Below are 103,605 nucleotides of genomic sequence, written 5' to 3' on the forward strand. Positions count from 1 at the left end.
TATACAAAAAAGAAAAAATGTTAGTATAATAATAATAAAATTAAAGAAAATAGACAAATAAATATGAATAAATAAACCAAGAAATATGGAGGACTAAATGATAATTAAATTAAATGTAAAACAGTGACTAAAAAGAAAAAAAAGGACAAATCATGAGGTAAAATTCAAAAATCAGCCCAAAATACCAAACACACAAAAATAATGACTAAAACGCAACTATTATAGAATTAAGAGATCTAAATAAGGTAAAAAGAGACTGCATTAGTGACCATTATGGAAATATACAAAGTACAGAGGGCCTTGAGAAGATTTTACTCATAATATTTGAAGGACCAACATGAGAGTTTACCTCAAAGTCACTTTCACGTGGGAACTTGTTTAATCTCACGCAAAATAAAACCAAAAATAACACATTTTCTATTCATTTGCCAGAGGTGTCAAACAAACGTGGGCCCCTCTCTGCAAAGCAATCAATTGATATGCACTGGAACATTTGTTTTCGATATAGTGTGCCATTCGACCTTTTTTTTTACTGTAACTGTGTGCCAGGTCGAGCTGTGCTTTTTCTAATTCCCCATGCTTCAAATCCCTGATGAAATTATCGAAATGCAACCGCAGACCACAAAGAAGCTCGAGAACAAATTCTCCATGTAATTTTAGTCGTTCCTGAGATGTGGGTACCCAACTTAGGCTCTACAACTCTGAGGCTGAACTTCGATTTCTTCCCTTCCTTGAAGCTCCGCCAGACGACCGAAAAGAGCGTCGATGATGGCAGTGCCTGCCGCAAATTCCCCTTGTTCGAATATCCTTCTTTCTCCTCTAATCGTGTTACATGTATTTATAGTCTAGAATACAAGTCTTAGTTCTGATTTTTTAGCATTTTATTTGGACTAAACCACTTCTTGTTTGGTTGTGAATGAATCCCGTTAAAACACATCGTTGATGGCGCCGTGAAATCGGCTGGTCGTTGGAGAGGCGTGCAACTGTGGGAGTCTTGGACGGCTGGAAGCAAGAGATGCGGCGCTAGGGTTGGAATCGATTGAAGCAAAGGGCCCCCTATGGTTTCTGTTGGTTTAGTGTGGTGGGCTTGTTGATTTGGGACTGTTGCACCGGGCCTTAGGGTTTAACATTGTAACATTGGGCTTGATACAAGAAATATAAAAAAATGTGTTATACATACCATATAATATAATTATAATGAGATAAATCACTATATAAATATATTATAGTAGTATGATCGTAATAATATGAGGGCGACATTATGTGTCTACAGCTGCCCCTCTTTCCTCATTATCGTGTAACGAAAATAGAGTAAAGATTACAAGACACAAATTTCATCCATATCGAATATCCACTGTCATAGAGTTGAAATCCGATTTGAAGACTGATTTGTCAATTTGAACTGAAATATGAAATAACTCTCTCGTCGTGAGGTCAAGTCGGAACTAGAAAATTCTGAGCATGAAATCCTTCGTCGTGAAGTTGAAATCGAACTTAGAGAAAGTAACTCTTGGATCGTCTTATAGCCCAAGATACTTCATCGTGAAGGTGGAACTTATCTTGAAGACTTCGGTGTTGCTGTGTTTGCAGATGACTTCTTCGTCGTGAAGTTGGTCTATCTTGAAATGGAATTGAAGCCGCAGTTCATAATCTAAATCAAAATGTGGCTTCTTATTGCCAAACTGTAGTCCACTTCGGTCTTCTTTTTGATTTAAAGACCTTGGTTTAAAGAGTTCTTTGACTCCAACATGTGATTGACAGGCCATCGATCTGATGATGCTTTAAGAGAAATTGTCTCGAAAGAGACAGAATTCGTTTCAAGGGAAACTATCTCAAAGATATCTGTTGTTTCATGAGAAACGGTCTCAAGGGGAGATGAAATTAGTTTCAAGGAAAAAATATTCAAAGATTTTGTTTCAAGGGAAACTATCTCAAGAGAGACGAAATTTGTTTCAAGAGAGACAAGATTTTCTCCAAGGGAAACTATCTCAAGAGAGACAAAATTTCATTTCAAGGGAAATGTTTTCAATGTTTATGTTTCAAGAGAAACTGTCTCAAGGGAGACAAAATTCATTTCAAGGGAAATGCTTTCAATGTTTATGTTCAGAGAAACTGCTCAAGGGAGACAAAATTTATTTCAAGGGAAACTGTCTCAAGAGAGACAATGATGAGCACGATTCCCTTCGTCGTGAAGTTGAAACCGTGGGTGGCCCATTCACCGTGAAGTTGAGCCAGGAATTGGATATCCTTCGTCGTGAAGTTGAAATCCAAGTAAGTTGTATTGTTTCGAGTCCAATATCCTCCGCCGTGAAGTTGAAATTGTCTCTAGAACTGGGAAAATGTTTGTTGACAACCAGTCGTCCCTTCGCTGTGAAGTTGAACTTGTGTTGTCACGAGTCCAATATCCTTTGATCTGAAGTTGAAATTGGCTCTAAAACTGGGAAGCCCTTTCGTCGTGAAGTTGAGCCTCAAATGACACGATATCCTCCGTCGTAGAGTTGAAATCGTGGATATATGGGTGCGATATCTTCCGTCGTGGAGTTGAAATCGTGGATGGCCCCTTCGTCGTGAAGTTGAGCCTTGACTTGAATATCCTTCGTCGTGAAGTTGAGCCTTGACTTGAATATCCTTCGTCGTGAAGTTGAAATTCAAGTATTGTATGTTGCGGGTGGACATGATTCCCTTCGCCGTGAAGTTGAAACCGTGGATGACCCTTTTATTGTGAAGTTTGGCTTCGAGTTAGATATCCTTCGTCGTGAAGTTGAAATCTACTATCGAGAAAATTATGTTGTTTGAGTCCAAAATCCTTCGTTGTGAAGTTGAAATTGACTCTGAATGAAATTGGAAAGTTGTTTTTCGACAAACAATTGTCCCTTCGCTGTGAAGTTGAGCAACCACCATCAATTTCTGAATGTCCTTTTGAATCGAGTATCTTTCCTCTTGAAGTTGAAACTTGACTCTAAAAGCTGCAAAAATTTATGTATGCTAAAAATGATAAATGTGATGCTCTTAAGTATGTCTAAGATGTATGCAACATGAATTAATGTCATTTCATCTCTTGGATGGAGCCTCATTTTTTTCTGTTGGTTCCTGCATGTGGAGGAAAGACCTTCGGAAGATCTGATCGTTCATATCAGGATTTTGAATCCCCGAAGATGCCCCAATATTCGATGTTGAATCTCCAAAAAATGCCCCAACATTTGGTGTTGAATATTCAAAGATGCCCCCATTGTTCCTCATTCCTTGCTTCAGGATTGATTCTGAGCATGAGTGTCTGAGAGCCACATGTCATTTACCAAGATCCACTCTAGAGAGATTGTCTTGTTTGAAAAACATTTTTCTTTCTCTTTTATTTTCAAAGTTATGAAAATATCAATTAAAAATAGTTTCAAAAAATGTTTAATCAAAAAGGTTTGAAAATATTGCCCCTTTCTCGGTTTTACAATTGAAACGGATCATAAAACTAGAGTTCTTTGGATATCAAAGAATTAATTACATTGTTAATCCTTCAATAAATTATATCTATTTGACAAGTGTCAAGATCAAAGCTATCTTTGGGAAATGTTAAGTAAGGAAAGGATAAAAAAAAGTCTCAGGTTATTGTGTTTGGTCAAAGGTTTGACATTTTTGTTCATTTGATGCTCAATGGTTTGATGGGGTAGCTTGCATGCTCCTCTAGAAGTGTTCTACGACTTCCAGCTTTCATGGTCACACTCGGATTGTGCGATACCTTATCAAGGAATTTGAGTGATCGCCTCAACTGCACCATTTTTATATTCGAGCCGTCTTTTCAGGTTTTCGACTCGAATCCTCCTTTGGTTTCAAGATGTCATTCAGAATTTACGTCTTGAACCATCCTCTGTTATTTTTCTCTATCATGCATTAAAGATTTTAAAGAATTTTTTGCAAATAAAGATTAATCATGACGGGCGGGATGAAATCTGAAGATAGTCTCTTCTGTTCAGAACTTCTTGTATGATTAGAAAGGACTTTTAATGCACGTAATGTAGGCCATGGTTCATGGTTATGAAAGAAAAGGATAAATAGGCCCAAACAAGTGTTTCAGGGTATTGAACCAAGGATCATTTCATTTTGATGCCTTCAATCTTGTCTTGCTCAATTTGAGTATGCTCGTATGTGTCTCTCTCTCTTGATGCTCTATGATTTTCCGCAAACTTTGAGTGAAGTGATTCTTGAATAATTTTGCTTGATCAATCTCATAATTTGAATCTCGACGCGTCATTTGAATCGAGTGAATCTTTGCAATGTGTCTTGTCTTTTTTCTTTTTTTTTGTTTTCTCTTTGCTTTTCCTTTGTTTTTCTTTTTCCTTTGTTTTTTTTCTTTTTGTCTTGATTGGATCTTTGCACTTGCCATTTGATATCTCCTTTGGATTGATGTCTTCACTCATGTGAACAGATTTCTTCCACCTCTCCCCCCAATGTGGAGGGTGATCCTTGGTTAGAGTTGAATCAGAAGAAAAAATATTATAGGCTCAAAAGGGGACACAGGGGATACATTTTTTCTCCTGTTGTGAAGGGATAAAGAAAGAAAGCCGTTCATCATTTCATACATGGAAGACATCATAGAAGAGGTATCCCCAGGGGATAGATTTTCAGGATTCATTTCATTCACATGAAAACAGTGTAGTTAATGCGTGATAGAATTATTTCGAATAATTTTTTTTGCTCCCCAGATGTCTCAATGTTCAGGCTATCTGCAAAATTCCCCAAGTTAGAAGAATGCTCCTGTTCAAATGAACAACTCAATGCCTTGGGTTTTAATGGTAAAAAAAAGGTCAATTTTGAGTCTAAAAACATAGTGGTGTGATTTTATTGACTCAAAGAAAGGTATGGGTGTATCGAAAAGATAAAGGCAATGTCCAAAAATTCAAAGGGAGGTAATGTCAAAATTTGGTCTTTTTGGTAATGACCATGAGTTATTTTGGGTAAAGAATCAAGGTATTTTATTTTGGGGTTTGAAACGGGATAAGAAATGTCTAATCTTGTCATATGTCAAAAATCTATAATTCTTGAAGAATTAAAAGAATCCTTAATTCATTTAATATTCGAAGAACTAAAGATTAAAATTTGTTCAATTGATCCACCTTAGAAAGTAGCATAAATTCAATCGTTTAAAAGATTAAGCAAATATGAAAGATCAAAGACGTGTTCAAACAAAACAATCTTCTAAGTGCAAATCGTATATGCCATGCCCCCTTCTTCGGGTGTCCATGCCCCTGAATCTATCGGGTTTTGGATCTTACGCTTCAATGTCTTACAGTTTTCAGATGAATGTTTGGAGCTTCCTATGCGGTAACTGCAAACAACTTCAACATCGTAGCCCTTAGGATATGGAGACTCTTTTCTCAGATCCCCTGGCAGCTTAGTCCTACAATCAGCTGATCAAGCTCCCACTTTACTAATTTCAGTTTTTTTCTTTAATGTTACAATCTTTCTTCCATATGGTGTCATCTAGTTAAGACCACTTCATCGAATCCTCCATGAAGAAATTTCATGTTTATGAAAATGCTTAGAAATGAAATGTAGGTGCAAAATGCAAAAATGCTTGAAATGTTCGAGGCATTGATCCGAAAACATGTATGTTATTATAAATAATCTTTATTGGGACAAAAGTGTTTTATCTTTTAAGAGATAATAAACATATTTAGAGGTACGTCCTAGACTAAATCCTCTAGACCCCAAAACAAGTTGACTAGTCTTCTGCCTTCGTCTGTCACCGGTCGAATACCCTGTTGAACTACTCCGGCTTTTCTGGCTAAACCGTGCAAGTGGCGAGCTGTTTTTTGTACTTGTTCCCAGAAGTATCGAATGATTGCATCTCTGGCTTTCATCCTTTGCTAAATCGGAAACTCCAAAGTTCATTTTCTTGAATTTGTCAACAATGACTTCCAATTCAGCTATCGTTTTGCATCTTGTTCTTGTTATCTTTGAAGAGACTCTCGAGGTTAGTAACCTTTTTCTCGTCTTGCCCCTGCCACATTTGTCAACCTATTTTTGAAAATTTAACTTTTGATGTACTTGATTGTGGGCACCATGTCTTCTTGATTGAATGTGACACATAGTTGCCTTGCAAATTGTCCTCCTTTTCTTTCTGAGTCTTTTCTGACCATAGTCGGACCCCTACGTTTTTCATCACTTGTATTACAACCCTTTTGTCCATTAATGCATATTATTTTGGTTTAACGAACATGTTTTAGTGGATCAACACCTCTTTTTAATGATGCAAATGATTAAAATAAAATAAAAGAAAATAGAAATGAAAAGAGTTAGTAAGGTAAGTCAAAACAATAATGAAAATAAAAAGTCTTACCCCACATGATATCTACCCCACATTCTTTTATTATTCCTACCCGAACATGATCTTTATCCCGCATGCTAATTTCAAACAAATCCTAACCGCATATTTATCTAGTTCGTATGCTTTGAACACCTAGGGTTTGAAATGAGGTTTTGGGGTGGGCTCTAATTCTCCATGATCTCCCGGTTTTGGTTCTAAAAATGGTACCCGGGTTCTCCTTGCTGGTGCCCCCTTGGGTTTGCCAGACCCTTAGTCCTAAACCCATCACAGGCTTGCGTGGACTAAGTTAAACTCGAGAGGGCACATTCCCTTATGTCTATGCGGAGAATAAATTCACACGAAAACATAAGGTATATGAATCCCGAAGGTTACTTGCTAGGCATGTGCGGAGAATAAATTCTCACGAATGCGTCACTTTCACCTCCACTTAAAAAAAGGTTCGGAGCTCGGGTATAGAGCCAGAGATAGAAACTTCTGAAACCATTAAAAAAAAGTCAGTACAACTATTTATTTGAAAAAAATAATCAAAGGTAAATAATTGGAATCGAATAAATAAATTAAAATTAAAATTTACCATTTTCGCTTAAAGACAACCGAAAATTAATTTCGGCTTGACTCACTTACCTGTCCCCAGCGGAGTCGCCAAGCTGTCGGAACCGTCTTTCGGTTGGGCCCGGAATTGGGCTTCGACTTGGACTAAACGAATTGGAGTCGCCACCGATCAATTATTTAAAAATAAATAGGTTGATCGGACACCTTATTTCTTACCTGGTCTTTGTCTTACAATAGATGTGTCGGATTCGGGAGTCGATTACAGTCAAGGAAGAATTAGCACCCTTGAACCGCCCTTTCGGTACCAATTAATTTTTCTATTGTCTTTAATTGCGAAAATTTAAAATTTAAATTTAAAATTTAAAAAACCTGATTCGACTTACTTACCTCTGATTGGTTGAAATTACTACTAAAAAAATATGTTAGATAAAATAAAAGTAAATATACAAAAACAATGTTAGTATAATAATAATAAAATTAAAGAAAATAAACAAATAAATATGAATAAATAAACCAAGAAATATAGAGGACTAAATGATAATTAAATAAAATGTAAAACAGTGACTAAAAAAAAAAAAGGATAAATGATGAGGTAAAATTCGAAAATCAACCCAAAATACCAAACACACAAAAATAATGACTAAAACATAACTATTATAGAATTAAGAGATCGAAATAAGGTAAAAAGAGACTGTATTAGTGACCATTATGGAAATGTACAAAGTACAGAGGGCCTTGAGAAGATTTTACTCATAATATTTGAAGGACCAATATGAGAGTTTACCTCAAAGTCACTTTCACATGGGAACTTGTTTAATCTCACGCAAAATAAAACCAAAAATAACACCTTTTCTATTCATTTGTCAGAGGTGTCAAACCAACGTGAGCCCCTCTCTACAAAGCAATCAATTGATATGCACTGGAACATTTGTTTTTAATATAGCATGACATTCGACCTTTGTTTTACTGTAACTGTGTGCCAGGTCGAGCTGTGCTTTTTCTAATTCCCCATGCTTCAAATCCCTGATGAAATTATCGAAATGCAACCGCACACCACAAAGAAGCTCGAGAACAAATTCTCCTTGTAATTTTAGTCGTTCCTGAGATGTGGGTACCCAACTTAGGCTCTACAACTCCGAGGCTGAACTTCGATTTCTTCCCTTCCTTGAAGCTCCGCCAGGCGACCGAAAAGAGCGTCGATGATGGCATTGCCTGCTGTAAATTCCCCTTGTTCGAATATCTTTCTTTCTCCTCTAATCGTGTTACATGTATTTATAGTCTAGAATACAAGTCTTAGTTCCGATTTTTTAGCATTTTATTTGGACTAAACCACCTCTTGTTTGGTTGTGAATGAATCCCGTTGAAACACGTCGTTGATGGCGCCGTGAAATCGGCTGGTCGTTGGAGAGGCATGCAACTGTGGGAGTCTTGGACGGCTGGAAGCAAGAGATGCGGCGCTAGGGTTGGAATCGGTTGAAGCAAAGGGCCCCCTATGGTTTCTGTTGGTTCAGCATGGTGGGCTTGTTGATTTGGGGCTGCTGCACCGGGCCTTGGGGTTTAACATTGTAACATTGGGCTTGATACAAGAATAAAAAAATGTGTTATACATACCAAATATAATTATAATGAGATAAATCACTATATAAATATATTATAGTAGTATGATCTTAATAATATTAGGGCGAAATTAGGTGTCTATATATATGTTATGACTTGTGATATTTTTATACCTTTTAATATTGTAAACTTAAAAAAATGTTACATATATATTAATATTTCTTTGAATATTATGTAAAATTAAAAAAATTATTTTATATAAAATCCGATTCAATCGCGGTTGAACCAGTGAACCAGTACCTTCACCGGTTCAATGTCCGGTCCGATTTTAAAAACATTGGCATTTTGTGACTCAATAATGAAATTCGCATCAACTAATCGAATAAAGTATTAAAGTAAGCAAATTTTATGAGTTCACTCAATAATAATCGAGTCAAATACAGTTTTTCAGTAAAACGTGTATAATAATCTCATTTACAATTTAATTTCAACATATCCATTTTTTTTGAAGGAATCATGACTGGATTTGTCTAGTTGCTCTATTATAAAATTAATTTTTAGCAAAATAGAAATAGAGGGTCAATTCTATGGCACTAAGTGCAGCAAGCAGCCAATAAAAGTAATAAAGATAAGCCTTATTCAAATTATTAGGAAACCAACCGTCTCCACCGCTCCCTCCTGTTGCTTTGTCAATGGAAGATATGAGAATACCGCTCAATAAGCTTCCTACACCAAAGATGCTAAGGTACAGTGCAAGACCAATGCTTCTCAATTCATTTGGGACCTGATCATAGAAGAATTCCTGAAGACCAACCATGGTGAGCATCTCAGACAACCCGGTCACAACATATTGAGGAACCAGCCACCACACACTCATCGGAACCATGGCTTCTGGCTCGTCCACCAAACCATGTTCTTGAGCAATTTTAATCCGCTTCATTTCGGTTAAAGCTGCAAGTGCCATTGATATGGCAGATAAAAACATCCCGGATCCATTTCTCTGAAGCATTGTTATTCCGGCAGGTTTTCCAGTCCAGGCTCTTCCTAAAGGAACAAAAATACAGTCATATATAGGAATGGATAGAACAATGGTAAGGTTGATGAATGCCTGAAGTGAAGCTGCTGGTATTTTAACACTTTTTGTAATTGATCTGTCCATGGTAGCGCCTTGTTTTGTGAAAAAAAGTCGATGATTGTGCAAGAACAACAGCATAAACTAAGCTTGTAGCCCATATCGGAACTAGCCTTAGAACAGCCTTTGCTTCTTCAACCTCTCCAATGCAGCACACCTTTCCATGTTCCTTTGAACCATCCGGAGCAAGCAAGGCTTTGTTGAGGAATCTGCCATATTAAAAAATGCAGAGACTCTAGTTAAAAGGTAACAAAACTACGAAGACTTTTCATAATCCATCGGAAATGGGAGGAAAAAAATACACATATTAAGAAAATCTGCATTCATTGGTTTACACTGAATGTATGTAACCATTTATGATCCCCGATTTTCTTTCTATATGTGGGAAAAAGTTGGGTAAACATTTAACTTACTTGTATTGCTCGGAACCTGCTGATGGCAGAGTCCCATAAGCTTCTTTATCGCCAGCTATTGACGATGTTCTCCAATTCTGAACTGCTCAAACAAACACCTGACCGATCCTTACAAACGGACTCTTCTCATTTCTTTTGACACTGTACCGGTAAGTAGTTGTTCCACTCAAGAAAACAACCAGTGCGACAACCATGATGATACAGGGGATCCCAAATCCTAGAACCCACTAAGGTTGTCTTGGATATAGTTTAAAATAAAAAATGCTATTAAGGTGCCAGAGCATAAACCAAAATACCACCAATTAAAGAAGGAACTTTTGGCTTTGAACTCCTCTTGGTTTTGTGCATCGAATTGATCCGCATCAAAAGCTTGGACACATGGTTTATGTCGTCCTTGTCCAGATGCTACTGGATAGAGTGAGAAGAAAATTATTACTTGTAACTGAGGAGAACACAGTATGCTGGCATCAGCCTTTTGGCACCAAGAAGTGTTCAGAGAAGGAAGAGTGGCTGACAAAGTTAGCAATCCGAGTCCCTGTAAATTATTTCAAAATCAAGTCAAAAGAGAAAACAAAAGCAACTCGACAAGTACTCCAAACAATTAACGAAAAATATAAATGAAGCTCAAGCGTTACTTTAGATCTGCCTTTGAGTTTTCACTTTTCTAAAACTATCTACCCTGTGGCTAAGGCCACCTACAAGCTCAGTTCCATCTACTATGTATGGTTGCTGGAGTTTGAATTAAAATTCAAAAAAGCTGCGGTCACTAAATCAAACCTTGCTCAAAACAGAAACAGTAATTTTCCAACTAGAACAAGTTGTGTAAACTGTTGAATGTTATCACCTAATTGGTACACAAGATGCTATTATATTGTGATATCTAATAGAATACTGTCAAGGCTATTTTCTGTTTTAGCTGAGCTGTCAAAAAATTGCCTGTTCATTTTCATTCAGAGGCTGTAATGATCAGCATTCCAAGAAAACATTAATAATTCACTTGAACAATCCATGGGTAAACAATTTACATTTATCGCAGGCCACTCATGAAAAAGGATTTTCAATTTCTACGTTGCATTCTCATTAGCAAGCCAACAAAAGAAAACAAGTTTCAATTCAGAAAGCGCATACAAACAAGTTTAGAAACCAAGGGAATTTGGGCAATTCCCCCCTTACAGCAAGCACACTGAATTGGCAAAAAGTTTCAACTTAAAAACCATAAAAAAGAATCCATAGCATCATTAGCGAGCTTGGAGTAAACCAGTGACTTCCATGACCAGCTTTACACAATATATTCTACACCTAATCTCAGAAAAGTGGTTCAAGATCAAGCCAACTTTTACACCAAACAACCTTCCATAATCTCAGTAAACCAGTGACTTCCATAACAAACTCCTCGTAAGAGAATGATGCATAATTATTTTCATATCCGATGCTTAGAGATAGTTTAAGCCTCTTTCACAACTCCAATTCATCTCTTGGAAGCTCTCGCAAGAAATTCCCACTTCCTATAAAGATTTACTTTTAACAGGTTTCTATATATAACTAAAATTACAGGCATTACATACCAAAATAACAGGTAAATGAGTATAAAACAAATAAAATTGAGAACTGAGAACCAGTATTTTTTTTGTTCTATCATATATTCATAATTGGTTGGGAATGTATAATTGTGTAAAGAAAAGAATTCCTTTTTATGTTACCAAAATGTAAATAAGAGAAGCAACAATAATGGTGCGGTATCGGCCAAGAAAAGAATCAGCAATGAATGCTCCCAAGAGTGGCAGAAGCGCCACCGTACCGGACCAGGCGTTGACATTCACGGCGCCAGTCTGACCCAGAGGCCCAGTTAAGTAAGTTACAAGATTGGAGTCGATTCCACAGTAAGCAAACCTCTCAGCAATTTCAACGCCTGCAGTTGGATTCAATTTCATAAGCTTAGTGATTTATCAAATGGGATGATTGACTAATTAAAAAAAGCAAGGCATCACCTATTATGAAAGAAGCAGATTTCCAGCCGCCGTAGCTGGTTCTGTCGACAGGGCGGCCTTTGTAGTCAAGGCAACCATCGACGATGTCTTCCACTAAAAGTGGGGTTTCAATGCCGGAGGAGTCATCGGAGATTGCCATGTCGAGTATTAACCCGATGATCGGAAAGAAGCAGATTTCCAGCCGCCGTAGCTGGTTCTGTCGACAGGGCGGCCTTTGTAGTCAAGGCAACCATCGACGATGTCTTCCACTAAAAGTGGGGTTTCAATGCCGGAGGAGTCATCGGAGATTGCCATGTCGAGTATTAACCCGATGATCGTCGTGTATTAAAATTATGGGTAAACTACGCGTTTAGTATATAAATTAGAGAAAATAATTTCAGGACCGAAATTGTCTTATATTTTAGGATTTTAACCAATTTTTTTATTTTAGGATTTTAACCAATTTTTTTTAAATTGATGAAAATGACTAACAAATTCGCAACGCGAACTCCAATTTCACAACTCAATTTTTAAATTTACAACGCGAATCTGTAAATCGCATCGCGAATTTGTAATTCGCAACACAGAAGTCAAATTCGTAATGCGATTTCCTAATTCACAACACTGAATTTCAAATTCACAACTCGATTTCTAAATTCGCAACTCGATTTTCGAATTCTCAACACGAATTTTAATTTCGCAACAGATTTTATTTTCGCAACACAAATGTTTTGGGTATATAACTACGCAGCAGCAACAACACATAACATAAATCCCTAAATTGTAACTCATTCCATCTCCATCTAAACTCTCTCTAGCGACATTTGTTCCTATATCCAATGGCATCCTTCCCCATCTCAATTTTTTTTACATAATTTTATTTCTATATAATTTTTCAATGATTTCTCTCCAAAATTATCAACTATCAACTTAATAAAGGTATGTTCTTCTCTAAGTTAGTGATGATATGTAGTTTATAGCTCGTTTGTTTAGTAAATTAATTTACAATTTGTAGAATGAAATCATCTAATGTTGATCATGTTTGGATATATTTGTATTTTGGAGGGTCATGAGAGAATGTTCATGGTGTTTTACAATATATGCCTTTACCCATGAATCTTCAATTAAAACTGTCATTAAAAAAGTTAACTTATGAAACTCTAATGTTACGTGTTGCAAAGAAATTGAATTTAGAGCCTCTAAGTGGATTTAGGTTATCTTATCAGAGAAAATGTAAAGTTTATTTGTTAACCGACAATGAAGATGTTAAAGGATTCATTGCTTACATTAGTGTTTCGCAAGAAGATGATGTTACATTGTATGTTGTTGAACCTAGAAGTAGTGAAGTTGGGTCAGTAGCGGGTAGTAATCAACTAAGTTCTTCAACCCCAGTTTATGGTGCTCACAATGTACAATGTTATTATCAACCTCAAAATTTAATGGTTCCACCACAATTTCATCACAAAGAAAATTTTGTTTCACCACATTTCCAATACCAAACACAATATCAAACACAATTTCAAAACCCACAACTTTTTTCTAATCCAAATCCCAATCAACTTTCAGCACCAAATTCTGGTTTTCGTATTGACTAGTTTGACGATTATGAGCCAACAGAAAAAATTGTGAGTACTAGTCAGTATTCAAAATTTGATCTTGGTCAATACCCGGACTTTGATCTTGGTCAATACTCAGATTTTGATGATGTTTTAGAAGAAGAAACAGACACTGCGTGTAATGATTTTGATATTGGTCAATACCCGAATTTTGATGATTAAACAGCCGCTGCCGAGGAAGATTTTATTGATAATAATGAGGAGGAAGTTACGACTAATGAACATGTTGAACATTCATTCTGTAATTCAAATAACCCTGAAGAAAAAAAAGAAGAAGAAAAAAGTTCCCGAAGAAAAGAAAAAGAAGAAAATGCTACGGGAGTATAACTGGAATATGTCAGAATTACTTCAGATACCGGAAGAAGAGTTTGCAAAGATAACAGTTGATTGTTACACAAAAGTTATTCGTATCAAGAAAGATGATTGTTTTAATACAAAGGAAGACTTGAAGATAGCTTTATATACGAAATGTGTGGAAGATGGCTATCAACTAAAAGTTAACAAATCAAGCAAAGATCGTTTCAAAACAAAGTGTATGATTGACAAAAACTATACGTGGCGTATGATTACAAAGAGGATAAAAGATTGCGAAATATTTCAAGTTAGGACTTTTATTGATAAACATATATGTTCAAGAACCCAAGTTTTTCCTCACCATAGACAGGCAAACAAAAAGGTGTTGGGTGGTTTTCTGGCTGAGTTAATGTTTTTTAATGGCAGGGTATATCGGGGACATGAAATTATGACTGACATGAATGCTCGGTTCAAGATTAGTATCTCATATTCTCAAGCTTGGAAAGCCAAATGTATTCCTTGTAATTGTTGAGGGGGTCTCCAGAAGCATCGTTTGCCCAATTGTCGGCTTATTGTCACAATTTAAAGCTGAAAAATCCTGGGTCGGTAACTCATATCAAAACAAATAGAGATAGATGCTTTGAGTTGTTGTTTATCGCCATTGGTGCTGCGGTTAGTAAATTAATATAATTTTGTTGACTCATTTTTGTTAGTTATATGCATTTCACATTTAAATGATTATATTTCTTGTGTATATTATTTCGTAGATTCGTTCATTTATTACTTGCATGCGCCCAGTTATTATAGTTGATGGAGCACATTTGAAAGGTCGATACCTTGAAGTAAACTTTTTAGCAGTAGCCATGGATACTAGCAATGGGATACTGCCAATAGCTTATGGGGTTGGCAAATATGAAACATTTGATTCATAGACATGGTTTATGGGGCATCTTGGGGATTGCATAGGTCCTATTAGCAATCTGAAAATCATATCCGATAGGGCAAAGTCAATTGACAACGCTGTTAGAAGGTGTTTCCCAGATGCTTTTCATGGACTTTGTGGTGTTCATTTGTACAGAAATCTAAAATCAAGGTCTGTTGGTATAAAAAATCAAAAATGGACATACTGGAAGGTTGTAAAAACTTATCGGGAAGTGGATTTTAATAAGCATATAAATTGTTTAAGACGTGTTTTGCCTCAATGTGTAACCAAGATATGGTTTCATGACGTCTAATAGTGTAGAATCAATCAACGCTCTAAGTCGTCATTCCCAGAAATTACCCATTACTATGTTAATGGAGTTTTTTCGAGCCTCTATTCAACAGTGGTACTACAAGAAAAGAAACCATGCAGGTATTATTTCTTTAAATTCGTAACTTATCATATTTATTTATTTTACTAAGTATTATTTATTTAAATTTACAGGAACATTGAAACGTCGTGTTACACCATGGACTGAAAAAAAGATAACGAAACATGTTGTGAAGTCAACGTCATGGAGAGTTAAACCATGTTCAAACACTTTGTTTGAAGTATTGGATAATAACTTAAATGGGCTTGTCGATCTAAATGCAAAGACGTGTAGTTGTATGAAATGGAAAACATCTGGTTATCCGTGTGGCCATGTTATAAAGTTGCTCTTCATCTAAACCAAGATGATTCAATTCATAGCTATGGATTGCTACACTACAGAAGTATATCGACAGACTTATGTCGAGATTGTCTACCCTATTCCACATCCTTCTGAGTGGGACATACCAGATGACTTACAAACAGTTTTGCCACCAGTCATGGACAGCAGACTACCTGACCGACCAAAAAATCACGATCGTATACCGTCTAAGGGTGAAGAGAAGAGGATATCGACATGTAGTCGGTGCAAGGAAAGTGATCATACAAGGTTGACATGTGGATCACCAGTGCCATCACAATCATCTTTTCCTCTACCAAAATATGGATCCTCATCAAAATCCAAAACTCATATGGTGCCAAGCAAAAGGAAATCAAAATCGCAATCAAAATCCCAATCACAACCGGCTTCACCTTTTGGAACTTATTAACTTAGGTGAATTTTTAAATGCAAACGTTGTATTATGTGTATTTTATCTGTGAATGCATACATGTTTAGTTAGACATTCATTAGAACTTGAGTTTGAACATTGCTATGATCTGTTCAGTTGTTATCACTTATCATATTGTTGTCTGTTATTTTTTTGAAGGTGTTTTCCTTGAATTCGTAATGCGAAAGTCAAATTCACATTGCGATTTTGATTTTCGCGTTATGAAAGTGTACCTTCAACAGGTCTTTTTTGCCTTCAACATAATGCAATTTTCTTAAACAATAAATCAACTTTTACAAATCAATTAAACAAGGAAAAAACAATTCTTATTTACACATCTAAAAAAAACAAATCAACAGCTGGTTGTTTATGCACAAATACATCAATTTCACGCAGCTCACTTCAGGATTAACCTGCAGAAACCAAACATTTGCTCAAACAATACTTTCTACACATCTAAAACCAACAAACAACAAATTATCTAGGTACTTAACCAAACATTTTCAAATCAACAAAGAGTATATATGTTAACAACACTTGCTCAAACTTACCAATTTGTGTTGTTTATGCACACTTTCAGCACGCGGATGCAGGTAGGCAATGTCTCGCATATATCATTCTAGCCATAAAATGCCGAAACCACAACCCTACTGCTGCTCTATATCTATATGTGGGAGGTAAAAACTGTTTACTTCCTGTCATCAAACGTTCCAAGTACATGCATACGAGAGGACCACAATCCCCTCTGGCTCCCTCCGTTTGTTGTGGCGTTGTCTCGTCTCTGATCATTGTAACTTTGAACTTTTTTGGCTTCTTGTTTCCAGAATTAGTCCAATAATCAATTGCATCCAAGTATTTAGCCAAATAAGTGCTTCATCCCTTACAAATAATATCTCTCAGATCAGACAATGATATGTAATTCAATATGCTGTTATATACTATTGTCTTCAGGGATGGGAGATGAAGCTCGACGAGAAGCCAATGACGACGTTCCATAACAAGGATAAACACCTACAATCATAAATAATAATTCAATTGCGCACATCAAATATTTATGAACACCTTTAAAATATTCAAAAATTAATACTCTCCTTATCGACCTCCCACTGCGCAGGATAAAGTTTAGTTTTTCCATTACCCAACATATATGAAACGTCTCTTTGATCCTTCAAGTGAGCTACATGAAAAGACGAAGGCATAATAGTTCATCGCGTATTTTTTATTTTCTTCAATTTCCTTATTATCAGAAGACGTGACACCTATGCATTAATATGTTGTTTTATAAAAAATACATATATTAGTGAATTTAATCAATTTAAAAAAAATTAATCAAAATGCAATATAAGAAGAATATAAGACTTACCCCCCATTTGAAATAGCCATTGTCTTCAACCCCTAATTAAACACCCCACCAAGACCGATCAAGAAACAAATGCATACTATCGTCGAGTTTGCATATGTCAGCGTAACACCCCTGGCTCCGCTCATGTAGATAAAAATCAACTGCGGTCTTAGCCCAAAGGGTATTATCCTTAATTGTGTCTGGTAGTGTTCTCCTCTCCACTTCAAATACCGGAATGGTACTGACCGGTAAACTGATACGAAAGCCAACTCGAATCCATCATATTGAACACGTGAGGAGGTTTATCAATATGTCGACATAATATGCCATGTGAATCGGGCTCTTGAACGGCGGGAGGGGCCTCTTGAATGATGAGAGAGACCTCTTGAACGATAAGAGGGGCCTCTTGAAAGATATGGGCCTCTTGAACGATGACAGGTGAATCGGGCTTCTTCTTACGGAGTCTTGGAAGTATTGGGGTGAAAGGAGACGCAATGGCACGTACACGACGTCTGATGCGTGAACCCCGTCGTGCAAGAAAAACCCGACGTAAAACATCTACCTTACCGGGCCACTAAAAATAAATTAATACATAAATCAGTAAATAAACAAATAAATAATGCCGAAAAAAAGTTATTTGCATTTTTAGTATAGTATTAAACAAACTTACCTCATTGCGTAGAGTATGAACCTCATTCTATAACGATGCAACAATCTCACGTAGAGCGGCTACCTCATCACGTAAAGTAGATACCTCACCACATAAAGCACCATTTTCATCGCGTAAAACCTCTACCTCACCACGTAAAGACCGTACCTCATCACGCCATGCACCATTGTCATCACGTAAAGTACCGACCTCCTCACACAAAGCACTGACCTCATCACATAACTCCCATAACTCATCCCGTGGAGGTGGAGAATAGGGAGATAAATGTCGGGGCATCTTTGTCGGTCGCCTATCATGAGGTGATGGTGGAGAAGAGGCTCAATTATGTGATAGAATAGGTGATGGCTCTCGAAGTGGGGGGTGCTCATCATCCGTGCCATCAAAAAAATATTTACTAGCTTGCCACCGCCTCTGTGGGTGTCAGCCTCTGTAATGGATAGTTGGTCTCCTAACAATATAAAAGCTCAAACAAAGTTAAACGTCTACTAGTAATAACTTGTTTATATATGGTAGTATTTGTGTTAACTTACATCATTCATCATCGTATATGGTAGTAACTATTCCCAATCCAACAGCCGGATCCTCCTCCATGAAATAGCCCTAGGAATATCATTTGAATTTTTGATTGCATATGTCCGCATGTTGGGAAAAGCCTCAAATATCCAAATCTACAAACAATATAATACACAAACATTAGTAATTGTTATATAATTAATTATAATTTTGGAAATATTATATAGAAATTCTTACCTTAAAGGCCCAAATAAAGCCTGCCAAAGTGTATTTGGAACCATGGCCACGTAAACTTGTTGGGTCATTAAAGGCATACGACAACTTTTTCCAGGTAGCTTTCCATAGATATGAACCCCACGGAAATACGTTCCATGCATGTAGGTCCTCTAACAATAATATTAGGTCCTCATAAATAGGTTGTCTGACCTCTTTGCCTAAAAAAACGGCATGCAAAAGTAATAAAAGGCATACTCGGGACAACATCGAGGTCATCCATCCGAGTAAAACCATCTTTAACAAGTAATCTTTTCAAGTCATCGACGTGTAAACTGGGCTTCGCCTTTGCTAGCTCATGAAAAACCCGAGATAACCATGATGGGCGGGTGATATGACTAGTGTACCGACCTACTTCATCGTGTCCGAAGCGTAGACCAATGATTAAGCAAAACTCCTCCCGCCCAAAACAAGTATACGCCGGTGGAAAATGAAACCATATCTCTTCATCACCACGTTGTATCCTCTCAGGTAGATCGTTAGTCATGGTCTGAAGAAACAAATGGGTCAACATAGCATCTCCACTTGGATGTTGTACTTTCAGCCATGGCCCGAAGCAAGTATCCTTAAACAATTTTCTTTGTACAGGTGTAAGAGTCGACGCTATTGTAGTGGCTAGGCTTAATTTATTCCTTAGAGTCAATGAAGTCGAAAAAAATTTCTAACAAAAACAATAAACATACCAAGTTAGATATACCAAAAACTACAAATTATACACTATAAACAGACATGATATTAAACAGTGAAAACAAAGCCAAATATGTTTCAAACTAGCACGGTATTCACCCAAGTCATTATTCTATCATAGTTCACAAAATGCATCAGATAACATTCCATAAGTAAGAACTTATATAAACATTTAAAAGGACAACATATAGGTTTAGTGCATGTTCAAGGACAACATAAAGAGTAGTAGTTTATTCTTGAAACTTAAATTCACAACACTGTGAAGTTAGTATTTGTCTTTGTTTTTTGGTTGAAGTAATGCAACTCATTCAAGTTTCAATTTGCAGAAGAAGAGTAGTTTCTGAAAATGAAAATCACAATGCGAAAATGAAAATTGCAATGCGAAACTAAAATCGCGTTGCGATTTTCATTTTCGCGTTGCGATTTTCATTTTTCGTGTTGCGAATTTAAGTTTCAAAAACTATTCTTCTGCAAATTGAAACTTGAATGAATTGCATTACTTCAACCAAAAGACAAAACAAAGACAAATACTAACTTCACATGGTTAAAGACTAAACAGTTTAGCAGTATTGGCAGCAACAGAATGAATTTACTAAGCAATCTAAGTGAAATGGTTAATCTATTATTGAAATTACCAGTAAATTTATCATCAATTTAAATATGAAAAATCTAATAATAATACAAAAATTTCAAAATAAAAAATAATTAAAAAAACTAACCATCGGTGGTTGATTTTCCATTTGTAATCGTGAATGGTTGTGAGTGTGGCTCTGAGAGATGGAGATAGACGGATTTCGCGGAGACGGGGTCGGATTTCGTCGGAGATAGGGACGGATGTCGCCGTAGAGAGTAAGAGATGGAGATGAAACTGAGTTGTGATAAGGCATGCCTAGCTAAGACATGAGCCACCCTATTGATCTCCCGACGAACAAAAACCACCATACAACTAGCAAATTGATTACATTTGTCGCACATAGTATGCAAAAACATGCTTATAGTAGTCTCATCTACTACAACATTAAACTTATTCACAATCATAGAAGAATCTAGCTCAAAAAGAATGTGTTGCCAACCCTTTTCCAGGGCCAAGTTCATCGTTGCTTCGAGACTATGCAGTTCAATCAACCCCGGATCAAAGCACCCAGGCGAAGTGGTAGCGAGACCCCCTTGACCAATCTCTACGCATCACGTGCAACAACTCCTACAGTAGTAGTTCGAGAAATCGGATCATATGCACCATCAACATTCACCTTGATGGCACCTCTGGGCGGTGGAATTCACTACTCAGTGTAACCCCCTAGACCCGGCCTATGCGTTTCGACTAACTCTAGTGGATCACATTATGATTATTAAAGACATTTTTCGAAACCGTTATTCCATCAATATAAAATCACATTATAAATAACATGAAATTATAAACAAATTATACTATCAAAATCCAACTCGTAAATATAGTACCAATAAATAATAATTTAATTTAAAACTTGTTTTCAAATTCAATATCACAATAAACCGAGCAGTATTAGCAAAAGAGTTATCATTATAAAATCTGATATTTTAAAATAAGGTCCATGTCACCAAAATAAAGTCAACTTGCCAGATAAAAACATTACAATTTGATTTACTTCAAGAGATATGTTGATCCTCCAAGTGCTCGAACCAAGGTATCTAACCAACAGTATCTGAAAGGGGAAAACATTTTCAAAAGGTGAGCTAGGCTCAGTGTGTCCCAACATTTCCATAAAATCACAACAGGTACAAATCATAGTCCAGTAATCTCACAAATTCGTAAAAGAGTTTAACTTTTTGAAAATCATAGTTTAAACCCTTTTCTGGTACACCATCAGTAGTTCCCAAAAGTATTTTCCATATAGCTTACTTTATGCACATAGCAAAAAGAAAGCCGACTTAAGGATAGGCTATGAAGCTTGTATCCTTAAGCCCAAGTCAATAAGTCCATATAGCTTACCCTAAGCACACAGCAAAGGAAAGCTGACCTAATGAAACATCTTGGGGCCCTCAAGAGTCACATTAGGCCCAGTTAGCTTGATCAGAGCTATTCCATCGTATTTCAATTCCAAAATTCAATTGCACCGTGACATAAATTCCATAAATCCAAAAACATGGTAATCATATACCATTTCAAAACAAAAATTAGATAGCAGCCATATTCCATAAATTGTCACATTAAATTGGTGCATCCATAAAACAATAGCCAATGAATTCGGTGTACCACATATTAAAACCAATAAAACAGTTCAATAATAAGTAGGGAACATACCTCGACAATAGGTTCAAATAGCAAATTTACTGAATGCTGGTTTCACCACGCTCTGCTACAATTTTCGAACGGGTGAATACTGGCACACATGGTTTAACTGATCTAGAAGAGCTGGGTCGAGCTGTCGAACGATCCGGAGAGTCTCTTGTACCTTCAAACAATAATAATCTATCAGTCCCAAATCCTATTTAATTGTTCAAATCTAGTCTTCTTAAGTATATAAGCATTTTTCGAGTTTGACAATCAATTTGGGGTATTTCGAGTCTGAATTTGGCCAAACGAATTGCGGAAACGGAATCAGCACGTCGAAAAATATAAAGTATGACTTTTCAGAAATTCAGATTCTTGGTCAAAGTCAAAGTCAACCACTTTGACCGTCGATTTGGAGACCTTCAAGTTTGAATTTGGTGAAACGGACTGCGGAAATGGATTTGGCACGTCGAAAACTATCAGGATAGGTATACTCGGAAAAGATTTACGGTCGTTTAAGGGTCGGTCAAAGCCATTTTAAGTTTTAGTCAAATAAAGTCAACGGTCAACGGTCACGGTCAACGGTCAACGGTCGGGTCAACAGTCGGGTCAGGTCAACCCGGTTCAGACCGGTCAAACCGATTCAGACCGGTCAAACCGGTTCAAAACTGGTCAAACCGATTTTCCAACAGCTCACTCTCCCTGCGGCGGCGCGTGCGGCGCGTGAACAGTGCCACGGTGTCGGAAAATTCCCGAAAAAATTTCTAAAAATTATTTTGAGCGATTCCGAGATACTTACAACGATCAGTTCAAATTTTTGAACGGCGGAGAGCTCGTATTTCAACTCGGCCGAATCTTTGACTGCTCCACCTCCTCACGACGGAAAAGGTGTCGAAACGACACAAGGAACACGATGGTGCAGGTGTCGTAAACGGAACAACGATCGGCGTGAATTTAAGTTTTCCCGGCGATAGAGCTATAAAAAACGACGATGCTTTGACTGAAAATTCCCGACGTTTGGCAGCGTTTCACTTCAATTAATTTGAAGGGTTTGTTCCTCGCTTGATGATGAACACAACGGTGGTTTCAATTTTACGATTGGACGTCGAACGGCGTCGGAATCGGGCTTGGAAGTAAGGGTACGAGAGAAGGAAAATTGAGCAAATTCTCAATTGTGTTTTCTGATTTACAATCAGAAACCACGCTTAAATTATAAGCCTGTCGACACTCTTGGAGGAATTCAGGCTTGGTCCCTGAATTTCCTTCAACTTATAAAATGGCCTATAACTTTTCATAAATTTTAGTTCAGTCATTAAATTTCACCAATTTTCACAATTAACGTCCAATTTCAATTAAATATTATTTTGTAAATATTCGGGTTGTTACAATTCTCCCCCTCTTCAAGAAATTTCGTCCTCAAAATTTACCTTATGAGAATAGTTGAGGAAACTGAGCCTTCATTGACTCCAATGTCTCCCAAGTAGCTTCTGAGGGGCCTCGATTACTCCACTGAACTTTGACCATTGGAATTCGCCTATTCCGAAGAACTCTTTCATCTCTTTCTAAAATCTGAATGGGCTCCTCCTCATATGACAAATCCGGTCTCAGCTCTACTTCTTCAACATGAATATGTGACTGGATCTGGACGGTATCGCCTTAACATAGACACATGAAAAACATCATGAATACGACTGAGGTGGGAAGGCAACTCAAGCTGATAAGCAACAGGTCCAACTTTCTTCAGAATACGATACGGCCCAATAAATCGTGGACTCAATTTACCCTTACGCCCGAATCTCAATACTTTCTTCCACGGTGAAACTTTTAAGAAGACCTGATCACCAACCTCAAATTGTATATCTTTCCTTCTTTGATCTGCATAAGACTTCTGCCTATCAAATGCCTCTTACAAACGGTCACGTATCAATCTGACTGTGTCCTCCGTCTCTCGCACTAACTCAGGTCCCAACGTTTTCCTATCACGCAACTCAGTCCAACAGATCGGAGTGCGACATTTACGCCCATAGAGTGCTTCATAGGGTGCCATACGAATGCTGGTCTGATAACTGTTATTGTAAGCAAATTCAGCCAAAGGCAAAAATTTCTCCCAGCTACCATGAAAATCGATTACGCAACCCCGCAACATATCCTCAAGTATCTGAATCACTCTCTCAGATTGACCATCAGTTTGTGGGTGAAAGGATGTGCTATAATCCAATCTTGTTCCCAAAGCCGTATGTAGCGCCTTCCAAAATCTCGAAGTAAATCTCGGATCTCGATCAGAAATAATAGACAATGGAACACCATGCAATCTGACAATCTCTGAAATATACAATCTTGCCAGCTTGTCCAAAGTATAATTTACTCGCACAGGAATAAAGTGAGCTGACTTTGTAAGTCTGTCAACAATCACCCAAACTGAATCTTTTTTCGAAGGAGTCATAGGCAAGCTAGTAACAAAATCCATAGTAATACGCTCCCATTTCCATTCAGGAATCTTAATAGGCTGTAACAAACCTGATGGATGTTGATGTTCTGCCTTAACTTGTTGACAAGTCAAACACCTCGCTACAAAATTTGAGATGTCCTTCTTCATGCCGATCCAATGATACCTCTCTCTCAAATTCCGATACATCTTATCTCCACCGGGGTGCATAGCATATGGACTACTATGAGCCTCAGTAAGGATAGTCTATCTCAACTCAGCATCATCAGGCACACAATACCGACCTTTGAAGCATAGAACTTCATCCCGATCAAGGGCGTAATCTGAGCTTGTCCCCTGCTCTACTTGCTCAAAGATGGGAAGCAAGGAGCTATCAAAGGGCTGCTTAGCCTTGATCTCATCAACCAAGGTCGGCTTAACTTGCAATTCTGCTAACAAAGTGCCATCATCATATAAATTCATCCTGGCCATTAAAGATCTCAACTCCGATACCGTCTTTCGACTCAAAGCATCCGCTACAATGTTAGCTTTACCAGGGTGATAATCAATCACACAATCATAATCCTTCAGAAGCTCTAGCCAGCGCCGTTGTCTCAAATTAAGCTCCTTCTGGGTCAGGAGATACTTTAAGCTCTTATGATCCGTGAAAATATAACACTTCTCTCCATAAAGATAGTGTCTCCAAATCTTCAAGGCAAAAATCACTGCTGCTAACTCCAAATCGTGAGTAGGATAATTACACTCATGAGGTCGCAGCTGACGGGATGCATAAGCCACCACTTTACCTTCCTGCATTAAAACACAGCCAAGTCCTGAGTGTGAAGCATCACTATACACTATAAAATCCTTCCCGGACTCTGGTTGAATCAACACCGGTGCTTGAGTCAAAACCGCCTTTAATTTCTCAAAGCTCTCCTGTTGTGCCTCGCCCCAGTCAAACGGCACATTCTTCCTTAACAACTTTGTCAAAGGAGAAGCAATGATCGAGAAGCCCTCAACAAAACGTCGATAATAACCAGCCAAACCCAAGAAACTACAGATCTCAGATACGTTCTTAGGTCGTTTCCGATTCATAATAGCCTCTATCTTGCTGGGATCGACCTGAACACCTCGTGCAGAAATAATATGCCCCAGAAACGAAACTTCTTGAAGCCAAAATTCACACTTGCTTAGTTTGGCATATAGACGATGCTCTCTTAAAGTCCGCAGAACGATCTTCAAATGCTCGTCATGCTCTGCCTCAGTACGAGAATAGATCAGAATATCGTCAATGAAGACCACCACAAATTGATCCAAATATGGTCGAAACACCCGATTCATCAAATCCATGAAAGCTGCAGGAGCGTTCGTCAAACCAAAAGGCATCACTAAGAATTCATAATGACCATATCTAGTGCGAATAGCCGTTTTTGCAATATCTGATCCTTTAACTTTCAATTGATAATACCCCTAACGAAGATCAATCTTAGAGAATACAGTAGCTCATCGCAATTGATCAAATAAATCATCAATCCTGGGTAGTGGGTATTTATTCTTGACCGTCATCTTGTTCAATTTCCGATAGTCAATACATAATCTTAGTGACCCATCCTTCTTTTTCACGAACAGAACTGGAGCTCCTCATGGTGAAGTACTATGTCGGATAAATCCTCGATCGAATAATTCTTGCAATTGGACTTTCAACTCTTTAAGTTCCCTTGGAGCCATACGATAAGGTGCCATAGAAATAGGTGACGATCCCGGATAAGTCTCAATCTCGAACTCTACCTCTCTATCAGGAGGTAACCCAAGCAACTCCTCCGAAAAAACATCAGGAAACTCGCTAACTGTACGAATCTCCTCGATCGTGGACAATGCACCCTTGGTGTTCAAAATACAAGCAATGAAGGTCTCATATCCCTTCCGGATCATACGATCAATTTCCATCGCTGAAACTATATTGGAGAGATAACCACGCCGTTCACCAATTAACACAACAGTCCGACCATCTGAAGTCTTCAGAGTAGCCCGCTTGTATTCACAATCCAGGTTTACCTTGTGTTTATTCAACCAATCCATTCCAAGAATTAGATCGAACTCCTCTAAAGGAAGCTCCATAAGATCAGCGAGAAAAATTTCTCCCTGAACCTCGAGAGGACAACGCCGGAATACTTTATTCACTAATACCGCTTGTCCTACTGGACTTGTAACTGTAAAAGTATTTTCAGTGTTCTCGATCGAAATCTGAAGGTTTCGAGATACTGAGCTCGATACATAGGAGTGAGTGGAACCATTGTCTAATAATGCAAAGTATGGGGTAGAATAAATAGTAAATGTACCTGCAATAACCTCAGGCTCATCTCTGTCATCACGACGTCTAGTTGCATAAACCAAAGCTGGCTGTCTAGCCTCAGAAGCTATTGGCCCTCTATTTTGCTGAGGTCGGGCTCTACTGTCTGTCCTGGACGCTGATCCTCGAGTCTTTCCTTGACTACGATCTCTAATTGGGGTCTGTACTGTAGTCTGCGAACGCACAGGAGTTTGGGTAGTGGTCTGCTCAAACGAAACTAACTGAGGACAATCCCTCCGATAATGACCACTAGATCCACACTGATAGCAAAGACCCATCTTCTTACGACACTCTCCTGAGTGTTGTTTACCACAATACTCACAAAGGGGCCCATTATAATACGACGAGGAACCGCCTCGACTGACAGCTAAAGGTGAGGATGTTGCAGGCCTGAAACGTGTATTGCTTCTCTGAGGGGCTGAAGTACGAGTCCTCTTTCCGGACTGTGCTGATGACTCCATCGGGCCTGAAAATTTCTTAGATCGATCTTGATCAACACGCTCTCTACCAGAAGCTAAATCCTCCACCTCTTCCGCATCTTTGGCTCTACCCACCAGCACATCAAATATCTCATCCTGATGGGTTACAACTTGCCTACGCAGCTCGTATCTGAGTCCAAGGGCAAATTTACGACATTGATCTCTCTCCGTAGGTACCATACTGAATCCATACTTCAGCAATTTCAGGAACTCGATCTCATATTCAGAAACAGTCATGTCTCCCTGAACCAGGTCTTGAAACTGTTGTCGTCTCTGAGCTAAGTAGCGCTCTCCCAGAAAACGACTCCGAAAGCGATCCTTAAAGAAATTCCAGGTCAAACGATCGGTAGGAACACTACTGGTCACTGACTCCCACCAAGTGTAGGCATTACCATCTAACATTGCTACAGCACCCAGATATCTCTTAGTTGAGTCCAAACCCAACTGATCCATGCGTCTCTCTGTATCCTGGAGCCAATCCTCAGCTTCAGTAGGAGCTCCACCAATCTGTCCCCCAAAAGTTCTAACTCCATTGGCAATCAACGTCTGTGAAATAGGAACCTCAGATACAACACCAGTAGCTCTAACTGCTCCCTGTATTAACTGCAGAAACTGTCTACTAAAATTCTCATCCAATGCAACTCCAGTAGACTCTGACTCAATATCGGTCGCTCCTATGATCGGTGTAGTCATGCCAATACCATCGGTAGGTGGCATATTCGTTGGTGTCGTAGGAGCAGGATCACCTATTGGAGGTGGGGGATCTACTCGTATCTCATCAATCGGATCTGCAAATCTAGCTACTCGACCTCGTCCACGACTAGTTCGACGACCACGTCTAGCACTCATTTTGGTAGATCTAGAGATTACTACAGAAGATAAACTTAAGGTTAGATAAGCACTTGGAGTCTCGAACATAGTTAAAATCTTAATAACTTTGTGACATGGCCTTAGTAACTCGTTTTGTAAAATATTTCAAAAATGTATTTTCAATGTGGACTCATACACAGTCCGAGGGTTAAAAACCAAAAGCTCTGATACCAATAAATGTAACCCCCTAGACCCGGCCTATGCGTTTCGACTAAGTCTAGTGGATCACATTATGATTATTAAAGACATTTTTCGAAACCGTTATTCCATCAATATAAAATCACATTATAAATAACATGAAATTATAAACAAATTATACTATCAAAATCCAACTCGTAAATATAGTACCAATAAATAATAATTTAATTTAAAACTTGTCTTCAAATTCAATATCACAATAAACCGAGCAGTATTAGCAAAAGAGTTATCATTATAAAATCCGATATTTTAAAATAAGGTCCATGTAACCAAAATAAAGTCAACTTGCCAGATAAAAACATTACAATTTGATTTACTTCAAGAGATATGTTGATCCTCCAAGTGCTCGAACCAAGGTATCTAACCAACAGTATCTGAAAGGGGAAAACATTTTCAAAAGGTGAGCTAGGCTCAGTGTGTCCCAACATTTCCATAAAATCACAACAGGTACAAATCATAGTCCAGTAATCTCACAAATTTGTAAAAGAGTTTAACTTTTTGAAAATCATAGTTTAAACCCTTTTCTGGTACACCATCAGTAGTTCCCAAAAGTATTTTCCATATAGCTTACTTTATGCACATAGCAAAAAGAAAGCCGACTTAAGGATAGGCTATGAAGCTTGTATCCTTAAGCCCAAGTCAATAAGTCCATATAGCTTACCCTAAGCACACAGCAAAGGAAAGCCGACCTAATGAAACATCTTGGGGCCCTCAAGAGTCACATTAGGCCCAGTTAGCTTGATCAGAGCTATTCCATCGTATTTCAATTACAAAATTCAATTGCACCGTGACATAAATTCCATAAATCCAAAAACATGGTAATCATATACCATTTCAAAACAAAAATTAGATAGCAGCCATATTCCATAAATTGTCACATTAAATTGGTGCATCCATAAAACAATAGCCAATGAATTCGGTGTACCACATATTAAAACCAATAAAACAGTTCAATAATAAGTAGGGAACACACCTCGACAATAGGTTCAAATAGCAAATTTACTGAATGATGGTTTCACCACGCTCTGCTACAATTTTCGAACGGGTGAATACTGGCACACGTGGTTTAACTGATCTAGAAGAGCTGGGTCGAGCTATCGAACGATCCAGAGAGTCTCTTGTACCTTCAAACAATAATAATCTATCAGTCTCAAATCCTATTTAATTGTTCAAAGCTAGTCTTCTTAAGTATATAAGCATTTTTCGAGTTTGACTATCAATTTGGGGTATTTCAAGTCTGAATTTGGCCAAACGGATTGCGGAAACGGAATCAGGACGTCGAAAAATATAAAGTATGACTTTTCGGAAATTCAGATTCTTGGTCAAAGTCAAAGTCAACCACTTTGACCGTCGATTTGGAGACCTTCGGGTTTGAATTTGGAGAAACGGACTGCGGAAATGGATTTGGAACGTCGAAAACTATCAGGATAGGTATACTCGGAAAAGATTTACGGTCGTTTAAGGGTCGGTCAAAGCCATTTTAAGTTTTAGTCAAAGAAAAATCAACGGTCAACGGTCACGGTCAACGGTCAACGGTCGGGTCGGGTCAACGGTCGGGTCGGGTCAACAGTCGGGTCGGGTCAACCCGGTTCAGACCGGTCAAACTGTTTCAGACCGGTCAAACCGGTTCAAAACTGGTCAAACCGATTTTCCAACAGCTCACTCTCCCTGCGGCGGCGCGTGCGGCGCGTGAACAGTGCCACGGTGTCGGAAAATTCCCGGAAAAATTTCTAAAAATTATTTTGAGCGATTCCGAGATACTTACAACGATCGGTTCAAATTTTTGAACGGCGGAGAGCTCGTATTTCAACTCGGCCGAATCTTTGACTGCTCCACCTCCTCACGCGTCGCCGTCGACGGTGAACAAGGTTGACACCGGCGGACTCAAAATGACACAAGGAACACGATGGTGCAGGAGGTGTCGTAAACGGAACAACGATCGGCGGTGAATTTAAGTTTTTCCCGGCGATAGAGCTAAAAAAAAACGACGATGCTTTGACTGAAAATTCCCGACGTTTGGCAGCGTTTCACTTCAATTAATTTGAAGGGTTTGTTCCTCGCTTGATGATGAACACAACGGTGGTTTCAATTTTACGATTGGACGTCGAACGGCGTCAGAATCGGGCTTGGAAGTAAGGGTACGAGAGAAGGAAAATTGAGCAAATTCTCAATTGTGTTTTTTGATTTACAATCAGAAACCACGCTTAAATTATAAGCCTGCCGACACTTCTTGGAGGAATTCAGGGCTTGGTCCCTGAATTTCCTTCAACTTATAAAATGGCCTATAACTTTTCATAAATTTTAGTTCAGTCATTAAATTTCACCAATTTTCACAATTAACGTCCAATTTCAATTAAATATTATTTTGTAAATATTCGGGTTGTTACACTCAGTGTTGGAGCTTCTCTTCGGATGGGTGGTGGAGGCTTGGGTGGCAAGGAAATCCTGATGAAGAAGTTTAGCATTTGTCACTAATAACCAAGACGGTTGCATTCGCCCATCATGGACAAAAACATTTATCGTGTTCCATATATCCCACAAAAACATCAATACGAAAAGCATACATAGTTGTATCTAGGGTTGTAAACGAGCCTAATCGAGCTCGAGTATTGATGAGCTCGACTCGAAAACTCTAAAATGAGGCTCGACTCGACTCGAAGACTCACAAACTTAAAATTTTCAAGCTCGACTTAAACTCGGAATCATGAACCGAAACTCGAAAAGAAAAAAAATCTTAAACTTAACTAGATTAAAGTCTTAAACTAAAACTCGAACCTGAACCTTAAATACATAAAAACCTTATACTACATTTTAAAAAAACCAACACATAAACGTTAATATTATTACTAATTTATTCTTTAAAAATATAAAATCTTAATGTACTATATTTTCGAGCAGTTCACGAGCTTTTCGAGTCGAGTATCAAGTAGATCATTTCAGTTCGTTAAGAACTTGAGTCGAGTATTTAACGTGCTTTGACAAAGTCGATCTTGAGTACCTCACTATCTGTCTCGTCTCATTTACAACACTATCCGACTCCAACCAAAATAAAGGGTTCAAATAACGAGAATACATATCGTCTCGATAATACATGCGACTTGGAGAACTTAATTCGCATAATAACAATATCGCATTACATGAATGATCGTTGCAACCTCAAAATGACAAAAATGACATAAATCCTCACCGAGACGTGCGTCCCTAACTAGAGAACCAACGGGCATGGCCCCATTAACCAAACGCCACGCAAAAACTCTTGCTTTCGGAAGTATCTTCAGTTTCGTCAGAAATAGCCAGAATTTAGAAATCACCTCAGAAGTATGTGTGGGCCGTTGAAGCCACCAGTAAGCAGACTGTGCCGAATATGTACCCGAGTCATGATTACTCCATATTATCTCTATCCCATTGAGTTGTATCACGTTTCATGAAATTCTCACATGACGCCTCCAGGAAATTACTATCTGTATAAGTCATTGCGAACATGTGTAACGTTATGCCGCTCCATTTGTCCTTGAACAAAGAAAATAATTTATTAATAATAAATTATTTCTTTGAATTTATTTTCTCCAAGCAACTCTATTTTTTCCTCTCAATTTATTCTTTCATTGAACGATTATACTATAAAATTTCAAACTAAACCAAAAGAATCAGGTGACAAGCTCTTACCAACTTACTTTACAACATGCCATATTACATTTGCAACAATCGGTATCGTTGTGAGACAGAATAACGCCTTAGATTTGTACCTTTTATGGATGATTGCACGAGGCTGAGCTATTCAATCTATAAGGTGGCTCCCCGTGGATAAATGAGCATAAAAAGAGAGCCAATCCAATGGCATTAAGTGCAGCAAGCAGCCAATAAAAGTAATCAAGATGTGCCCTATTCAGATTATCCGCAAACCAGCTATCCCGTCCATCCCCACCGGTCATCTTCTTAACGGCTGAGATGAGAAAGCTACTCAAAAAGCATCCAACATCAAAGATGCTAAGGTAGAGTGCAAGGCCCACACTCCTTAGTTCCTTTGGCAAATGATCATAAAATAGCCGTTGAAGACCAACAACCGTGAACACTTCAAACAATCCGAACAGTACGTATTGAGGGACCAACCACCACACACTCATCGGAACAGTGACGTTTGGCTTGTCTACCAACCCGTATTCTTGAGCAGATTTAAGCCTCCTCTTCTCGACCAAAACAGCAGCTAGCATTGATGTGACAGATAAAAGCATTCCAGGTCCAATTCTTTGAAGCATTGTAATTCCATCCGGCTTCTCAGTCAAGGCCCTTGCTAAAGGAACAAAAATGCGGTCATATACAGGAATGAAGAGAATGGCTGCAAGTAGGGCTGTTCATGGACCGTACCGTTTAACTTAAACGGTAGATTAACTGTTATAACGGTTATGAGATTTTTCTAACCGTAACATAACCATTAAGAAACCGTTAACCGTTATTAACGGTTCGGTTACAGATTAACCTATTACAATTATTTGTCATTTTTTTCACAATTCATACTGCAAAAAATGTAACACTTAACACGTACTTACATCGGTGTAAGTAAATAAAATAAACAAGTGTAACACTTAATAAAAACTTACACTAGTGTAAGTGAATAAAACAAAAAAGTGTACCATTTAACACATATTTACAACAGTATAAGTAAATAAAATAAAAAAGTGTAACACTTAACACATACTTATACCGATATACGTATGTACATCTCCCAATATCTTAGTACTTAGCAATAAACATATAATTATATTTGTGTAAGTATGTTTCTATATTTTCAAAGAAATAAAAAAATTAAAAATAATTAAAAATATATATTAAGTAATTTGTATACAAATTGTTGAGAAAACATTTTGATATTTCGATATAACAAAAGTGTTAATGAATTTTAAGATTGAATTTTAAGATTTTATATTTGATTCAAAATTATATATTCGATTCAATTATTCGAATCTAAAAAATATTACTCCAAGTTTTCAAAGATCAATTTTTACTCCTTACTTAATGAAAAATTGTGATTTATTCTTAAAATATTTTTGGAACAATTTTTACAAAGTATTTCAAACCATAATCAAGTCAAAAGTGAGTTTTAAATAGGGAAGTACCGATACCCCCTTAGTGAGTATCGATACCCCTCAAACATCGAATGCAAAAGAGGTACGGATACCCCACAGGATATCGATACCCCACAGGGTATCGATACCCCTCTATATAGTGGCACTGATACCTAGCCTAAAGGTACCGATACCCTTCATTTGATTTTGACTCCGAAAAATAACAGAATGCAAAATGGGTACCGATACTATGACAGGTATCGATACCTCTTTGCATAGTAGTATCGATACCCCTTGATAGGTACTGATACCCCCTTGACAGGTACTGATACCATTGATTTTATAACGGTCAAAATATTTGAATTTTATACAAGTAGTACCGATAGCCCTTCAAGGAGTATCGATACCCATACGCTCCCAGAAACTTTTTCAAGAGGATTTTCACACTACAACGGCTCTATTATCACCAATTTGATTCCCAACAGTCTGAATTCACCCAAGGTGTATTGATCATGAAGTATTACAAAAGTATTGAGATAGAAACAAGAGAAAAAACATCAAACATCAAGTTTGAGAAATCAAGCCAAATTCCTTTCAATATTAATTTTTCTTTCAAGAACACACTATGTGCTTAATTGTATTTATCTTTGAGTGTTCTTTCCTTGTTTTAGAATTTTGCAAACATTCTACCTTGTGAGGTTTTTCTGTAAGTTTGCAAGATTTGTAAGTTTCTCTTTGAGAGAGAGTGTTCTCAAGAATTTGGGGTATAATTCTTGAGGGAGTTGTAAGGTTACTCTTTGTCCTCTAAAGAAAGACAAATTAGTGAATTTGTGGAAAATCCTTAGTGTGGATAGCTAAGGTAGTGGACGTAGACTTTGGTTGAGAAAGTCGAATCACTCTAAATTGATGTGCAAATATTTTCAATTTTCTGTCAAGGCTTCCACCAAATTTTCAATTGTCAATTCCCCCTCTTGGCTGATTCATCCGATCGATTAACTTAATAATTGGTATCAGAGCTTGATTCGTTAGAATGATTAACATCCTTGAGACGATCCTCGAAGAAGCTCTACCGATTCCCGACGCAACCGACAAAGAAATGGCTTCAACCTCCAGTACATATTATATTGAAGAATCACACATTCTAGATTCACAATCGGTAAACAAGTCACCCTTATTCAATGGAGCAAACTATGCCCATTGAAGAATAAGATGATGTTCTTTATTCGAGCCTACGATCTAGGAGCTTGGAACTCAATCATGAAAGTATACTCCATTCCAACCAGTGAGATAGATGATTGGGATGATTGGAGTAATGAAGAGAAGAAAAAGTTCCAGTATAATGCCAAACCTATGCACATTCTCTTTTGTGCTTTAGGCCCAGATGAATATGGAAGAATCTCATCTTGATCCAGTGCCGAAGAGATTTGGGATAAGCTCCAAGTTACTTATGAAGGAACCGATAAAGTGAAGGAAAAAAAGATAAGTCTTCTCAACCATAGCTACGAGAACTTCAAGAGGGAATCCGATGAAGACATCAAAGCTATGACGGATAGATTTTTCGTGATTGTCAACGGTCTCAAGGGATTAGGAGAAGTAATCCCTAATGATAAGATTGTAAGGAATATATCTACTCTCTTCCAAAGTCGTGGCAATCGAAGAAGATGGCTATTATCGAAGCTAGATGATGTTGAAGGAAGAAGAAGAAGGTGAAGAGAAGAAAAACAAGAAGAAGAATGAGGTAAACATAGCCTTCAAATCCTCCAATGAAAGCTATCAAGATTCAAGTGATGAAGTGGATGAAGACAATGATGAACAAGAAGATGAGATGGCCAAGCTCTTGAAGGAACTCAAGGGATTCATGATTTCCAATGAAGTAAAGCATGAATCAACCAAGAAGAAGAGTCCCCCGGTGTGCTTCAATTGTCAAAAAAGGGACATGTCAAATATGAATGTCCTCTTCTAAAGAAAAAGGGGTCAAGCAAGAAGAAGACACTTGTTGCATCTTGGAGTGATGAAAATGAAGTAGTCAACATATGCCTTATGGCCACTAAAGAAGAATTTGAGGTATCCTCTAACTCAAATGAATTTAATTCATTTACTTTTGATGAGTTACAAGATGCTTATATAATAGGTTGTATTTGGGATCTGAGACCATGAATTCCAAATATACAAAATTAATTTCAAAACTCAAAATTAAAGATAAATCGATTTTTTATTTTTAAAATCAAAATAAAATTTTGAAAAATGATTTAGAGCTTTCAAAAATCAAAATAAATGATTTAGAAAAAGAAAATTTTGATTTAAAAGTTAAGCTTTAAAGCTTAACAAAAGAAAAATAATTAATTTGTAAAAACGACCTATTATGTTTAAAAATGGCAAAATGCTCACATTGCCATTTTCATGGTCATTTGGAACATACTTGCCCCATAAAGAAAAGAAAATCTTTTAAAATTAGACAAGTATGGGTTCTCAAAAGAACAAGGGACATTGAAACTAATGTTCAAGGATCTAAAGCAATTTGGATGCCAAAATCTACTTAAATGTCTCTTGTAGGTGTGTGGGAGCAATGATGATGAAAGTGATGATATTTAAGATGCTCTAGCCACACATGAAAAAGGAATGAGTAACCTCTAAGCCACTCCTATGAGTTCTTCAACAAAGCTTGACAAAGATGAAGGAGGTAATGTGTCGATGTTAAATTATATATGTCAATGATTGGTTCTTTACTTTATCTAACCGCAAGTAGACCGAACATTATGTTTAATGTTTTCTTATGTGTTAGATTTCAATCATGCCCTAAGGAATCACATCTACAAGCCATTAAGAGAATCTTTAGATACCTTAAGGACACTCCTAGTATAGGACTTTGGTATCATAGAGACTCTAGCTTTAGCTTGTATGCCTTCTCGGATGCGGATTATGGAGGATGCAAAATAGATAGGAAGAGCACCTCCGGTACTTGTCAATTCCTAGGAAATATGTTGATTTATTGGTTTTCAAAGAAACAAAATAGTGTTGCATTATCTACCACTGAAGCATAATACATTTCAGTTGGTAGTTGTTGTGCACAAGTTTTATGGATGAAACAACAACTTTTAGACTATCGAATTGAAGTAGGTACCATTTCTATCAAGTGTGACAATACTAGTGCTATTAGTCTTACTAAAAATCTGATCCAACACTCTAGAACTAAGCACATTGAAATTAGACATCATTTCATTAGAGATCATGTCACAAAAGGAGATGTAGTTCTAGAATTTATAGATACTTTGCCTCAATTAGCAAATATTTTTACAAAACCTTTAGATAAAGAAAGATTTTGGACACTTAAGAGAGAATTAGGTTTAATTGACCTACCTTGACTTAGTGTTTTAAATGATTTTAGCACTTTTAATTAGAAAATGAAAAATGCATATAAAAATAACATTTTTAATGCCTTCTATGCTAATAGTTAGGGGGAGTTTATGATCTTTAGTGAAAAATAATAATATATTCAAGTAAAATTTAAGATTAGATTTGATTGATTGAACATAGTTAATTTTTGAAATATGAGTTGTTTATACCACTAGAGATGATTAATTTTGCATGCTAAGTGTTTAAATACATATTTTTTACATTTATGTGCACTAGGTATCGATACTGGCCACCCAGTATCGATACCCCTCTTGCTAGGTATCGATACTACTAGCATAGTATCGATATTGATTCAATAGGTATTGATACATGTTCATACAGTACCGATACCCTCCTTGAATGTGTATCGATACCCCTCGATGGGTACAGATACCCCTAGTCGGGTTTAGGCTTTAAAATCCCTAAAAATAACATATTTTACCAAAACCTCTCAAAGCAAAAACACTCGTCGTTCTACCCTCTCTCACTCAAAATCTCTTTTTTCGCTCAAAATCAACGATTTTTAGTCGGAATTCATTCGTTCTTCAACTCCTAATCCTACTTGAATCATCAAAATCGTGCAAGAAATATCACATTCCACTCAATCTCAATTTTTCAAGGTAAACTTTTCTAAAACTATTTTATTGATTTTTGAATCTATACTAGTTTTAGTTAATTTTAGATCAAAATAGTGAATGGGCATTTCGAAGATTATAGTTTAGAACTAGAATCTACAACTAATTTTATCAAAAACTCAAGATTTTTCAAAAAAATTAAATTTTCTAAATAAAAAAATGTTTTAAATTGTTGTTTTTTATTTAATTATGTTATTTTTATGAAATTGCCCTTTTGAAACTAAGTTAGAGAACCTTGAATATTGAGGACTCATATTGAGTTTTGGGATTAATAATTGTTGCATACATTTTTTTAAATAGCAGGTATCCCATTCCGATTTTAAAAACATGTCTAAACGAGCTATGACATCTTCTAATCGATCAAACACACCTCTAAATCCACCTCCTATTCCACCACAAAACCCTAATTAACCCGATATGACCATTCTAAACTCATGTTTTAATGAACCTAACCGTAGAGGTCTCTACTCTAAGTTCGTAAACCATTTCGAGTCTTATAACATAAGGGAAGAGCGTATCCCGTCTCTCCAAGCTATGATAGACATGAAATTTAAATACCTCCAAACCCTCAAATCATGGAAATTTGATAATCTATTTAAGCTTGACCAGTTGTTTATCACCAACTAGTTCATATTTTCTACTCTAATGATGTGTGCGTACAAAACGAGTCCCAAACCGCAACCGAAAGTATTCGGTCCTCTCTCCTAGGCCAATATATTAATATAGACTCAGACTATATAGCTAATGCATTTGGTCTAGACAACCGAGGGTTAGATAATGAGCGAGATTTAGTACCTACCCCTTATAAAGCCAAGTCTAGTGCTAGTGTTTTAGATTATCACAAACGTTTTCTTCATCTTATCATCTCTTGATGGTTCAGACCATCCGGAGGAAAATAGTCCACTCTTAGAGAACTTGACTTATGGTGGATACATTGTATCCAACAAAATAAGAAAATAAATCTCCCTCAAATTATCTTTGGAGAACTCGTAGAAACCGTAAACAATATTCCCTCTAAACGAGTTGAAACATTAGTTTACGGATGTCTACTTAGTAATATGTTTATCAAATCCGAGCTTAAGGTAGAGCTTAATGTAACCATCCCTCTTACCACCCAAATCAATCTCACATCTTTACAAAAATCGGGATGGATTGGAGACAAAGACCAATGGGTTTTCTCAACACAGAAAACTCCGGGTGCTAGCTCTTCCGAGCTACTCCGGCTCCGGCTGATGCTTAAGAGCTAGAAGATCTCCTACGAGATGTCGATGATCCTGTAAACCAGGCCAAGGATGAGCCAGCCCGACAAGACATTTCAATGCCTCCATGCTTTCAGTCTTTTATAGAGACATTGGATTTGAGGTTCGTATCCTTAAAGTCTCATTTGACTGCTCACCGCGAAGCAATGTATAATAGATTCAATGTTGTTGATGAGAGGCTCGATGCACTAACCAGCGATGTTTATTTTGTTAGAGGACATCAATTCGATCCAGATCCTTATAGGGATGCTTGAACTTCTCTTGCTAGTTTTCTTAGGTTGAATTATGAACTTAGAATTGTCAAAACATTTTGAATGATTTGGATTGATTTTGAATATTTGGTTTGGATATATGTTTTGGATGTTTGATTTTGAATGATTATTAGTTATTTGAAATTAAATTGAATCTTCAATAGTTTTTACATCATTTACATATTATAAATCTAATGACAAATTCCCAATTTGCATATTGTTTTTGAATATTGATTATGGACTAATGGCTAATATTTCTCTTAACTTTGATCTTAGCATCTATATCAGTATAAATCAATTGACTATTTTCTTTAAAACTTGTTTAAACGTTTTATAGAGTCTTTTTTATTTAACAAAAAAGGGGAGAAATGTTATAGTAAGGGGGAATAATTTTTCAAAGTAATTTTTCAAAAGAAAAAAATTTTAAAATTTCTAAAATGTTTTGTTATATCAAAAAGGGAGGAAATTGTTGAGAAAACATTTTGATATTTCGATATAACAAAAGTGCTAATGAATTTAAGATTGAATTTTAAGATTTTATATTTGATTCAAAATTATATATTCGATTCAATTATTGAATATAAAAAATATTACTCCAAGTTTTCAAAGATCAATTTTTACTCCTTACTTAATGAAAATTTGTGATTTATTCTTAAAATATTTTTGGAGCAATTTTTATTAAAGTATTTCGAACCATAATCGAGTCAAAAGTGAGTTTTAAATAGGGAAGTACCGATACCCCCTTAGCGAGTATCAATACCCCTCAAACATCAAATGCAAAAGAGGTACAGATACCCCACAGGGTATCAATACCCCTTTTTATAGTGGTACCGATACCTAGCCCAAAGGTATTGATACCCTTCATTTGATTTTGACTTCGAAAAATAACAGAATGCATAATGGGTACCGATACTATGACAGATATCGATACCTCTTTGCATAATAGTATCGATACCCCCTTGATAGGTACCGATATTATTGATTTTATAACGGTCAAAATATTTGAATTTTATACATGTAGCCCTTCAAGGAGTATCGATACCCATACGCTCTCAACAGCTTTTTCAAGAGGATTTTCATACTACAACGGCTCCATTATCACCAATTTGATTCCCAGCGGTATGAATTCACCCAAGGTGTATTTAAACAAGTTCTGAAGCCTTTTTATAGGGAAGTGGTGGTGGGTTAATGAATGTTGCTCTTGTTGAAGAATCAAACCTATAAAAGCTCTAGACTCGATGAAGAACAAAGGGGATGAATAGGGGAAGGTGGCGGCAGCAAGTAGGGTTCTTAGGGTTTCTTTTAGGTACTGGAAACAATGTAAGAAATAAGATTAGAACAAGATAAATAAAAGATAAATAAATTTAAAATAAAGTATGATAACCAAGAAATCAAAAGATCTCCCTTATGAAGGTGAACGGTAAAGATAATGATTGTGAGGATGGATTTGTTGAAAATAGATGGATAAATGTACTATCGAGCCCTCCTAGTCGCAATGAAAAGGAAAACATGATAATATGACTCTAACCAACCCTCCTAGTCACAATGAAAAGGCAAATTGGAGTGTGAAGATTAATCTCCCTCACAAAAACTTGAAAGAACTCTCGGAGAAGAAGCTTCGAAGGCACAAGACAATCAGCACTTGCAAAAACGAACTCTTGTTGTATTATTAATCAAACAAATCTTATTTACAAAGTTAAATGAATCCTCCTTTATATAGGGGCTGAGTTCTAAAGGTCCTAAATAACTAAAGAATAAAATAATAATAAACTAAACATGTCTTAACTCTAATTCATAATAAAATAATAATAACTAAAAATATTGTTTTAACCCAACCTTAATTCCTAATAAAATAATAAATCTGATCCTAAAAGATAATTATTCATCCTATATTAAATTATATTACAAATAATCAATATAAATATTGAAAATTCGTAATATTTACAAAATCACGTATTAATCCCGTATAGGATTTCCTGCATGCATCATCTTCAGTAAAATGGCCATTTCTTGAGTTACCGATATTGGATTGATGCGATTCAAAAACCGTTGAAATAAGAGACATACGGTCGTATATAAAAAAGACATCTTGACCAAATAAGATTAGGATCCCATTCAAAAAGTCATTGCAAGTCTCCTTCTGTTCTGATCTTCTTTCCCAATGCTTGGACGAGTGGATCATTTGGAAGAGTTATTACTTGTTCCTTTGATGTGAGTCTTATGATGTATGTATCACCTTTGATCATGAAGTATTACAAAAGTATTGAGATAGAAACAAGAGAAAAAGCATCAAACATCAAGTTTCATAAATCAAGCCAAATTCATTTCAATATTCATTTTGCTTTCAAGAACACACTTTGTGCTTAATTGTATTTATCTTTGAGTGTTTTTTCCTTGTTCTAGAATTGTGCAAACATTCTACCTTGTGAGGTTTTTTGTAAGTTTGCAAAATTTGTAAGTTTCTCTTTGAGAGATAGTGTTCTCAAGAATTTGGGGTATAATTCTTGAAGGAGTTGTAATCATGTCTGTTTATAGTGTATAATTTGTAGTTTTTGGTATATCTAACTTGGTATGTTTATTGTTTTTGTAGAATTTTTTTTCGGCTCAATTGACCTTAATGAATAAATTAAGCATGGCCACTAAAATTGCGTCGACGCTTACACCTCTACAAAGAAAATTGTTTGAGGATACTTGCTTCGGGTCATGGCTGAAAGTACAACATCCGGGTGGAGATGCTATGTTGACACATTTGTTTCTTCAGACCATGACTAATGATCTACCCGAGAGGATACAACGTGGTAATAAAGAGATATGGTTTCATTTTCCTCCAGCGTATACTTGTTTTAGGTGGGAGGAGTTTTGCTTAATCACTGGTCTACGCTTCGGACATGATGAAGTAACCCGGTACACTAGTCATATCTCATGCCCATCATGTTTATCTCAGGTTTTTCCTGAGCTGGCAAAGTCGAAGTCGAGTTTACACGTCGACGAATTGAAGAGATTATTTGTTAAAGATGGTTTTACTCGGACGGATGACCTTGATGTTGTCCGAGTATGCCATTTATTACTTTTACATACCGGCTTTTTAGGCAACAAGGGCAGACAACCTATTTCTGAGGACCTAATATTATTGGTAGAGGACCTAAATGCATGGAACATGTTTCCGTGGGGTTCATATATATGGAAAGCTACCTGGAAGAAGTTGTCGTCTGCCTTTGAGGACCGAAAAAGTTTGTGGGGCGATGGTTCTAAATACACTTTGGCAGACTTTATTTGGGCCTTTAAGGTAAGAATTTCTATATAATGTTTCCAAATTTATAATTAATTATTTAACAATTACTGATGTTTGTGTATTATATTGTTTGTAGATTTGGATATTTGAGGCTTTTCCCAGCATACAGACATATGCGATAAACAATTCAAATGATATTCCTAGGGCTATTACCTGAGGAGGATCCGCCTGTTGGATTGGTAAGAGTTACTACCATATACGACGATGAATGATGTAAGTTAACACACATATACTACCATATATAAACAAGTTATTACTAGTGCACGTTTAACTTTGTTTGAGCTTTTATATTGTTAGGAGGCTAACTATCCATTACAGAGGCTGACACCCACAGAGAGTGAGCTTTCCACTGATTGGTGGCAAGCTAGTAAGCGGTTTTTTGATGGGACAGATAATGAGCACCCCCCACTTCGAGAGCCATCACCTGATCGGTTCGATTCTACAGCTCGATACCCAGAGCCATCACCTGATCGAGCCTCTTCTCCACCTTCACCATCACCTATTCCATCACATCATCGAGCCTCTTCTCCACCATTACCTCATGATAGGCTACCTGCAAAGAGGCCACGACATTTATCTCCCTGTTCTCCACCTCCATAGGATGAGGTCGGTACTTTGCGTTATGAGGTCGTGCTTTGCGTTATGAGGTCGGTACTTTACGTGAAGACAATGGTGCATGGCGTGATGAGGTACGGTCTTTACGTGGTGAGGTGGATGTTTTACGCGATGACAATAGTACGCTACGTGGTGATGTATCTACTTTACGTGATGAGTAGCCGCTCTACGTGAGATTATTTCATCGTTGTAGAATGAGGTTCATACTCTATGCAATGAGGTAAATTTCTTTAATACTATACTAAAAATGAAAATAACCTTTTTTCGGCATTATTTATTTATTTACTTATGTATTAATTTATTTTCAGCGGCCCGATAAGGTAGATGATTTATGTCGGGTTTTTCTTGCACGACGGGGTTCACGCATCAAACGTCGTGCACATGCCATTATGTCTCCTTTCACCCCACTAGTGCCAAGACTCCGTAAGAAGAAGCCCGATTCACTTGTAATCATTCAAGAGGCGCCCCTTATCATTCAAGATGCCCCTCTCATTGTTCAAGAGGCCCCTCCCACTGTTCAAGAGGCCCCTGTCATCGTTCAAGAGGTCCCTCCCACCGTTCAAGAGCCCGATTCACATGGCGTCATATGTCGACATATTGATAAACCCCTCTTGTGCCCGATATGATGGATGCGAGTTGGCTTTCGTATGAGTTACCGGCCAGTACCATTCCTCAGCAGGAGAGGGAAACACTACCGGACACAATTACGGATAATACCCTTTGCGCTAAGACCGCAGTTGATTTTTATCTACATGAGCAGAGCCAGGGGTGTTATTCTTACATATACAAACACGACGATGTTATGCATTTGTTTCTTGATCGGTCTTGGTGGGGTATTTTATTAGGGGTTAAAGATAATGGCTATTTCGAAGGGGGTAAGTCTTATATTCTTCTTATATTGCATTTTGATTAATTTTTTTAAATTTATTAATAAATTCACTAATATAAGTATTTTTTATAAAATAGCATATTGATGCATGGGTGTCACGTCTTCTAATAATAAGGAAATTGAAGAAAATAAAAAATACTCGATGGACTATTATGCCAACGTCTTTTCACGTAGATCACTTGAAGGATCCGAGAGATTCTTCATATATATTGGGTAATGGAAAAGCTAAACTTTATCCTGCGTGGTGGGAGGTCAATAAGGTTAGTATTTATTTTTTGAATATTTTAAAGGTGTTCATAAATTTTATTTGATGTGCGTAATTATTTATAATTGCAGGTGTTTATCCCTGTTTTAGAACGTCATCATTGGCTTCTCATCGAGATTCAGCTCCTATCCCTGAAGATAATAATATATGACAGCATGTTGAATTACATACCATTGTTTGATTTGAGAGATATTATTTGTAAGGGATGGAGCGCTCATTTGGCGAAATACCTGGACGCGGTTGATTATTGGACTAATTCTGGAAACAAGAAGCCAAAAAAGTTCAAAGTTACAATGATCAGAGACGATACCGCGCCACAACAAATGGAGGGAGCCAGAGGGGATTGTGGTCCTCTTGTATGTATGTGCTTAGAACGTTTGACGACAGGAAGTAAATAGTTTCTACATCCCACAAATAGAGATAGAGGTGCAGTAGGGTTGTGGTTTCGGCATTTTATGGCTCGAGCAATATATGCGAAATGTTGCCTACCTGTATCTGCGTGCTGAAAGTGTGCATAAACAATTGGTAAGTTTGAGCAAGTGTTGTTAACATATATACTCTTTGTTGGTTTGAAAATGTTTGGTTAAGTACCTAGAATTCAATAATTTGTTGTTTGTTGGTTTTAGATGTGTAGAAAGTGTTGTTTGAACAAATGTTTGGTTTCTGCAAGTTAATCCTGAAGTGAGCTGTGTGAAATTGATGTATTTATGCATAAACAACTATTTGGGGTACACTTTTTTTGCTTGTTTAATTGAATTTTACGTTGATTTGTAAAAGTTGATTTGTTTAATTGATGAGGAAATAAGAATTATTTTTTGCTTGTTTAATTGATTTGTAAAAGTTGATTTGTTGTTAAATTTGAATATGCATTATGTTGAAGGCAAAAAAGACCTGTTGAAGGTACAAATTTTCAACGCGAAAGTCAAATTCGCATTGCGATAGTCAAATTCGCAACGCGAAAGTCAAATTCGCAACGTGAAAGTCAAATTCGCAACGCGAAAGTCAAATTGGCGATGCAATTTTCATGTTGCAATTTCGCGTTTCTTATTTGACTTTTGCAACAATCGCAACGCGAATTTGACTTTCGCAACAATCGCAACAAAAAATCTGATAAGTGATAACAATTGAACAGATCATAGCAATGTTCAAACTCAAGTTACTAATGAATGTCTAATGCATTCACACATAAAATACACATAATAAAACGTTTGCATTTAAAAATCACCTAAGTTAATAAGTCCCAAAAGGTGAAGCTGGTTGTGATTGGGATTTATTGCGATTTTGATTTCCTTTTGCTTGGCACCATATGAACATTCTCCTATGACCCTCCAAAACACAAATCTATCCAAACATGATCAACATTAGATGATTTTATTCTACAAATTGTAAATTAATTTACTAAACAAACGAGCTATAAACTATATATCATCACTAACTTAGAGAAGAACATACCTTTATTAAGTTGATAGTTGATAATTTGGGAGAGAAATCATTGAAAAAATATATAGAAATAAAATTATTTTAAAAAAATGCCTTTCGAATATTATCCATTTCATCCAGCTCATTAAGATAGGATAACCGTTAACTGAAATAATCTGAGAGAAACATAGCTGATGTAGAAGCAGCTGCATATTTAAAATCTCGAAGGCGATCCATTTGGTTCTCAAACATTTAAAGCATCGGAAGCATTTCGGACTTATGATATGGGTGGTACTCGGAAGCATTTTGGACTTATTATTTTTGTTATTATTACAAGTTGTAGCCCTCAATTATCAGGATTTTTAGTTGACATTTGTTGTATTTCCCGTATACCACCCAGATCATACGTCCGAAACGTTTCTGACGCTTTAACTGTTTGAGAACCAAATGCATCACCATTGAGATTTTAAATCTGCAGCTACTTCTAAATCAAGTATGTTTAGCTAAGACAGTTTCAATTTAGGGTTAACCTACCTCAGTGAGCTGACTGAAATGGATAATATCCGAAAGACATTCTTCGATATCCAATCTTCATGCTTGTTAACCAAAAATAACGATGGTCGGGATTTCCCTCGCGTTTAAAGTTGGAAAAAAACAATGGAAATTAGGAATAATCAATGATAACATGCATATTGGTTAATTTATTCCATTGAGTAAGTTGTTGTTTGGATGGAACAAAGGCTTGGGCTAATATTTATAGTGGAGCCGAAATTTATATATATTGAAATTCAAACTCAAATTGACATTTAAATTCAAACTCCAATTACATATGAAATGAATTTGAAATGCAGTGTTAAATTGAACATGGAAATTGCATAATTGATTTATACTGTTCAAGTAACATGTTTTATGAATCATCAAGCTAAAAGACAATATTGATTGAGTTCAAAGTTGAGTTATGAGTTGATGGGGTTGTCACACTTGTCACATGGTGGGAATAAAGTACTCATATGGAAGAGTTAGATTGTTTTGTTATGCACAACCCATCCCATCTGAATGAAAATATACATACAATATAATCAAACCAAAACATACATAAACAACAAATTTATACATAACAATGTTCAAATAGTATACCCACAATAACGCAATTAATCCGATGAAAAAAGGTTATCTCTAACGAAGTCCGAAACATTATTTTCCAAATAATGTACCCATAACAATGTTCAAATAATGTACCCACAACAATGTTTATGTTGAAGGTAAAAGCTACCTGTTGAAGGTACACTTTCGCAACGTGAAAGTCAAATTCGCGTTGCGATTTTCTCGTTTCGATTGTTGCGATAATCAAATTCGCAACGCGAAAGTAAAATTCACGACGCGAAAGTAAAATTTGCGTTGCGATTATTGCGAAAGTCAAATTTGCAACGTGAAAGTCAAATTCGCATTACGATTTTTGCGTTGCGAATTTGATTTTCACGTTGCATATTTGACTACATAAAATACAACTGAAAAAGATAAAAGACAACAATCTGATAAGTGATCACAACTGAACAGATCATAGCAATGTTCAAACTCAAGTTACTAATGCATGTCTAACTAAAAATGTATGAATTCACACATAAAATACACATAATACAACGTTTGCATTTAAAAATCACCTAAGTTAATAAGTCCCAAAAGGTGAAGTCGGTTGTGATTGAGATTTTGATTTTCTTTTGCTTGGCACCATATGAGTTTTGGATTTTGATGAGGATCTATATTTTGGTAGAGGAAAAGATGATTGTGATGGCACTGGTGATCCATAGGTCAACCTTGTATGACCACTTTCCTTGCACCGACTACATGTTGATATCCTCTTCTCTTCACCCTTAGACGGTATACGATTGTGATTTTTTGGTCGGCCAGGTAGCCTGCTGTCCATGACTAGTGGCAAAACTGTTTGTAAGTCATCTGGTATGTCCCACTCAGAAGGATGTGGAATAGGGTAGCCAATATCGGTATAAGTCTGTTGATATACTTCTGTAGTGTAGTAATCCATAGCGTATGCACTTGAATCATCTTGGTTTAGATGAAGAGCAACTTTTATAACATGGCCACACGGATAACCAGATGTTTTCCATTTCATACAACTACACGTCTTTTGCATTTAGATCTACAAGCCCATTTAAGTTATTATCCAATACTTCAAACAAAGTGTTTGAACATGGTTCAACTCTCCATGACGTTGACTTCACAACACGTTTCGTTATTTTTTTTTCAGTCCATGGTGTAACACGACGTTCCAATGTTCCTTTAAATTAAAATAAATAATACTTAGTAAAATATATATTAAATATGATTAGTTACGAATTTAAAGAAATAATACATGCATGGTTTCTTTTCTTGTAGTACCACTGTTGAATAGAGGCTCGAAAAAACTCCATTAACATAGTAAGGGGTAATTTTCGGGAATGATGACTTAGAGCGTTGATTGATTCTGCACTATTAGACGTCATGAAACCATATCTTGCTCCAAGTTGATGTACTCTTGACCATCTTTCAAACCCGACATCTTCTAGTGTTTGAGCACATTGAGGCAAAACACGTCTTAAACAATTTATATGCTTATTAAAATCCACTTCCCGATAAGCTTTTACAACCTTCCAATATGTCCATTTGTGATTTTTTATACCAGCAGACCTTGATTTTAGATTTCTGTACAAATGAACACCACAAAGTCCATGAAAAGCATCTGGGAAACACCTTCTAACAGCGTTGTCAATTGAGTTTACCCTATCGGATATGATTGTCAGATTGCTAATAGGACCTATGCAATCCCTAAGATGCCTCATAAACCATGTCTATAAATCAGAGGTTTCAGATTTGCCAACCCCGTAAGCTATTGGCAGTATCCCATTGTTAGCATCCATGGCTACTGCTAATAAGTTTACTCTAAGGTATCGACCTTTCAAATATGCTCCGTCAACTATAATAACTGGTCGCATGCAAGTAATAAACGAACGAATCTACAAAATAATATACACAAGAAATATAATCATTTAAATGTGAAATGCATATAACTAAAAAAATGAGTCAACAAAATTATATTGATTTACTAACCGCAGCACCAATGGCGATAAATAGCAACTCAAAGCGTCCATCTCTATCTGTTTTGATATGAGTTACCGACCCAGGATTTTTCAGCTTTAAATTGTGACAATAAGCCGACAGTTGGGCAAACTATGCTTCTGGTGACACCCTCAACAATTCCAAGGCATAACATTTGGCTCTCCAAGCTTGAGAATATGAGATACTAATCTTGAATCGAGCATTCATGTCAGTCATAATTTCATGTCCTCGATATACCCTGCCATTCAAAAACATTAACTCAGCCAGAAAACCACCCAACACCTTTTTGTTTGCCTGTCTATGGTGAGGAAAAACTTGGGTTCTTGAACATGTATGTTTATCAATAAAAGTCCTAACTTGAAACATTTTGCAATCTTTTATCCTCTTTGCAATCATACGCCACGTACAGTTTTTGTCAATCATACACCTTGTTTCGAAACGATCTTTGCTTGATTTGTTAACTTTTAGTTGATAGCCATCTTCCACACATTTCATATACAAAGCTATCTTCAAGTCTTCCTTTGTATCAAAACAATCATCTTTCTTGATACGAATAACTTTTGTGTAACAATCAACTACTATCTTTACCAACTCTTCTTCCGGTATCTGAAGTAATTCTGACATATTCCAGTTATACTCCCGTGACATTTTCTTCTTTTTCTTTTCTTCGGGGACTTCTTCTTCTTCTTTTTCTTCTTCAGGGTTATATGAATTACAGAATAGATGTTCAACATGTTCATTCACAGTCGTAACTTCATCCTCATTATCATCAACAATATCTTCCTCGGCAGTGGCTGTTTCATCATCAAAATTCGGGTATTGACCAATATCAAAAATCAATACACGCAGGGTCTGTTTCTTCTTCTGAAATATCATCAAAATCCGAGTATTGACCAAGATCAAAGTCTGGGTATTGACCAAGATCAGAGTCTGGGTATTGACCAAGATCAAATTTCGAATACTGACTAGTACTCACAAATTTTCTGTTGGCTCATCATCGTCTAACTGGTCAATACGAAAACCAGAATTTGGTGCTGAAAGTTGATTGGGATTTGGATTAGGGAAAGGTTGTGGGTTTTGAGATTGTGTTTGATATTGGAAATGTGGTGAAACAAAATTTTCTTGGTGATGAAATTGTGGTGGAACCATTAAATTTTGAGGTTGATAACAACGTTGTACATTGTGAGCACCATAAACTAGGGTTGAAGAACTTAGTTGATTACTACCCGCTACTGACCCAACTTCACTACTTCTAGGTTCAACAACATACAATGTAACATCATCTTCTTGCGAAACACTAATGTAAGCAATGAATCGTTCAACATCTTCATTGTCGGTTAACAAATAAACTTTACATTTTTTCTGATAAGATAGCCTAAATCCACTTAGAGGCTCTAAATTCAATTTCTTTGCAACACGTAACATTAGAGTTTCATAAGTTAACTTTTTTAATGACAGTTTTACTTGAAGATTCATGGGTAAAGACACATATTGTAAAACACAATGAACATTCTCCCATGACCCTCCAAAACACAAATCTATCCAAACATGATCAACAATAGATGATTTCATTCTACAAATTGTAAATTAATTTACTAAACAAACGAGCTATAAACTACATATCATCACTAACTTAGAGAAAAACATACCTCTATTAAGTTGATAGTTGATAATTTGGGAGAGAAATCATTGAAAAATTATATAGAAATAAAATTATGTAAAAAAATAGAGATGGGGAAGGATGTTGTTGGATATAGGAACGGATATCGTCGGAGAGAGTAATAGATGGAGATGGAATGAGTTGAAATTTAAGGATTTAGGTTATGAGTTGATGCTGCTGCGTAGTTATATACCCAAAACATTTGTCTTGTGAAACTAAAACCTGTTGCGAAATTAAATTCGTGTTGCGAATTTGAAATTCAGTTGCGAATTTGAAATTCAGTGTTGCAAATTTGAAAATCACATTACGAATTTGACTTATGTGTTGCGATTTACAAATTCGCGTTGCGAATTTGGAAACTGGGTTGTGAATTTGTTGGTCATTTTCGCAAATCCAAAAAAAGTTGGTTAAAATCGTATATTATAAGGCATTTTCGGTCACTGAGGTTATTTTCTCAAGTTTTAATTGCCAATTCACCCCCCTCTTGGCCGATTTATCCGATCGATTAACTCAACAGAAATTTTATTAAAAATATATATAAATTATAAATAATAAAAACTCATATTAAGTTATTTATGTAAAAATATAATTATAAATTTAATTTATTAACAGTTAACCGTTGGTTAACCGTTTATCAAAATTCGTAACAGTAATCTTAACCGTTAACTATAATTTTTAGTGGTTCGGTTAACCAAAACTGTTTAATATTAATAGTTCGATTAATTAACATGTTAAATATAATGATTATACTGATTAACGGTTACGGTTAACGGTTTTGGGTTTTTTTTAACACCCCTATCTGCAAGGGTAAGAAATGAAAGAAGTGAACCAGCAGGTATTTTAAACCCTGTTGTAATTGATCGGTCCATAGTAGTCCCTTGCCTGGTAAAAAAGTCGAATCTTGTGCATACGCAACTGCAGAAAATAAGCTTGCAGACCATATTTGTACAAGCCTTATAACTGTCTTCGCTTCTTCAACCTCACTGATGCTAAACACCTGAACTTGTTCCTTTGGAACATCTGGAGCATGCAAGGCTTTGTCGAGGAACCTGTACATTAGAAAATCCATATTGCCATTCAAGTGATATTTGTCATAGAATTGTAAATAGGCACATTATTTTCACCAAAACAAGGGTAACAACTCAAATGGATCACAAAAGTCGAAGTTCTAAACATTATAATAGTTGAAAGAAATGAGTGAGAGATCCAACTCAATTAAAAAAGAGGCATCAAACAATGCTACAGATTAGCAAAAGAAGCTACAATTTCAGGACCTTTATGAGCATGAGTTCATGCATCTTTTGTAAACAGAGATTATGGTGGCACTATATTTTACAGGATCCTAACATGCACATATGCCGGGATTACAGCCTTGTTTAGATGATACAGGAACTTAACAGATGCCATTAAAGCATAAAAGTGAATTTTCTGTTTTGTGTATAAGGCTTTAGATATTGATCTTCAGTAAAACTCACTTGAATTGCTTGAAACTTTCAGCTGGAAGACTTCGTCGGGCCTCTTCATCTGTGGCAAGTGCTGCTGAAGATGTTGTTTTCCGATTCCTGACAGCTAAAATGAACACTCGACCAATTCTCACAAATGGATTTTCTTTATTCCCTTTGATACAAAATTTGTAAGTCCTCGTTCCAAGCACAAAAACAACCAGTGCAACAACCATTACAATAGCGGTATCCCAAATCCAAGAACCCAAGTAATGTTGTCTTGTTTTTCAACAAAAAAATAATGTTGTCTTGGATGTAGGGTAAAATCCAAGTGGTTAGGAATGCACCAGCACTTATACCAAAGTAATACCAACAAAAGAATGAACCCTGGGCTTTGCACTCCTCTGGATCTTGTTTATAAAACTGATCCGCACCAAAAGCTTGAACACATGGCTTGAACCCACCTTGTCCAAATGCTGCTAGATACAGTGAGAAGAAGAACATTATCGCTTCAACCAGAACAGAAGAACATTATGAACTCTCTTAACAACTAGTTGATTCATACTAGGAAGAAATCAAGTTCAACTCCTTGTGCTTCCTTTTTTCAAGGTTCAATTGGGAGAAAAGAAAAGAAAGGAAATTCAGTTTTACCAAAATGTAAAGGAAGGAACAATGATGGTGCGGTATCGACCAAGAAATGAATCACCAATGAATGCACCCAAGAGTGGCTGAAGCGACAAAGTCTCAGACCAGGCGTTGACTTGTGCGGCAGCGTTGGCAGCGGTCTCCCTCGGTGGCCCCGTTAAGTAAATTATGAGGTTTGAATAGATTCCAGTGCAATTTCGAAGGCAATTATGAAAGGACCGCCAACCGCCGGAGTTTGAGCGGCGGAAGGGGCGGCCTTTGTAGTCACCGCAGCATCGACAGTGTCATCTAATAGTGGAGTTTGGAGGTCTCCATCGCTTCGGCAATACTATTGCAGTCTGAGTGTGTGACTAGTTAAAGTGAAATGAAATAGACTAGCTTTACATGTATAGTATCTTATCCTTTTTAATTATAATTCAGGGAAAATTACAAAATTTATCACTTATATTTTAGTTTTTTTTCATTAATTTTTAAAAAATTATATTTTAGTTACTAATCATTAACGGCATGATATAATATGTTGAAAAAAAATAAACTTTAACTTGAATTGTAAATTTACATATGAAAGAGAAGATTGATGCGAATTCAAATTCGTGGGTGAAGAACGTCGTCTTTAAACGTATCAGGTCCAAATTCATTCATAAAAAATCCTTTTTACTTTACATTGAAGAAATGTTATAAAATCCCAACATCCTAGAGAAAATCTTTAGGTCCTACATGAGTATATATAGTATTATGTCACACAGGAAAAAGTACATCTTCTGTTACTTACATGTTACTTATATCATCATCGACAACGGTTGAAGCTTTAAGCTTAGGCGGTGGGCGAGGTAAACAAGATGCCAAGTGAGAGCAATTAGGTTAAGAACATTAAGAATCCATGATTTTGCTTTTAGCTTCTTCAGCCTCTCATTCAGCCTACCGATGTTGGCTGCCGATGATGGGGATTCCCTGCTTTTCGTTGCTGCCTCTCTCGCCCTGCTTTCTTCGACAACCAAGCTCTCTCTTCCACTTCGATCTTCCTTCTCGATTCTCATCCTCACTAACATAACCTACATCATATAAGCTTCATTTTGGTCACAATAGTAGATCAGGGCTGTAGATGTAACGAATGCTCGTAACATAAATGAATGAATTAGGTGGCTAATGTTGCCTAAAATGTTATCTTTTGGCTTTTGGCTGGAGATACATTGCCTTGACCAAAACAAAGAAAAAGTAACACAAAAGATTAAACGCTTGAAACATGTCGGTCTTGCTAGAGAATAATGTCTCCGACAGGGCCAACCCAACGCTAAAACCCATAGCTTTGGCGTAAACAGGATGTATCTTGCTTTGCACCGCCACAAGTTGCTGTCTCGGCAGAGCTTCAGCCAACACGGTGCTCGAAATGAACGTCACCCACACACACATCCCGTAAGCCTAAGCTAATCCCAACAAGTTAGCAATACCCATCACCGGTTTCAATGCCTCGATTTCAATCATGCACTTCACCGTATCGAGTAACTTGTTTGCGCTACTTCTAGCCTTCCTTTCTGTTTTCTCCATTGCCTCTGTGCCATTGTTCACTACATGACTCCGTAAAGCCTCAGCCGTTGCGCTACTTCTAGCCTTCCTTTCTGTTTTCTCCATTGCCTCTGTGCCATTGTTCACTACATGACTCCGTAAAGCCTCAGCCGTGTCTTTCGCCGTTTCCATGGTGCCCTTGACCTTTTGTGCTAATGCCTCTTTTGCTTTGCATGCTGTTTCTTTCACCTTATCTTTAGCTTCATCTGCGGCCACTGAAACCTTGTCTTTGGCAAGGTCGAAAACAGAGGCGAATGTTTGAGTACATTTTCCAAAAGCATCACAGATAAGTTCCCCGGGGATGTGACCACCAGGCAGGCTTTTCCTACCGGTGAAATGCCTTGGCCAAGGTTGGGAAGCACAGAGGCAGCTTCTTTAGGAGCCTCCTTGTTAAAATATTCCAACGGTTTCGGTTGCTTCCGTGACGGCGGTGGTGACGAGATAGAGACTTTGGTGCCACGTTGGCCATATTCATCATATTCAACGACTACAACTGTATGCACTTCTTTGGGTCTAACATATTGCCTTTGCGGGTTTGGCGACCATATTCCAGCAGCTGCCAATGAAGTTGCTACAAGACTCAAGGCCAAAATATTGATCATCTTTCTTTTCTCTTCCGATATTTGCGTTGGTTATGGGATGTTTTCTTGTCTGGAGATTTTATGAATTGAAAGATATAATCCACGTTGCATGTAGCAAGCCGCCGAGAAACCGAAGCGTTCGCGCTGACTCCACCACGTTGTTTTCAACTTGGAGGCATTTCAGGGCCTTGTTGGACTTTTTAAACTACTCATCTTGTAAGTTCGAGAGCAGTCCCTTAGGCCTAAAGTATAGTTGGAAACCAAGTGATGGACCCAGTTAGAGGCAGTAACGGTCGCAATTAAAATTTCATTTTTTTTCTATTTTGTATTAATAATTTATTTTATTTTTTAAATGTAATAAATTTATTTATTCTTAAAATATTATAAAATCATATTTATTATTAAAAATTCATTTTTAATACAAACTTTTGGATTGTCGTGATTAATTTTCTATAAAATAATTTATTTAAAAATTATTTTATATAAAATAAGTAAAATAAATTATATAAAAACTTTTTTATGTAAAATAAATTATCTAAAAATTAATTTACATAAAATGGATTATGCCTTCCATTTCCTTGGATCGATTCTTTCGACCTCAGTGGCCGCGCTGCAAATGCAACAGAGAAAAGGCGAAACAAACCTCTCTGCGTGTCCGCGAAAAGTGAGCTTTGGGTTCATTAATTGGGCTTTGCTTCACTTTACTGATTCCCAAACTGAAAATGGAGGAACTTTCTGGGCTTCTACTTCTCTTATGTTTCGCGCGGGGAACTGATAGGTCAAATCAGCCCAAGTATTATGGTCCTTTACCCACACATTTGAATTCCAGGAAAAAATAATCCTTTATCCAGATCTCCCTCAGCCTCACACTTGTGGTGTTCATTTATTTGTTTGTACACAAGGCATATAGGGTGAGGTTAGGGTTCACCATAATTTCATTTCATTCCAGTCTGGCAATGGCAAATATCTCAGCTTTACCACTTGTTCCTCAATACAGTCCCGGGATGCTAGCTACTGCAAATAAGCATCAAATTAGACCCAGAGTTTTCACTGTCTTTGCTGCAAAATCAGGTCCCTTAAACTCGGTAATTAAACTCTCTTCTTCTCCCTGCATCATTCTTTATAAGCTTATTTACAGAACATAAGATCACATTACATTTGTATGCAGATATTGAACAGATGTCAGAAATGTGGAGGCAAAGGGGCCATAGAGTGCCCTGGATGTAAGGTGGCGTTGTACTCTCTTGACCTCCACGTACCTTGTGCACTTCCAAACACTACCATGCTTAATCTTGCTGCATTTTTTGAGTTCTCTTTTTGCAAAGACTGAATAAATGATGCTTAGTTAATTTATACCATGCATGATTGAGTTTACAGGGAACAGGGAAAAACAAAAAGAATGGCAACATATTTGAGAGATGGAAGTAAGCTGTTTTCGTATATTATTTATGTTTTAGAATACTTTTTTATGGGAGATATATAATTATATCTCAATTATTTAAATAAAAAATTGGATTTGTTTCAGATGCTTTGATTGCCAAGGATTTGGGTTGAAAAGTTGTCCTATTTGTGGGAAAGGAGGGCTCACACCTGAGCAAAGAGGAGAAAGATAGAGGCTTTTAGTTTTTAATGAAACATATTGTATCTCATCACAATCTACAAAATCTCGAAAACTTTCCCTCACTGTATTATTATTGTGCATCTTCTCAAAAACTTTGATACTATAATGCTAAATAAATATTTAAAATGTTATTGAAGATATTTGTTACAACACTTGTAACATTTTGTGTATATATTGTGCATATACATAAATAGGTAAAAACATGGTAACAAAGTTGTAACAATTTAAATACTTACACAAAAGTTAATAATATATTAAATGTATACTTAACTACTCAAAGGTTGCTCAATAAAACAGTACAACAAAAATTGAATATATTACTCATTGCTAAAAAAAACGATACATACACCTACTTAAGTATAGGAAGAGAACGAAGATCCTGAAAAAAAATTGAATACGGCTACGGTTTCCATAGCATGTTGTTGAACTCCTTCCTCAAGGTTAGTCAATAAATCCGTTACGAACAACCAGGAGTTTGCCCGAGATCCATCATATCCATTTGCGGTGGAGTTATTCTTTTCCGAATAAGCATTTCCACGGTGGGGCACGTTCTCTTCCGCCCACCTCTCGGTCTTAATCGAAATTGCTGGTCAGACTCCAAGAAGTCTCCCTGCACAAGTAGTTATAGAAAAAACCATGAACTTTGCCTAAAGTGAAAAAGACCAATACCACAAGACAGAAGCTCACAAGAGCATTGAGCCATTGAATAACTAGTAACTTACTGGAGTATACACGTGGCACCCTGATTTCTCATGTTTATCTCTAACATGCTTGTACGAAAATTTCATGCCACAACCAAAGCTACATGCATAAGGCTTGAGTTCTTTGTGCATGGCCTTGACATGCTGGCGGAGATTTGATTTCTGTAAAGGAATATTTCAACACATCGGTGAAAAAATAAAAATGTTAATGATCAGAAAACAATTTTAGCAAGGAACACTTGCTTAGTCTTTAACAATAACATTCTACTTCTTATGTATTTTAAGGTTCACAGCATCTTACAGTTGAAAATGTGTGAAGACAACCCTCAAAATCACACTTAATTCTCTCTGAGGCAACCCCTTCCGATTCATGTGTTTGGAGGTGCCTCTTGATGTTCTTCTTCAGATGCTTTGCTCCGCAAATCTGGCAGTTAATATATGCATGGCATGATCGCACATGATCCCTAAGACATTGCTCATTAGTGAAATACTTCATACAACCTGGTTCGGAACAGAAGGCTTCCACCGAGTCCAGCTTAACTGTGACAGTTAAGTTATTCATCAGATAACATGTACTCTCATCAAATCAGATGCTTTGATAGATTTTGAACACTGAAAAAATGGAAAGCAACTTGCCATGAGAATCAGCATGCTTTTTCAACTTTGATGCAAATTTGAACACCTTTCCACATCCTACTTCTTGACAGACATATTGCTTCTCACTTCCAGCGTCAGAGGAAAATGACTCTTCATCATGAAATTCTTTTAGATGCCTTGTCATATTGCCTTGAAATGCAAAATCTTTATTGCAGTTCTCAATCGGACAGTTAAAAAGTTTCCCTTGGTGCTGAAGAAGGTGGCGATTCAAGTGGTCTTTCCTCCTGTAGCTAGCATGGCAATCTTCAACTGAACAAACAAATGGCCTCTGTGGTAAAATTTATAAAAAAAGGGGTATTAGAACAACTAGCACATAGCATACATCATAGATGTATACATGCAAATTAGCAAGTCTTCAAACCTCAAAGTACACCACACCGCGTGACCGAGGCTCACTTGATGGAGCTTCTCAGGAGGTCTCCCAACCTGATACTGGTCCATTCAAGTAATAACAAAACAGCCTCTTGCATTTTGGAGTTCTTTTTGTGGGATCCAATGCTTCACGCTATAATATCTGATGGTTATTTTTTCGTTATAAAAAAAATAGGAACTCCTGCAAAAGTATTCATCCTTGATAGACATGAACACAAGAAAAACAAAGCAGTCATAAATCATAAGTGACTAAAAGTACCCATGTCCTATATATATTCAGACATTGATTCGAGGGTATGATTCCCCAAATATATGAATAAACTTAAGCAAATGAGCTTATCTATATCAAACATACATTGGTAAGACAATTTCCTTCAAAAATATATATATATTGGTAAGACAAGTGATACTAAATTACAAACAGCATGAACTAAAAAGATCTTTCAGCTTGAAGCTAATTACAAGGGTTTTTTTTATTTAAAAAAAAAGGCACCTCAAGTGAATGGCTTTGCAAGTGTTGCTTCAAATGAGCAGGCTTCTTGAAGAAGCACCGCATTTTTCACATGTATTCGAAGATGAAACTCCCTCTCTTCTTTCCCCTCATTGTTTAACTCGTCCTGAATAAAAGCCAAAGTTCAAAACAAAAGACACGTTTTGAGTTGAATATGAGAAAAACAGAAGAACCCATCGGCAGATTTCCGGGGGGGGAATGGGAAAACGTTGCAGAACAAAAGAAAGTACCGGATGATGAGCGAGGATGTGGGAGGTGATGAGAGTCTTCTTAGATCTGCATATTCCACAGTATTCGCAGAAATAACGCCTTATGTCTTTGAAGATGGCTCCTCCGCCTCCTTGTTCTTCTTCCATTTTTATTGGATTTTCGCGGGTACAGCAAGCAGGCGCGCCGCTCTCGATATATATCACACAAGATGACCTACGCAATAGCGGTTGACCTTGGACTTAGTCTTGGAAGGCGGTGTTTAATAGGACTGATTCAGCCCATCTAATCATTATTTTGGATTTTGGATTTGGGCTTTAGTATTTTATTTTCAAACATTGAATTTGATTTTAGGTCCAATCGAATGCTTTGATGTCATAAAACTAAAATGGTTTGATCACCTAAAAGGACAACAATAATGGTGTTAATGCTAAAAAACTAGATATCCTATTCTACTTGATATATATATATATATATATTTATTTATTTTTTACTATTCCCAGTTTTAAAATAATCGAATATAAAGTATTGAATGTTGATAATTAAAATTTAGTTTAATTATAAAGAAATTTCTGTTAGTGTTATGAATATCAACTATAACCAACATCCCATCATTTGGGCTTATTTGAACTTAAGGATTAGGGTTTATTTTTCTAAATTTTGGGATTCTTTAATTAATCAAAAACAATAACAAATAAAATTGAGTCTTTTTTCTTTTTTGCCTTTTGATTAGCGGCGACGTCAACTTTAATAATAGTTGTTGATCGTCGGTATTTCTTTATTTTCATTTTCCTTCTTTATTGTATCTCTATTTTCTTAATTTTTTTATTTTCAATAAGTCTGCATGTATGACACGTTTTCATCTGTCACAATTTTCTTGTCTTTTGACATATTTTTCGGTGAATTTGGCCGTTTTTTTCATTCAATTTTTTCTTATGGTTGATTTAATATTTTCACGACTAATCAAGATGGCGCTTGTCTCATATCTTATTGATATTCCCTGCTTTGAACCCTCATGGGGGTGTTTGTTCAATGATTGTGGGATGGGAATCCCACATTCCCTGTTTGGTTAGCTGAGAATCTCATTCCGGTAATGTTTTATTACCAATAGTAGATTTTTTGGGGTATATTACGGGAACGTCATTACCTCCCTTCCTTTAGGTATTGTAACATTACCGTCGTTTTTGATAAAACGCCCTTAAATTTTATTTTTTTTCAAAAATATCATTCTTCTGCATTGAATAATAAAAATTCTACGAAGGTTAAATTACAAATTTATCTTTAAATTATTTTAGATTTACAAAAAAAAATCTATAATTAAAATTTATAAAGTTAGGGGTTAAAAAAATTACCATTTTTAAACCTTTTTATATTTTTAATTTTGTAAAAAAAATTATATAAATATTATAAATTTAATTTTTAAAAAATATAAATATTTACAATTTGTAATATTATAAAAATATAATAAGTACATTTGGTCAAATACATTCCAATAATTTTTTATTCCTTTAACCAAACACGGTAATCTTACATTCTGCTAAACCAACCAAACACAAAATACAACATTCCCAGTAATCTATTCACTGGTATTTTTTCCCACTTATAATCTTATTCCGTGAACCAAACACACCCTCAAGTAAATTTAAAAATTATTTTGTATTTGTGGATAGTTTTTCACATCACTTAAGTTAGATTTACAATTATTTTCGGTGTTTCATTAAACAAATCAGAAAAGTAGATGATAATCGCTATGGCATTAATTGGACTAGTGCCATCAGCTTTACTGCTTCATTCTTTCGGTTCCATAACCCGTTTGATCTCATTAATTGTTTTAAGCAAACAAACCTTTGAAAAAATAACATAAGAACTTGAAGAAAAAAATCAAATCTTACAATTATTTTCGGTGTTTCATTAAACAAATCAGAAAAGTAGATGATAAGTGCTATGGCATTAATTGGACTAGTGCCATCAGCTTTACTGCTTCATTCTTTCGGTTCCATAACCCGTTTGATCTCATTTCTTCCTTGCTAAGCAAACAAACCTTTGAAAAATATAACATAAGAACTTGAAGAAAAAAAATCAAAATCTTGAAAACAAAATAAGAATATGTAAATTCGAGCTAAAAGCCACCCAAAACACAAATAAATTTTTCTAGCTAATTTTCATACAACTTATTCGAGGAAAAGAACACTCAGAATATGAAAAAAAGCCCAAATACCTAATTGTTTTAAGAGAAAATAACCTCAGTGATCAAAAATGCCTTATAATATACGATTTTAACCAACTTTTTTTGGATTTGCCAAAATGACCAACTAAATCGCAATGCGATCGATAATTTGCAACTCGATTTCCGGTATCGCAAATCAGTTTTCAGATTCGCAACGCGAACATCGACTATCGCAACGCGAACTTCAATTATCGCAATGCGATTTTCCAAATTCGTTGCGGTAGTCGAAGTTCGCGTTGCGATTTATTCCAAGTTCGTTGCGATAGTCGAAGTTCGTGTTGCGATTTATTCCAAATTCGTTGCGATAGTCCAAAATCGCAACGACTGGTGGTATTGCATTTGTTTCTTAAGAATTTTCTCTAAAAAGATAGTATTCGCGCGGACGTGTCGAAGACACGTATGACCACGACCCACGACCACGACCACGACCACGACCCGACCTGAGACGAGACGGACGGCGGCGGCGGCGGCGCGCGAGAGTCTCTCTTGTTCTCTATCACTCAACAAGAAAGTGGGAAAGCCAAGCCTTAAATATCATTCCCAATAGTGTTTCCAATACTATGTGAGATTGAGCATTACCAACACTTGTTCCCAATACTATGTGGGATTAAGCCTTAAATAGTGATATTATTTGTGAATTATAGTTAATGACTTTAGTATTTCTATGAAAAGTATTTGTGGTTCGTTTAGTTTTCATGCAATTCTAATTTATTTTCAATTGATTGTAATTGCACGATAACAATTTTTTTATTCTCGCGAGTGATGCAATTTTTTTTCAATTAATTAAAATCTTATATTATAAGATATTTTTTTTCACTGAAGATATTTTCTCTTGTTTTAATGATTAATTTTATAATAAAAAATCAAGGACAATTATTTATTGTTAGAAAAAGAAAAGTATAAGCAAGCAAGCATAAAGGTTGGTGATATCTGAGAAAGACAGACAGGAAGTATGTGGAAAGATTCCTTTTTATTTGCCATTTGTTTTGTCTTTTATCCTAAATGGACAACCAATCTAAAAGTAATACCCATTGCAACAAAGTAGCCCGAAAATCCTAATCCTTTCATATCAACACATGTGGTTCACATTGAGCCACTTGACAAGTTCCCCACTTTCCTTGATAGAATAATCCTTTCATTATCTTCTCCTTCATTCCACTAGATTAAATAATTCATTAATTCATTAACAAGAAGAAAAAAAAAGAAAATATTTTTATTTTCCATATTTTCACACTTGGGGAATGATGGGGTTGTGCTAGTTTAATGGGCAATCTTTGACACCACCCTACTGCACATTGAATTACATTTCATCACTAAAGCTAATCACGATCAACAATCCAAAAATGGTAACAAAACACATGCATTGAAGGAAAGAAAGAAAAAAGCTGCTGCAAAACAGTTGAAGAATGTGAGCTGGATTTATAAGCTTTTGATCATTAAGAATCTGTTGCTGGGTTTTCATCTCCACTATCACTTCCTTCAGTGTGATTTTCCTGATCCAAATTCATTTTTAAGCCCACTCTGTTGTTGTTGTCGTCGTAAACGCTGATTCCCGTACGGCCCAGTAGCCCCATGTTGGTCTCTGTCACTCCTAAACCGAGATGATGACCCCCGGTTCGCTGTTGTTGCAATATCTCGAACCCAGCTGAACCGGATTTGCTCTACCCCCACCACCCGATATGAGCCGGAAAGGTCCACATATGTGCTTCCGGCACCGTGGCTGATGCGGTGGCAGTACCGCCTACTGGTAGCATCCAGAAGGCATTACCTCCATTGGTGGTGGCCGGTGCGACGGCCCACATAGCTGGAGTTGGCATGACGTTGGCTGTGGGAATGAACCGGTTCTTGTTCTGGCATTCCGATTCTCTCCGGTTTAGGAGAATTTGAGTCTATAACACCCGTTTCGGGATTGTGTTGGGACGATTCTTTGAAAAGATCATTCTGAATGACTTTGTATGTAGTTGTCGTTAGGGCTGTGGAGTTGAGGGTAAAGTTGATGGTGAAACCCTAGCATGGCGGTATTGTTGGCGAACCTTCTAGTATCGTCTCCTCCATTACTGTTGTAAAAGCCTAAAGCACTGTGTAAAGAGAGAGGCGCGGATTTAGAAGAAGGAGCCGAAACGGTGGATCCACTGCTCCGAAGCGAAACATTGAGGTGGGAAATTGGCCGGGATAGTCCCTGTTCCCGTGGCAGCTATGATGGCGGGTTCGCTTGTTGGAGTAGCCACTCGATGGTTTCACCGTCGGATTTTATGACCCAATTCGCGGGTGAGCTGGAAGACTCGAGCGGCGCAGACGGCAGGCATCCGGATGCGACGGCCGCGGCCATCGACCTTGGTGTGACGGTCTTTGGTGGGTCTTTTGGCTCGCTTAGCAAGGGAAGAAGTGGGAGTAGAGGAGGAAGAGGGAAGGGGAATTTGGTTGAGATGGAGCCCATGAATGGACATGGCGAGGCTGGGCTGAGAGGAGGAGGTCCCATGTGCGCCACACCCTGTCGTGGTGAGCTTCTTGTTTAGGGGGAGGATCACTGCTACTGCCGCTTTTATTGCTCTCTGTGACTCCATAATCTCCGTATGGGGTTCCCAAAGATTTTGTTTTGTGGAATTAGACGATCTCCCAAAATATGAAGGCCCTATTTTTTTCTTCAAGTGTAATGAGTTGTGATCCTAACCGGTGGTAGTGCGTGGTGGTCTTCTTCCTTGTGATTGACTGCTATCAACTCAGGAGTAGGTGCACACACTAGAGCAAATTAAATAATTTTTTGAGCACTAGCCCACGAGTGGGGGCCTCTAGTTTTAAAAAAAAAATGCAGATCGATTAAAAACTCTTCTCTGTTTTAGTTAAAAGAAAATTTCCAAATACTCTTGGAAAAGATTGAAGCTCTCGAATTTGTTATGGATTTCACTTGATTTTTTTGTGCGTGTTTGAATCGACAAGTCTAAGATATGCTAATCCGTCTCAACAATAATGACAGCTATTTCATATTGTTGACCACATTTTCAGTTCCTAAAAGATCATATACTACCCTCTTCTTGATGTTTAAGATTTTATACTTTTCATGTTTATGATCTTTTGATACTCTGCAAAGGCAATAAATTTTGATTTAGTTACCACTAAAATAAGGTTGGCTCTCTTCCAAAATATCAAAATTAGGATCATTTGATTCAATTTCTGCACTTAAGTATTTCTCTAACTTTTTTTTCATCACAAGTTTCTAAGTACATTTTGTCATTCTATACCTATTATAGTAATGTTGTTGCACATCAATCTTTTTCTTGTTACTTTCCATGGCATGAAGTGTTTTGTTTGAAGTAGGAGTACTGCTACTTAATTTTCTTTCTTCCTCTTAGAGTATGGCATTACATCATCATAAAATTCAAATAAAATTTTTAAAGTAACTTTAATGGTGGAAAGTAACACATTAGATTTTCAACATCATGTATCACTCACAATCCACGCAAAAATTCCCCATTTTGTCTTGGATCAAGTAGTAAAGCAACAAACAAAAATATGATGTTACCAATATTTGCCTAATATTCGTCATGTTAGCCTTCATTGGTGAGTCATCCTTCTAATACTTTCACTTTCATGAACACAATAATAGACATCAAGCCTCTAACTCCAAAAATTTGGGGGTACATAAGAGTTACCTATTACATGAAGGCACCATGACATCTTCAATGTAGCCTCATAAAAAACCTGTAAGAAAGGTAAGAAAACTTTAACTCTCTCCCAATCATTGTTATCAGGTACACCAAAATGCTTCATCAAATTCCTGTACTAGGCACCACCTTTGATGTAAAGTTATCGAAAGCTTTCTTAAAATTTAAAGCAACTTCAAGCATCAAGAATGTGAAATTCCATCTTGTTTAAAATCTAAGCAAATAAGACTTTTACTTGTAATGTTTTTTTTCTTCAATGCAAGCCTTAAAACTTCAAACCATCCTTAACACTAAGTTTAATATATGTATTGCACATCTCATAAAAACTTATCACCCAACACACTACCCCAATGAGTGATTCTTACTCTAAGATATTGAATGGTTATAACATTTGAACTAGCATTGTCAACGTTATGGTTAAAATCATACGATTCCATTCATTTAAATATTTTTTCAATAGATTTTCTATATTTCACTGGAATGTCCTGAAATAGGACAAAAATTGATTTCTTTTTATGAAAATCCAATATCATCAATAAAGTGTGCCATAGACACATATACCAAGTTCTACCAGAAGCCCAATTTTCGATAGTGAGACACACTCTTGAAGATAAAGTTAAAAATTTCTTCAATTTACTTCTTTCTTCAATGAAGAGACTATAACAATATATGGTGGTACACGAAGGAGGAATAAATGTAGGACACATTTATTTGTAAAAATCGAAATCCTTCATGCTCAAAGGCAAAAGGTAACTCATCATCTCCTAGCAAGTGTCTTCCTACAATTATCTTGATCAAATTGCCAACATTTAGGGACTTGAATAGTTTTTAGTGGCGCCATATGAAGATGTAATTGTTTGGATTCAAAATCATAATTTTTATTTTTTATCCAAGTTTGTAGGAAATCTTTTACATTTTGAAACATATTTTTTCATGCCTAGTCCCATTAGATGATTGTGTGCAATACACTTTCTACAATATTGCACTTCACCTTATTTGGATCAATATTTTATGAAAAATGATCCCAAAAAGAGATGTCTTTTTCTACTTTGACATTACTAACAGGGAAATCAGAAGACTTCCTCTCTTCTTGGTCATTATCTCCTCAACTTTTTTTCACTATCTTCTTTATAATAATCATCCTTCAATTCATGAATCTAATCAACATTCATCACATCGTTAACACTTTATACTTCTTTACAAAATTTTAGAAAAAAACCAAAGAAAGTAACCACCATAAGTTTACACCAAGTAAAACTAAAATGAATCTGACCCAAGTTTGTGTTGCATACAGAAAACAAAGACGAATCTTGAAGTTGAATTTTTTCTCTTTTAATATGTTTTATTGTTTTTCTTGTCAACTAAAATATAAAATATATTTCTAAAGTAAAATAAATAATTAAAATAAAACATAGATAATAATAAATAGTTTAAAGTCTTGAACTTATCTTTTTTGTAGCAGTCGTGCCCGTAATTCGATTTGCAACTTGCAGCACTTTTAATTCAATTTGCAGCATTCAATTTGAAATTTAGTTAGTTGGTGTAAATAATTAGGATGATAGGTTGTTATAGATATAATAATAATAAACCAAGAAAGAAAGATAAAAGAATGAGTCTCGTAAATGAAATATAATTGCTTTAAAGAAAAATAGTTAATTATAAATTAATTTTCAATTTTCAATTTGTATAGCTGTCTTTAAAAATTTATATATTTAATAACGGTTACCATCGTTAACCATTTTATCAAAATTTGTAACTACAATCTTAACTATTAACCTTCATTTTGAATAGTTTAGTTAATCGAAACTGTTATTCTTAATAGTTCATTTAATTAACCTATAAAATATGGCAGTTTCACAGTTAACAATTACATGTTAATTTGTACACCCCTACTTATCACTTGTTTCTGGGTTATTTATTTATTGTGTTTGAAAACGAAGACGTGGAAGATTTATGGGTGACTATACAGAGCCAAATAGAGTGCATTTTAATTTTAAGTGTTATATTTTTATTTATTTACAATTTGTTGTAACTGGCTCAGCTTTGGGGTTATTTAGGTTAAGGAGAATAGTTTAGGGAACTTCTAAGTAACAAAAATCAAATATAAAAAAATAATATAAGTGTAATTTGTCGATTAAGTTTTTTTATATAAATTTATTTTATAATATAAAGTAAATATACAAATAATCTCTTGTTATATGATATTTTTTACTAAGTCTCTAATTATGAAAAATTATAAAAAATCATTTAGTTTATAAAAAATAATAAATTAATTTTAAAAAAAATTTTAATAATGAATGACAAGTAATTAATAAAATTAATGTAATAATAAATTTGACTCCCAATTTTTACGTTTTATTTTAATTTACATTAACTCTAAAATATTAATTTTGTTATACATAGGGAGATAATATTTGAAAAATTATAGTTATCTATTAGTTATAGGGATGATCAAATACTTAAACCTATCAGGTACTCATGATACGATCTTATAGATATGTTTTTTTAGTTTCGGGAATCAGGGTGGGTGGGGTGGGATAGGGTCATATTTAAGGTGAAAAGTACCGACCCAACCCGGTTAATTTTTTATTATATATATTATATTTAATATTTTAACTTTTTTTTTTATATTATAATATATTATTTAATTGTTAAAAATATAAAAATTATTATAAAAATATTAATTTAATCATTTAAAATATAATAAATAAATAAATAAATACAAAACATATTATTTTAAAATATTAATATATTGAAATCGGATCAGGTAAAATCATATCGGTTTTAATCTAAAAATAGGGATGAGTTCAGGACGATTTTTTTTTTAAAATTCATCGAAGCAGGATGGATTTTAGTTATATACTTTTGTGTCAAGGTCAGTACGATTAAAAAACAACCCATCCCGTGTCCATCTCAATTACTCTACCATCAATTAGACTTCTTCGTTCGTCAAAGCTTAAAAAAGCCCATAGTATCCAAATCAATTTAATGTGTAGATAATCTTTAATATCATGTGATTATTAGAGCAAAATTCAAGAATCTATCATAATATCTATTAACCGTAATGATCCAATATCTTGTATCATCAATTAGAGAAACTATAAATACTTATCAATGTCTAAAAAGGTATTACTAAATCCCTTCTCTTCTATCTCATATCTGAAACAATCTTTTCTCTCACATTGTATTTCTCTTTTTTTCCTTGAAAATTACTGATTAACTATTGTTTCTAGGGGTGAGCAAAACTCAACTCGACTTCAAAAATAGATTTTTTATTCGATTTGATTTGAAAAAATTCGACTCGAATTGAGTTCGAGTTACAATATCATAAACTCAACTTGACTCGAAAAAATTTCATGTTCAAATCTAGTTGTAAAATACAACTCGAATAACTCAAAAGGTTTAGTAATTAGTTGATTTATTTTCAAGTTTGAGTCGACTCCTTGAGCTTTGTAAGATATATGTATATCAAATATGAAAAAAATGAAGAAATATATTTGTATTGTATGTATGGTTATAAAAAGTCACTTAAATTGGAACCAAATAATATTATAATATTATAAATATTCACAATTAAATTTAAACATCAACTAGAATTTTATAAAGTCGAATTAACTCGAAAAATTTCAAGTTAACTCCGAGTTGTAAAATAAGACTCTTCAACTCGAATAACTCGAAATTTTTGACTCGACTAAACTTGAGTCGATCGAACGCTCATCCCTAATTATTTTGCATTAATTATGACTCTCCAATTTAAATAGATAAACCATAATGATTAACACAACACATTTACTTTTCATCAACAACCTTCAATATTTAAATATTATATTAATTTAATTTCTATATTTTTTTATTTCTTCTCAACGGTTAATGTTGGCGAATTTCTCAATAAATCACCCTATCCATCTTTATTTTTCTTTCAGACACCCATTTAACTTTATTTCTCGATCTAACACTCTTTGTAGAAAGGTGCGACCATGTACCGTGCCTTACGCCACATATTGAAAGGCACAACCTACGCAGCTCGTCTTACGCCACGTGTAATAACTGGGTGCTAGTTTTAAATTTTTTTTAAAATGATGCCAAATATGAAATTAATTTATGTTAGGGTGATTTTTATGTAAAAACGTTAACTTTATTTATTTATTTTTTTATGCAAAAAAGTTGTATTAAAATCTTTAAATATTCTTTTACAAATTATTTTATAACTCGACAAATTTTGATTTTTGTATGAAATTACACAATACGTATAATCTAGTGTAGAAATATTTTGAATGTAAGTAATTTAAAATATGAATAATTTTATAAAATTTTATAACTATTATTTCTTTTATAAAATGATGATGATGATGGTAAATAAATATTTTATAATTTAAAAAATTATAAATTTCATATATTTTTGAAAATTTTATTGACTTTTAAAATTAATTGTTTAAAAATATAAAAAATATTAAAATAAATTTTAATTACAATTGAGAGATCTAATGAATTATTATTCATTAATTATTATTTTTTAACAACAACTAATAAATTTATTCATTTTTAATAAAATTAGAATTTAATATTTATTTTATATTTTTTAAAATTAATATTAGAAATAATATTTTAAATATATAGGTGATATTTTTTAGTTTTACATTATTTTTATTGAATTTTGTTACAAGTTTAGAGAGTAACAAAAAAAGGAAAATCTTTAAATTTTCATTTATGTATTTATAATTTTCTTTTAGAAACATTTTACCATATTTTTTTTAATTAATTTGAATAATAGCAGAATAAATAATTAATTTGAATAATAGCAGAATAAATAATTAATTTGAATTATAGCTCATATATTTAAAATTTAATAAAAATACAATAAAAAATTAAAAGTGAATAAAATTCAATAAAAATGTAAAGCTAAAAATCAATTATTTTAATATTTTTCTATTTTTAAATAATTAATTTTAAAAGTCAATAATTTTTTTTAAAATATATAAAATTTATAATTTTTTAAATTATAAAATATTTATTATTATCATCATCATCATTTTATAAAAGAAATACTAGTTATAAAACTTTTACAAAATTATTCATATTTTAAATTACTTACCCTCAAAGCTTTTCTATACTAGATTATACCTATTGTGTAATTTCATGCAAAAATCAAAATTTGTCGATTTATAAAATAATTTACAAAAGAATATTTAAATATTTTATTGTAGAATTTTTTTTCACACACAAAAAATAAATAAATAAAGTTGACGGTTTTACAAAAAATCACCCTCACATAAATTAATTACATATTAGGCCCATTTTAAAAATATTTATAAAATTAACACCCGATTTTTACACATTGCATCACATTAGTGTAAAACGTGGTGCATGGGTCGCGACTTACCCCACGTGGCGTCACATCAGCGTAAAGCGCGGTGCATGGACATGGGCCGAGCCTTTCTACAAAGGGTGTTAGATCGTGAAATAAAGTTGAATGAGTGTCTGACAAGGAAATAAAAATTGATAGAGTGATTTCATGAGAAATTCGCTGTTAATGTTGATACCATGCCCATCAACTCCAACTAGGGTTGTAAATGAGATGAGACAGATCGCGAGCTATTCGAAATCGACTCGATCAAGGCTCGATAAATACTCGGATCGAATGGACTCGACTCGAGCTCAAGCTCGACTCGAGTTCTTAACGAGCTGAAACGAACTACTCGATATTCGACTCGAAAAGCTCGTGAGCAGCTCGAAAATATAATATTATTAAGATTTTATTTAAAAAATTAAATTAATAATAATATTAATATTTATGTATTGATTTTTTTTAAAAATACAGTAAGATTTCATCTATTTAAGGTTCATGTTCGAGTTTGAGTTTTAGGCTTCAATCGAGTTAAGTTTAAGATTTTTTTTTCATTTCGAGCCTTTTGGAGCTGCCCACGAGCTTCATTTCAGGATTTCGAGTTCGAGTCGAACTTGAAAATTTTAAACTCACGAGTTTTCGAGTCGAGTCGAGCTCAGCAATACTCGAACTCGACTCGGCTCGTTTACACCCCTAACTCCAACACCATCAATTTTTGTATTCATCTTTTTTCTTAATAAAGCATGCATAAAACCATATTAAAATTCTTAGATTAAGATGGTCGTTATTATCTCTATAATATTTGATTTAAATTAATTAAATAATAAATTAAATATAAAAAATATATTAAAGATGAATAAATTATGGAATCCATCATCAGGCTGGCATAGGAGCTTGACTTACAGGTGTGAAATGTTGAAAAGAAAAACGACCATACGTGATTGCTACTATTATTTCCTTACAGCTCACTGATTGAGTTTTAGCTGATAATGACAACAATGATGACCTTGCCCAACCCTGAAATTGTTGGAAATTTTATATTAAAAAACTCAAATAAATAATTATTTAAAGAAATAGAATCCTCAATAAATTATTTAAAAAAATAACTCTCAAATTATCCACATCCAATGACCTCGCTGCTTATAAATTGTGTGTTAAATCCTCGCACCCTTCAACACGTGAGATACATCTGATATGGACGCATTTTCAGGTAAGTTAATAAAACAATTGGATAAAATGACATCGTGTATTACGAAGTGTGAGGTAGCCTTTATAATCGAAAATATCGCGAAATTTATGAGGGACCTCGCGGCCTGTAAAGCGCGAGGATAATAGACTCCCTACGCTCCCTTTAATGTCCATAGCCTTGTTCGGATACTACTTTCGGGTGGAAAACTGATTTTTTTTTTAATTTCTAATTATAAATGTGTAATGTTACAATTTATCTTTAAGGTGACTATGATATCAACATATATAATATATTTTAAGCGGGGTAAAAATGACATTGAAATGGTTAGAAATCATGGTTTTGTGAAGGAAGAAGAAAAAACAGTTTGATAAACATATTGGAGTGTTACTTCTGGCTTGTAAATATGAGTAATATGTGTTGTTAATTAAAAAAATAAATAATGCAAAAAGCCCATTTGTATCATCCCAAATTACGAGTTAGTGACTAAATTGTAAACTTTTAGAATTTGTTGATTAAAGTGGAAAAGTTGAATAGTTCAATGATTTATTTGGAAATATTTCCTGAAAGATTTTAGTAATTATTAAAGGAATTAAAGGGCAAAATGGTCATTTGACAGGAAAAATATTTTCTTTCCTTAATAAATATGATTCATGTAGGGGGTGGGGGAAGAGTTATCTTAAAACTCTTTCTTCTTCCTTCTTCTTCTTCTTCCTCCCGTATCTCCAAGCTCAAATGTAAGTTTCTGATTTCTTGATTATTTGTTGATTTAAAGGTTGAGTTATGATCATTAGAAGATAATTAAGCTTAAGGAAAGCTTAATTTGTTCTAAAACAACAAGATGAAAGGTATAGGAGAGATTAAAGATTTTGAGTTCTTGAATGAAATCTTGGAATAGAGTTCATTATTAGAAGTGGAAGTCAAATTTGACTTGTTATAAGTGGAATTAAGAAGTATGAAGTGTTAGAATTGAATTTAGAACATGTTGAAAATTGGGTATGATTCTTGAAGTTCATAAAGAGAAGAAGATTTTGAGGTTTTAAGATGATATAAATGGATATAAATTAGTTTAAGTATGTGTATGTGAGTTAAGGATATGAAATGGTTGAAATATGACACAATTAAATTAGAAGGAAGTAATTTACGTGCATAAATGAGAATTCTGGACTAGTGTGCATCGGTACACATTCAACATGTACCGATGCATCAAGGGTAAATTTTCAGAAATTATTCAGTGTGTATCGATACACATAGGTAGACATCGATGCATGGGAATCTCGAAGCTATTTTGTGTACCGATGCACCCATAGTGCATTGATACACCCCTTTAAGGAAAATGGAATTTTGGTTCATTAAATTAGCCTAAGTTATTAATATCAAGTTATAAGGTTTAGGCTTTTGATAATTGTCTCGGAAATTATGTTTATATAAATATTGAGCCTAAACAAGCTCCGGAACAATCAAAGAATTAGGATCGAATCAAAGCAAGGCTAAGGTGAGTGCAATTTTAATTGTATTTATGTTATTGAACGAACATTGGCTTGTGATGAGCCAGTGATGGAGTTACTATGGTAAGAAGTGACTCCTAAAATGTTATTTGATTTGTGATTCTGATATGTGCATGAATACATGAAAATGGGTATAGTATATTATATGTGACATGATATACATGCTTATATGAATATGCAATATGTATTACATGTTATATGAAATGACATAGATGTTTACACATACATATGGTATGTGACAGAAGAAAAAGTATATGTGATCACAAGAGAAATGACATGGGTACATGAATATATGAAACATAAGAATAATGCCTATGGTATATGATACGAGAGCTATAAGTATAGTTGACATGCCAAGAGTCGAGGGTTGTACGTGGTCCTTCGGGATGTATATGTATTCTTTGGAACATTTACAAGGTCTTTTGAGACACATTTGATCCATTAGAATATGTATATGGTTCTTAAGGAGTGGTTATTCGGGACAAATACAATACATAGGTCCTTTGGGACAAATTTCATATGCCCCTAGTGGGACCCAATACGAGCTGTGGTGACAGCATAGTGCACAACCTCAATGTACTCAAATACCTTGAGTTCTCAGTAATGTACATAGGCCTATAAAAGATATCAAAAGTTTTTGCATGATTATATGATATGTTTGTTCCTTTGTGAAATGATATATGATATACCGAAATGATAAGTGCAAGATCATATGGTAAATGGGTTAATGATAATGATGGTATGTATGCATGTATGTATTCTGTTATATGAAATGTTTTATGGTTTTTATTATATGTTTTATATGTCTCACTAAGTCATAGACTTAGCGTGTGATTGTTTCACACGTAGGTTCCGAGAAGAGGAATAATGATAAAAGCTAAGCAAGACAGGTCAGTTCTCATTTTCAAAGATCAGATCATAAAAGTATTAAATAATATGTATTTTGTAATAATGATAGTGGTTGGCATGTAATAAAGACTTGAATACGATATGCTCTAATTGGTTTGTAAAATTATATGAATGAGTTTTGTAATGTTTTAAACGTGTATATGTAAATGGTAATTTTAATACAAATGGAAACTTAGATTTTTATGAAGTTATACATATTTTGCCGAAAGTTACTGTAGCAGTGCATCGATACACAATTGATATTCGAAATTTTTTTACTGTTCATAGTGCTGTTTCACGGTACTGTTCACGGTACTGTTCATACCATATAGTACTGTTCATAAATACATATTTTTTTCAGCTTTTTAAAATGAAGCATAATTTAATAGAATATTATTGTATTTTCTTAAAATGAGTTCAAATATTTTGATATTTTATAAGAATATCGTTTTAAAACGTCAATGTGACATCTCAACTTGTATTCGGGTCGGATATGGGTTTGGGTGTTACACCTAGGGGTGTGCAAAAAAACCCAATCCAACCCGTTGATCCGATCCGAAAATTCAGATATCCGATCCATTTTTCAATTTTGGATAGTTTGGATCGGGTATCCGAATTTTTTTTCGGATTTTCGGATCAGATACGGATCAGTCAAAATCCTATTTCGAATTATCCGAAAATCCAAAATTTTATTGGGCTATATTATTAGCCCAGAGTTGTTTGGGCTATATCTATCTCGTCTTTCTCAAACCTTAAAACCCTTAGTCCTCAAATACTAATACCCTTAAATCTCAAAACCTTTTTCCTCATAAAACAAATCCTACATCTAGTTTCTCTATGTTCTGCAGACTTACTCCAGTGACAGAATGTAAGCAACATATTTCCTCAGTGACAGAAAATCCAGAAACCATAGACCTACAGCTTTTCCACTTCTCACATCCTAAACCAGAAAGTCCTTTTCTCCATAAAAAATCTATACATTAAAACCCCTAATTTATTAAAACTTGAACTCAAAAGCCACAAGTCACATTTCTCTCTCGAATCTGTCCAAAGTCAGAAAAATAACAAACCAGCGTTAGCTCCTCAATTGTAATGTACCAAGTTAAGCAAAGAATAGTACTGTGGTAGTTTGAGCAATAACCTTAGCCCAGGAAGAATTCGGGTTGTTCAAGCAAGGATATTGGCTACTCAGTCAATGAAGGATAAGGACTAATGCCATATTCGCAAAGTTGTAGTTCTAAATTAGATTATGAATTTAAATTAATAAACTTACTCATGATGCACCCTTTTTATGAGCATGGTATGTTGGTCCATCTTTGTACTCTCCATACCAATAGTATGTACTGGATATTTCATAGTATAACATGCCACCTCCATGAGCTTGAATAGGATTTCCATCAGTATCCAACCAAATTCTCCCTGGATAATAGGATTTCATACTACATTATTTTCCAATAGCATTGCAAATTCTGATACATGAAATAATGACATTGTGTTGTATGTTTTCCAATAGCATTGCAAATTCTGATACATGAAATAATGACATTTCGCAAGAGAAGAATATGAAACTCATCTCATTAGAATGGTGCTGGAACGTTTGCAATTTTCTGAGGAGATCTGGGTGGATTTGGTGGCCATCTGACATCTAGTCAGCTGCTTGTCTTCCCAAGGTTGCGAAAAAGGTTACAAGTCGATAATATGTTACTTTGACAACGGACGTGATAGGCAAATGACACTCCATTTAGTGATGAATTTATTGCCTTAGCCAAGTTCGTTGTCATGTGACCATACCGTCTACCTCCATCAAATGATCAAAGCCATTTCTCCTTTGGGATTCTAGCAAGGTAGTTGAAGCCCTCAGAATTCATGTGTCTCGGTTCCTGCATCAGGTCCAGAAACTCAGGTACGAACTGTGTGTAACCTATCAATCAAAAGTGGAACACTTGATTTGAAATAATTTTTGTAATGATATGGTAAACCGAAAAGGGTGAAAGACGTACCCATTCGAAGCACTATTAGATGATCATCTTGACTCTTGAACTTCTGTAAACAGTTTGTGGTACTATTAGAGCTGGGTATACGGGCTAAGGCCCGCGGGCTACCCATTTAACCCGCGATCCGTGCGGGCTTCGAGCCTCAAAAATTAAAGACCGTTTAAATTACGGGCTTTTTAGCCCGGACCGTTAAACCCGCGGGTTTAATGGGTATACCCGCGGGCTACCCGCTAAAGCCCGCTTAATTTAAAATTCATAAATTTTTAGATAAAATAAACTTAAAGAATTTTATAGAAAAAAAATAAATTACCTATAAATATGATGTTACTTATAACTATTGTAGTTCTTAAATTTATTAGGGCGTTAGTCATAATTTTACCGATGCTTGATATTTTTTTCATTTAAATATACATCATTATCATTTTGGTATTTAAAGATTTATTTTATTTAATTTTAACCTTTATTTTTTTTCATGAAGTATGTTATCCATTTTGTTCTTTAATTATAAAAAGTCACGTGATATTCTAATAATATATCACATGACACGTAATATTTGGATTAAAAATAAGAAAGAAAAGTAAAAAAAAATTGAAAACATACTTTTCAACTTTTAAAGACTTTTACAAAATAAATATATTTTAACAAATTAATGACTTATATTTTATCAATTTTAGTATAACTGTATCTTTCAAATTTACTCTTATACTGTAAGTATTTTATATATTTTCATATTATATTTTAGTCTTTCTCTAAAGTATCTATAAAATACAATTATTAGGATCACTTGATAACTTTCTTGTTAGATTTGTATAATGTTTGACTTTGTTCAATTTTTATGTTTAAATTTATGCTTTCAGAATTCAGACACTTCTGTGTCTTCATATTATAGCCTTGAATAATCGTGTTTTATAAAAGTGTAATGTGGTTATTGTTTTATTTGTTTTTCAATTTGGTGATATAAGTGAATATTGTTTTTTTAATCTGAGTTTAAGTAATTATATCATTATACATATATGTATTAATGATTAAAAAATTTAAAAAAGTATTATTTTATAATCATTTCTGGCTATTTAAAATAAAAATTAAATATTATTTATTATTTTGACGGTGCTACCTTCCTTTTCAAGTTGTTCGATCATTTTTAAAGGTGTAGTAAGTTAAAACATTATGTTTTATTGCATTTAAAACATTTAAAATTATTTTTATTAAACGGGCCGCGGGTAAGCCTGTTTAGCCCGCGGGTTAAATAGATGGGCCGCAGGCCTTAAAATTCAAAACCGTTTATGAATGCGGGCTTTTTAGCCCTCTCCGTTTAAGCCCGTACCGTCAAAACCCGCGGGTTAAACGGGCGGGTAGCCCGTATACCCACCTCTAGGTACTATGTCGTAAATAGTACCGGTAATAAATATTGGGGGATTGGCAAGATGGACCCATACATTGAAGTGTGTATTTGATACTAGAGCCTGTGTCAGAAATAAGACAAATCTCATTATCTCTATCCTGCATCACATGTGATAGAACATATGTTTCTAAGTTCGTAAGGAAAAATCCTATCATCTCTAGTCGCATCGTATTCTTCATTTTCTTCTGCTTTTGGTGTCATGTCAAGGTCTACTGGTTCTTCAGAGAAGGGGCCTAACTCATCACCATCAAGGTTGGCCTCCTTTATTGGTTATTCATTAGAATGATCCCTCAAATCATAATAGTTCAACCTCGTTTAAATCAAAGTTAGTCGCTGCTGCAGGTGTTTGTCGATCACGAGACCGCTCACGAATCGGTTCCACATGACCAAAGTCACGCACACCAGTAAAAGAATGTCTCCCCATATGTGTTGAGACGTGATCCTCAGAAGGGATATACATTGAATATCTTCTAGATGAAAAATCATCGAACGGGTTAAACATGGATTGTTGCGTTGGTGGCATATTCAAATCAAACTCGAATCTAGCAACGTAAGAATGCCTTGACATCGAAGACAATGATGCACCCAAATCATTCTGTGTATCATGTGTGCTTAACAAATTGAATTTGTTTCTCAAATTTGTCGTCGGACTATCAACAGTTGGATCAAAGTCGAACTCCGCTCATCTCTAACTTGGCAAACTAGTACCATCATCAGCATAAGAAAACAATGCATACAACTCCATCGACCCTCCAAATGAATATTGCAAGTGGCAGAATCGATTGGACACATTTAAATTATCAAAGGACGCGCTCGATTGGATGCCACTCGACTATCTCATACAAGATCAGTGAGACTAACACGATGTACACGGGGCATTAGTCAAACAGATCTCATGCAGTATACAATCGGCAATAGCAGCATCGCAATAAGGCTTCCATAGGAACTATAAAATTAAAATTACTAACTTTGTTAGCTAAAAACCTCAAATAAATTAAATTATTCTAAAATTATAACATAAAAGTCGAAGGAAAATATTTTATTAACTGATGTCTAAACTTATGAATCAATAGTCTGAAGTCTCGTTGATGTGTTGGTAAGTGGGTGTGAGAGGTTTTTTTAGTCCACCTTTCATTAATACAATAGAATTATATTATTTGTTAGTAATATTATAAAAAAATAGATAAAAATTATTTTTTACCTCTTAAGTAACGAAAATTCATATTAGACATGTGTTTTAAGGATCGGGTATAAAAATGGCATTGGATCCAGGCCCATGACTGCAATAACAATAAACACCCTCTAATGACATTTTTTGTCCGATCTACGACTTTACAAAGCTATCGAAACAAAATTGCCAAAACTAATGACCCCCAACTTATATTTCTTGAATCACTCAAATTTTGCAAATGATTCAACCACATTAGATGCACCTTATTTCAGGATTTGTCTGACATTAAAATCCCTCTAATAACTCGTAGTATATGTGCACAAGCAAATTACTTTAAAAATTTAATAAAATAATATAATTACTTAATTTCCAAAGAAATAAATAAATAAATTGAAATATTAATAAATATTCATAAATAAATTTATATTATTTATATATTAATGGCTTTAGGAGTGTTTAAATTTCGGTTTTAACCGAACTAATCAACCAAATTAACCTACTGAATTAGTCAAAAATATTAAATATTAAATATATAATATATATTATTTAAAATTTTGGTCAATCGATCTATTAATCGAACTTTGTTCGGTTTATTTAATTATTTATGAAAAACTTTTGGTTCAATTAAAAGTTAAAGCAAAAAAAAAAAATCCAGTTAATGAATTTTTGGAAGTTTGGTTTGGTCGGTTAATTGAACCAACTGATTGAACACCCCTAGGTAGGATTACACTCCATCTTCACTCTTCATTTTTTTTTAAATTTGCTTAATGTAAAAATAAGTACCCAAAAATATATTCAAACTTAACTTTTAAATGTCTAAAGAATTTTTCGTTAAAAATATGTGTCTAAAGTTTTCAACGTTACACTTTTAAGTGTTTGAACTGTAATGATTGCTTAATTCGATCGGTAAGTGATATATGTCAAACTTATAAAATTTTATTTAAAAAACACTTAAAACTATTTTTTTTAAATCTAATATTTTATAAAAAAACTCAAAATCTTGAAAAACCTAATTTCAATCTATTACCATTGTGCTTGCCAATCAGCTAAAATCCTAATGGCGTGTGACTGGCCGAACCTTCACCGACCGAACTTTCATGCTTTCATGCAGTGACTACAACAGAAAATCGACGATCACATCGACTAAATGATTTCAATGGTATATTGGTAAAATAGACTGCAAACCCACACCGTTAGCACTGACAGGAAAGATAAACAGTAATTGAAAAAGAACAGATTGGTAAACCATGTCGTGGTATAACCACTGCCTTAGAAACGAATTCGTCCCGATGTGTGTAATCGCTGCAGTAGGCGGACCATCCCCCGAGGTTAACATGGTCGCTCCGAATTTCGTACACCGAAACTGGAGTGGACTGCTGATGGTATTGCACTTCTGATCGGAAAACACACAGAGAGAACTTTAGAAAACACTTGGAGAGTGAATTCTGAAATATTGAGAGTGAGTTGAGAAACTGAATATAGCTCTCTATTTATAGGTTAGAAATAGGGTTAAAATCGTCCATAAAATTTCAGGATTAAATCTCTTCTTTGTAACAGTTGAAACGTCTAGATGAACCTGACTCAGAAATAGTCCAGGTTCATTGCATCATTATTCAGCTGTTATAACTCCCGAAATTATATCATGTAACCCCTGGAATTAAATCAAATAACTCCTGTAACTCCTGATATTAACAGCTTGTCCCCTTTGTACAAAGATGGAAATCAGTCCAGATACATCTTAACATTTTTTATTTAATTTAGGAAAAGATGTTTAATTTCTGATAACTCTCATAAACCAGCTGTTATCATTTAAATTTAAACAGTCCTCAACATCCTATAAATATCAGTTGAAATCTTTCACATTTTTCCATTTGTTTCTTTCAAAGAGAAATTCCTTAAGAATTTTCTCTAAAAAGATAGTATCCGCGCGGACGTGTCGAAGACACATATTACCACGACCACGAACATGAGCCAAGCCGAGCCGTGCCGTGTCGAGCATAGCCAAGATGGACGGCGGCGGCGGCGGTGGGCGAGAGTCCCCCTTGTTCTCTTTCACTCAACAAGGAAGTGGGAAATCCAAACCATAAATACTCGTTCCCAATAGTATTTCCAATACTATGTGGGATTGAGCATTACCAAAATTCCCCCACTAATGCGAAAGAATTCTTCTGAAACTCGAAAACAAACTTTCCAGAAGAGCAATAGGGAGATTAGTTGCTTAAGCACTAGTGGACGTATCTAGAATTAGTATAAAGTGATAATGAGCAATCCTTCTCTTAGATAAGTGAAACTAGTCTGGAACTTTCTAAGATGGGGTAAACTCATAACACACAACTAACCCCTTCATCCACCTGAGTCCTCGATGTGTAAGATATATATATACAAAAGTATATATTTGGCCATCTTACCTCAGGATTCTAATAAGTGTTCTAGAAAAATGGCCCAACATTTTTCATAGAATGAGGCTAACCCTTCTCACTTACATAGGTTATTTTATCAAGTTTATCTTGATATAAACCATCCTTAATAGGGATATGAAATAATTAAGAGCTTTTATAAAAGCTCAACCTCACAAAGGGTATGGTGTCTATCTTCAAGTTCATTATAAATGAACCACCCAAACTCTGGGCTAAGAAGTCATTAAGAATAAATATTCAACCTCATTTATCGGTAAATCTAATAATTCCTTCTCACTAAAACCATCAAAATACTTGGATTTGAATTTATTAAGAGTTTAACAAACTCAACCTTTCTGTTGGTAAGTTCATTATTTCATTCTCACTTAGGAATACCCACTCAAATTGGGTTTTGAACTTATTAAGAATAGATATTCAGCCAAAATCGGTAAATTCATCAAGTCTTTCTCACTAAGACCACCCAAAGCCTGGGCTATGAATTTATTAAGAGCACTTAAGCTCATCATAGGCATGCACATTATTCGTCATAGGGATAGGAAGTAGGAATGTGCACATGAGTCTTTCCATGGTTTCGTTTGATCACATGGAACTTAGATAACTAAGTTGGGTATCAACCATGAATTCCTCAACCAATGGGCTTGAGACCCATCCCCCTCGACGAATCTAGGACCAGCTTCCGACTTAACCTTTTGGTAAGTGGATCTACTAGGTTCCTTTCTGACTTCACATACTCTAAAGATAGTACTTCATTCTTTATTAAGTGTCTAACTGATTCATGTCTTATGTGAATATGTCTTTTCTTACCATTGTAAGCTTGGTTCTTAGCCACACATATCGCAGCTTGTGAATCACACAACAATGAAACTGGAGGAGTTGGTCTTCCCTACAACGGAATATCTGCTAACAAGCTTCTGAGCCACTCGGCTTCTTGCCCAGCTAGGTCAAGAGCTATAAACTCTGACTCCATGGTAGAACGAGCAATACAAGTCTGCTTTGATGATTTCCACGAGATTACTGCTCTACCCAAAGTAAAAACATACCCGCTTGTAGAGCTTACCTCATCATTATCATAAACCCAGTTGGCATCACAATATCCTTCTAGTACCACAAGAAAGCCAACAAACTCAAGTTTCCAATCCAAAGTACCCTTAAGATACTTCAGTAAGCGTTTAAGAGCAATCCAGTGCTACTACTCGGATTATGAGTATATATACTCAGTCTACTCACAGCATAAACAATATCAGGCCGAGTATAGTTCATTAAGAACATTAAGCTCCCAATTAATTTAGCATATTCAATTTGGGAAATGCTACTTCCTTTATTCTTAACTAGATGTATGCTAGGGTCATAAGGAGTTCAAACAGGGACGACATCAAAACTGTCAAATTTCTTTAGAACTTTCTCTATATAATGTGCTTGACATAAAGAAAATCCCTTCTCAGTTTTGGTAACTTTGACTCCTAATATTACATCTACTTCTCCCAAATATGTCATCTCAAACTTAGTGGACAAGAAATTTTTAACTTTGTTAATGGACTCAATGTTAGAACTGAAAATCAACATGTCATCAAAATAAAGACTTATGATAACACATTCAGTGTCAAACATCTTCGAATACACACAAGCATCCGAACCATTCATAACAAAACCAAAACTAAGAATAGTTTTATGAAATTTCTCATACCACTGTTTAAGAGCCTACTTAAGTCCATAGAGTGCCTTTTTGAGTCTACAGACTTTTCCTTCCAGACCAGGTACTTCAAAACCTAGTGGTTGCTCCATGTAAATCTCCTCATCTAGATCTCCATTCAATAAAGCACTCTTAACATCCATTTGATGTACCTGCAACTTATGAATAGAGGCTAGTACAAATAATGCATGAATCGTTGAGATTTTTGTAACGGGAGAGTATGTATCAAAGTAGTCTAAATCAAACCTTTGAGTGAACCCTTTCACGACTAACCTTGCCTTGTACCGCTGAATCGAACCATCTGGCCTTAGTTTCTTCCGGAAGATCTATTTGTTGGAGATTGGTTTGAATCCCTTAGGCAAGTCAACTAATTCCCAAGTATGATTAGACATTATCAATTATAGTTCATCATTAACAGCGCTTTTCCAAAAACTAGCATCGATAGATCTTATAGCTTCTTTAAAAGTTTTAGGATCCTCATCTAACAGAAAAATTTGAGCTATAGGATCTGAAATGGAGTCTAAATCATTTATCTAAGAAATAAAGGAAGTAATAAAGTATGGTCCAAAAGAGGTTTCAACTCTTTGCCTTTTACTTTTTCTAGGCTCAAAATCAATTTGTTCAAAAGACCTAGCAGGTTTACTAGAAGAAGTTGATGGAATATATTATATTTGTGTTTCAATATTTATTTTTGGTTCCTTTAAAGGAAAAGTATTTTCAAAGAAAACAACATCCCTTGACTCACAAATAGAATAATCTTATAAAAGCATGAATCTGTATACATCACTATTCGTAGCATACCCTATAAACACTGCATCAACGATTTTAGGTCTGGTGGTGGACTTCTTAAAGTCTGACAAACCCACTTTAGCCAGACACCCCCACACTTTCAGGTATTGTAAATTAGGATCATATCATTTCCACAATTCATATGGGTATAATCTAATTTATTATGAGGAACTCGATTCAAGATATGAGTTGACGATAGAATGACTTCCCTCATATGTTATCAGAAAACCCTGAACTAGTAAAGAATTCATCATCTCTTTTAAAGTTTTATTTTTCCTTTCGGCTATACCATTCTGTTGAGAAAAAAATAGGGGGCTGAAGTTTTATGAATTATGTAATTCTTTTCACAAATATCTTTTAAGAAATTAGATCCATATTCACCACCTCTATCAGATCTAACCCATTTGATTCTCCTATCTAACTGATTTTCAACTTTTGCCTTATAAATAAGAAAGAAGTTTTCAGCTTCATCTTTAGTCCTTAGGAGATAAACTTTTGTATATCTTGAATAATCATCTACAAAAGTTATGTAGTCTTGTTTTTCTCCTTTACTTTCAGTGTTTCCAAAATCTGCTAGATCAGTATGAATAAGTTCTAACAACTCAGTCTTTCTATTAGAAACAGTCTTAAAGTGAGGTCTAGTATGCTTAGCTTCTACACAAATCTCACATTTGTTAAAGCTAGTTGTGTCTAGTTTAGGCAGAACATTCATATTTATTAATTTCTTTAAAGAATGAATATTCATGTGTCCTAATCTAGCATGCCACATATCAATGGATTCAACAATATAAGCATAAATGGTAGCTTTATTTTCATTAAATTGAGTTTCTATGACAAATAAACCATTGCTTAAAAACCCTTTCCCAATATAATCACCATTTCGGGAAAGTACAAGTTTATCTACCTCAAAAACTAACTTAATGTCTGCCTTATTTAGAAGCCCACCACTTATCAAATTTCTACGCAAGGCAGGTACATATAAAACATTATTTAAAACCAGAGTTTTACCAGAGGTCAGCTTGAGTAAAACCTTGCTTTTGCCTAGCACTTCAGAGTTGGTAGAGTTCCCCATGTACACACGTTCACCTACGTTCCCATCCTCAAATTCAGTGAAAAACTCATTCCTTGCGCAGAAATGCTTTGAAGCGCCAGTGTCAACAACCCATTCCGAACTATTTTCCACCAGATTGACTTCTAAGACCACCGCAGCAATGATCTCATCATCTTCTTCTACAACGTGCATCTGTGGCTTGTTTTTATTCTGGCGGTCTGAACGGTGTTGGCATTGGTAAGCTTTGTTGCCGGGTAAACCGCAGACATATCACTTGAGCGTCTTTCCTTCAGGTTTGGCCTTTCCTGACTTCTTGAAGTTGGTAGCCTTCTAAGGTTTCGTCTTCTTATCTTGATTCCCACGTTTCATGATCTTCTTAAATTTAGACTCAACCAAGTTAGCTCTAAAAGATAAATTACTCATAGAATTAGTAAGCTTATCTTTTAAACGGTTGGCTTCTTCAATCTTCATATGGCCCACGAGCTCTTCAAGTGAAATTTCTCTCTTCTTATGCTTAAGAGAGTTACGATAGTCAGACCAGGACTTGGGAAGCTTCTCAATGAGAACATTGGCTTGCAGCACCTCGCACATTTGCATCCCTTCGGTGATGATGTCAGCGACTAGGTTCTCATAGTCATGGACTTGATCCATTATCGGCTTGTCATCTGGAATTTGAACCATTCGCTGACAACGTACTTCTTGATGCCAGCATCGTCCGTACCATACTTTTAATCGAGAGTATCTCATATTGCCTTGGCACTCCATTCTCTAAGGAACATATCAAATAATTTATTTGACATGTGACTGAGCAGATGTCCTCGTACCGTTTTGTTGTCTTTCTCGTACTTCTCGTAGGTAGCGATTGCAGCAGCGGCAGTTGCTAGGACATCATCATTGAGGACCGCATCAGCATCATTACTGGTAGCTGGGGTTGGCGGCATGGTAGGTGGTGGCTTGAGCAACACATAGTCAAGATCAAGTTACTTGAAGAATATCAGGATTCTTTGGGACCACCTTCTATAATTCTTTCCATCAAGTGCATCGAGCTTGGAAATATCGGGTATCAATTTGCTCAAAGGTGTTGACATGATTGCAGTATATTTGAATTCGTTTCTAAATTATTGGTAAAATAGACTGCAAAACCACACCGTTAGCACTGACAGGAAAGATAAACAGTAATTGAAAAAGAACAGATTGGTAAACCGTGTCGTATAACCACTGCCTTAGAAACAAATTCGCCCCGATGTGTATAATCGATGCAGTCGGCGAACCGTCCCCCGAGGTTAACACGGTCGCTCTGAATTTCGTACACCCGAAACTGGAGTGGACTGCTGATGGTATTGCACTTCTGATCGAAAAGCACACAGAGAGAACTTTAGAAAACACTTGGAGAGTGAATTCTGAAATGTTGAGAGTGAGTTGAGAAGCTGAATATAGCTCTCTATTTATAGGCTAGAAATAAGGTTAAAATTGTCCATAAAATTTCAGGATTAAATCTCTTCTTTGTAACAGCTGAAACGTCTAGATGAACCTGACTCAGAAATAGTCCAGGTTCATTGCATCATTATTCAGCTGTTATAACTCCCGAAATTATATCATTTAACCCCTGGAATTAAATCAAATAACTCATGTAACTCCTGATATTAACAGCTTGTCCCCTTTGTACAAAGTTGGAAATCAGTCCAGATACATCTTAAAGTTTTTTATTTACTTTAGGAAAAGCTATTTAATTTCTGATAACTCTCATAAACCAGTTGTTATCATTTAAATTTAAACAGTCCTCAGCAGCCTATAAATATCAGTTGAAATCTTTGACATTTTTCCATTGTTTCTTTCAAAGAGAATTTCCTCAAGAATTTTCTCTAAAAATATAGTATCTGCGCGGACGTGTCGAAGACACGTATTACCACGACCACGACCATGAGCCGAGCCGAGCCGAGCCGTGTCATGCCGTGCCGTGTCATGTCGTGCCGAGCCGAGACGAGACGGCGGCGGCGGCGGTGCGCGAGAGTCCCCCTTGTTCTTTTTCACTCAACAAGGAAGTGGGAAATCTAAACCATAAATACCCATTTCCAATAGTATTTCCAATACTATATGAGATTGAGCATTACCAACAGTATACATCAATTTCAACTATTTAAGTGACGATTACTCTCATCGTGCATTGAAATTTGATTAAATAGAGTATCTGATGGAAAAGAGTGGCAACCAGGGCAACATCATTGGTGGTCGTTGTTGATAAAGAGGTTTGGAATTATGGATTTTAGAGTTCATTTTTTTAATTTAAGAAATTTTTAAATAAATTTTAATTTGAAGTTTTTTATTTTTAAAATATATTTTTTAAAATTTTTATAAGCCTGACACGTGTCACTTAACCACCAAATTTAATGATGTTATAGTCCATACACCTAAAAGTTTAACGTTAAAAATGTTAGACACTTATTTATAAAAAAATTCTTTAGGCACCTAAATTTAACTTTGTGTATAATTTGATCACTTATTTAGATTAAGCCATTTTTATTTTAAATTTCTATTTACAATGATTTACTGTTACATCAATGATTCACTTTTGTGTTGTCAAGTTCTAGTTTATAAATAGAATTCTCAGGCAGTTTAACCTCCACCAACCCAATCCATTCAATCATGATTACCTCCATGATATAGATGGGCAAGATAGATCCACTGATAATTGAAAAGTCTTACATGCTGATTATATTGGTATGTGAAACGACAGTTTCATTGTTGTCATATCGCTCTCTCATTGAACATGATGATTTTGATTGAGAGAATTCAGAGTACGTGATCTATTGTCTTGTTAATGGAAGATCATAATTGAAAACAATTGAAGGACAAAAAGAATTTCGCAAATATAAAAGTAAATATGATGGTCTCGATGAATGATCTAAGAGTGGAGCATATGCATCTCAAAGTGAATTGATATATCTTACGATGAAGTAGAACAACACAATATCTTTCAAGCACTTGATCGCATGCGCAAAAAGAAAATCCAGTAATAGGCGACATCTCTTCATACAATCAAGTTTTTAATGATCTTGAAGTATACAAATATGAGTTTTATCTTTCACAATCCTTAATTTATCAGAATATTAACGTCAACATAAAATTTCAGGATATGACATCTATCATATCTAATAAGCCGATTTGCAATCTCATAATTTCATCTTGCATTGAGAGTAAAGTGGTGATCATTTTTTTTACAAAAACATCTCTTATGTTTGAAGTGACTGACGAGTTGAACGACGATGAATAAGATCTCGTTCAAGTATAAAGGAAAAAATGAGATCGACATCTATTGAGATATTATTATTTTACAAAATCTCGACACAAGTAAAAATTAAAAATATATTTTCTGTACTTTTAGTTTTTGTAATGCATGAATAGAATTTAAATATTACTTTTTATCATTAAAATTTTAATTTCAATATATCAAATTTATTTAAATGCTTATTATAATTTAAGTCGCATATCAAAATATTAAAATATAAAATAGACAAATATATATTTTCTTATTATCTACTCCTAATCTCTTTTCTAATAATCATTTATCCCTCAATCTCATATATCCCAACACAATATAATTTATTTTTTAATAAAAAAATTAATACTCATAACCTCTGTATCAATATCACCCTATATTTTCAAATCAATTGCATGAAACAACTCTCACGTCAACCTGCACCCGTCTCAAGCCTGTATAGCCTACACCTGCAGTCTACCGTGCCAGCATAAAATGACATTCCTACACCCAACACGAGCAACCAAAACTAGAATATGCACAAATGAAGACGAAACATGTCACTCCGTAGCATCTATTTATCAAGGATTATAAATGGAATATATTTCTTTTAGATCTTCTCAGCATTAACATGTTTGATATTATTTCAAGAAAATTTGTGAAAAAAAAAGATTTTGATAAGAATATTAATGCCATTGACTAAATAGAATAGGTATCTTTACAAAGATTTAATGTAAATAAAGTTTCAAAACTAAATCATTTTTCTTAACACGGTGTTTAAATTTTTTCGGTCAATCTAAATGTTCGACATTATAAAATTTATCACTTTAGGTACTTCGTGTGTAATGATTGTTAAAAAGACCCATTAAATGACATATGTCGTATTCAAGTAATTTTAAATTTTTATTTTAAAAAAATATATCATTATTATTATATTAAAAAATTTAATTTCTCTTAAAGTATAAAAAATTCTAAATTCCTAATCCTAACTTTATCTCTCCTATTCATCATCGTCGATGACGACGGTCTCCCCCACTGCTATCGTTATCATCAGTTGCCTACCCACCAATCGTCAGACTTTAATACTAAAATCCCCTGATCGTAGGGATGACAACGGACCGGGTTCAGGCCGGGTATTGGTCCCCCGTCCCCGTTTAAAAAACTCATACTCGTCACCGCTTAAAAAACCGCAGGGATTTAAACGGGGATCCCCATCGGGTAATCGAGGAAAACCGCGGGGAAACGGGTATCCACGTTTAGCATAAACGGTTATTTAAACGGGTATCGGGCCGGGTATATATATATTTAAATTAAATATATAAATATTATATATATATTTAAATTTAAATTAAATTTATTAATATTATATATATATATATAATAATTATTTTTAATATTTATTGGGCCGGGTAATCGGGGCGGGGATTACCAAATTCGTCCCCGTCCCCGTTTAGAATAAACGGTTTTTCCCGTCTCCGTTTATAATCCCCGAACTCGACTCGTTTAATTCAGTTTTCGATTTTCCCCGTCAGATTCGGATTTTTTTGCCATCCCAACCTGATCGTTATCCCTAAATCCTCTTTCAATCCATTAAACCTTTTTTAATATCCATCAAATCACGATTGCAATCCTCCCTCTTATTAATATTAACAACAAACCCATTCTATTATATTGCAATTAGAGGATTTGTAGTGCTGCAATATACTAAAAATTAGGGATTCAATCTCATTTGATGGATTTAAGGGACTACAATATACAATCGAGCGACAAGGACAAAGGTGGGTTTAAGGGATGACTCGATCTAATGGTTAGGTTTTTAAGAGTTTCGGAATTTAGTGGATTGAAGCAATGATAAGGGTGGTGGTCGATCACTGGGCGAATAACGATGAATAGATGGTAGTTTAACAATAGTGATGACAGTCAACCGTGGTCGAGAACGATAACGAGATAGTTTGTTTTTCTTTGAGTAGGATTGTCGTCTATTGTTCTAGTGGCTGATCATTGAGTAACTGGTTGTCGGGTGGAAGCGCGTTCTGGGGTAGGCTCAACCGACAACAATGACGGTAAGAGCAACCGGAGTGGGTTAAGAATTGGAATTAAGGTTTTTAATGTTTTGAGGTTTTTTAGATTTAAGATAATTTTGAAATTTTTTATTAAAAAAACCACATTTTTAAAATTTTTTTATTTAAAATAAAAATGTTATAAATTTTATAAATGTGACAAAATGGGATAAATTTTTTAACTATCATTATAGATAATACTCTAAAGCGATAATATTTATAAAATTATAAAAAAATGTCTGAACACCTTAAAATAATATAATTATATACTTTTTTTTTATATTAAGCTTTTTACAAACTTACCAACAAACCAAAGTTTATACTACGCTGATGGAGGACAAAATCTGCAAAAACCCCTCCATTTTATGAAAAAAATAAAGAAAATAAATAAACAAACAATAAAGTAATATATCCCAGCAGTAAAGAAGTCGAGTTTCTAAACCCTAAACCTGAAGCTGCAGTTACTACTCGAAATTCTGATGGCACTGTTAGGAGATAAAGCATCCACCACTAGCCGGCACCTAACGGAGAACTTCATTTCCGGGAGCTTTAGGCTCCCAAGCTTAATCCTCACAGGCTGACTGGCCCTCAGCATCAAAGGTATGTTCCCCGTCTGCTGCTGCTGCTGTTGCAGCGCCGTCATTAAGCCGGAACCGTTCTGGATTTGTCCCGACATCGGCAAAACCAGAACGGTCGTGTTCCGATGACCTTGGTAGAATTTCGGTATCGAGCCTCGGCACAGTTGGGTTCCAGTGTACCACACGGTTATATGGCTGCCTCCTTCGTAATAAATCCCGATTCTTCTGTTGGGGTTTCTCGCGGTGAAGTTAACGTGGAAGCTAGCAGACAAGCTAGAATCCGAGCTGAGACTCAACTGCGTTACCTCCAGACCGTCGATGGAATAGTCCGGTAGCTTGGGTCGGAAAACGAGGAATGAGATGCCGACGATGATCCCTATAATGACGATTAGGAGCAAGAGAATAGACAGTGTCCAACACAAGCACCTGCAGCAACAACAGCTTCTTCTTTTCTTTGGAGGAGTGACATGGGAGTAGTTGGGTTGCTGTTGTTCGAAAGGGTTAAGAAGATCGGATTTCTTGGAGCCTAGGGGAACCAAGGGGACTGGGGAGGTTTGTGGCGGCGATTCTATGTCTGGGACGGGATGGATTTTCTGTTGATCAGCCATTGACGATGATGATGAGTTCAATTCAACACATTTGAGGCAGCCGGCCCTATGAAAAGCAAGCCTTGAGAAAAATAAAATATGTAGAGAGTGAGGGAAAGGGACGGTTGATTAAGTCATAAGATAGAAGCTTCCTCTATTTGACTTGTAATTTTTTCTCTAGTGATGAAGAAGTTTTGCGGTTCCCTTCACATATTCACCTAATCGTCCCTTTAGTCCTTATATTTTAGATTTAATATTTATATTTTAATTTAAGATAGCGTGATCCTTTTATTTTTACTACGTCTATGGTTAGTTTTAAGTTTTTTAACAAAATAATTATATGACGTGTTTAAAAATTTTGTCAAAAAATATTTTCACACGTTAATATTTTAACAGGAATAGATCATAATATTATTTAAATTAATTAATAACCAAATCTCAAGTTTAAACAAAGTTATAATTTGAAAAAAGTTTAGAAATGGTCAAAGTATTGAGAAAAAGAATAATAACGGCGTTGACAAAATAGATGCGTGTTATGAGCGTTGCTTTGTGTTGAAAAACGGAACAAAATTAGTAAGAGAATATCAGAAAACCCATCAAATAAATCATAGCCGACTTGAGAATTAAAAAGAATAAATGGAAAATCTTAGTGGGTGAAAGACCGTCATCTTGTTTGTAACAAGGGACAAATCACAACAGCTATCGTCAACTTTCTTTTGTTCTATCCTTGCGTTTCATATTGGAATACAAAATACCATATAGGTTATTGTCTTTATTTTAATCGGTCTATGTGCATTATGTACCAAAACAATTATTCTAAATTTATCATTTATTTCTTTTATATTTTACAGTCTATAATTAATTAAATCTTTAACATAAAAGTTAATTTATTAAACCCGCGTTTATACCACACATCATCATTATAAATTTTTATATTTTTTTTATTGATAATCTATTATTAATCTTTAGAATTTATAAATTTATTTTAAATTAGAATTATACATTTATCTTTAAATATAATCATTACTAATGAATGGAAGGGTATGATTAGTTAAATTTCAACTAAAAGATGTAATTAAACATATATTTTTAAAATTTTTACTATAAGTTTCTACCATTATGTCATAAATGTGCACAGATACCAGTCCATTCATTCCCCCCCCCCCCCTTTGGGTCGATCTTGCTATGGATCTTTCGAATCCAGGCTCGATTCCGATCCTTTTGTCGCCTTCAGGCCTTTCCCCTCTAAGGCTCTTATTTAGTTACAAGAACAACGTCATATTAAGGTATGCAAATGTCATAATAGATTTTGATTCGATGAATGTGCTACGTTAAAAGCATGATGGATCAAGGAGAATAAATAAGATTATTGTTTTTTTTTTTAAAAAAAACAATTCTCTTAAATTTTAAAATTTTAATAAAATTATGCCTCCATAATTAAAATCTATCTTCAAAAGCCTAAGAATATTTTTTTCAGATTTTAGAGGATTTTCTTTTCATATCATAAATTATAATTCTTTTAATACATCTGAAGTGAATATAAGATAATATATGTTAAAGTCTCTCAATCCTTTAATAATGAATGCTCGTATCCCTACATAAACGATGCTTCAACTCAAAACTTCAAAATATAACAATAAATCCTTTAACCATTAAGTCATTTGGTTGAAGTTTTTTTCGATGAATAAAAAATTCATTGCCCAAAACACCAATTAAATTGTACAAAGATTTACATCACAACTACCTAAGCATTCACACCCCACACCTAACAAAAATGACTATTTAACTAACTCGTTTTACAACCCTTCATACTAGTGATCTTCAAAGCACAATCCCCTTCAAACGTTATCAAAGCACACACTTAAGATTATGTTTCCCTTGAAAGACTCTATTTTTCTCTCTTTTCAAATCAACGCAAGAAAATAATTGCAAGCCAAGCGAAAGACATAGGACATAATAGTTTTACCCCTGGCATTGCATTATGCCTAATCAAGCTCCTACCCTCAATCTATAACATCTTCGGCACCTTACATGCCAACAAAACGTTCCTCTAAGCCTGCTTGGAGTAAGAACATCCAAAGAACAAGTGATCTCGAGATTCAATATCGTTTAAACACCAAATACACATGCCACCAATATTCATACCAAAAGATGAAACTCGACTCTTGGTCGGGAGTCTATCCAGTACCGTCATCCATGAGATATTAGATTTTTTGGGGATATAACTCGATTACCACACCAATCGATTCCAAGGCATCCTTACATATGATCTCGCACAACTTCCCAAATACCAATAATCGACATGGAAACACCAACCAAGGGAGGCCCAATCACAACAACTTTACACATCAAAAGTTGTAGGGACCTCCAAATCTAACCACAATGCTGAAGCCCTCATTTATCAGAATGATTACCTTTCAACACATAAAGATTTATCCAGCAATCCAAAGAAACCCTCATTTGGAAAGAGCCTCCTAATCAAATAAATTAAAAAGCTTCATTCTAACTTCAGATATCCTTCAATCCCAAACCCTTTTACATTTTGGACTACAAATTTTTGACCAACCCACACTAGTACTTTTAACAGGCTTATCCTCCCCTTAAAAAAACCTCACACACATTGGTCAATCCTATCCAAAATGACATCGGGCATGACAAATTACTTACTCTAAAACCCTTGAATACTAAAAATGAAAGATTGAATCAATTACACTATGTCACCATATGACAACTGTCGAGCCTTATAGCTCTACAATCGTTAATAAATCTTTTCAATCAAGGGGTCACGATGAGGAATACCAAGATATCTGACTGGCAGAACAACACGTCTCACCCCTATTTCACCTTAGATAAAGTCCATCATATTCTGATATTCCAAAAGAGGTAATCTTTGTTTTATATAGGTTCAGTCGCAAGCCAAAAAACTTATATAAAAGTTTCAAAGCCTCCAAAATCCTTTCATTGAATCCATGCCACTTCTCAAGAACATCAAGAAATCATCTACAAAGCAAATTTTGGTGAGATGAAGTTTATGAAACTTCGAGTGAAACCTAAAAACATCATTCTCTGCTACCTTGTCCAACAAATGAGATAAAAATTATTGTTAGAACAAAGAGGTAGGGAGAAAGAGAGTCTCTCTGTCTCACACCTTTCTCTCCTTTAAAGAAACCATAAGGCCACCGTTTATAGCAATAAAAAACTTCATCGTAGAGATACACTCTTTAAAGTAATCAACCATTAGCTCTGGCAAGCCTAAATATTTAAGAACCCTTAACAAAAATCCCAACTTAATAAATCTAGGGCATTCTGTAAATCCACTTTGATTACACATTTAGGCGGGTGAGAAGAACATCCATATCTTCATAAGCTCCCGAGCCATGAGCGTGTTATCAATAATGCTCCTATCAGGAATGAAATCATTCTAACCAGGAGACACTAATTTTGGTAACAAACTTTTCATCATATTAGCAATAATGTGAGTGATGCACTTGTAGGTTACATTACAACATAAAATGGGGCGAAAATCCTTCATGTGACTTTGTTTTGGCACCTTAGGTGCAAGCACAATCATAGTCACATTGAAAGTAGGAAAAATATTAGAGTGCTCGAATAAATAAAGGATTACCTCAACCATTCATCCCCATAATATGCGAAGAAGCTTTGAAGAAACCTAAATAGCATAAGGCTCTAAAGCCTTGTTAGGAATTTGCTCAAACATGTCAGTTCTAACTTCCTCCCAAAAAAATCTAACAAACCAAACCTTAGCATCATCAGACATAAAGCAATTCATAATCTTTTAAAGAAACTCCATTGAGAAACCCCTAATCAAGCCATCAGACGTGTCTAGTAGCTTTATGGAAAATCAACCACCTCCGCTATAATCATATCAAATAGACCATGTAACGCCCCAATCATTAGTGATAGTTCTAATGATCTACCTATTATATCTAATATGAATCATGTAACACCCTAATCATTTTTGGATTAACCCATGAGAGAGTTTAAACAAACCCATTAGCTTATAGGAAATCATGACCCAAGTTTGAGTGAATTTGGGCTTGGTTTGATCCTAACATGTGTTAAAAAGGGTTTTTAATTAATGACTAAACTTGAAGGACCAATGAAGTAGTTTATAATTTTTGTTATGAAAGGCTGAATTCTTTAAATGTTGGTGAGGTCATCTGTTGATTCATTTTTTCCCCTATCCATTTTGTCATCTTCTTCCTTCATCTTTATCCCATTCTCACTCACACTTAAAATAATCAAAGGTGATAACATGGTAGCCTTGTAATCCTAGTTTGGCATTTTAAATGTAAAAATAATAACCTACACCACAAAGGCTTTATTCAAGCCCTCAATATCTTTATTTCATCATGGTATCCAAAATATGAGTTTTAGTGGGGGTTTCAAATCCCATTATTAAACCAACTCATTTTTTTTAGGAATTTAAGCCTTATAAATTCTTTATAATCTCTTCCTAAACACCTAAGAAAGTTAATAAGACGTATGGTTGTTTTATTGTTAGTGAGAGAAGTTGAAGAAAACTCCAAGAACAAGGGAAAAGAAAAAATAACTTTTGGTTGAGCTTTGGACACTTCCAACAGCTTAGAAATCTAAGGTAACTCACTTCTAACTCAACTCTACCACATGTAGGGCGCTAGGTGTGTTTTGTTGGGTTGCATGAGTTATGAAGCATGTTCATGGTAGATTCAATATTTGGTGTTTTTCTGCATGTTTATGGACCTCTTATGACCATTACTTCTATAAATAAAACTCTAATAACATTTGTAAATCTCAGTAGGACTTTGAGAGTGTTAGAGAAGCATTTTTGTGCCAAAAATAAGGTATTTTTGGGTTTGAGTATCAATATTGGAAGAACAATACCGATATTGTTCATCAGCTAATTTAAAATAAAACTGGTTTGAGAAGAAAATATCGATACTATCCATAGAGTTTCAATTTTGTTGGTCGAGTTTCGATACTCATAGAATAGTACTGATACAGAGAACACTTAGTAGATTTTGGTATTGATGCTTATAGGAGTATCGATACTAGGGGTAGAGTATCAATACTCCAGTATGAGGTATCGATACTAAGGTATTTTTCAAAACATCAAAGAAAATCTAGTATCAATACTCAGATAGTATTGGTACCACAATTCAAAAGTATCGATACTCAAGCTAGAGTATCAATACTACCCTTCTATTTTAGTTCTCAATAGTCAATCGGTATTGATACCCAGAGGTTAGTATTGATACTCAAGGGTCAATACCAATACAAAAAGGCTTCGTATCAGTATCCACGAACAATTATGGGTAAGAAACCCAATATTTTTAAGGGTAGATTTGAGGGAACCAATAATATCAGAATATCATAAAATAAAACTACAAGTGAGAACAATAATAATCTCAGAACATCTAGAAATAATAACAGTTAGGATGAAATAAAACTAGCCTTGTTTGATGCTCGGGAAATATCAGGACACCCGAGTTATTATAGCAGATAAAAATCATACAATTCAAATATATCCTAGTCAATACCAAGCCATTTTATTTTCCAACTAGGCGTAGACGCCCCAAGACTCAACGTAGTAAGTTGGTCGGGTGTACTTTTTCAATGCAGTTCTGGATCTTACCCCACATACCCGAGGCTATCCTAGGCTAGAGGGGTGTGTGCTCTGAGATGCATAACCCTCAACTATACCATGATGCCTACTTCAATATTACATGTCAATGGTTTTTATGTCTTATATCTATGCTACTAGAATGCTCATTTAGTGAATGCATGTAGTACAATACAGTTATTAGTGTGGCACTGAGCTCGTAAGCTCAGTGTTCGAAATGTGTTTTCGTGTATAGGTTCTTAGAAGACTGTCGTGGAGCGTTACCGTCATCAGACATTGAGATCAGCCGAGGCTTTAGAGTACGCTTTGATTTATGTTAGAGGGCATGTACTATTATAGACCTTTTTGTATTCAGTTCTAACTCTATTTTGATTTAAACTTTGTGTATTTATTTTGGATGGTTTGGGAGCTCTCTTGTACTTGTAAATTTGGAGTTACTACTATTTTATTTTGTGTATGGATTTTTATATATAATGATTTACAATTGTTTTTAAAAAAAAATTGGGTTAGCCACCTCGGTGATCCTATGTGGCACTTTAGTCTTTAGATCTTCTAGTTGAACTGGATTAGAAACTTTGAATTTTTATCATCCTATTGAATCCATATCACTTTCGGCTTCTGGTTGTAAAAGCTCTCCTTTAATCCAGACAAAAAAATCAAATCAGAAGAAAACCTATTCTCCTTAAACAATAAACCAAAAATCACATTATCTGATAAGATGTCCATATGAACCTTCTCTAACTCAACTCTAATTTCCTTAACTTTCAAAGGCTGACTCCTGAACTTAGAGACAATAAATTCTTAGAGCACCAACTTCAAGCTTTTGAGCTTATAAAACACCAAGCCATACGATCAACAACCCTCAAATAGATTTTTAACTATCACAATTAATCTTTAGAAAATAATAATACTTTACCTATAAGTTAAATTTTTTGAAAGGCTTTGAAGATAACTTCATTTACCTTTCCATCCAAACCACGCTAGGGCAATGGTTTGAGGGAGCATGAGCCAACGATTCAACTGAGGTATGATAACAAACCTTAAACTACAAAGTGGTGACCAATACTCTGTTTAGTTTCTAAGAAGTGAAAGAAACCTCTTGCCGATTGGACAAAGTGAAGTTGTAACATCTTAAATTTTAGGAACTCTCAAGAGTTGAAGGGCTTGAGGGGTAGTTTACCCCAAAATTAGGTTGATAATAAAATCTCACTCATTATTTCTCTATTTTTTCCTTTCCAATCGTGCAAACTTCCCTTAAAATTTTCCTCCATTTCTTTTTATTTTTCTCCCATCTATTCTTGTGCATTTTCTCCGATTGATCTCCATTTCGACCGCCATTACTCTTACCACTGACGTTATCATACTCTTCTCATCGTCATTGTTCGTTCGGTGGTCTCGGTGTGTTAATTGGCATTGACGTTATCATTGTTGGAGAAGGTAAAGTTTTGAGTTTTAAACAAAAGCAGTTTCATCGTGCACCACCATAAATCGACCTCGATAAGTGGTTCCTTGGGCTTTAAAATAATTTTATAGAAATTTTGGTTGGAATCCCATCACCGGATGAGCCTCAACGCACTCCCACTCACTCTCGTACGCGTATCGGACTGTCCTAGACATTTTTAAATTCAGAATCGGCTGAATCCATTTGACCTTGAATCAAACTTTGAACTGATCAGCCCGTTGATTGACTGACCCATTGAACATTGACGTTAATCGTTACTTTTTTCAAAGACCACTCCCTTTGTGTTTTTCGACGTCCTTAGTTGTTTTGCAAATTCTGACCTAAAGCCTTGTTTTACATCATTTACCTCTCAAATTCATAATTATGTTAAATAAATTGTCATATTTTGGATTCATTTTCTAATGTTTTTTTTGAAGGTGATCACGTTCTCCGCATTGTTCTCCGATAGATCTTAATCGTCCTCGCTCAACTCAGTTGATTCCGCTCACTCTCAAGATATGCGTATTATTTAGTGACTTTATAATATATTTCTATTTAAGATTATAGTTTTCGTACTCATAGAGTGTTATTTTTTAAGTCCCCAGTCGTAAGACCTAGTACAACCGACCATGGGAAGCGTAAGACTTAGCCGGTATTATTTTTGTCTGGGATTTATTCCCGATCTGTTATGTATGAGATTTATTCTCTAATCTATTCTGTATGAGATTATTCACCGATCTATTCTGTATGGGATTTATTCCCTGATTTTTTTGTGTGGGAGTTATTCTCTGCTCTGTTTCTGTTTGGGATCCTCATTTAAGGGCTAAATCCCCATTCTATTTTTGTTTCTGTTTGGGATCCTTTTCGGAGAGAACATCTTCATTTTGTTGTCTGTGGCGGAATGTAAAGTTGTGTGACATTGATGTTACATTCTGAAGATTAAATTCTGATTTACTGTTACACTTTATTTGTGTTGTATTATATATACGTTAGCTATGGTATTTGCTTTACTTTAGATAACAAATTGGGCTTCGTAACTCACTTTCTAGTTTTTGTCTTTCTAGATTACTTAGACTTTTAGGATTTACAACTGGTACTTGGTGGATCGTTAGTAGTCATTTTATTTCAGACATCGTATGGATGTTTTCTTTTCAAACTTTATGTTATTTGTTTTCCGTTGATTTTATATATATTTTATGAGATTTGGGATATTAAATTACTTTATTGGTTTTGGATTTGAAACTTGTGGTATATTTTATATATTATGAACTCCTGGATTTTGACGGTTTAATGGCGATGCATGTTAAGACATGACATTTCTTAATTTATGTTCAATCAAACGTTGTTATGGTCTTCGAGATTCGGCTATAACTATAATATCCTAAAATCGGGTCTGGTAGTTGGGGTCGGTTTCAGGTCGATTTTCAGATTTCCAATAAAAAGGAAGAAAATTTCTTAAATTTATATTTTGGTTTTAAAAATATTTTGGAAATGTTTTAAGTGATTTTAGATGATTAATTTTAAGTATGAAAGTTTAATTAAATGAATTGGTGATCGAATTTAAGGAATTGGAAATTATAATTTCGTTGATCATTTTGTAAATTTTTACAATGTGCAAAGTCTATGAAGCAATTATCCAAGGCTTGTGTTTAGAGTTTTCCCTCTTAAATTAAAATGTTTTAATTTTCCCCTTTTACCATTTTCCATATAAGTTCTTTTTAATCTAAATTATATTTCCTTAATTACTTGTTTTCATTCACGTGTTTTTCGTTTCCTTCAAAATTTGCATTTTGGTAACTTTCCATAACTTCCTCCATTTCTCTCATTTTCTCCCAAACAAGTTGATCAATTTTCTCTTTTTCTTATTGATTTCTAAATTCATTTATCTTAATCTTGATTTTAATTCTCAAGCTTCTATTCTCTTCCTTTCTTGTTTTTAAAGCTTGATCATAATGGAGTTCCATTGATGATCTCAATTTCAATCTATTTTCTAGCAAAATAAGGATATTTTCCTTGGTTTTCTTTCAAGCTTCGAGGGCAAGTGACTAAGTGTTAATGATTCTATTGAATTGTTGGTTTAATTGAAAGGATTTCTAAGATTCTAATTGATTTTCGGAGCTAATTAATGTACTGATCTCTTGAATTGATTTTGAGGTTTTCTTAATGAAATTGAGTTGTTTTGGAGTGATTATAATCATATTAAATCAGTTTTCAACTGCAAATGATTTGGATATTGATTTCTTGAAAATAATGTCAATTTTCGGTATTTTTGGGAATCCAAGATTTAGGTTTGTAGACGTTGTTTTGTGCAGTTCTAGATCAGTTAGATGTTGATTATGGTTTGGTTTATCATCTTTTAGCGTGGAGATTCATGCATTTTAGTTTAGACATTCCGGAGTGATTTTTCGGTAAGTGTTTTGGTGTTTTCGGCGTTTGCGTTCTGTTTTGGAATTAAAGGATTTTCCTTTGTTTTAGATTAGATTTTGATGTGTTAATTTTATTTTCAAGGTTCTTATTATGTTGTTGGTTGAGGAAACTTGGTGCTTTGAGTTTGGTGAACGTGAGATAGTGTTTGAAAGCATTTCTGATTTTCGGACAATAAAGTGAGTGGCTCCCATTCTTAGAAAATGAACATGGTTAAAGGTTGAGGTTGTATAGCGTTGCATTGTAATTACAATATATGTATATTGTGTTATTTGGTTAATTACGATGATGGAATATGAATTATGTAGATTTACATATGATGCCACTTACGTTGGAAATGAGAATGTGAATTGTGAATGTGATGTGTTGCAAATGATGCATAGGATTTTGGAAATAGTTTTATGAAAATCTATATATATTCTGAATGTGAATTGGATGAGCTGAACTTTCTCACTGTCCAAATATGTGGGTTGATCATGACAACCAATTCGTAAGCGTGTTTCAAAGTGTATTTGAATTGATATGTGAAAATTATGCATCATTGAATACCCCTCTTGGTGAATTGGATTAATTGACTATTGTTCTTAATATGACTTTTGGATATGAAAGGTATGCCTAGGAAAGAGTACTCTATGTGTTTTGTATTAGTGTGTGATTTGGGATTATATGGGGTTTAGATGGTACATTGAGCTTTGCTCTGAAAAGATATGGGGTAAGGTTAGATGTTGAGTTTACTTTGTCATTTGTGGTTTTGGATCTTTTTGAGTCCGTTAGCAAAATGAGAGTTGTATGGAGTCTGGTTATCCAATGAGTGAGTTGTTTTTCCGAAAAAAAGCCATTGATCTTAAAAATGGAAAAATATGTGTGATTGCGTGACTTGTCAATGAAGGTAATTGTGCATGTGTGCTTGTGATTACTTTTGAACTATATGGTTCTTTGATGTTTGTTTAATCTAGAAATCAAGTGATTTGGAAAATATTATCTGGTCATTCAAGTATGAGATGTTGAATTATATGTGTGGAGTAAGGAACAAGTTAATATGAACATATAGGATTGATCTTTATCTTGGTTATGTGCATTGCTTTGAATGTTAGTCATTCACTGGGCTTTATAAGATCACACTCGCTCTTAACATTTTTCAGAGGATTAGAGTCAAGTTTGGAGGCGAGGATCTTGGCATCTGTGTGATCAAGCAAGGCTAAGGCATAAAGCTTTACGTATGTGGTTTTTGAAAACTTTGTGTAGCAATTTAGGGATGTTTGGGACTTAACCTATTATTCACTTTGTTGGATTTATAATTGGATTTTGGTTTGTAATAAGTGGATTTATGTTTGGGATTTGATGTTGTTTTGATTTGTTGACATTGGATTTATAAGTATGAACTTGTTGCTTGACGCATGAAATTACTCAAATGTTGATTTAGACCCTATAAAAGTGTTTGGAGTGTTTAGCTAAGTGTAACTTGGTAAACTAAGCGTGTTAGACTCTTAGGTTGCATGAAACGACCTTAAATGCCAAAAATGAGTAGACGACTGTGCTTGAAATGAACTTTTATGCAATTGTTGACTTTTGGTGCCAAATCCTTGATTAATGTGTTGACTTGTATTATAAAGCATGATACACCTTTGTTTTGACATGTATGAAGTGGTTGAATAGTGTCCAAGCATGTTCCTAGTCCATGATTACTTTTATGTGGGTGATTAGTTGACCAAATATGCATGTTCATAGCAAAACTGTAGTTTTCCAGAAAAAAGATCGATCCATTTGGGGAAAAGATTGATCCCAAACTTTCTATTTTGCAAAGGATCGATCCTTTTCAAAAGGATCGATCCCTCGTGAAAAAGATTTCGATTCCTTTCAAGAAAATATTGATTCCTTCACTGTTTTGCTCGATAAAAAAGGTGAAATTACATTCATTAAAGGTCTGAAGTATTCTTAAGTTCTAATTTGACCCCCGAATGATTATGTGAGTTCAAATTAACCCAGAAATTGATTTGTTTAATTACTTAAACTCTTAAATTGGAATTTAATGAGATTTGAGTGATCAATTGTTTAACACACTTAATTACATAATGGAACCTTCATTCGCATGTTACTGTTTGGTACATAAGTTTTGTATATTTATGTTTAGGTCCCTAACCTTGTATGATCAATTGAGTGATTGTTTGATGCCCAATTGGTATGAAATTTTGCGTGATGCTTCATTATGACATTGTTTAACATGTAGTAACCTTAATTGGGTGATTGGACTTGTTGATTTATTATGTGATGTGAAATGACCAAAATACCCCTAAACGTTTAGATGTAATGTTTGCATGTTTAATTGGGATTCAATTGCATGTTAGTTACATTGAACATTGTATGTGTTGAATAATAAGATTTTTTTATTTTTTTGCTTCCATGAAATGTGCGTAATGTAGTTCCTGATCTATCCAACGCGATTAGAACCTAATGTATGCTCATGTATCCGGCTCGGACTCCTGTACCGAGTATGGGGGTGTTACGGTATTGTCCAGGCCGGTCTAAGGGGTTACAAAATCACAGATCCCTAAATGCATGACCCACAAGGCCTATTAAACGTAAACATTGATTGAACTCATCCATCTCATTAGCCAAAACGTAATTCACAGCCTCAAAGCTCTTCTTCATCTTGAAAATCACATTAAAATCACCAACCACAAGTCAAGGAACATCACCAATACTAGCCTTGAGGTCAACCAAATGATTCCACAAGTATTTCCCATCACTACCCGAGTTTCTGTCATAGATCTCAGTAACAAAAATACTTAAACTACCAATACGCACCAAGCAAGTAAGACATTGATTAGACATAACCACCTAAGTATCCAAAAAAATGATCCTTGTACAAAAATCAAATTCTACCATTGTTAGCAAAATTGTAATTATAAAAGCCTTTCTAACCCCTAAACCATCTATCCCGGATAACCTGCTTATTATTCTCTTTAACCCTTGTCTCAAACAAATAAACTAAATCAACATTAAGAAAAGTAATCCTACGCGTAACACTAACCTATTTTTGAGGGTCATTATGCCCTTTATTATTCCGAAACAACAAATCATGAGGGGGAAGAAGACTACCAACATCATGCTTCTTATCCTTCTTATTTTCTTTCTCCCATTCTTCAACCCCTCCATCACAGCAGTCACTTCCTCTGTAGCTTCTCTAGTCTTCCTAGGCTCCTCCTCACTTATCGAGGCCAGCACATCAAATGGAATATCCCCTGATCCATTAAAAATCGTTGAAGCCATTTCAATACCGACATTAGTTCCCTCTTCCACCATTTCTACTTTGCCTTTAGTAATAACATCCACAAAATACACCACAACAATATTAGAATCAGACGCTTCACAAGCCACCTGCTTTGGTGCTTATGTTTTCAACTTCTCACAAAACTTATCGTCGTGATCACACCAAAATAAAAACATCACAGAGGAAGTCAAGACTTCTCCACAACTACTGAGGTCAATGAGCCATCACTTAACTAAACATGAATGAAGTGAGGTACATACAGATTTGTAGCAACCTCGACACAAACCTTCGCAAAGGTTAGCTTCTCCATGCTCGCAGTACATCCATCATATACAATGGTGTTCCCAATGCACTAGTAATGTAACTCAACTCAACCTTAGTGTATAATTCCAAAGGAACCTTACAAAGATGTACCCACACTGACAGCTTCTCCATTCTAAATTTCAGAGACATTAAACCCGACTCTTATTTCTAAGGATAATTGGTTTATTAAGAATATGCCAAGGACCACTAGAAAGAATCCAATCACAAGTCTCAACACTCGAGAATTGAAACAGGAAGAGATTATCCTCGTCCAATTTAATATCAGTTTTCCCAAATTTATTCCAAAGAAGGTTAACTAACCTTTTAAGAGAACTGATGATCGACGGTTGTCCCAAAAATTGCACCACCATCGAGTTTTGCTACACACTAGTTCATTAAAAACTTTCGCCGACGGCTTAACCACTAGATCCCCATCCTTGACCTAGAAGGAGGAAATTTCATCGATTGCTTCTCCCCAGCCGAGAACAATTTCCTCCAGTTTAATTGACTCAATCCCGATTAGAAACAAAACAACGAGAGACCCGCTCTCAAAAACTTTTTAGAAAACTCATGAGATTAAATTCCATTTGATTAAATTTTAAGGAGCAGCAA

General features: G+C 35.2%; 3 protein-coding genes and 4 pseudogenes across 3 annotated transcripts; 1 reads left to right on the top strand and 6 right to left on the bottom strand.

The window, feature by feature from the left end:
• Positions 1-8,978: 8,978 nt before the first annotated feature.
• On the bottom strand, positions 8,979-12,100 carry LOC120154530 (annotated as a pseudogene).
• Positions 12,101-31,718: 19,618 nt separating this feature from the next.
• On the bottom strand, positions 31,719-52,417 carry LOC120154475 (annotated as a pseudogene).
• Positions 52,418-52,687: 270 nt separating this feature from the next.
• On the bottom strand, positions 52,688-54,073 carry LOC120154476 (annotated as a pseudogene).
• An 868-nt stretch (positions 54,074-54,941) lies between these two features.
• LOC120154508 (protein PHOTOSYSTEM I ASSEMBLY 2, chloroplastic-like) lies at positions 54,942-55,809 on the top strand. The gene is made up of 4 exons (XM_039166231.1): positions 54,942-55,137; positions 55,221-55,280; positions 55,430-55,476; positions 55,578-55,809. Exons 1-4 carry the CDS (start codon positions 55,009-55,011, stop codon positions 55,663-55,665), a joined length of 324 nt encoding a protein of 107 aa, XP_039022162.1. The 5' UTR covers positions 54,942-55,008; the 3' UTR covers positions 55,666-55,809.
• Positions 55,810-56,036: 227 nt separating this feature from the next.
• On the bottom strand, positions 56,037-58,340 carry LOC120154510 (transcription factor IIIA-like). Its single transcript, XM_039166232.1, is given in 8 exon segments — positions 56,037-56,283; positions 56,396-56,536; positions 56,676-56,914; positions 57,011-57,299; positions 57,897-57,949; positions 57,952-57,991; positions 57,994-58,020; positions 58,145-58,340. Coding segments are annotated over 8 exon segments (1,068 nt in total). The 5' UTR covers positions 58,271-58,340; the 3' UTR covers positions 56,037-56,130.
• Positions 58,341-61,637: 3,297 nt separating this feature from the next.
• LOC120154448 lies at positions 61,638-63,098 on the bottom strand (annotated as a pseudogene).
• A 26,086-nt stretch (positions 63,099-89,184) lies between these two features.
• Positions 89,185-89,988, bottom strand: LOC120154516 (NDR1/HIN1-like protein 6). Its single transcript, XM_039166236.1, has one exon. The coding sequence runs from the start codon at positions 89,950-89,952 to the stop codon at positions 89,203-89,205; it is 750 nt and encodes a 249-aa protein (XP_039022167.1). The 5' UTR covers positions 89,953-89,988; the 3' UTR covers positions 89,185-89,202.
• Positions 89,989-103,605: the final 13,617 nt, after the last annotated feature.

Source organism: Hibiscus syriacus, unplaced genomic scaffold (genome assembly GCF_006381635.1).
Source record: "Hibiscus syriacus cultivar Baekdansim isolate YM2019G1 unplaced genomic scaffold, ASM638163v2 tig00111131_pilon, whole genome shotgun sequence".
Taxonomy (NCBI): Eukaryota; Viridiplantae; Streptophyta; class Magnoliopsida; order Malvales; family Malvaceae; genus Hibiscus; species Hibiscus syriacus.

Bases quoted from the DNA above. Each gene is read 5' to 3' on its own strand.
- LOC120154508 (XM_039166231.1), top strand. From the start codon at position 55,009: ATGGCAAATATCTCAGCTTTACCACTTGTTCCTCAATACAGTCCCGGG. The intron at 55,138-55,220 runs GTAATTAAACTC...ATTTGTATGCAG, and splicing joins AATCAGGTCCCTTAAACTCG to ATATTGAACAGATGTCAGAA. The intron at 55,477-55,577 runs GTAAGCTGTTTT...GATTTGTTTCAG, and splicing joins AACATATTTGAGAGATGGAA to ATGCTTTGATTGCCAAGGAT.
- LOC120154516 (XM_039166236.1), bottom strand. From the start codon at position 89,952: ATGGCTGATCAACAGAAAATCCATCCCGTCCCAGACATAGAATCGCCG.